This window comes from Amblyomma maculatum, chromosome 1 (genome assembly GCF_055883805.1).
Source record: "Amblyomma maculatum isolate TAMU_Amacu chromosome 1, ASM5588380v1, whole genome shotgun sequence".
Lineage (NCBI taxonomy): Eukaryota > Metazoa > Arthropoda > Arachnida > Ixodida > Ixodidae > Amblyomma > Amblyomma maculatum.
Genome location: NC_139344.1, coordinates 220,057,878 through 220,202,056, shown reverse-complemented (window position 1 = coordinate 220,202,056; position 144,179 = coordinate 220,057,878). Strand labels below are relative to the sequence as shown.

At 45.6% G+C, this 144,179-nt stretch overlaps 1 protein-coding gene and 3 non-coding genes across 4 annotated transcripts; 1 reads left to right on the top strand and 3 right to left on the bottom strand.

Moving 5' to 3' along the window:
- Positions 1-3,730: 3,730 nt before the first annotated feature.
- Positions 3,731-3,889, bottom strand: LOC146205656 (U1 spliceosomal RNA). The gene has a single exon (XR_014704617.1). It is a non-coding gene; the product is annotated as a U1 spliceosomal RNA (small nuclear RNA).
- A 5,044-nt stretch (positions 3,890-8,933) lies between these two features.
- LOC146205655 (U1 spliceosomal RNA) lies at positions 8,934-9,093 on the bottom strand. The gene has a single exon (XR_014704622.1). It is a non-coding gene; the product is annotated as a U1 spliceosomal RNA (small nuclear RNA).
- A 9,652-nt stretch (positions 9,094-18,745) lies between these two features.
- LOC146205654 (U1 spliceosomal RNA) lies at positions 18,746-18,904 on the bottom strand. The gene has a single exon (XR_014704629.1). It is a non-coding gene; the product is annotated as a U1 spliceosomal RNA (small nuclear RNA).
- Positions 18,905-45,042: 26,138 nt separating this feature from the next.
- On the top strand, positions 45,043-114,598 carry LOC146205653 (homeobox protein MSX-2-like). Its single transcript, XM_084586943.1, has 3 exons — positions 45,043-45,358; positions 97,693-97,880; positions 114,320-114,598. Exons 1-3 carry the CDS (start codon positions 45,043-45,045, stop codon positions 114,596-114,598), a joined length of 783 nt encoding a protein of 260 aa, XP_084443069.1.
- Positions 114,599-144,179: the final 29,581 nt, after the last annotated feature.

Genomic DNA, 144,179 nt, shown 5'->3' with positions numbered 1-144,179 from the left:
CCATGTTTCTGGGCTGTACCCTTATGTTGTGTCTGTTTTTAACTTTAATCGGTTTCTTGTCTTTTTTGTGTGGCCATGATTAGCCCCAATTTCTCCATCAGATATCTTCCCGTTCTTGTTTGCCTGAGTCTGTCTAGTTGCGCGCTCTACTGCACTTCTCGTAGTTCGTCGAAGTTGGTATGTTCGAAGTACCATTAGATTTTCGGTTGGTGTTGGCATCAGAAGTCTTGACGCCCTTTTGTAACCCTATAGTGTAGTAAGATGTCAATTTGTAGGACCTCTTGCTTGCTCAGCTCGTGGTACAGTAAGCACTCTAAGAAAAAAACAAGGAGCAAAATAGGTAAGGAGGTTAGTCCTTTTGGGGACAAACTGGTTTGCCACAAAAATGTATCCTTTTATGAACCAACTGCAAGGGGATAAACACTTAGTGTCCAAAGGACAAACTGTATGGAGGAGGAAAGGTTGCTCCTTGCAGATGTTCCCCGAGAGACTAACAGTTGATCTTTGAAAATGATCCTATGGGGAGGACATATTACTCTCTTAAGGGCTAAATGTTGATGCACAGAAATGATCTTTGTTAGTGCAAATATTGCTTCTTCAGGATTAACTGTCTGTCCTCAGAATTGATCCTTGGGAAGGCAAATATTACTACCTCAAGATTAAATGTTCATTCATATGAACGAATTTCAAAGCAGTAACTATTAAACCTCTAAGACCACCATTTTATCCACAGGCTGGTCACCGTCGCCCACCGCGGACATGTTAGCTCCGATCAACAGCACTTCGATAACCGCTGAAAGAATGTGTATAGGAATGTAGTACCAAACAGTTCAACTTCGGTTTGTAAACATTTTACCTATTTCAATTATCATTTTGGCCCAGTCGGCAGTGCAGACGGGAGAGGGGGTGGGCATAAGTAAAAAAAAGGAAGTGAGGAAAGAATATACAGGGTATATTACATTGTTAGTTATGGAGCCAAATGATGTTGACAATGCAGAAATTACACAATAAAATAGTAACAGTAGCAAACAAAACAAAGATTACGTCGGTAAGTAGCAAACAATTTGATGCCAGAAGCACAGGTGCAAGAAGAAAATAAACAAACATCAGTGACGCTCAGGATATAGCATACAATCAACATCCTCAATATAAACCAAAGAAAAAATAAGGAAGTACTTTTGAAATTCTGTACAACTCGTAACATTAACACCGGTAAGCCAGAGCAAGAAGTCGGTCCTGCAAGATCATGGGGCTAAAATTATTTATTGACAAAAGCCGTTGCTGCGCAGTACCCATAGCTTTCTCTTGAAGTCGTTGACATCGTCGGGAAGCACCAGTGTACCAGACAGACAGTTGCACACCGATTCTGTTTCAGCTATAGAAGTATATATAAATAGGGTGTCCACGCTAACTTGAGCCAAGGGTTTAAAAATGAAACATTTGAGATAGGCTAGAGAAACCACCTGCGTACAGCTGCTAGCCATCTGGCGCACCATAGGCAATTTTTTGTTTTCCAATTAATTAGTAATTAGGACAATTATTCTAATTTACTAACTATTGCCTTTAGACAACAGATGTGATTTGCAGAGTTGGAGAGGATCTTCTAAAACCCCCATACCATCTATTTCTGACAAAGAAAGCCTCACGTGTATCGTTTTTCGAAGCCTTAAAGAAAGCCCGCGAAAAACAAAAAATATCACATGACTGGCGCATTCGTGCGCCACGATTGTGCTGTGGATAACGCATAGCCACCACAACGTTTTAACGTTCGGGTTTTCCCGTCGATCAGGCCATCGCGTGCAACGCAGCCAACCGTTCGGCAAATGCCGCCACTTTTCAAAAAAGTACGTTACGCGCCACGAATGTGAGCATACGTGTCTTCCATGATCATATCCCTCGTCTTGTCGGCGCATAGGTTACCATGCCTCTCATAGGTTACTGTGCAAAGGTTACTGGCAATAATTTGATGGTAACCATTGAAACACGGGAATATTGGCCGTTATAACTTTAGTCCGTGCAAACATAAATAAAACGTGACCAAAATATGAGAACTGGCGACTTTTAACCTTTTATTACATGGTTACTGACATCTAAAAGTTACATTATAGGTTACTGTGTTTAGAGTGTATGTATGACATATTATAGAGTTGCGCAGTCAACGCACGTTAAAACAAGGATCCGCTGTGGTCAACACGCTCGGATACTGAGCCGGAGTTGCCTAGTTCGAACCCGACCGTGGCGGCAGCGTTTCCATGCTGGCAAACGCAAAGGCGTCCGCGTGTTCCGGCACGTGCTGTGCACGTTAAAATCCTCCAGGTGGTCGAAATTATTCAAGAGCCATCAACTACGCGGAATCTCTTCCAAACCCTCATTTCCCCCCTTTCGCCTACGGCACTGGCCGGGTGTCCAAGGAGAAGTGTGATAATTACGAAGCCTCTCCTTTTCCTGTGAACCAAATCACATTTTTCTTTACTTTTAATGAGAATACAATCGCCAGACTATTTCACACGTTAATCTTTTTGTGTTCTAACCTATACATTCACTTTCCTTCAAACTCACTTCAGCCGAGGCGGAAATTGATATAATTAATTGTTTTGTTGCGAAAGCAACATTCCGAAAGCCAAAGCGAGACCTCGGATGGCAGCAGCAAAGCCGTGAAGAAGTGTAGCGAGCGTCTCCTCCTTAAAAAAAAAGAAAAAAAGAAAAAAAAAGAAGAAAAAAAAAAGAATTAGCCTGTCATGACATTTGAATTCACGTTATCCCTATGGCACGGGCAGGAGCTGTCACTCGGGTCGCTCCTTTCATATGGGAGGGTGATATCGGAATCAGACTGCCAGAACCGTTTGCATTCTCGTTACCCCTACGACACGCAGGCATGCCCATACGCTTCAACCAAGTTGGTTGAAGCGTGACTTTACATGCGGGATGGTAGCTTACGCTTTGGCGTCATACCCTTAAAGACTGAGCTTAAGTGTCCGGAATAATGCAGCACCTTACAGTGATAGGGCGTGATAGGGGAATAATGTAGCAGGCAAAACAAGCTTCCGCCGTTGTTTTCGTAATTAAACTATAGGGTTAACCAGAGCTGGACCACCGCTATTTTTTTTTTTTTTTTTTACGCAGGGAACTAATTTAGGGACGATGGAGGAAGAAAAATTGGGGGAGGGAGTGGTAAAGCGGGGCTTGAACGTAGTTATACGGCCGAAAGCTGTTGCGCATTGTTTTGCACGATTAAGAAAGATTTTAAACGGTTTTAAGTTTCGAATTCGGGCACAATCAGGCTTCGCATTAGGAGTGACACAGCACAACCTTTAATAACACCTTATAATTACGCGATTATGTATCATTTTTTGTTGGACACCTACATCTAATTAGGTCGAGGTCTTTCGGATCCACAGAGGCGAAATCCGAAGTTGAAACCCGATTAGTACACTTTACGCTCTAAGGATTTGTAAGACGCTTAAGCTTCGCCCTAACAGCAACACGATAGCGCCTATTCAACGACATTTCTTCATCACTTTGATGTTATATTTTTTTTTAATTTTATTTCTGTAACATCAGTACACGCCACAAACACATGTTAGTAACTAATATCCGCGTTCACTAGGTGCCACTCTAGCACACTTGGCACATATTACCCTTCGTAGACGATACGTTGTATGCCCGCCTGGCATGCAGATGGCCGGCTACCACTGTGGGTGAGATTCGGTCTGTCTTTTCCTTTTCAGTGCAGGGGTTGGCGCGTACGCCTACCCCAACTACCAAAAATTTAGTGCTCCAGCTTCTCCGGTTGGAGAAGTGGCGGGCATCAGCCGACCGCAGTCCAATGGACGGCCTCCACCCGGGAACTCGGCCTTCCTGAAAGCCGAGTTCCAACACGATGCAGTAATCACTTGCTATCTCTCAGTACCAGCACAGACCCGGCCTACAGCGTCCGCCAATATTGCTTCAGTGCGGACAGCTTCCTTTCGAAAAAATATTCCTCACTACCTGGCTTGTCGTTGTGGAAACAAGACGTAGGTGAGCGGTAGACATATGCTGCGCGCGTCGGATATTCGACTATGTGCAGAAACAGAAACTTTTTTAGGTAAACTGCACAATTGATAGGCTGTTTCAGTTTATTTTGTTCCTCATAGAAGCACTTGGGCATGGAGCAGCGAGCTCACGTGATGCACTTGAGCACGGAGCCACGCACTCACGGGATGAGCGTATTTCGACGATGACGATGTGTGTGTTTAGAGCCAGGCGCGCTTCGTTGACTGGCTATACATCCGGAAGCAATCCAAGGATGCCGTAGACCGAAAGCCACGTAGAAATGAATAGAGTAATCACACAGACAGAAAATAAACAATGAAGGTGTTAGCGGTAGCATTGCACTATACCCATTCGAAAGAGATTTAACAAGCTGGAGAGCTTGCTGCATGACATCGCGTGGCAATGCCCTTTATTCTTGCGATATACCTCAGATATAGCGACACATCCCTGAGATTTTGAGTCCTGGAAGTAAGCCTATGATCACCGGGATATTTATTTGTTTGTCTCCATACCTACATTCCCCCGCACACCCATTATTTTATAGGGCCTTTACAGAATATATTTAATATTCTTGCACAGGGAAGAAATGAAGGAAGAAATTGAAAAAAAAAACCTAGGTTGACGCTCTGGTTTCGCCTTAATAAGATGCGAAATGCCTTAACACAGCCTGCAGCTCATTGCGCGCATACTTTTATATAAAGATATTGGTTCACAAAGCAGGAAAGGCGCAGTCTCTCTCACACTTGTTCTGTTGACACCTGAACCGCGCCGGAAGGGGAGAGAGGAAACTGGGAGTGAACGCAGAAAGAGAGAAAGCGGTGCCGTAGTGGAAGGCTCCGAATTGATTGTAGCGAAAGCTACATTGCCCACGAACGAGGAGTTTCGCGTGGCGGGAGGCACAGAGCCGTTGCCTAGCAACCTCCGCAGCTAGCGGACGCCGCGCGCTCGCCGCGCCATCAAGAAAAAGTAGGTCTCGTATTTAATGGAACAACAACATAGCTAGTTTTACAGATACTGCGACTTTCCTTGAGCCTGTAAAGACATTGGCCTAAAAACTATCCGTTGATGACGCCAATTACACGGATGGCAGTTCGGCAAATAAAAAGTCTAGAGGATTTGGACACTTCAAGTGCGATGAGGCGCAAACGTCTATTGCGGGGGCAAGGGTTCTGAGAATGGTAAGAAATGACCCGAGGTGGCAAGGAATGCCGCAGAATTAAGGACCACGGAGCAGAGAGGAACGAGAGACTCGCTAGAGCAGGTCGACCCAGCCTCGCCTCCCGAGGGACGACTGCTTGAAAATACGAAGACAGGTCGCTAGCCGTGCCGGCGCGCATATCGAGCGCGCCGTGTAAACAGTCATCATCAGCGGTGCCTGCAGTTATGGTCATCATCTCCCACCTTAAGCACCGGATAACCGCAGTGGCGTGAAGATGCCACCTGAAGATCGTCGGGTGAGCGGGGGCATCCAGCTCTGATTAAATCTGTTATTGGCCCTATTTCGTGTGGGATTCCTGCTCTCCACCTCGAAAAGAGCCGTATAACTGGGACATCACAAGGGCCTTTACTTAAGAACGGTCAAGTCGAACAAACTTGCTCATAAATGGGAACAAAGGGGGGCTTGGTCTATACTGCCTTTATTTTTTCGAGAAGTTGTATAGCGTATTATGCTCCTTCGAAATCAAAAGGATGTTTTTTTTTTTAAGGACAGTCATTTAATTGCGGTTGGGCCGTCTGCTGCCCGAATTTGTTTCCTCGTCTGAAACCATGAGTGGTTCAGTGAGGGGGTGCCTGAGTTAAGTGGCGCTCTCCTATAGGATGTTGCACGTGTGGTTCTCTATATGGACGACCTGAGTAATGTCATAAGGAAGAAATTGGTTTGGTTCGGTTTGTGGGGTTTAACGTCCCAAAGCGGCTCAGGCTATGAGAGACGCCGTAGTGGAGGGCTCCGGAAATTTCTACCACCTGGGGTTCTTAACGTGCACTTACATCGCACAGCACACGGGCGACTTGCTTTTGGCCTCTATCGTAAAGCGGTCGCCGAGGCCGGGATTCGATCCCGCATCCTTGGAAACAGTAGTCGAGCGCCGTAACCACTGCGCCACCCCGGCGGGTATGGAGACTTAGTGGGCACAATGCTTCCGGTGCGGATGTACCAATTCCCGCTGTGCAGAGACCCAGGAGGAGACCTCCTCAAGAGTGTTAAACGTATGCCAATATTACCGTCAGTAAAAACCTTTTTCTTCAAACTTCACACTAATACATACTAATACAAAACGTGGACGCACGACAAAGGCCTTTTTGTCCCTTTCTAGACTAACTGTTTCATCTGTAATAAACCTCAAAAATAGAACACAAGCCATGAAGGGTCGTTGGTGGTGGTGGTGGTGATGAGATCCTAACCGGCATGGTAAAACACGTGGGCGTCTTTTGCATGCCGTCTTCGGATTTTAACCTCGATTGACGGCGTTCTAACTGCCGCGTCCTTCAGTACCTTTAAGGCCATGAACCTCCCGTAACTATATGGTGGAGCTCCGCGTGCTGCCAGCGGTGGCTTCGGCGCAACGTTGCGCCGAGTCCACCTACAGGAGGCTGGGAATTCCTCGGGGGCATTGAACAAGCGGCAGCAGTTCTCATGTCAAAGTATCGTGGCGACTAACAACGCAGTTTTCAACTTGCGCCCTATGTTGTGGCTGGTATGGGGACCGTGCAGTGCGCGAAGATTGCAGGAGAGTTGAAATCTGAGCTATGATTGGTACATATTTTCAGAAACGAGCACCAGCAAAAACATTAGAGTGTATACGCTCAAACCTCGCGTTCAGAGTAGACGCGATGCTTTAACAACGCCTTTTCATTCTGCGAACGCATTTACATTTTTGTTAATAACTGGTAGTACATCTTTGACGTGCGCCGACGTCACACAACACACGGATGCCTCTTCGTTTCGCCTCCGGCGGCTGCATTTCGATGTAGGCGAAACGGAGAGGCGTCCGTGTGCTGTGCGATCTCAGTGGACGTTAAAAGTCCCCAGGTGGTCGAAATTACTCCGTAACCCTCCACTACGGCTCCTATTTCTTTCCATTTTCACTCCAACCTCCCGCCATCCCTTCCTCTGCAGTGCAGTTCAGGTGTCCACCAACCAAGTGTGACAGATCTGCGCCTTTCCTTTCATGTGAACCAATTATTACAAAAATATAAATCGTTCGCAGAATGAAAAGACGTTGTTAAAGCTTCGCGTATTCTCTAAAGGCGAGGTTTGAGCGTATACTCTAATTTTATACTCTAATTGTATACACTAACCGGCCTGGAGCATCGCACGAATCTGTCAGACAAGCACCTTGTCATTCAGGCGTGTTCTTAGGGCTAGGTTAAGCGGAGCGTGTGTATATATATATATATATATGCAGAAGGTTGAAAGAGAAATAAGGGGCTAGGTATTATAGACTATTTTTTTAATGAGCTGACAGTCTACGAGTGCAAAACAAACGTTGGGTCCTTTTTTATGTTCTTGTTGTTGGTATTTGACCAGAATCAGTCTTATGGTGGTTATCGGGAAAATGAATATTAAATGCGAAGCGGAAGGAAAAGCAAGGCGGCGATGGTCGCGTTGACATATATATATATATATATATATATATATATATATATATATATATATATATATATATATATATATATATATATATATAGAGAGAGAGAGAGAGAGGGGGGGAGAGAGAGAAGCAAATTAAGTGAGCTGGTTAGGCGAGTAGCGACGTCTGTGCACGTGAAAACAAGGATCCGCTAGGAGTGTCAGCCAAAGGAAGGCATTTATCCCAGGCGCGTTAACGCTAGAGCATCAGCGCGTCGGCAGAACTTGTGCTCTTTAGATAGGCTGTGGCTGAGTGGTAAAGACGCTCGGCTACTGAGCCGGAGTTCCTGAGTTCGATCCAGACCGCGGCGGCAATGTTTCCATGCAGGCCAAACGCAAAGGCGTCCTTGTGTTTCGGGATGTGCAGTGCACGTTAATATCCTCCAGGTGGTCGAGACTATTCAAGAGCCCTCCACTACGGAATCTCTTCCAAACCCACTTTTTTTCTCTTTCGCAATACGGCGCTTGCCGGGTGTCCAAGAAGAGGCGGGACAATTACGAAGCCTCTCCTTTCCTGTGAACCAAATTACATTTTCTGTATTTTTATTTACAATACAATCGCCAGAGTATTTCATAGGTTAATTTTTTTGTTTCCTACCCTATACATTCATTCTCCCGCTGATTCACTGCAGTCGAGGCTTAAAAGAATATTATTCATTATTTTTTACGAAGGGGACAAATTTAAGGAAGATGGAGGAAGAAAACGTGGTGGAAGAGAGTGCTAAAGCGAGTTTTGAACGTAGTTATACGAGTGAAGGCTGTTAAGCATGGTTTTGTACGATTAATAAAGGTTTTAAATGGTTTCACGTTTCGAATTGGGGGACACTCAGGCTTCGCCTTAAGAGTGACATGACAGAACCTTTATTGACACCTTATAATTTCGCGATAATATATCAATTGTTGGACACCTACACCTAATTAGGCCAAGGGCATTTGAATCCAGCGAGGCGAAATCCGAAGTTGCAACTCTATTAGTACAGTTTACATTTTGTAAGACGCTTAAGCTTCGCCCTAGCAGCAACACGATGCCGCCTATTCAACGACATTTCCTCATCACTTTGATGTAATATTTTTTAAAATTTTATTTCTGTAGCATCAGTACACACCACAAACACACGTTAGTAACTAATATCCGCGTTCACTAGGTGCCCCTCTAGCACACTTGGCACATATGACCCTTCGTAGGCTATACGTTGTATGCTCGCCTCGCATGCAGATGGCCGGCTGTCACTGTGGGTGCGATTCGGTCTGTCTTTTCAGTTCAGTGCAGGGGTTGGCGCGGTACGCCTACCCCAACTACCAAAAATTTAGTGCTCCAGCTTCTCCGGTTGGAGAAGTGGCGGGCATCAGCCGACCGCAGTCCAATGGACGGCCTCCACCCGGGAACTCGACCTTCCTGAGAGCCGAGCTCCCGCACGATGCAGTAATCACTTGCTGTCTCTCAGTACCAGCACAGACCCGGCCTACAGCGTCCGCCAATATTGCTTCAGTGCGGACAGCTTCCTTTCGAAAAAATATTCCTCACTACCTGGCTTGCCGTTGTGGAAACAAGAGGTAGGTGAGTGGCAGACATATGCTGCGCGCGTCTGATATTCGACTATGTGCAGAAACAGATAATTTTTTAGATAAACTCCACAATTGGTAGTTTGTTTCCGTTTTTTTTTTTTTTTCGTTCCTCTTAGAGGTCGAGGAACTTGGGCATGGAGCCGCGAGCTCACGTGATGAGCGTGTTTCGCCGATGACGATGTGTGTGTTCACAGCCAGGCTGTATACTGAAGGGATCGCGTGAAGACTGAAAGCCACGTAGACATGAATCACGGAGCCGCGCGATCACGAGATGTGCTTAGCCCCTCGTGCCGCGCTCTGGTCGCAAGCCACAGCCCGGTGAAGGAGAAGGAAGAAGTTTGCACTATAGGCGACGCAATGCCAGGAGCGCAATAAAAACCTCTCGGGGTGGGAATGTGCCATGATGTAGAACAGGAACTGGTGGGCGAGTTGGTCTGACATATTTATCTAGCGAAGCAACGCCTGCTTCATTAGGTAAAAATGTGCCATGGTGACGGATGACATCATCACTCAGTTCAAAACCCAACGTTGGCGGAGTGGGTCTTCCTCGGCATTGCTCTCACAGACTTGAGCTCGGAGCCACGCGGTCACGTGATGCGAAGACCGAGTTATGCCGTGAAGCAATACGTGTGTTTAGAGGCAGGCGCGCTTCATTGACTGGCTATATTTCCGGAATGGATCGCAGGATGCCTTCGACTGAATACCACGTAGACAAGAATATAATTACCACACAGAGGCAGAAAATAAGCACTGAAAGGCTTTGCGGTAGCACTGGGCTCACTTCCCATTCGAAATAGATTTTACTAGCATCCATACCTTCGTGTGGGCGAGTCGATGCAGAACAGGAGCGCAAGAAAGAAGGACACAGGGAACACACTGAAAAACAGGACTAGCGCACATCGAATTTTTATTGAAAAACAGGCCGTATTTTATACTCCTAATCACACAAGACCAGTAATCTGGAAACACGAAGCAGAAGCATAATAATTGCCGGTACGACAGTCATCGGTTGTCGAAATTTCCGGAGTCCTCCACTACGGCGTCTCTCATAGCCTGAGTTGCTTTGGGACGTTAAACCCCACAAACCAACCAACCATCTTATCAACCGACGAAGTTCAGAGGCAATCAACAGGCATATATGCCTAAGAGAAAATTAAAAAGAATAAACAACCAGTAGTTCCGAGTTACCATTTAGCAAAAGCAGATTAAAAACTTCAAAAACCAAAAACAATAAACAGAAAACAAAAATAGGTGTAAACGTTTAAAAAAGAAAATCCCGCAAGCATAGCCAAAGCAGAGTGGGAACATCGTAGCAAAATCAGTCAGAACACTAAAACCATAAAAACAATAGAAACAAAAACAACTCGAAACTTTAGGCAAAACTTGACATAACTGCGCAAAGTCAAAGTCAGGAGTAAAACGGAGTTCACAAGCACCACAAGGAAACCGTAGGCACACCCTTGCCTTAGAACCGAAACTAATAATTTAATTGAACAATCCAAAAGGGCACTTACTTTCTACGACAAGCAAATTAATGGAGTGCTGTCGCACCAGACTCCACCCTATAGACATGAGCCAAGCTTCAACTACCTCCCTTTCATGCTGGTCTTTTGTCCGTGCCCTTATCTCTGATTCACCGTACAGTGGTTCACATTTGAAATCGCACTCTGGCCCACAATCATAATCACAGCCACATTGTTTACATTTTTTGCAGTGGTCGGCAAGACGACCGCCTGCATTGTAGTCCACACACCGCCTATGCTCTCTTATTCTGTCATCAACACATCTCCCAGTCTGTCCGATATAGGCACTGGCACATAGCAACGGGATCTCGTGCGCAACACCTGTTGCAGAAGCTGTGGCTTTCAATGCATGCCTTTTCGCGCATTCTTCCAGCTTTATTTTATATTTTGCTGCATATGCTGCATATGCTAGACATTTTGCAAGCCGCTGAGAAAAGCAGGTTCACCTTGTAGCGCTTTGCCACTTTCTTACGATTGTGCGAAGGATTGTGGAACTACGGGATCACGTGCACAAGTTGCCTACCTTCGTCGCGTTGGCGCGGATTTCTGGCTTTCAGTTTTGGTGACTCTCACAAACGCTAGAAATTACATTGGCCGGATAGCCTGCTACTTCTAGTCGTTTAACCTGCGCATTGAAAATATCTTTCTGACAATGCTCGCAGCTTTTAATTAAAGCTGCTTGAAGGCTGTTGGCAACTGTATATATGCCTCGCTTTACAAGCTTAGAATGGGCGCTGTTAGATGGAAGTGGGGCTTTCTGTGAACGCTGCTTGTAAAGCCAACGTAGGTGACTCTGAGAAGCACATAAGCGTATATCTAGATACTGAATGCTGTACTTTTCTGCTGCTTCCCAAGTGAAAGTGAGGCCACCTGACAATGTTCTGAAAAGATTTAAGATTGACGGAATGTCCGGTGACCCCTTTACAACTACAAGAAAGTCATCCACGTAACGGAACATCCTTCGCCCTTTATTTTTTTGCAATGTTTATTGCCTCAGGGCATAAAAATGCTATGAAGAATGAAGGGTGTGGGCAAATAAATGAAAAACGGTTAGCTGATGCCATGCAGTCGAGGAGTGAACGATGATGTGGTCCCTGCGTCCTATAGCGGCATATATGACTGCGGATTATGTGGGGAGAGGCCAGCACATTTGTCGGCCAAAGTTATTCCGCTATGTGTTTGTCCATCGCCTCCAGGTATATGTTGCACAGGTGTATGTTGCGAGGGAGGACCCGATACATATCCCGGTCCTTTGCACGTAATGCTGGCCGTTGTGCTTGATAACCGTTGATTCCAGGTAGAACTGTAGGAAGGTGAGGAAGTTGTCGACACTCAGGCCTGTCGCATTTTGAAAACGAACCGCTCCCGCAGAATCCACCTCGTCCCTGACGGCCTTAAACAAACCTGAATGCGGCACTGAATGGAGAAGATCTACATCAATGAAGAATAAGGAGGGTCGTGATGTCAATGTTTCCAACACTTCAATAACTTCTGAGGAGCTCCTCACCAAGAAAGGGTCGTCATTTTCTAGGCTGTTCAAATGACGCTGAGGGAAGCTGCTCACCTGCACTTGCCACGTACCTTTCTCAGTGACGATTGTTCGTAACGGGTACTCTGGTTTGTGGGCTTTTCCGTGAAGAAGAACTCAAGCACGTCAAGGCGCGCACTGCTGACTTTCCGGCCGAGCGCGTCCGACCGGAGATCATTGAGCATCTTCACAGCAACGCTCTTCTGACGTTTCGGCGCAACTCTGACAGCCCTGAAGTTCTTTTCAATGGCGGCCTTTGCCTTCTGGTAGAAGACTTCGTTTTTCATAAAAGAAAAACGAGCTTTTATGTTATGAAAAACTGTTATGCAAAGTGAACTGTATTAAAACGCCATAGACCTCATTCCAAACCTTTCCTTCCGTAAGTGCGGTTGAGTGTTACCACGTCGCTAGAATTCAAGCGTAGCCTGACACAGGGATTATGGACTGTCCCCGAGGCCACTGCTGTCCCCATTATTGACTCCTCATAAGTGGCACACTTTTGCCTTTTCTAAAGCTTGCTTCCGATGCATCGAAGTTGTCGGCGTCGGGGTTGTGGGCGAAATATCACGGGCAGGTACCTGGCAGATAGTAGTTGTTAGGCTTGCATGGCCAAACACTGATTGGTCGTAGGGCTTTCTGGTTGTCTGACATCATCTGATCACGTGATATGGCCCATTCTCCAGGCACTGCTAAATCGGGCTTCGCCTGTAAGATTGGAGGGTGAGAATATAATTTTTCTCTTTGTGTGTGTGTGTGTGTATATATATATATATATATATATATATATATATATATATATATATATATATATATATATATATATACACACACCTGGAGAGCAAGTTTAGTTGTGGACACTGCGGTGCGCCGGCCCGGCTTGTCTGAAAAACTTCGCTTTACTTTGGACCTCACGAAGTTCTGCGCCGTGCCACGGCAGTGCCATACGAAGTTCTTCCAGCGGGTACTGTGCAGCCCTCGCGTCGGCAACCTCGCTTCGATGTGGCGCACGTTGTCCGCATGAAGCCGTATTTCACGCGGTAATGTGCAGTGTACTATGCGCTTGTTTCGTTATCGTGTTTAGGGAACTTTACCCCGCTTCCGTTTTCTATTTGGTTTCTGTGCTGATCCTTTTGTTTTCGTTTACATCACCCATCGCTCGCGCTCAGCCTCTGCTTTCGTTTTTTAGGAGGGGGAGTAATGCCACCTGGTGTTCCCGAGATTGTTAGGTGGCTCCTGAGAGAAAAAGACGCTGAATCGTCTCGCTCGCTCTGTGCGAAACTCTGGCTGCTGGTACAGCTTCGCCCTGTCTTTTAGGCACGTCTAGCCCTATTGTCCGTGAAAAAAAAAAAAAAAAAATATATATATATATATATATATATATATATATATATATATATATATATATATATATATATATATATATATATATATATATATACATATATACATACATGGCGCTCGACTACTGTTGCAAAGCATGTGGAACCGAATCCCGGCCTCGACGGCCGCCTTTCCACGGCCGCGAAAAGCAAGGCGCTCGTGTGCTGTGCGATGTCAGGCAGATTAAAGTACCCCTGGTGGTAGAAATTTCCGGAGTCCTCCCCCACGGCATCTCTCATAGCCTGAATATATATATATATATATTAAGGTACCCGTAATTAGGGGCGTATAGCTGAGTGCGCTAAAACAAAGATCCGCTAGCAGGGCCATTTAACGCGGGCGCGTTGACGGCAGAGATTCAGTGTACCGCCAGAACTTCCGCTTTAGAAATAAGCTATGGCTCAATGGTCTAGACGCTCGGCTACTGAGCGGGAGCGAACCTTACCGCGGCGGCGGCGTTTAGATGGAGGCGAAACGCAAAGGCGCCCGTGTGCTGCGCGACGTCAGTGCACGTTAAAAAACGGCAGGCGGTCGAAATTATTCAAGAGCACTCCACTACAGAATCTCTTCCAGACCCACATTTTTCCCTATACGCTTACAGCGCGGGTCAGGTGAGCAGCGAGAAGTATGACAATTACTAAGCCTTTACTCTTCTGTGAACCAAATTACATTTATTAAGGGAGATGGAGGAAGAATCTTTGGCGGAAATGGAGTGGTTAAGCCGGGTTTGAGCGTAGTTACACGAGCTAAAGCAATTGAGCATGGTTTTCCACGAACAAGAAAGGTTGTGCATGGTTGACGTTTGGAATTAGGGTGACACTCAGGCTTCTCCTCACGACAGAACATTTATTAACACCTTATAACTACGCGATTATGTATCACTTTTTGGTGGACACCTACATTTCACTAGGTCAAGGTCATTCAGACCCAGCGTGGCGACATCAGCAGTTGCAGTCCGATTTGTGCAGCTTATGCTTTTCCACTTTGTAAGAAGCTTAAGCTTTGCCGTAACAGTAAACACGATAGCGCCTTTACCCCGTCTTTCTAGTAAACATTTTTTCTTCAATTTTTTCTTTATTAATTTCATACATTTCATTACTGTAACATCAGTACACACCATAGACACACGTAAAAACTCATGTGCACCGCAACGCGTTCACTATAGGTGCTCCTCTAACACGCTCGGCACATATAGCCCTTCGTGGCCTATACGTTGTGTGCCCTCCTGGCATGCAGATGGCCGGCTATCACTGTGGGTGAGATTTGGTCTTTCTTTTGATAACGGTGCAGGGATTGGGCGTAAGCCATACCCCAATTGCCAAAAATTTAATGCTCCAGCTTCTCCAGTTGGAGAAGAGGCAGTCATCACAGTGCAATGGGCGACCTCCACCCGGGAACTCGGCCTTGTTGAAGAGAATTTTATTTTTCATAAACATCTACAGAACACAAGTGTATCCGTCTGGGGCCTTAGCGGACAAAAATCAATAATTCTAGAGGTGTTCAATCACGTACATATACACAAATATACATACAAATATACATACAAATATACATGCTCTTTCACTGGTAACATTTCTGCACAGCTTTCTTGCTTTGTGGAGCTATTTCATCATAACACCTTGAAACGTTTCTCTCACTTGTCTATCTTCCTAGTATGGTAGGATAGGCGCGGTCACTTTACTATTTGCAACAACAATGAATGTCGTTGACTAATGTCGGAGGAATTCTTCCTCCCCCAGCATGACAAGTTCCTCATTCAAGTGAGTGTATACTAATGTCCTTAATCTATGCAGCATCGGAAACATGGCTTTTCCCGATTGCCGATATTCCAGCACCAGGTAAGTATGATCTTGTTCGGCACCAGCACAGACCCAGTCTACAGCGTCCGTCAATATTGCTACGGTGCGGGCAACTTGCTTTCGAAAAATTATCTCTGATTACCTGGCTTCCTTTTGTGTAAACGAGGCCTACGTGAGAGGTAGACATGGAATGCGCACGTCTGTAAATCGAATATGTGCGGAAACACGGAAGTTTTGCGAAAACTCGCATAACTGAATAGCCGTGTCACTTCCAGGGCGACGCACTCTAGCACCCAGCCGCGCGATCACGAGATGTTCTTGCATAGAGCCCCTCGCGCCGCTCTCTGGTCGCAAGCCACGGCTCTGCGCCGAACAAAGAAGAAGTTTGGTGCCGCAGCGCGAGGAGCTCCGCAATAAACTCCCGCGGTGGGTATGTGCCATTATGACTGAGGACATCATCACCACCATCATTTAGAACCTCAACGTTGGCGCAGTGGTTCTTCCTGAGTTTAGCGCTGACACACTTGAGCAAAGAGCCACGCGGTCACGTGATGCGAAGACCGAGTTCTTCCGTCGAAGCAATACGTGTGTTTAGAGATAAGCGCGCTTCATTGACTGGCTGTATTTCCGGAATGGATCGCAGGATGCATTCGACTGAAGTCTACGTAGATAAGAATAGAATTATCATACAGACGCAGAAAATAAGCATTGAAAGTCTTTGCGGTAGCACTGCACTCACTACCCGTCCGAAATAGATTCAACTGGTGCTGCCTGCATGGCATCGCGTGGCAATGAAGCAACATTGTGACCTTATCCCAATCAGTACCCTCCCAGCGGCGTTTGAGGGTCACCTCGCTAGAGTTCAAGCGCAGTATTCCCAGCGAGCATAGACTATCGACGAGGCCACTTGTGTTCATATTAATGACTCTGCATAGCAGTGATACACTTTTGCTTTTTTAAAGCTTGTTTCCGATGCAAAAAACCGAGAGTCGTTGTTGTCGGCGTCGGTGTTGCGAGCGAAAAATCACGGGCATGGCTGTGACATGTGGTTGTTAGGCTTGCATGGCTGAACACAGATAGCTCGAAGGGTTGTCTGACAACACTGGCCACGTGACAAGTCCCATTTGGCAGGCTTTGCCAAATCGGGCTTCACCTTTGAAAGGTGCAGGGTTATGTCCATGCAGATTTTTTAAACTATCCTGGCGACCTCTCGAGGTGTCGTACTTTTGCGTTTATGGCCACCTTTTCCTCGGGAAAGCCGGGGACTCATTTAAGGAACCGTTGTGAATAGCCCGTCATCGCGTAATTTTCAATTCTGTATCCGTGGCGAAGCTTGCTTTCTTTCTTAAGCGCAAAGTATTTTATATGTGTCGCTTTTCTGTCACATCAAACTAAATGTTTTTTAGCCGTTATTACCTTCACGCTGTCTTTTGCCTGTAGAGGGGGGGGGGGGGGAGGGGGCTGCGATGAAACTTGGCTCCCCCTATTGCAGACCTCTGCCGCGCCTATGAGGGTGAGAACATTTTTTTATTTCAATACTTCGACACGACACAACAAAACCTACATGGACATCCATCCAATCATGACACCAGCAACCTGCTATAGTCCTCCCTGGCAGGCGCTGTCAAGTTTAACATTCTCTCACCGGCCTCCAGCCTTCACAAACCTTGCATTTGGAATCGGACACAGAGCACCTAACATCACATTCAGACATGTTTGTAGGGCTTGGTTAATTAAGCAAGAGGTCTTTATAAATTTCATGGGTGCTTTTTCACATATGAGTGAATGCCAAAGAGCGAGTGTGAGATATTAGAGAAACTAATTAAGGGATTAGTAATTTGGCGAGTAGCTATGTACGCTAAATCAAGGATCCGTAAGGGGGGTTGACAAACGGGAAGCATTCGAGCGCAGGCGCGTTAACGGTATACAGCATCAGTGCACCGCCAAAACTTGCGCTCTGCAAAGCTGTGGCTGGCTGAGTGGTCAAAACGCTCGGCGACTGAGGCGGAGTTGCTGAGTTCTAACCCGACCGCGGCGCGGGCGTTTCGATGGAGGCCAAACGCATAGGCGTGAGTGCACGTTAAAAACTCCCAGGGTGGTCAAAAGTATTAGAGAGCCCTCTGCGGAGTCTATTCCTAACCCACATTTTCCCTTCGCTTACGGCGCTGGTTAGGTTGAGCGAGGAGCGTGACAAGCACGAAGCCATTCTTTTCCTCTGAACCAAATTAGACTTTTCTTTACATATTTAATAGGCATATACGATCGCCAGGTTATTGTATGTGTTATTTGTTTTTTAGTACCTACATTCATTCTTCCGCACATTCACAACAGTCGAGGCTTAACAGGATATAATTCATCACTTTTATGCCGGGAAAAAAATGAAGGACAATGATGGAAGAAAACTTGGAGGGGAAAAGAGTGGTTTAAGCATGGCTTGAACGTAGTTATCCGAACGAAAGCTATTGAGCATGGGCTTGCAGGTGTAAGAAAGGTTGTACACGGTTTGACGTCTTGAGATAGGGGGACACGCAGGCTTCGCCTTAAGAGTGACACCACAGCTCCTTTAAAAACAGCTTATAATTCCAAATTTATGTGTCACTTTTTAGTGGTCACCGATTCTTAATTAGGTCAAGGTCATTCGGATCCAATGTGGTGAAATCCGAAGTTGAAACCCGAGTAGTATATAGCTTATATGCTTTAAAAATTAGTAAAACGCTTAAGCTTCACTTTGACAGTTGACATAGCGTCTCTAACACCACATTCATTGCTTGATGTTTTTCAATGTTTGCTTTAATTATTTACCTAATGATTATTATTATTTAACATTACAACACATGCAAAATATACATTAGCAAGCCACACGCGCCACAGCGCGTTTATTATAGGTGCCTCAGCACACTTGTCTGACAATTCATGTGTCCGCCCGACATGCAGATGGCCTAGGATAGAGCTGCTCTAAGGCCTGGCCTCGAACTTCAATGACGAGAAATTTTATGTATTGACTTACTTCAATTTTTATTAAGCAACCTCATTAATGGAACCTCGTCGGCAATTTTGGCCTTTTTGGACCTTCCCAATTTCTCAGCATTATTTGAATCGGGTGAGTGTAAACGAGGTCATGTGGTTGTGACGTCATACCTGCCACCCAAACAGGATGCTTTAAGACAGCCGTAGGACGATAGGCGCATCCACACTGGATTGCTCCGGAAGCGTGTGGATACAGGACCACTATCATTGCAACTATCACTTTGGGCAAAACTCGATCTTTCTTTTGATTTCAGTGCAGGGGTTGGCGCGTACGCCGTACCCCAACTACCAAAAATTTATGCTCCAGCTTCTCCAGTTGGAGAAGTGGCGGGCATCAGCCGAACGCACAATGGACGGCCTCCACCCGGGAACTCGGCATTCCTGATCGCCAAGTTCCAGCAGGACAGGTAAGATGCTGTCTGTCGGTGTCCGCAGAGACCAGGCCTACAGCGTCCGCCAATTTTGCATCAGTGCGGACAACTTCCTTTCGAAAAAATATCCCTGACTACCTTGCTTTCTGTTGTGTAAACGAGGCGTACGTGTGTGGTAGACATAGGGATGCACACGTCTGAAAACCGAATATGTTCGGAAAAGCGGAATTTTTCAGGTAAGTTGCACAATTGAAGGGCTGTTTCGCTTTAATTTGGTCCTCTTCGAGGGCGATCGCATTTAGGCATGGAACCACGCGCGACCACGAGATGTGCTTGTATTGAGCCCCTCGCGCTGCGCTCTGGTCTCAAGCCACGGCACGGCGCCAGACAAGGAAGAAGAAGTTGGCAGTAGTAGCTGCTGCGCGAGGAGCGCCACCAGAAATCCCTTTTTGCTGCGTGTCATCAAGACTCACGACGTCATCATCACCAGTACGAACAAGAACGCTGTCAGAGCGGCTTCTTCCTTTCTTTAGCTCCGACACACTTGAGCACGACCGGAGCCGTGCGCTCGCGTGATGCGAATACCGTGTTTTGCCGGTGGCGCTACGTGCGTTTAGAGCCAGGCTGTACGGAAGGGATCGCAGGATGCCAAAGACTGAAAGCCACCGAGACATGAATAGAGTTATCAGAAAGAGGCAGAACACTAAAAGTCCCTCGTGTAGCATTGTACTATACCAATCCGAACTAGATTTAACCAACTATATAGAGCTTGCTGCACGACATTGTGAAACAATGCCCCCCTTTCTTACCATATAGACCTCATACCAAAGAAACGACTCAGTGTGTTTGGTTATGGGAGAAAGTAGGCGTAGTATTTGTCTCACTTATAGGTGTACATCTATGCCTAAAATGAATGGCATAAAATTGTTTTCTAAAGAATTCACCGAGTTTGCGTCCGTGAAACTTCGGTCGTATACAACTGTTAGCCTGAAGCGAAAACTGACAACGTCATGCTTTCATTTGCCGAACGTTTCGGCTGACGCGATTGCCTTACTCTCATTCTCAGGAATAAATCGAGCTATGTTTTCGACGAAAATTGCATGGCGAGTCAGTGCCGCAGGCAGCAATGCGTTCACATAACCGCGCTTAATGATTTTGCCGCCATTACAGCAGGCATCTATATACGCACCGAGAGAAATCCTGCATGGAAGGATAGACTCTCATCCAGTTTTCGAAGCTGGCAACGATAGACGCAGAAGCTTATCAGGAAATCACTGCATTTTCTGAAAAGCGCTAAGTGCACAGTACACGCGTGGAGTTTTCAGCGTTGTGAATATGTGTACTATAACCTTCGGAACACGTTAGACTTTCTGAAATTTACTTTGGTTCATCGTAAGCCTCGGCTTTGTGCTCACTTCACTTCAGTGAACTTTCAGTTACAAACGAATATTTGATGTAAAGTTCGTTCAAATGCTATTTCACTGTATTATTTTTTCAAAGTCGCGGCTGTGTTGAGCCGTCGTCGCGAACAACCGGCGTCAAGCGAGCGCGGAACCCCGGACGTCGTTTACCCCTTTGCGAGCGCTTCGCCGGTACATTGATATTTGTAAACGCAAGTTTTCTATAATGATATGCCTTAGTAATGCTTTTACACGGATATCTAGGTGCCGACGAGGTGTACAGCCGCTAAGTATCCTCTGGTACCTCTGGTGCCAGCAATGAAGACAGAGCGTGAAAACGCACACATTATCTGGCTTCGATGGATGGATTGATGGATGGAATATAGGAGCGTGCCCTTTGAAACAGGGTGGTAGCAGATGTTATCATGCTCATATTTCTCCCTATATCTTAATTATTGTTTTAGATTGGTTAACTATACCATCATTTTATTTATTGAATTTTTATTTCTACATTACTAACGTTATGTCACTTTTCTGCTTTTAAGCCACCAGTCTTCCAGTCGTTTTTTGCTACCTTCCACCGCCGGTTCGTTCACCCGGCCACTGGTATCTCTAAACCTCAGAGCTTCAGGAAGAGTGACTGCGTCTGCATCGACTTAATTCCGGATGGATACCATTACATTCGAGTATAATATGGTAAATTGCTTCACTGGATTTACCACATACAGCACATGCGTCATCTTCATTGTTAAATTTCTTTTTGTAGCTGCGTGTCCTAAGGCACCCTGATCTAGCTTCAAAATGTATCTAGCTTCAAATGCCTTTTGAGTTATCAAAGAAAGATTCCTTCCTGATCTGCCTTTTCAACTTCCGGTATAGCCTTTGCGCTCTTAAATAAAGTGTTTTTTTTCTCTCTCTCTTTTCTACACTAGGTTTCTTTTCCATAGAATGTTTCCAATTTTTACCTTCTGTGTTTTTCACCTGTCGCTTAACGCTCTTTATTTCTTCGTCCTTGTGACCTGCATATCTACTGGTTAGTTTCCTACTTCTTTTCCTCCATTGTGGGTCAATTAACGTTTTAGTGAAGAGTAGTGAAGAGCAGAGTCACCACCTTGCGGCGGAGCAGCGAACCCTACTCAGTGTGGATACGTGTTCGCGTCGTCTGCCACCCAGCAGTGATTCTCGTGCGCGCGAGCGGCGTTTACAAACGTGTTTTTTGTTTGTTTCGCTGTTCCGATGCTCATTTGCTTACATCTGCTTCTTGCAAAAGAAATGAGAACAAGCTATCATCCCCTCCCCCCCACGCCGCCCCCCCTCCCCAAATATATATATATATATATATATATATATATATATATATAGATAGATAGGATGCGAGAACATTTAACGTACTTGGCCGCTTAAAAAATTATATAGCGAAGGGTACGCTTCATTTAAAGAAACATTTTATTGGACTCGACGTTTCGACCCAGAAGACACTCCTGATGAAGGCCAGCTTCTGGTCGAAACGTCGAGTCCAATAAAATGTTTCTTTAAATGAAGCGTACCCTTCGCTATATAATATATATATATATATATATATATATATATACACTTGTAATAACGAGTATATCATGCTGAATAAGGACATCATCAGTCGGTCTTCGGCGTTTGAAATTATTTGACGCGCGGCGTCTCAAAACGTTAGGGGCTGTGTCAAAACAAAGCAGGTCGCTGCCGTCAATGCAACTTAACGCAAACGCTCAGAAATCGTACATTCTCGATTCTGTTTGGAATGCCACCGCTACTGAAAGCATGCGACCGCAGAATGCAGTTTGCACAATCGAGTTGTTTGAGTATACTTCTGTTTTTTTTTTTTTTTTTTTTTTTTTTTCTTTTTTTTTTTTTTTTGCGTTGTCTCAGTAGTAGGGCGCTCGAATTCTGAGTCCGAAAACGCAGGGGGGGGGGGGGGGGTCAATCACGGCTGTTTTGCAAGGAACTCCTTTACTGGGGGATTTGCCTGCACTTTAAACAACACCAGGTGGTGACCGACACCGAAGCCGATCATGCATGATCATCCGTCATAGCCGATATCGCTTTGGTGTGTCAAACAAACACCATGTGCACATTTTTTTTTTTTTTTTTTTTGTTGTTGTTGAAGGCTTCTGCGCATCCGTAACAGGGGCAGTGAGCAAAGTTTGCTTTGGAGAAATGCTCGAACGTCTGAGAAACATTCCTAGCACAGACTAAACATTACATAATACACCTAGATCAATGTAAGTACTTCTCTGGTAGCCATTAAAAACCATTTTCGTCTAAGTGCTACTGCTGTCTGCCGAACAAACTCGTTGTTTCTCACAAGGGAAGTAAAATAGCTTCATATGGGCCTAACTATCCGTGTTTAGTTCGGAAATATATACATCCTTATAGTCGCTAAGATGAACTTCATTCCTTTCGGGACAGTTTTATATCCGGCGCCTGTTTACCAAGTAACCCTAATATTTTGCTTCGCATGAGATTAAGTCACTGCTCAGTAATTACAGTGATAAAGAAATCTTCAGCCTTTCAAAATTTCTTGCAAGAACATGACAGCACCCATGCGCAGTTTTTTAAAATGTCTTCGCATGACTGATTCGTCGCTTCTGCTCTAAAGTTATTGAAATTTAGTAACTGATAGTCCTAAATTTTGTCAAGTGTATAAAACTTGTCACACAGTGAAATTAATTGGCACAGTAAAAAAATAATTACACTGCTAATTCACCATTTATTAACAACACACAGATCAGAAATCTCTTATATTTTCCTCGGTTTCCGGAAATATTTCAGTCAGTGGCGCAGTGCTACACTATCCTATTCTCTGACATTGGCAGCAAGGAGCTTTCGCCTCGTTGTGACCTTGGCAAACTCAATCCACTCAGCGCTCTGCACGTGTGAACAGTCACCTTTCCTGCGCGCCGAGATTTCCAGTACAGTGTTGGCGTAATCTCGTTTTTGGGAAATACTTGTGCCTGGTTGTCTAGCCAGAGTTTATTTGCACTCAGTGTATACGTCAGCCTCTCGGGCAGTGCGCTGTCAGTGCTATACATTTAACCACCTTAATCCTCAAGTCAAGCACGATATAATTAACCGAGCTGTGTCTCGATTCATTCTGAAGTACTGCAGGTTGAAAATGCGATAAGAAAAACAAAGCTGTCATCAGAAAAGTGGTACGCAACAAAAATATCAGGCCCACGAGCGCGGTAAAAGGCAAAAAGAATGCAAAATGACGCCAGTAAATCGAAAAGACGGGTGTTTCGTAACTTGCTTTCCTAAAGACCGCGCTTCTTTTCCGTAGCATTGACAAAAACAAAACGTTATTAAAACATCTGAACAGTAAGTCGCTAATGCATTTCAGAACGCACGTTTTCTTCGGCCTCAAACCCGCCGTAAACTTGGAAGCATACCTATGCCAAGTGCGTTTCTGCGAGCGCCATCGGCTGCCGATCCACACTTCTGGAACGACGGTGGCGTCAGCTCTAGTCGATCTCGCGGCTATATTGCATCGACATGACAGCGGAGTTCTTATCTAGCGGTGAACTATTTCTAAAGAGATGGTTTCACTGGGCTATAAAAGGGCTATGTACTAATTCGATGTGCTACACATATATTGGGCACAGTTCAAATACAAAGAGTTTTGTGTATGAATGTCTATGCGATGACAGGCTTTATTATGACATCAGCATGCATGATGGCGGGGATTTGTTATCCGTGGAAAGAGAGTTGCTGTGGTGTACTTCATTCTAATTCTAGATTATTGTTCGTTTCTCTACTTCGCAATTGTCCCCGATCTTCACTGTGACTGCTCTTTGCACGACAGTCGGGCGAACTATATGAATCGGATAAAAATGAACTAAATCAATTGCGCTGTATACAGCGGCCTTTACTTTAATCCCGGCTTTTACTTTAATCCCATGCCTTCCACCGCTGCTTATGTACAGCCTCGTTCACTTCTAGCTATAACAAGGTCACTACCTTAAAAACGTCATTGCGTCATACCCGGACAAACCATAAAGTTGAGTAACAGCCCATGTGAAGCACCACCTCCGTGCCCTTCTGTGCTTGTGTGACTCTTCTTCGATAAGCGCCAGTGTTCAAAGTTGCTCTGAAAGCAGCGACCTTGTTATAGCTATAGGTGGATGACCCTGTGCAAACTGAGAGCACAAGGCATGGTTACTTTCTCTAAAAAGCATTGCGCAGAAAAGGCGTCTTGATTGTTTTCTCTTCATATTCATATTTAAAGTATTAATATCTTTATTATAGCGTTTATTAGTTAAGCCAAGAACGCGAAAAAGGTGCACCCTTAATTAAAATTGAAATGACATACAGTGGCAAATTATTCCATAATCCGATATCATAAGCGGCAGATCATGCCCCTCATAAAATGCACTTCAGCGTCGACCAATTTTCTTGAAGGCTTGGTTCTTCACTTTCACCTGCGCCGCACCGTGTATGTTTTTCCCTTAGCTGGTCCAAGGTGATTATTCACCAGAATAGGCCGACCAAATTTCTATGTAGAAAACTGCGCTTCTAGTTTTGCCATTCATGCGTTGCACACAAGAACCTCCGTCGCTGATATCATCAGGTTTAAATCCACGTCGACCGTCTGCAGCCGACTATTTTCGAAACGCTATAGACAGCGATTTCTTCAACGCCACACTATAGCGCATCGAAAGTTGCCCGCGTCGACAAGAGACCGCCAATCTACTTGTGTACAACAGGGCCGATTCTGCCTTGACTCCCCACAGAAGGAGTATAAGACGGGTAGCGTTGCCATATACTAGACTAATAGATACGCCCCATATAGACCATGAAAACTGTAGGCACCATGGCAGGAGAAAAAAAAAAAAGGCTAATACCGAGCGTGTCTCAAAGGCTCCTCATATTTGGTTGCCGCTGATGACACTGGCCGAGCGAAGCTTCACTGCTGTGCAAAGCAAACCTTAGTCCGTTCTATATGGCCGCAGTTATCATGAAGTAAGAGCGGCGCACTTTCATTCCAGCAAGTATTCAACTATATGCGGTGGACATTTGAGCAAGCGGTTAATCCATGAATTAAGAGCATGTAGCGCAAACAAACACGAAGGAAGAAGAACAGATATTTCACATGAATCGCTCTTGATGTCTGTTCTTCATCTTTCGTCTTTTTGCGCAACGTTTTTAGGTTGTTGAAATAATTACTTCAAATTCATTAAATCCCGCAGTGAATGCAGTAGGGGCATACCTTCATCACGAGCAAACATAAAAAAACTCAATTCAGTAATCTGGAACGTAACTTAACGTTGCTGTATTTTCATTGTCCAGTTTGAATCACCCTCCCCGCCTTTATTTTATTCAACGTATTCACACATTATACAGTATATTTATGAAAGTCATGATATTTCTTGGTTTGCGCGTTGCGTTCCTGCGTTCTTGCTTCCTTTTTTTTTTTACCGTGTTGTATACCGCTTTTTTCTTTTCTTATTATTTGCGTACGAATACCTTCATGGTAAAGTATTCAGTATTATACACTGGAAGCGTTCTTAATGCGTTTCCATTGCTACCGTGATCTGCGATAATTGACCTTACATCAGCAGTGACTCAGGGAGGCTTCGGCCAGAGCTAAAATATGGGGAGGAGGAGAGAGAAGAGGCAAGGCGCAGTGACTAACTGCACTTCTCGGTTAACATCGAGATGAAGAATCGTAAGGTGAAAGAGAAAATGAAAATTGATTTTATGAAATGGAAAATTGCAGTGGCTGCCTCACCTATCGGTGGTCACCTCAATCCTCTGTAGCAATTGATAAAGCTGCAAAGAACCGTCGACTTTCCATGTGCTATAGCATTACTAGTATCATTATGGGCAATATCTGCCGCCGTTGGCAGTTTGAAGACTCGGTGTAAGATAATGAAAAGCTCAGGCAACCGCCACTGCAGAGGAAAACTGATGGGTACTCGACGTCTGACTGAAATCGAAAACTGAGAATAAGTTAGTCGTCAAAGCGAAACTTTAATCTTCGCCGATGTTTGCGAATTCACTTCAACACAAATCGGTCACACAGTCGGTGTCGGAAAGCTAACGCACAACCCCCCGTGTCAAACACATGCACTGATCGTCCATGATATTTTTTTTGTCTGTTCGTTGATTTGCTATATGAGCTTTGAAGTGGCGCAGATTGAATGCTTCTTCAGGACAGAGTTATGACATCTTGAGGCAGTTCGGTTGTCTGAAGTTTACTTACGCAGAACAGTTATATGACTGCGTTGACTATGATGAGTGGCTTTTCAGAACTCGTGAAGACATAGCCGATGAGCAATTGTCTTTTTGTCGCGTTCGTGCGATCCATCTGCAGCATCAGCGCTTGCAGCTGACAAAGGTTGTGTTGCGTTTCGGCTTAAATATGATCAGCAAGAGTTGGTACGAGCTGCATATAACGCTTTGACTGACATCATGCACCCACACGTTTGTCCGAAGACGGTCTCGCGGGGACAGCGCCATGCGCTGCATCGCTCGTCAAACGCTGTGAGAGGGCTGGGCGCACGTGGCGTCCGGGCGGCGTATATCCGATCCCAACAAACGGATGCGGCGCGAGGGGGAAAACGAAGATGGAGAGGGAGAAGAGGCCGTCGGCTGGCTGTTACGAGCTGCGGCCGGCACCCCCATTCCAGCGACGCAAGGCATGGGCCTCGGCCTCGGCGACCGTGTTGTGGCAGCGTGCAATGTGCGTTGTTGCGTGGATGTGTGCGCGCGCTCTTGTGCTATACTTGTGCCGCGAGTCTTCTCCAAAGACCACATGAGGCTAGTCATCTTGTCTTGCCCCGGATGAAGTAAATGTGATTTGTGCATTTGATTCAATCGCTGGCGCACGGCCGTTTCACGAAGCCCTTCGTGGCTCAGACGCAGGTTTGTTACATACCGCTTACATGCAAATCGGCCCCGAAATGCGGTCTATTTTATGAGGGAACGCAAGACTTGTATTTCGGCAAGATCCCTTGTGCTGACTGGTAGAGTTTGTTCTAGTAACGTTGCTGCTAGCCGTTGGATGTGTGTGCGTGATGTGCCGCGAGACTACCCCAGAGACTGCATGAGGCTAGTGCTCTAGTGGCTAGTCTTGCCACGAATCAATTAAATGCAGTTTATTTGTGCATGTATTCAATCGCTGGCGCACGGCCGCGTCATGAAACCCGTTGTGGCTCTCAGACGCAGGTTTGTGTTACATATCGCTAACATGCAAATCGGCTCCGAAATGCTATCGCACGCCTTGTATTTCGGTGAGAACCCCACCTAAACCGTCCGGTGAAGCAAAGGCCTGCATGAAAAAAAAAAAAAAAAAGTGACCGTCCGCCGTGCATGTAGTGAAAATGGTTTGTGTATTTTGCAAGTGGCTTTAAACAGCTCTTGCAGCTGTTGTTTAGGTATTGCAGCAATGTGGCACTTTTCAAAGTTTTGCAGAGTAGTAGATAAGATTGAAAGGGTGCTCACAATGTCATAAATGGCAATATAGCATCAACAAAACCTGCAGATGTCGCCCTTCATCAACAATTTTCCTTCTAGAGATTTACTTTCAGATTAAAACAAGTATTCATTGAATATCCATGCCCAGGTGGAAATTGCCATCACCAGCTGCTGCTTCTGAATACACTTTCTTTCCTTCAACATCAGGGTTAAAGGCCAGGGCAATCGCGAGTTTCGTTTCTTTTTCGTTGATTTTATCAGTAAAGAAAGTTTTGTTCCTCCTTCGGTGTGGTATGTGGTGTTTAACTGCCATAAGTGATATAGAAAAACTGCCTGTAAGAGATGTCATAGCAGACAGCTCTGCATTAATGCCATTGATTTGATGTTCTTCGTGTGCACTGGCATTGCAAGTGTGTCTTGCATTTCACCTTCATTGATATGCAACGACCACTATGGCTGGAACTGAACCCAGGTCCTCGGCCTAGCATGTCTTAATATGAGTGCCGTTTTCTTTTGCAAATGCAATCCTTAGAAATGTAGTATGTTGACTGCAGACAGCAGCAGAAACAAAGCCTAGCACAAACACAGACTAGAAATCACTTTTTTCACTGATACACACTATGTTACTTTATCTGTGTCAATGTGATGTGGGCATCAACAAAATCGGCCTTGCATGTTACACACATTTGCAAAAATGTTTTTTTTTTCTTGCAAACAAAGTAATAAAAGTTTAATAATAATTTATTGGTACAATATATTATTCCATTTATTTCTGCCACCAGCCTGAAGTGCAATGTCTGGTGAAGGTATGTGTCTAATACTGCTCAGATAAGTGAGGCAAAATGCATGAAACAAAGTCTATTACTGTTTTCACATAGAGGAGAAGTAATTCATTTGTAGCCAGTGTGCACGAAGCAAGAAAAGTATTAACTTTGGCATGTTTTAACCTTCATAGTGTATTCCCTTGCAGCATACTTGCGCTCTTGCTGCCCATGCAGCCATGAGGGAGCTGCACTAGTTGCTACGGTTATCATATGGGCAAACTGTCCCGATGAACTAAAATGCTGGCAGAGGTATGTCGCTGTATGTGAGCAATCCTTCCATTTCAAGTTCCTCGGCATTAGGTCTCACCGCTCGGCCGACAAAACCTCGAGCGTGTTGATGAGCAGCCTCATTGCCTCGTTTCCCTGAGTGGGCAGGTGTCCATATGAGCTCTATCTCTCTGTCGAGTCTGATATCCGCGTGGTTGTTTCTGGCAGTATGTGATATTCTGCTACGCGAGAAGTTACGTATGGCAGTTTTTGAATCAGTGACAATTATGTCCGCATCTGTTGTAGTGATGGCTAAAGCAATTGCGGCTTCTTCCTCCTGGTCCGAGTAGCAGACTTTGACCGAAGCGGCTGATATGCATTTACTTACTGTACTGCTTAATTACAAAGATAGCAACGGCGCCTTCAGCCATATAGTAGTCTAAGGCGTCTGTATACACCACCCCATCATGATTTTGGTATTTTCTGTTTAGGGCCCTAGCTCTAGCTTTCCTCCGGCCTTGATGGAAGGAGGGATGCATGTTTTTGGGCAAAGGTTTGGAGATAATTTTGTCGCCAACTCCTCTTGGTAGTGGTCCTAGTGGTTGGCTAGTGGTTCGGCATTAATTCCCATGCGGTTGAGAATTCGTCTGCCTGCTTTAGAGTCTGTTAGCCTTTGTAGCTGCAATCAGCTCCTCTACATTGTTGTGTATCCCAAGTGAGAGAAGTTTTTTGGTTGAAATGTTTCTGGGTAGACCTAGCCCAGCCTTGTAGGTGCTTCTAATGAGTGTCTAATTTCTCCTTGTCAGATTGAATGAGGCGGAGATAAGGGACAGAGTATGTGAATCGACTTAGTACAAAGGCATGGATAAGACGACAAATGTCAGCCTCTTTCTTGCCGTTACTCTGTGTATCAGTCTAGTGATTTATCGCACAGTCATTTCCAGCCTGTTGATAGTAACATTGCTCTCCCTATTGCTCTGGATGTAGAGCCCAAGTACCCGAGTACTCTAATAGTATCGACTGTGGGTATGGGTAGTCCGTGCAGGCAGACTTTTATCTCTACTTTGTCTTGTGTTTTCCTTCTGACTGCTAGTAGTTCAGACTTATGTTGTGAGCATTTCAGCCCAATCTGGTTAGCGTATGACTGGACTACATTCACTGCTTCTTGAAGCATTTCCTCTATGTGAGCGTCCGAACCTTTTGCTACCCACAAGGTGACATCGTCAGCATATAGGGAGTGTTGAAGATCTTGGATTTCTTCCAGTTTTGGGTGGCAGACCTATCATTGCTAGGTTGAACAAGAAGGGAGAGAGGACTGATCCTTGCGGGGTTCCTCTGTCTCCTGTAGCTATTTTGTCCGATCCAAGTCCTGCGATACTTAGCTCCGCAGTCCTTCCCGAGAGAAAGGAACGAATGTAATTAAAGGTTTTGTTCCCTGCGTTTATGTTGGCGAGGGTTTGGAGAATGGCTTCATGAGAGACATTGTCGAAGGCTTTTTCCAGATCCAAGGCAAAAATCGCTTTGGTTCCGGTTTTGTTAGGGGGATCTATCACTTCTGCATGCAACTGAAGCATTACGTCCTGAGTAGAGAGTTGAGTTTTGAAGCCTATTGCCGCTTTGGTTGGGGGTGACCCTTGTGAGCAATCTCAATATTCGGCTATGCACAACCGAATTAGTATACTCGGAAGAACAAGATTTAACAGCCACTGCTGTAGCTTTAGATCTCTCTATTAACATATAGTTGCCGTCTCTCCTACTTCCACCGTAATCTTTCAGGTAAAAAACGATTAAAGTAATAATTTTCCATTAAATATCCTGTGAAACAACAATAATAAAAATTTCCATATGCTTTACTTGATTTCAATCACTTTTGGCTTTTTTCATATGCATGTCATCACGAGCCATTCATTTTCCTACCCTTGTCTGTGCACGAAAGGAATGAAGTTTTTATAAAACTGCTGCATGGAAACCACAACAAAGAAGGAACAAATAGATGAGGACAAAGCTGCATACATTTTTGTGATAATGAACGAACTAGTTCAGCTCGATTAAAGGAACAATGAAAAGGTGTTTGCTGTGGCTAGAAAAAGTGCACTAACGATTAGTATTTCATCACTCATTTCCACGACAAAAATTTTTAAGCTGGTTTTACTAACACAGATGGAGGCAAAAAATAATGCCCCTCCTTTCCCTTCAACTCGACACACGCCGATGAGAAAAGTAAAGAAAATGTCACAACCATTCCCCACTGCGGCCCATTTCGCCTGCATCATTTGGCCCCAGATGGCCAAGTTTATGTCAATGGGGGCAGCTAAGAGTAGGCCATGAGATGTCCAAGTAAACTGCGAAAAGCAATTTTGAGAAATTTGTAAATTAAAGGGGGTATGCAGAGACATTTAAAATTTGACTTGAATACCAACAAAGAAAATCCTACAAATGTACTGCATTACAATTAGACAATAATTACCTTTATAGGTTCCTTTTAGAATATTTCCTCAAAAATAAAAAAAATCAAACCTTAAAAAAACCGCAAGAAATGAGAAAAAACCTGGAAGACATCAGCGCTTCCCCTGCAGATCCTCATTACTTTATAACTCGCTGAATCACCAATTCCTGAATTTGTGACACTATCATCCCACACCTACTCATTAGCTTATACTTGTGAGCTACCACATTACGTGAAACACCAACAGCCATAGCTAAAAAGACCTGCTTCAACCAGGAATGTGCCTGCATGGCATAGGAGTAATGTGCTTGACTCGTTATCTGTTTCATGCCTGTCTAGTACGGATGAATTACTCGAGCAGTTTTTAAATGGGCATAACAGGTTCAATTAGTCTAGGCTACACAGGTGTGGGCCTGCTGTGTTGCAGCTAGAGAAGAGATGCCATGTGACGTCAGTTGTCTGCTCTATGTGAGGAGGGAGACAATGACTGCCAACCACTCCACTCGGCGCACGGCACTCTGTTGGGGCTTCCAGCTGGCTGCTCCGATCGATGAGGATACTGTTGTAGCTTGCGCCATCAATGGGAGCTTCTTGTTACAGTATAGAAGGCTTCCGGTGGGTCCGATTCTCATTTCCCCCCTCCATCTCAAAGGAGCTGCTGGAGTCAGGAGTTCCTACCAAGTCGGCCATGTCTTGTGGCTTCGTGGCGACAGACACCCTGCTGACCAGACAGTGCACGGCCTTCTCACCTGCCAACTGCTACCTGCCGGAGGCATGCGCATGATTTTTCGCTCACATCAATACTGCCGCTGTTGCTGCATTTTCTGGAAAATGAAGTCTTTAAGCTATCATATCAAAACAATGCCGCAGAAGCTAAATGCTACTTGGGCTCGAGTCAAGGCTGGCATTATGCAAAAAGGAACAGGGGCCGAATACATTGTAGGCTGAAGGCCTTAGGAGTGAAGGACGAGACAGCTGATAAGGATCTAGACTAGAACAGACCAGCCAACTGTGGTTTCACTTGCCACTGCCAGCCGGCGTCCTTTTTCATTTTTCCAGCGGCCATGCTTTGGCTGCAGTCTTTGCGCAGCCAGAGGAAGGCGCTACACCATGAAACTGTTTGATTTGGAACTGGCTCGCTTTGCTGCAATGTCATTTTGACACTGGCATAGGTGAGCAAGCATTTTGGTAGGACGAAAAGGCAACAGCAGCCAATCGGCCATCGAGCGAGCTTTATTCTGCACTCACGAGAAGGTACCACTCAACTGAATTTGCGCGGGAAGCCTCTATAACTTTTAACACAACAAAATTTTGCAGTGTTTTGCAGAAAACCTTCTGTCAGCGTTATGGAATGTGTGAGCATTGTGAGCGAAAAATCACAGGCATACCATTGCCAGAAAAAAATATGCATCTCAGTGCAAAAAACACAAAGCGAAGAAAGGAGACAGACGCAGGGCAAATGCTTCAAAGGATGCAGGACGAAGCGTTCATCCTGTGTCTGTCTCCTTCCTTCATCCTGTGTTTTTTGTACTCATAGTCGTCATACCAATACCAACTAGCTCGTCTTTCCACTTTAACTTTGTCAGAAAGTAGTTGGCAGCTGACATGGCCGGGCGCTTACTCGGTATCAGGTTGTCTGATGGCAGAAGACTATATAGCATGGCCACTTTGGCAAGTGCTGCAAACTCAGACTTTGCCTTTGAGATAAGAGGGTGAGATCGGAATCCAGCCCTCCAAGACCCTTAGATCTTGAGTAGGACACACTGCTTCTAGGCCCAGGTAGGACAAAGGTCTCTCCCATATTGCTCGAATTAACCAGGTCCTGCACTAGTTGAATCCACTTGACCCCTGCAAATGTCTTAGCTTCATCAGTCCACTTAAGGGCAACGCTTGGCATCCGTTGGAAAAAGAAATTGTTACCTTTGCAAGCGGAAAGGACTATTCCAGTTAATGCAAGAAGGACATGACCCCGAACTAAACATTGTCTCCATTATGTCAGGCCCGCTGTAATGTTAATACTGTGTGGAAGTGGTGCTGTTGAACACATAAACAAGTGTGATGTGAATGGTGCCCTAGGAGACCTAGCATATCATTGAAAAATGGGGGTGAATGTGCATCAGTGCTTGAGAAAGTAGGTTTTGACGTGGCAAATGCAACGACGATCAGGAAAATTTGTGAAGCATTTAACACAGCCCAGAAAGGCATTTTCATAGGTCCTTTATGACTATCATTCAGCAGGAAAGAATTCATGTTCATTGCGGGCACAGGCAAGCAAAAGAATGAAGCAGATGGACATGCTCAGAGGTATCGTCGCACCTCTCACAAAGCTTCAAAAATTGCTTGATTAAGCTAGTACAGTCACAATCTATAAAGTTGTCCTACCTGCTTGAATCTGATAAGCATGCTGAGCTGATGAGTGCTTCAATGGTCTCTGAAATGGTACTTATGGTAATATTCTAATGCAAGAAGTCCACGGAGGTGGTCTTTGTGAGCATTCAAGTCAAATTTCAAAGCTTTGCAGATAATGTTTAAAAAGTGCTCCTGGCAACTGCTCACAATCAATTAAGGTGACGCCTCTCGTGCACTTTCTCTTCAATGATGTTATTTGGGTCTGCTGGGTGCACACAATAACTGGACACTCCCAGGTGATGCAGGCAGGCAGGCGGGACAGGGCAAGGTGGTATGCACCGAGTTGATGGGGACAAGAGTTCATTTTTTGCACCGATACGATCGGTGCTAATGCAGGTAGCTTGAAAATGTTTGCATTGCAGAGGTACTGATTGCTTGCACGCGTTTTCTAGTTTTAATAAATGGCTTTTCGTGGGACCTTTCAGTAACAATTCCACAGCAATTATGTGTGAGACGAGACACTTATTTAACAAACACAGTTCCACTGTAAAGATATAAGAATGTAGCCTATACCATGTTCTGTCGTAACTCACTGCATGCATGAAGTGTCAACCACGATATTGCACATGAAAGAACTGAACTATTGACTGCTACAAACTTGGCTTGACACTGCATTTAATCTTTGTTTCATCAAGATTTGTTATAACAGGAAACTTTTTATGAGGCAGTTTGAGTCTAGAATCAATGTGTACCTATTAGCAAGGTATGACTAATTGTACTGGTGTTATAAAATGCTTTGGAAGCAATAACGGGCACACAATGCATGCTCATAACTGGGAGGTAAAAGAAGCTTGATTGTGAGAACTTTATGCAAAACTGCAAAATATGAGCGCTAGTTGCATTTGTGCAGTTGTGGAAGATGGTGGCTTAATTATTTCTTGTCCCTACATTTCACGCAATTACCTTTGAATTAAGATTGCTGAATAATTGAGCTATAATTCAGTTTGCAGCATGGAGTTCACACTTACCTAGAGAGCATGTACTATGGTTGCATTATCTAGCTCTCTTATTTTGCGCATTTTGAAATGCAGCTTTTGAAAGTTTGCACAATGCTATGGCAACACTCGCGCATCGTCAGGGTATCACCAACGAAACAGCCGCAGGCATCTGAAAAAAGCTGCAGTACCCTAGTCGTTTTAGGACAGCAGGCCCCGTCTCAAATATTAGGTTGTTTACAGCCTTGCCAGAGACGTGTGCTTCGGAATAAGCCCTGAGCTGCGTTCTAGCTACAACACCCGTATGGAGTCCTAAACGAAGGGTCATCTTTTAATTCTCACTGCATGGAACACATCACGCCTACGCTGCTCGTCGTCCTCGGGTCTCCGTCCGCTGGTCCGAACCATGATTCACTGCCGAAGTTTACAACGTTCCTGATGATAGAAGCTCCACGGCTCCACTTTGATGATGTCCGAATTCAAAACCACCGTGTACAAGTTTTTTTCTTTTTCGTGCTGCGCATGGTGCTGCGCCACAATGCGCCATGCTGCTAATGTCGCTGTGGCTGCGTTGTGTTGCTACGCTGCTACCCTGTTCACATACAATCATGTGCCTTTAGATACATTACAAATTATTTTGTTTACTCGTCATAACACAAAATACAATATAATTCACTACTTTGCGTGCATGTTTCGGAACAGTTAAATGTGGCTATATTTGACAGATTTTTTCATTGGCTTGTCATTGGTACTATTTTGCAAGATGGCTGCGCCCAGTATAGCATAGCGAGCTCGCTATCTGCTCAGAATATCTCAGAGGTTTGTTTTGCTCCTCCCGGTTTGCAAAGCATTTCTTTTGAGATTAACCTTAAACGAGTGTGGAAACAGTTGCGCTGCAAGTTCACATTTTTTTCCCAGCAATAGTGCTGAAGCGATGTTGGTTTTCTGGTGACCACTTCAGGCACCGTCTGCTTCCACATTAAGCCGGATTTTAAACTATTGGCTTTCGCGAATTGTCTTGTGCTTACGGAAATGCGCTACAGATATTTATGTTCTGAATGTATGCGGTTTTCACGGACGCGGTCCGCTGTTATTATAGGGTGTCTACGGCTGTTGCCGCATGTGTTGCCCGCAAGTACTTGGCTCTGGCTAGTAGCGTAATGTTGACCCGAGTTTTAAAGCGTCTGCCTGTCTGGTTTGACTGCACTAGCGCTAGATCCATATAGTTCTTTGTTGGTGCCACGAAATGTGCGTCATTAATTGAAGTTTCTACTGTTATACTTGTACTACTGCTTCGAGATTTGAGCGCTCATGCTTCAAACTGTTCAATTGAGGCTTGTGCTGTTGGGCAAGTTTGTTCGACTTCGGCATGGAAGTACAGCAACCGAGTCAAGGCCAAAATGGACAACACATGCGACTCAATTTCGTCGTTGCCTTGGCGCTGGTTGCCTAAATTATTATTTTTTATCCTTTACTCTGTAAGCGGTCACACATCAATGATAAGTATTTTTGTGGAAGTTTGGTATGTCGTTGCTATTTTTATTTGTAGCTGTGGGGCCGACCAGTTGTGGATTCCATCAGTGTAACTTGCTGCCTCCCCCATTAGATATCCACTGCAAGGCAGTACAAACTACAATCGAAACATGCAAATTCTAGCTTTGTAAAACATATGTACACTTGGTTAGCAAGCCTGGCTTTTTGCTTGATGGTAATAGAGTGTTTGTTTGTAAATAGATGAAGAGCTGCAAAGTGGTTCGCTGGCCCTAGGCCACGGAAGCCACATTTTGGTCGAAGTGTCGTTTTTCTTTAGAAATAGCTATACAGCATACCCTACATACATACACCTGAGCAGATGCATGCAATCTTTTTTTAACCAGATTATAACAGCTCGTGCGTGTTCTTCTGATATCATTGCCGTGCAGTGAACAAATTGAAGGAAATTGCCTGTCTTTGTTGAAATTGTGTGTTCTTGTGTTTTTCACCGGTACATTAGAAAATCAATAGTGCTTCAATCAGTTTGACTTCTGCTGTGTAATTTAAGACGTCATAAAGTCCTTGTTAAATTTAATACTGGAGTGCTCTGCCAGTAGTCATCTTAAATATTGTGGTTATCCAATCCTTTCATGCCACAACAAAAAGGAAACATACTAAATGTATATGCAGCATGAATGAAGACGAGAGTTCGGTTGCTAAGAAAGGGGACAGCTGGACAACTGCCATAATGTGGGTACAGACCTCTTCAGACTTGAGTTGCAGGTAGGATATGGCCTACAAAGCACAGTTCAACGAAGAATGCCACCAATTTTTGTTCATTGCTGCTAGGTTAAATGTACCTTTTTGGTCCAGAAACCATAGTCCCCAGAGTTCATAACATTTTCACAACCAATTCAAGCTTATTGGTTCCATCAAAACCTATGGTATCTACCAGGCTGTTTGAAAGCACACATCCACAAGCTTTTGTCTGTAGAGGGTGCTAGGAAGCTGCTAACAGATATGGACTAAAAAACACATTTAAAGGAAGGATACTGACAATTGTTCATTGCTGCTAGGTTAAACGTACCTATTTGGTCCAGAAACTGTAGTCACCCGAGTTCAAAGTGCATGAATGCATATTCATGTGACAGCCTTAGAGGCCCTCTTCTCTAGAAAATCCTTCCAACTGTGTTGTGAACAAAAAATTATAACCTGATGGTAGTTCGCAGGTGACATGGCTAGGCACTGATTGGGTAGCTCCTTTAAAGATGAGGGCAGTTAATTAAACCCACTGGGATCCTTGAATAACAAATCACACATGTGAGAAAAAGTAGGGAGACACTCAAACTTCACCTTGAGAGTAAATGTGATAGTGCCTTTAGTACTGCCTTTCCATTCCGTGAAATTTTTTATGTGTGAGCGATGCCGTAGTAGAGGGCCCCAATTAATTTTAAGAACATGGGACTCTAACCTGCACTGATATCTGAAATTGCATGGGCACCTTGCTTCTCGCTCCGTTGAAATGCAGCCACTGCGACCAGGATCAAACCTATGTCCCCCCGACTCGGCACTTGAATGCCTAACCACCGAGCCACTGCTGCAGTGTTGTCATCGCATGTTGAAGACAGCATTTCTCAGACTTTAGTGCTGCAAGGACGTGGGCTGAAGGCAGGTCACATGGATGTGCCAGGCTGAGCACAAGTAAAATTTAATGCTTTTATTCACGGTGCAAGTCAAACAGAATTGCTGGACATGTTGCTGTACAATGCACACGACACGACAAAAAATACAAGTCTTCTTGGTGGGCGAGATTGGTTCTTTCTGGGAAAGATGTCTTCGGCAGGCTATGCAGTAATGCTGTGCAAGATAGTTTCGCACTGCCGTCTAATGAACTACAGTAGTAAACTCTGCTGTAGTAAAAACTCAATATAGTGAAGTGAAATATCTCAGCTTGTCTTCCGTACACCACTGTAAAGAAGGGGACAGAACAACTGAAAGCTCGCAGCACGAGGGTAGCAAGTGGAGACGTGACATGTACAGTTTTGCCACACTTGACTATGTCACGCGCATTTCTCAGCTAATGCCTCTTGAATGAGAGAAAAAGCAGAAGACAACATTTTGTTCATGCTAAGCTTTTTTTTTTATAAACCGACAAGACATGTTAATAAGCAGCCATTTAATTACCAGATAGCATCTTCAGGCCCATGTCATCATCAAAATCTAATATTGTAAGGACCCAAATATAGTGGATTTTTGCCAGTTCGAGTGACTTTACTAAGGAGGGGTTCTACTGTATCAGCAGAACTAGGCAAAAGTTTCATCTTATTTACTTTTACAAAGCATACACAAGAAAGTTAGTGCTGACAGGGCATGAGAGTTGGTTAGCGTGGTATATTCTTGTCAATGCTGGGAAAGGTTTGCCCCTTTTAACATCAAGAAGTACTTTCTGTGAGTGACACAGCCGATGTTGGAAGGAAGAGGACAGTATCCAAGTACAGTAATGCTGAGCATGAATTTCCTGATGCGACGAGTTTCACAAGGCACCTGTTGTGTAAGAGATTTCGGCTGGACATGAAGGACATTCACTTCAGTTTAACAAATTACAAGGGTGAACAATATTATTTATCAGCGCAGCTGCCAAGAAGTGATTTGTTACATTGTAGAGTCAAAGAACAGCACCCATTGCCCCCCAAATATCAAGGTGGCTGCATTTTTTCTAGGCCTTATCACTCCAGTGCCGCAAAGCCAGATGGATGCTTCCTTAGCTCAAGCTTCTCGATACTTTGAGAGTGCAATTTTGTGGGAGTCCTGTACCAGCAGCAATGGTCTCTTGCAGCACAAGCGGCACCAGCTGCCAATAGCACCGAAGTGCAGTCGAACTGAGCTCCTGCCTTTCAGTTCTGACTGGCTGAAAGGTTTGCCTTCATTGCGCCAGCCTCATTCTGGTTGGTGCCACAAATTGACGCCACGTTAGCTCAAGCTTCTGAGTACCTACTAAGTGGAACTTTGCTTGACCTGAAGTACACGCGAGTGAAGAATCATATAGAGACCTTGAAAAATGCTTCATTTCAAATGGTTTTGAAAGCCAGATTGACTAACATTCATGGTGAGGCACTCATAAATTTGGTTGTGAATGCATAAACCAAACAATCAACTGATAGTCAAAACAGGCAACAATCATCACATTGAAATGTAGTAGTTTATGTAGCTGGGGGGATGCTTTAAGTTACTGAAGAGCTCAGAATATAGTAGTGGCATTAATCGCAGCAATGCCAGCAGCATAAAAGCAGCCTGTGGTATTGTTGCAAGCGCATATCACATGTTTTGAATATGTGGCTCGTGGCCTAAACTTGCTTATGAATGATCTGATAAAGCTTGTCATTATTAAGTCATGCTTTTTAGCAAATAATTCCATGCTGTTCTTGTCATGTTTTTTCCAAAATGTTTAATTTGTTAGAAGAACTTGGGGAAAAAAATTTTAAGCCATACAAAATTTCTGGATATTTAGCATTCCTAGTTCAGATCCCTTCAAAGGCATGTGATTGTCTTTTGTTCTAATTTTAATCTTTCATTTCTCAGATTAATAATAATTGCATTGCGAAATTTTTAGTGAGCAACACAATAAAATCTATAAGAGCGAATTGGCGGGCTAGTTGGTTTTGCATGATGAAAGAACAGCGCAAGGCACGGGACACAGTGACACGAGGTGTGTGAGTGTTTGCGCTTCCTCGTGTCACTGTGTCCCGTCCCTTGCACTGTTTCTTCACCATACAATAAAATTATGACAAAATTTTTCTTGTGTTTATAATAAAACTATAGTGGAACTGAATAACTTACACCTATGTTTTCCATTGTGTTCGAGAAAAATCTAACCTTTTTAAGCTGCAAGAAATGTGCACATTCTGCAAAGGTATTGCTTTCACATTGGCTTTGTATGTGCATTGCAGACAAAAAAATTTCCCCTTTCTGCAGGTCTCATAGGACATAAATTGATTGGATAACGCATCATATTAAAAAGTTCAGGTGGTTAGCACAATGTGGAAGAGGGTATGTTCTATGATATGACTGAGTACTGCTTTTATAAAGTACAAAATTTCTATCACCCTACTAGGTTCTTAGTTTATGAGAACCGAATTTGCATTGTCAACAAAAAGAAACAGCAGTCATGATCTTCTGTTTTTGCCATGTTGATAATTTGGTTTGTGTACTACTTTGGAGCCGAAGACTTTCCTTACCTTCACCATCGCTCTTAAATTCTGCAAGACGGGAGTACAAGTCCAGATAAGTAAAGGTTAAAACTCTGTTGTCGGCACCCTGGCTGATTGAAATAAAAGGTGATGCTGTGAAGACTCGTACAGTTTGGATCTTTGAGAATATCATATATACTCAGGGTAACTTTGCAGTGCATGATGAATCCTGCATTAAACGTCAAGTGTGCATTTGTCAAGACCTAACTCACATGAGCTGTCATAGCCTTCTTAATGGAACCGTGAATAGAAGCAACTGCGCTGATACTTGCATGCCACAGATTATAAGGCACCTGTCTATCAGCCAACAGGGCAGGTGTTCTGTTCATGAAAGGATGATTGCAGCCATGACTAAACCCATCAAAAACATGCCAAAAAGCCCCAGACTCTCCAGCAACATGCAAAGTACCATTCTCACCTTCGGTTCTCTTTAGAACAGTAGTCGATGAGAATGGTACTTGGCAACATGTTCTTAGCAAATACTGCAGAAGCAGCTCACTTTTCTTAATGTTCATTATCCATTTGATACCAAAAGTTCAAAAGATGTTATATTTCTCGAGAACTTGTTTTATTCTGTGTTCCATGATGCCTTTGTTCACTTCTGTAAGGGATGCCATAGAGAGTAGCGGCACAGTTGATTTCAGAACTCCTCAGGTGTGTCAATTAGTAATTTTATGAAGCTGCTATAATTTCATCTGAGTGTGACATTTATATCTTTTGATAACAGCTTTTACCGACAAAGACAAAGGACTTGCATCAGATCCTGCGTAGCCTCTGTGCTAACATTTTTTTAGCCTTTAATGACTGCGCCCTAAAACTCAGTTTGACAGAGGGATTGTGTTTTACCCATGAACTCCCTTTGCGGGGATGTTTTCAGTTTTTGAATTTAAGTATTACCTTGGGCGAGCATCATGTGTGTTGGCAATACTCGCCTCGAGCACGGAAGGAGCTGCTGCCTTATTCCTCGGCTCATTAAAAGACTGTGAAACGCGCTATTGCTAACCTCTGCCTTGGGTCTGCTCTTATGAAGTTGTGTGAACATACTATGCAGTTGAGCTTTGAAAAGCAAGTGGATTGATTTGCTATGGCGGGGTTCCCAAGCTCGGTAATCACTGGTGATGCTGAAGCCTTCCTAAGGAAAACCAAATGTGTAATGTTCAAAAAGTTGTGCGAGACAAGAAAGCCAAGCGTAAAACCAGAAGTGGTACCCTATGTTCACAGGGTTCTGCACAATGTGAAAAAGGCTGCAAATCGACATGGCATGCCTGTCGTAATTTCCGCTCCACGAAAGCTTGCACAATTATGCTCGCGCATTGCGAGCAATGAAAAGGAGGGCGCCTGCAGCAAAAAACAAGGTAAGCAGTACGTGAAGTGCTGCATAGGAGTAGTATATGAAATACCACTGGCCTACGGAAAACCCTATGTGGGCCAATCGAGGCGCTGCGTGAATGACAGTGCAGCTGAACATGCACTATCACAAAAAGAACCAGGTGGTGCACATCTTTCACAGCATTGCGCAAATTGCTTCGTGTGCAAACCGAGCGGCAAAACATGCGCTGGGGGAAAAAAATATGCCTGCACTGAAAGATATGTGAACCACGGCTTCATGAGATAAAGATTCTGGGCAGAAGTAGAGATTTGAAGGCACGCGAGGTCTTAAGAGGCGTTTTACATAAGAAAGAGAGGGAAAGCGTGTGAGTGGTACATCGGTTCACCTTTTCAAGACCGAGATGACATATCTTGAACGGTTTGTTTGATGCGTCGTGTTGTTGTTCATGCGCATGCCTTAAAATTTCTATATATTTGCTGCCTTGGCAGTGAATAAAGGTCAGATGAATTTAGCGCTCGTCCTGCGTCATTCTCTCTTGTGTCACTTCTTAGCACTGTTATTTTCAGTCTCGAACAGTATGCACTATTTAGCCCAAATTGTCATTCTTCTAAACCATTTAATCATGTTGGCTATAGGAGCCATATGTGACAGAAAATATATTTAGAAAGCTGTGTATTCATAAGTCACTGAGAACAAAATATATCAAAAAGGCTGCGTTAATCATATCTGGTTCACTTTTCATACCCTTCTACTTTAAGATGACAGACATGGAGTATGATTGAAATCGACAATATGCAGAGATTGTCTGCCAACTTGAGCTTCACAAGAATTTTGTACCTTTTTTCCAGCTTTACAGGACACAATAACAGATTTTTTTGCAGATAGTGACAGTGTAGGGCAGTATTGTTTATGCATCCAGAAATTACGACACCAGAGCTTAATGGTTTTTGCTTGGTGCACGCGAAAAAATGAAGCAGGAATAAGTTCTTAACAGAGGTCCATATTTTAAAGCAATGAAATTGCTCATGGATCTTTTTCTCAATGTGAAAAATACAGGTGTATGTTAATGAAGCAATGAAACTGATTTGAAAATGAAAATTAAGTTATGTATAAACAAAGAAGGGTAAAAAAAGTAGGAAAGGAAAAGCTCGGAAGCACATCACATTTTCCACTATGGCCATGGAAAAAGTCTGGCTCTTCTGGATGATGACACCGGCTAGGCAGTTTCCATCAACCTTAGCCTCAGACCATTTGTGCCAAGTGAACACTTTACTGCAACATTCTAACTAAAGACCGCTATTGATAATACGTCTATGGAAAAGTTTCGCTTCTCGTCTTGCAACTCATTACATGATGGAGCTGAAATAAGTTCCGCTTGTAATAAAGTTGGCTATGAGCTTCTCACACTTTTTGACAGTTTTCACTGGTGCAGTATGCTATTGTGAATGGTACATCTGGGCACTCTATTGATGTGCACTCCACTGGTGTCTTATTCATCACATGCAGTGTTTATTCCCTTCAAATTTAATTTATCCTAAGAGTGGCACAAGGTTGCTGCTGCAAGGTGCATGATGCAAACCAGCAACTTTCACTTGATGTACTAGTGGTGAAAGTGTGTTGCTATTGCTAGGGGGAAGGACTATACAACCAAGGCACAGCAAAGCCAAATATTATAGTGATTGTGGATAATCCCTGCCAGAATTCTAGTTCATCGGGACAGTTTGTCCATATCGTAACAGTAGCAACTAGTGGCTGCATGGGCAGCAAGAGCGCAAGTATGCTGCAAAGGTTAAAACATGCCAATGATAGTACCTTTTTTGCTTCATGCACATTGGCTACAAATGAATTACTTCTCTATTCTTCTATGTGAAAACAGTCATTGACTTTGTTTCATGCATTCTGTCTTGCTTAACTGATCTGTATTAGACATATACCTTCACCAGACATGGCACTTTGGGCTGGTGGCGGAGAGAAATGGATTAATATATTGTAGCAACAAATTGTTATTAAACTTTTATCACTCACTTTGTTTGCAAAAAAAAAAAAAACTTGCTTTTAGAAGTTGAACCTTATACCACACCATAAGAGCAACAAATTTACGCTGTGTAGTGACCATATAAACGAAACAAAACTCGCGAGTGCAGTCAGAGGCAGCAGATGGCGACGGGGCATAACGCAAACAAGATTGTTCTGAAAAGTGCCACATGGCTGTCATTTATCGAAAAAGTAGCACACAAAAACAATGTTTCATACTGTAAAGGTCACTTCCTCTGATGGTAGTGCGGGCGATCTCCAAATTTTGAAATTGGACCTTCAAAGATCAAATGAAAAAGGGCGTGCATGTCATTCATGAAAGCGGACGAGTAACGAACTTCATGCTTCACACATAATCAAACGTCAATCACAACTGTTTCATTTAGAGTTCCAACAACAGAAGTCACTTGAAAGCTTGCAGAAGCCGCACATTACTGTCAGTAGAACAAAACGCGTCATCCCGAAAGCAGTCAAGTTCTTTTAATCTCCGCACTTCCATTTCATTGTCGCCTTGCGAAATGCACAAATCATTCTCACTGCATGCACGCCGGAACGTGTCTGCACGCAGTAGAGGTGGTCAGAAAGCACAGCTGCGGACGGTTTGCTTTTTTTTTTAAATGCAGGTCTTTTTTTCACCGGACGGCGTCAGTAATACAGTCGTACCTTAGTGGGGATCTTGCCGAAATACAAGGCTTGGGTTACCTCATAAAATAGATCGCATTTCGGGGCCGATTTGCATGTAAGCGGTATGTAACAAACCTGTGTCTGAGCCACGAAGGGTTTCGTGGAGCGGCCGTGCGCCAGCGATTGAATCAATGCACAAATCGCATTTAGTTCATCCGGGGCAAGACAAGATGACTAGCCTCATGCGGTCTTTGGAGAAGACTCGCGGCACAAATATAGCACGCACACACATCCGCGCAACAACGCGCATCGCACGCTGCCACAACGACACGGGCGCCGAAGCCCACGGGTCGTGTCGCTAGCGTGGAATGGGGGTGCCGGCCGCAGCTCGTAACAGCCAGCCGACGGCCTCTTCTCCCTCTCCATCTTCTTTTCCCCCCTTGCGCCGCATCCATTTGTTGGGATCAGATATACGCGTCCGGGCGTCGAGCGTGGTGCGTTGACTGAAGCGCGACCGCGGCCAAGGAGGCGCGTGACAGCCGTGAAGACGCGGCTGTCGCTTGCGGGCGGCGCGGGAACGCAGCGAAGGCGTGGAAGCGGGCTGCACGCTTTCGGCGGTCCCCCTCGCGAGGCAAGGGCGCGCCGAGCCAATGAGCGCGGCGGGGCGCCCCGCTGGGGAGACGGCCCAGCGAGGGGGGAGTCACCAGTCGGGCCAGCGACGGCCAGCTCGCGCCAAGTAGCTTGCACACCGCCAGCAAGCAGTGGCCGGCATGGAGCGACGCCGAAGGCATCGCCGGTGGTGACATGACTTCGCCGGGTCCCGCGGGAGGCACCCCCGCGCCCGCGTCTCCCGAGACCCGGGCGGCCACCCCGACCAAGCCATCACCCTTCTCGGTAGCATCGCTGCTAGCCGACACGCGGCCCAGTGGACAGCTGAGGCTGACGGCGCCGGCGTTCGCCGCCGGAATCCTGCACGCGGCGCCGCGCGACCCGGGCTTCCAATTCCTGCACGGGCCGATGGCTGGAGGTGGTCCCTTCGGCTGGGCCCTGCACGCTCCGGGCGGCACGCAACCCTGCGGGCCCTCCTGGTTCGGCCTGGCTCCACATCACGCTCTGCCCAGTGAGTGGCCCACCTGATACCGCGCTGACAGGTGTCGTCCCGCGTGCGAGGATCCCTTGTAATCCGTTATTAACGCTGCTAGCCCTTGCGCGAGCCGATAGACCGTTCCCTGCACGAAGTTCGAATGATTTTTGCTGGCTGGAGAACAGCCCGCTATAAAGTGTCCTCATTCATAGGATTTAAAGGCCACGCTCAATCGCGACAAATTGGCGACTCGTCACCTTGTCGGGCCTATGCATTCGTTGTGATCAATGCTACCGCACTAGCAAGCCCTTTCTCTTAGTTTCTGCTAATTAAGATAGCGATAGCTTAGAATGTTCTGTGCCCCTTTTGTCGAATACACGAGAAGTTACGTCACGCGTACAAGTTCCGTTAAGGGTGCAGCGCAGCCTGCTGCTCAGGGGACGACAGGAGGATGAAAGCTGTGCTCCGTTACGCGGATGCGCGTGATAGCAACTATCCTAAGTTTGACAATCAATGGAAATAACCGCTGATTGAGGTTTGTGTTTTAACAGAAACCTCAATCACTGGTGCTCTAACCTTGCATATTCGCGGTTATCCCATGACTCTAGAGAGCTTTCGCGTTTTTTCATGCGCTGTGGAAATGCAGATTTTACCGGAAGAGTGCTCAGTGGTGAATATCTGTTTGAAAGTTCAAACAGTGGAGTGTCTGTGTGATTACATGACCCTTTCAAAAAAAGAAAAAGGACCTTCTTCGTAAATATATTCGTGCTCTGCAATGGGTCAGCTTCTCTGAATTCCGCTGTGCTCCATTGAAACGTGACGTGATAGTCTGAGTATCTTGCACTGTATCTTTCCCTAGGCTGAAATTTGTGGTACGGCCCTTTTGCGACCTTGAAATGGAAGTAGAATGCATTACTGAATTGTCGATTGCACACGGAACAGGAATGCAGTTGGCGCGTTTCCCGCGGAAAACGAGCGGGACCGCTATTACGAAAATAGCGTTATGGACTCCTTTCGGAAATGTCAAACGTCGCTGTTCGAACGCCTCCTGTCACCGCGGGACTAAAAATTATCTCCGCTTATAAATTTAATCACTGTTTTTTTTTTTGTTTTTTTTTCTTTTTTTTGCTTATTATGGTCTGGCTCTAGGGTTGCTGCGGAACTTGAGTAATATGTTCCGCGGCGAAGAACGTACGTTTTGTTAAAACAAAAGACACGGGGTCTAAGTTAATAATATATCTATAGATTATATAAGCGAAATAAAAATTGGGTTGGGACAGGTGCACGCCACCAAAATTAAGGCATCTACGTGTGAAGCGGACCACTTTGAACCTGCCATTATACGTTGCGGTTACAATCAACCAGCTTTCGTATGCACCAAGGAACAAACTCCTCCCAAATTATGAAAGTAAGTGCCAGCATTCACCTATTGAGATTTAGTCATGTGAAACAAATCTGCCGGCAGCGTACTAGCAGAGGCGCGCAAGCATGCGTGACTCGCTTCTTGCTATAGATGTATAGGGCACGCTGCCGCGGCCCACTGTGAAATTTAAGAGAGCGGTGCTCGAGCAGGAGCTGCATTTTTTCGACGATAGCTGTTTTCTTCGAAACTTTAAGAGCAAATGTTTTCACATGCTGGTATCCGTAATCAAACTTTTCCTCTATAGCATATATGTGCACCGTTATACGTGGAAAGACGTGCGCGTGATGTGTGTTTTCGTTGAAGTATAGGCTTTATACTGCGCCCCGAACAATTAGAAGTGCCAAGCGATTGCTGTGGATTAATGTACTAATTGTTACGCGAAAGAAAACCCCCTGTGTTTTACTGCGGAGAACAGTAACATTTATTACCGAATTTCGACTACCTGTGGTTCTTTAACGTGCATCAACATTGCACAGCACAAGGGCGTCTTGCTTTCCACCTCCATCGAAAAGCGGCCGTGATTCGATCCTGCATGGCACAGCAGTTGAGCGCCTTAACCATTGTACAACTGCGGTGGGATACATTGAAATGAGGTAGGGAAGATAAATGTAAGGGCATATGCAGTAAACAGCAAGTAACCTCAACTTCAGAATTTTTTCTTGGCACTAGTCGTTATTATGACTGTGAAATTAGTGACAGGTAATAAAAAATGCAAGCTATCCTTTCTGCAATATAGTTCATTGCTCCGCACCTATTCTGTGATATCCTTTTTAATTTGTATTTTCCGGGCTTTCTTAGTCGGTAAATGAAGGTTCAGCATACAGTTTCCCCATGTAAAATTTCTCGCTTCAGGAGGGTCAGGGCACTTCAGGAAAGCAGAAGGGGGGGGGGGGAGGGGTGCTTCACCATAGATGTGTCCCTAGATGGATGCAGCGTAGGTATAATCCGAGACGTGGAAGAGCTTGATAAGAAATGGGATCAGGCATTGGTATTTCGCCTTCCACCCTTGCTGCATTATATATGCTAATGTTACAACAGCAAATAACAAGAATTATGGCACGCTCATTCCTCCCTCTCTTAAATTTTCTGTATGGAGACCTGAAAGAAAAAGTTACGTGCATAGGCAGGATTTTCCTGGAGACCTATCCAGCTTCCCAACGAAAGCTGTCCCACATCTAACGTCACTTTTTTGAACTCTAACTCGCCAAATAAAACTAGAGTTAGCAGCATTGGCGAAGGAGCATATTTGTCGAAATTTATGTTCTCGCTCTATTGTTCACGCTAGGTGTGTCGACAAGAAACATATATGTATTTCGATATGCTTTACAGGAATGAATATTGAATTTCTGATATCATTGTGACGTTATTGTGATCAGTCATCCCAAATTACTCACAAAGGCATTATCTATCTGTTGGATTCTTGCATCATGCCGAACTCATAATTTCTTGATGAGATTTTGCGCCTAGGTTTTTGCATAATACTAACATGATAATTTTTTTTTTCACTATCTTGTTCACATCAAACTGACATCAGTATTTCTTGATAAGTTTTTGCATGACATTTCTTATGTAAAGCATCAGAATAAATCGTGATGCGCAAGGACATTAGAGCACTATCATTTTCGAGCACTGCCTGGATATTTTTTTTTTCAGTGCTAGCGCAGTAATGATGCATACTCTCGATGGTTTCCTGCTATGAACTGCATGCATGACACCAGACGTTTTTAGATTTAATTGGGTACCTACCAAAGCATAAGCGTGGGTTATGAAGACGTTCGGATTTTGGAAGTGTATCTTGCTATTATGTATTTTACTGCATTGTATAGTGCCGTGTTCTCGAGGCCGTTCGTTGTTTTGCTCCTTTAAGAGGGCTAAGGAAAGCTGTTTGCTAAATGATGAGTTTGGTACTGGTCCGAAAACTCAAGTTTCAGAAGAACATCACACATATGTTACTGTAACACATGTGTGATGTTGAAAAGACAATACAAGAAGCGTCATTCGATGCATTTTTTTTTTTCTTCTTCTGACCAAAGTACAAGTGCGTTGGTTTCAACCGTGTTCAAAGTGTTTACTATTGCGTATGCATGCTGTGAAGAATACGACAGGCATTTAAATGCAGTCTTTATTCCAACATATACATTGAGGAAAGGACTTTTACCAAGAATATAAAATAAAAAATCATTATTCAGAGGTCGCTTGTGATGAACGTTTGTTTGCCCCTCGAGAGTAACCCAGAAGTTTTAAACAAAAATATAGCCTGTTATTTTAAACGAGAGAACTTTGTCAAGTACAGGAAGCGTAATATGCACCACGTGAAATGCAACTGCAATTCCCTATCATAAAATTAGGATAATATTTTAGTGACACGTGAAGCTAGGCCAGGCAGTAAAGTATATTTAGCATTTCCTTGCAGATGCAAGGAATGAACAAACGTGACAAGCTTTCCCCATTTTCTCGCGTCACTGCAAGGAAATAAAAAATCAATATATTTTCTGCATGCTCCGACCGTCGATGTATATGTATGCCGATGTATACGCGTGTAATGTGAACTTCCAGCATTTGCTTAAACGCTCGTTTGACTCTCGTCGCCGAAGCACGTATATTCTAATTTGTCAATAGGCTGATCTCATTCATACAGTACCAAAAACGTCTGGCGAAATATTTGGTTATTTAGCATAATTACGAAAGAAAAAGAGCAGTTATCCTCGTATAAGCATACGCGACAGTGATTCTTGCTGTCTGCACACGTACTCATCGTTATGCATAAAGCTGCGTTGAGACGCATGAACAGCGCTGTAGATGCATGCATAAATTGTGCTAAAAAAGCCATCGTGTTGCTGCTCTTAATAAAGGGCGAATAATGTGCCTGCGTCTAGTAATGATTTCAACATATATTACAGCTTTCGATTCGTTGACACAAGTTACGACTGCTGCCTAGAACAAGGTGTTTTGTACCTGCGCTATAATATTTTGCGCATACAAATCTTTGGCCAATTATAAAAAAGTTCTTTTCTAACATTATGTTTTTCAAGTGACTAATTAGTGATAATTTCGCCCAAATAGACCACAGCCTGTGCTGCTTACACGAATAGTAAATGCACAAACATACAGAAACGAGCATTGAACCATAAGCTCTAACACTATCAGCCGCCTCTAAATGACTGGAGGAGGGTGCCAGCTTATTTTTTTTTTCTGGTTTTAATATCGAGCGTGCCAATATTGGGGGGGGGGGGGGGTACAAACCCCGCCCCTCCCCCATGTGGTTATACTTATGCAATTACTTGGGACGGCACATGTTCAAACTGCGACTAAATGTTGCATGTATACGTATGCTTTCAGATTTTTAGTTAAGTATTTTCCAACTAATTCTTTTCATAAGAGGCCGCTGTGTAAACAAATCTGCACATTTTAGACATTCTAAAAACGCTTTCTTACAAAGAAAGTAAGTGTTTCATGCGAACACCCTCGCAGAGGACATTCCAGGGCTTTGGAGTAGAATTAATTGTATAGGAGGCATGCGTCTTGAAAACAGTTGCTACATTTCTTTGGCATACGTGGCTTGATTTGGTTCTATATTACATAGATATTTCAGCGTACTTTTATTGCGTCCACATTTGATAACGTTATTCCTTATATTCAAAACTTCGTTGCTGTTCCCGCTGCGTCCCCTGACGTGGACGCTGCATTGCATACTTACGCGCCTTATTTCATGCCACAGCCGAAGGTATTTCGACTTCTATTGAAAAATGGCTGCTCATGCCAATTGGTACCAGGAGTTATTTACAGTACCGTGGTTACGGTACGTCCTGGCTTTAAATCACAGTTCTAAGTGGGTGGTAACGCATTTATGAATATGACTGGCCTCTTTCCTCCCAAAAGGACAGGAACTCATAAGCTTTGAGTTTTCGTTCTTTACCATTCATTGTGTTTTACCAATGCTATAAATTTATAGTTAATGAGCCATAAAATTTATTCCCACAATCTATTTCTCTTTTCTCTTTAAGCGTTACTACTACCATTAAAAATTCTTTACTACTGCAATAAAGTTTGGAGCTGAAACTATACCTATACCAGTGAACCTCGCACGTTTTCCTGCGTGCAAGCGTATGTATTTCGGAAGTACATATGGGTCTTTTTTTTTTATTACACAAAGGCTTCTGTCATTTAAAAACTTCACAAATGTTATTACCTGCACTTGAGCACATGGTCGTTTTGTTTTTATAGCACCGTCCCGTGCCAACCACATGGCATTATCAGCAAGGTAGCCTATATTAGGCCAGCCGTTTCTCTGTCTTCATTCAGAATATGCGCTTGTGTGAACAGTTCGATAAAGGCCACTGTCCTTCGTACGCAGGTTTGGCTGAACGCAATTAGCTTTGGAGAAGGCGTTTAGAGTGTATAAGGACAAATCCATCCAAATTTTGTTCCCCATAACGTCCGATTGGCAGCACTGTTTTGATTATAATTTGTGACCGGGAAATTTGGAGTTGAAAGTTACTCTCGCCTCTCAATTCAAACTCAGGACGTTGCTGATGGCGTCGAAAGAATTATTGACGCGGTGATCCATAACTGGAAGTCTCGTATGAAATATATATCCAGTAAACTTTATGTAACCGCATGTGCGCTATCGAACGGCGAGTGGCGCCGCGGTGATTTTCCTCGCGCTCCTCTGCAGCTTCCAGAGGATTCGCTCTATTGCGGAAATTAGCCCCATATCGATCAACTTCAATATATATCTATAGCGTGTCTCTAACATTAATGCGCGTCTTCTGTTCTTTTTCAGATAGCTAACACGTTTGAATGTTCGGTTTGTAGCCTCGCCGTTGGGTGCACTGCACATCATTATTGCCATTAGCGTTGACAATCGCACGGGGCGAGAAATGGGTTGGACTCACGAGCATCTTCAGTTATAGCCTGTTAAAAGCTTTAAAAAGGTCTGCAACCAGGAACAAGCGCACCAATCAAAACGTTCATTTCAGCGCACGATACCTATCACAAACAGTAATTGTAAAACTGACCTGGAAGCTATATAATTATACATCTCTATCACATTCAATATGCCATATAGAGTAAAGCAGTTTGTAGATGCGGCTACACAGAGGAGAGTTTTCTAAAACTTCCTTAGTGCTCTCCACATCACTTAAGCTTGGACCGACCCAGAAGTTCGCGGGCGTATTTGTTGAAAAACTGGAAAATACGTCATTTAAATCCTTGTGCTGATATAAGAACGTTTTAGTTCCCTCCACTGTTTGCTTAATTAGCTATTCGATCGAGCGGTCACTACACAGCGTAATTGATTGGCAGTCAGAAAGCTAGAGGCGGAAAGGAAAAAGCGCTTGCAGAAACAAAAGCCAGCAAGAACACTGGCTTGCTTTCTTGTTCGTTGTTGCGTTCCGCTAAGAACTGCTGCTCATTTTCACAAGTGTTCGTCCCATGTGCGTCTGAGTATCAAGTTGCGAAGAGCGCACCATGCATGTGACGCTGTTTAGTTGAGCCGAGCCTCGAAGTGCTCACTGTAGTGCATGGAACTAAGATATGCAGTGCAAGCAGCTGTTGAGCGTATATATTAGCTTTATCTTCTGCATAACTATTGACTACAAGTTCTGGCGCAATATATCGTCCTAGAGTTCATGAACTTCGGTCGTAGCTTTGAGCCTTCTCCGTAGTCTGAGACGCTCAGAAAGCTGGCACGACGACGGTAATCTCCGTCAGTTCCGCACAGAACCCTGATCGAGCGTCCGCGCACGTGCACAGCTCATGCCTTTCCTTTACAAAATCGCCATGCACGTCTATACGCGTGGCGATGGTGATGTGGATGCGTTACACGCTAGTTAATTTGTGCAAGTCAAGGAACCTTTGATCTGAAATTGGCGCAGGTGTACTATGTAGTATGAACTTTACCCTATGCAATGTAGTTGGTGTGTGATAGGTTATTTTCTGCCATTTTGAACATTATGTATAAAGCAGCATTTACGTTTTTTACGCGACGTAACGCCTTCGGCGCCGCAACAACTCTTTTCAAGAATCCTTTCTTCGCCTCTCTCCTATTGGTTGCCATTGTATTTAACTGCAGAGCTGGTGAAATGCATTACTTGCTACAGCCATCAGTCCTAGCACCACTATAGGTCTCAGCCCCTCGTCAATAGTGGACGGAAGATGGAATTGAGTCCGAATAAGAATCTTTCGGAACTTTGCGTGTCACGTAAATCGTGTCGTTGATTGCGAAAATGTTTATTATGTTGATTGGCAATATAATTAGTCAGGTTGATATATTTCGTTTTCTTGACTTATACGTTCTCTGAAGAATTTCGCGATCACATCTGAAATGAACATACATGTTTGATCGTTTCAAGTGCTTCTTTTTTTTTTTTTTTTTCACTTGGTCATTTGGGGGCAAAATTAAATCATGTGCATCCTAAAGACAATATCAAAGGAGCCGCTCGCTTTCCCGGTCGTCAGCAGGCATGACGTTAGCTCTCTCTGGAAACTGACAGGGAAATTTCTTTGCCCAGATTCAGAGGACGTTGCTAAATGGACCGGGCCACGTTCCTCAGCGCTATACTGCTTTAAAGGAAACACCAAGAGACGCATCATATCGAGGCATGATTCGCCAACGATCGCGGCTGTCACTCGTGCCACTGCTGGTCTGACCTGCAGCTCCACGACGAGAAGGGAGGAAGATCTCAGAAAGCCCACAACGTCAGTGAAGTTGATTCCAGGCTCCCTTTTCTACATGCCTTAAATGAATTGACCCAACTTTTGACCTGGCCCAGCGACACCATCGAAGCCGCCACGACACGTTTGAGGCTTCAGCATCCGTGCCGGAAAAATGATTTCTGCTGACGTTGGAGATCTAAATAACGGGCATTACTTCGTGGTGTCTCGGTGTCTGCGAGCTGTTTGCCGTTACCCAATCCGGAGTGCTGATCACATTTTTATTGATAGTTAGTAGCGTGCACGAATGCGGCGGCTGGGAAGCGCGCTTATATACCCGGTGTAGGCATTATTCCGACAAGATCCAGAAATATACTCAGAGCTTGATGTAAACGCCACCATTTTACCACGAGCTGGTTATATAATGAACTGGGCTAACGTGCCTGCAACAGGTAACATGACGCGATCAACACACTTGGCAGCTGACATGTATAAACGCAGTCGGGTGGAGGGAGATCGACTTGAGTTCTAACTTAACAATCTCTCATCGGGCTCATGTGATCAACGCAGTAATCAACCTTCTGCGACATTATTGCACAATCTATGTGGTCCATGGAACTTTCTAACACTCCATAATTCTCAGAGGACAATAAAAAAGATAAGCCAAATGTAGCTCTTCTTTTAAAGTGCAATGCTGTTTTGAAATGACAACTTTTCAACTTACAAAAAAAGAATAATGCAGAAAGACAGTTATCAATACTTTCATAGTTATTTAAAAACCGCAAAAAGAGTTTTTAGTTGTTCGGGGAAATTTCCAACGACCTTATGTGAGCATCTTGAGCTGCCTGTTCGCAAGTTCTTTTCGCCTAGGTTAATTACGAGCCCGTTTTCTGCGCCACTTGGATAAAGCTTGAATGCAACTAGGCAACTAGATCATTTGGCTTATAAAGCTGACGGACGCAACGTATGTCATCACAGGCCGTATTTTATGAGGACCGACGCTTGCACTGACGAATTGTATACCGGTGCTCCCTTGTCCAAGAAGCACAAGATTTTATTATAGCATCCGAGGTCCTCAGTATTTATAAAATGACTGCGACTTATATAATACTGCTCACAGAACACGGCGCTGTGCCCACCCTTCTATGTTGATACAGGTCTGCCAAGCTGGGGGTCCCCAAAACTTCATAATAATTTAGTTACATTGCACAAGGAAGTGACAGACGTCGTCATATATAGCGTCCCGTGTGCACGTGTGCGAGGCTGACGTTTCGCACGGTACATTAATTCAAAGAAGACTGGAAGAGGCCGCAATGAAGTCGCGCAGAATTTTAACACGACTTCGTAGTGCTTCCGATTTTGATTACACCAAGAAGTTCAATGCGACAGGGGAACATCAGAAAAATAAAACCCAATTTTTAATAATGCCGGCAATCATATTTATGCATAAGAGACTGAGCTCAGAAGTCCTGAAAAATACCTGATTGGTGTGTGTGCTATATTGGGTTACAATGTCACGTCGTGAGCAGTGAGCGTTTCCCCGCATAAATTTATAAATTTACCAGAAACGAGCAAACCGAGTTCAGTAAACCATAATCTTAAGTATCATACTCCCGTTGACGAGATATTCTTTTTTCATTTTTCTTCAATATGTTACATTTAAGATGAAAAAGTTGCTCGCTTATCTTAGAGGCCAAATTTAAGATAACAATAACCGATAGCAAGATGAAACTACAGAAATAAGAAATAATTGTTATTAAAATTAACCGTTTTTCACGAGCTCTGCTTCGCTGGTCTCCGTGCTGAAAGTTAGACGTACTTCGCGTACTTCATATTTCGTAAGATATGACTTCAGCTAGACTTGTGGAGAGTGGACTCATAAGTAGTAAATGCTTACTTCATACCTGTATGCAAAAGAGTTGGGCACCAGGGATACGGAATATATATTTGATAAGAACCGTGTATCAGCAGCTAAATCATTTGCAACATGTACAAAAATTCCGCGATGGACCATTTCATTCGGTGCTGAGCTGCGTATATGACAAGAGGGCGGATAGAAGGGTCAAAAGGTGGCTGATATCTGGGACACTTGTGAGCCATTGTAACAGATCCTTAGCATGAACACACGGACCTAGAGTCTCATGAAGATATATGATCAAAACAGGTTCCGGGTCCAAACATGCAAATGGAGCGTTTAACCAACTATTGCTGTTTTGCCAATTTTACATTTTTTTTTCTAATCGATGATTACGCTGTCGGAACGGGAAAGCCTCCTCGAATTGAGACTTACGCTGAGAAAATCTGTGCGTTTAGATATCCGCAATTTTTTGTTGTTTTTTTTGTTTGACTATTCGCGAAACTAAAAGAAGATGACGCATTCACAAAAAAAAAAAAATGAATTCCTCTGCCACACGTAATATGCCGTTATTAAACATTGCGCCTTCCGCGTCGTCATCCTCTATAAGTGCATTCTTTTCTTTTTGTTTTGTTTTCAGTTCTTGCAAGTTAAACGGGAATTGTATGCCATATGCTTAAACCCCGGTTATATCAGCTAAATGTAAGCAAGGTTTAAAAACGACGGTGTGCCCTAACCGAGTGAAGCCAACTAAACGTTTCTGACAGTCGTGTGTACCTGCAGGGTCGCACACAGTATATTTTTCCGCTCTCTAAACTTTACTAACCAGTGAAAGCTAATTATTTGGGTCAGGAGCAAAGTGCCAATATACTAATTGTAGATCGTCATAAAAAAACAACTGGCCGAAATGTATGCACCAAGTTTCCATTTACGTAAAATATAGTGGGCTTTTTTTTTTTTTTCGATTTTCATTTAAACGAGAACTCGGGCAATTAAATAAGAGTCCACGTCACAGAGGTGCCACTTTAGTGCCCCGAGCCGCGCGTCTCAGAAATCAAAATCCGTTTTTTTGTTTTTTTTTCGGAAGCATGCTTCTCAATGGGGCTTTGCGTTTGCACTGGGCAAGAGATGTGAGCCAGCAGCTGGTCACGTGACAGCTTTCTTTGAATACCAATAGATAAATCTATAGGTACATCGTGCCTTGATGCGCACACCGCAGCCAGAGATGTTTTTCGAGAAGACCTACACAACTTCTGCACTTACACTTTTTTCCTTACATCCTTACAAAAGCAATATTTGGCTAATTAGATTTTGGTGATTAATTAACTTTGGACAAAGAAAAGGAAATACTGAATACTAGGCCAGCTGAACCGAGTCCTCAGTCAGTTTCCCTGGGGCTAGAACACTCCGTCTTCGTTTTAACGCTGGTATATATTTATCTGAAATTATAAGGGTAAATAGATTAATCATTGAACCCTGTGAATTCTCATTCACAGATTAGTATTTCTTTCTTCTCACTGCACGTAAACCCTTGTTGCATACACTTATAGTTTACTGCTCGAGCTGGAGATACTTAATTCCACTTTATTTTGTCGCAAATCTCTCGCAGCAGAACGAACGTCGCAAATCTGCAGCATGGCTGTCTGCATCGACGTTCGTTTAGTTGGCGTCTTCAAAAATGAGTGGAAAACAGACTTTTTTTTTTTTTTTTTTTGTCAGCTCTTCTTTGGACGCATGACCACACGCAGTTCCATTTCAAGATCGGTGCAGATTTAAAACAAAATCGGTTAACACTTTTAGCGAACTGGAGGTTTTTTATTATTTTTTTTTTCTAGTGGCCTAGCACATGACTTCACCACTCGGGCGAAAAGCAAACGAAAGCGTAATAGATTCCGCGCTTGTTAGGGCATTTAGGACAGGTTTAAATTTCCCTGTATCGATATATAGTCGTATACTAGCGACGAAGAAGCTCCTTTAACTGAAAGCGGCGCTTTTAGAAAAAGGTCGAAAAGTGAATACAGAGATGATCATCCTATATAGACGATATTGCATGCAAGTTGCTGTACATGGAAGCAGATTTTTTGCACGCGGATCCAAGAGGCCATGCTTACTCCGCTGATCACTTTAAAAACGGCGATCGCGGAGTTTTTCTTGATGTGCCGAGTTTGAATCGAGTTGAGAGAAATCAGAAATTGCCAGCAAAACTTAGGATCCCATCAGAAACTGGACTGGGAGAATGCGAAATCATTAGCGTTGACGCGACGTTGGTTGCTCCTAGTCGACGCCTTTCTGCATCTACTTATACCCATTAGGCACGACTAAGCACTTTTTGTCTCATGACCCATGACTCGTTGGTGGTACAACACTTCTTTAAAACTTGACTTACAACTCTCATCCGGTGAGCGAGTGAGTGAGTGAGCGAGCGAGCGAGCTAGCTAGCGAGTGAAAACTCCCCATTCCCGGATCGCAAGCCCAGAGGGTGGGGTTGGGGGTCTCCGCGACTAAAGAAAGACTGGCGAAGAGGCATTTCTGCTTCGCGACTTCAGCTGCCAGGTTGCTGCTGGTTGGCGGAGACCTCGCTCCGCAGCTGGGACCTTCCAGGCCTTCCTACTATTGAAATTTTCCTTAGCGCCCAGAGAACCGGGGCACTGCCAAACTATACATGGTTTTACATTCGTCATCCGGCCCCTCTGACGGACGTAAAACCTGCGGAGAGAGGGGAACTATCGATCATGTAGTTTCGCAATGCTCCGGTTCTCTGGGCACTAGGGAAAATTTCAATAGTAGAGAGGCACTTGGTAATGACGTCATGAGGGGACCAACTTCCAGCGACACATTTTGCGAACACTTCCGGCGCCAACATATGTCCTACTAATGCTTTCGCAATAATAAATACGCCTTTTGCTTCAAAAAAATTCGCCGTGGCTTAGCTCAGCTGTAGGTCAGGATATACGCAGCGAAAACATATGTGTCTGTCGCTGGACTGGCTACTCCTCTCCAATTCAATCTAATTCCATCCAATCCAGTCCAATTTAATCCCATTCCATCCAATCCAGTCTCATCAAATCCAGCCCAATCAAGTACAGTTCATTCCAGCCAATTACAATCCAATTTTTCCAATTCAATCCAAAGCAGTTCAATCGAGTCTAGTCCAATTTAATCTCATCCCATTCAATGCTGTCCAATGCTGAGTACACGCTCGCCCGAAATGAGCCGCTGACTAGCCTATCATCATAACTATACTATCATCCTCAGATGGAAAATTAAGATGCGCTACACACGATCCCGGGCGTGGCCGGAGGTCGATCCAGCGCAGCATACCTCCTGCCTGGTTACCTTTACTAGATGCATGTATACGTCTCCCGGAATTTTAATGTGTGGCCACAGTGAGAGCTCGATGCTGATGTAACTGTGTATGGCAGGTTGCGGGATGGTAAATTGGCTCGAGATATACTTCAATGCAATAAAGAAAAAGAAAAAATCTCGGGCGTGGCGCATTTGGTTTAAGCGCTCGGCTGGGAATCCGAGGGATGGAGGTTCGATTCGCGGTGGAGACGTGTTTTTTTTTTTTGTTTGTTTGTTTGTTTTTTGGTGAGAAGAAGACCAGCCCAGCATAAAATTAGCAGTGGCTTAGCTCGGCTATGCAATCTTAATCTTGATCGCAAGTCCAGTTTAGTCTGGTTGTCTAGCTCTGCATGTTGCATTAAAGACGAGTCATGTTCTGGTTGCTTCTTGATTGCCAGATGGCGCGGCGAGCGCGCGGCGTCCGCCAGCTGTGGTGGTTGCTAGAACGGCTCTGTGCCTCCTCGGAGCCCCGGCACAGCGAAATCGCAAGTTCGTGGCCAATGTAGCTTTTGCTACGGAAAATATCACCATATCCTGAAGGAGCAAAATAATCTATTTTCGCTATAGGAACAAAAATTGGATGGAGTTGCCCTCGGTGCGCATTAAGCATGACTTGAGTGCTCCTTCAGTGTGTTTTCAGTGTGCCTATATAAATTCGTACTCGGGATCACGATGAGGTTATAGCTGCATCGTGGTGTGTTTCGAGCAAAAGAGCATTTGCCCTAACTTCCCCATGCCACAACCAAAACAATTCACCCCGCGAATGGATGTGTGACGGCTGTATATAGTTCTGCAGAGTCACATAGCCAGATATTTTATTTATCTACTCGGTCGTAGATAAAACGTTGTTTGACATTCTCCACCTGGCTGCAGTGCCTTACGGAGCATGCATAAACATGGAACGAAGGCGTGATGGAATGGAGGCCCGCGTCGCCAAATGCTTTTTTTCGAGTGAATTAATTTCTGTAGCGAGTGAGAGTCATCGTAACGTTTGCTCAAAGACAAATTGGTGCAGCTAGTGCGTGTTGCGAATCCGACAAGCACGGGAGAAAAAGAGTAACAAGTGGCGCGCGCGGCTGGTGTACATTAGGAGAACGCGTACGCTTCACTCTATCAGTGCCACATTTCCAACTTCTATATAAAAAGGGTAACCACGAACAATTGGCACCCACGTCCAGATGCGCACACCAGCCTGAAATGATAGAGCGAGGACCAAAACGTCTACCGGTAGCACCGTGCAGATACGAGAATATGAACCGATAAACATGACGAACGCCGCGGCATGTGAGCGCCCACTTAGGCCTCACAAGCGGCGTGTCTTTATGAGTGCTTTCTGCAGTCGTAAATTTTTTCACGAAGTTTTGTTTCTGATGCTGTCTCTCGGTCTCGCAAATGTGCCTTCACAGGGGTTATCACCCGAAGTCAGTCCACCCGAAAGGGGCAGCAAGCGGTGCTTATGGGCCAGTGTTTTTCCCGCGGTGTCTGTTCGCGCGAACTGTTCTGTTTGGCTGTCGCTGTGCCACTCAGGTTATCGTCTCTATGATTATACTAGTGACTATAGGTTCTTCGAGTGTTAATAGTAGCTGTGTTCATGCTTGTTTAAGCTTGCATAGGAGAAAAAAGTTCTGATGACGATTACGTATACTCCCTAATGCGAAACTTGAGAGCAGCTATTTAAGTGCTTTTGTGATATCATCATCATCATCAGCCTGACTATACCCACTGTAGGGCGAAGGCCTCTCCCATATTTCTCCAATTAACCGGTTCTGTGCTAGCTGCATCCACTTGACCCCTGCGAACTTCTTAACCTCATCCGCCCACCTACATTTCTGCCACCCCTACGCTTTCCTTCCCTTGGAATCGTTACCCTATGTGACCATCGGTTATCCTTTCTTCGCACTACATGTCCTGCCCATGCCCATTTCTTCTTCTTGATTTCCACTAGAATGTCAGTAACTTGAGTTATTTCTCTGACCCACTCTGCACGCTTCCTATCTCTTAACGTTATCCCTACCATTTTTCGTTCCATAGCCCTCTGGGTTGTCCTCAACTTAACTAAAATCCTCTTTGCTAGCTTCCACGTTTCAGACCTATAGGTGAGTACAGGCAAGATGCAACAGTTGTATACTTTCCTCTTGAGCGATACCGGTAAGCTGCTAGTCATAATCTGCGAGTGCTTGCAAAATGCGCTCCATCCCAATTGCGATATATTGAGGCAAAAAAATTTAAGGTGCTTGTATGTATGTATGTATGTATGTATGTATGTATGTATGTATGTATGTATGTATGTATGTATGTATGTATGTATGTATGTATGTATGTATGTATGTATGTATGTATGTATGCATGTATGCATGTATGTATGTATGTATGTATGTATGTATGTATGTATGTATGTATGTATGTATGTATGTATGTATGTATGTATGTATGTATGTGCTGTTACAAAGCACTGTTTACAAAGCCAGAACCGTTCTCAGAAGAACCACGAGCGAGAGGCGCAGAGCGCGTGCCTCTTCCCCGCCGGGGTGGCGCAATGGTTACGGCGCTCGACTACTGTTCCCAAGGACGCGGGATCGAATCCCGGCCTCGGCGGCAGCTTTTCGAAGGCGGCGAAAAGCAAGGCGTCCGTGTGCTGTGCGATGTCAGTGCACGTTAAAGATCCCCAGGTGGTCTAAATTTCCGGAGTCCTCTACTACGGCGTCTCTCATAGCCTGAGTTGCTTTGGGACGTTAAACCCCACAACGCAATCGAACAGCCAGCTCGTGCCTCTTCTTTCTCTTCCTCTGAGAAATTTCCTTTAGCTCCTGACTCTCTCTCTCGCTCGGTTACGCTGCCAACGGCACCAACGGCGATGGTCGATCAATCTCCTGACGGGCGCAAAAGAGCAGCTCTCTAAAAAGAAGAATGAGATGAGCGCGGGTATAGTGCGCATACTGTATTGAACTTGTGAGAGCGCTATTTTGGAAACCGCCAATTGAGCCAAACCGGCTGCACGATTTTGCTTGTATGCGATTCTAGCGAAATTTGAAACCGAAAAGGTGCTTTGCGCGTTCCTTGTGCATCGGTGGCCGCAATAATTAGACTATGAATGCAAACAGTCTTCAGTCATCGCGTATTTCAGGCGGAAGCGAGAGCTCCGGAAATTCCATAGCGTTCTCGAAGGCAGAGCGTATATAGGCATTACGCCTAACTGGAGCTTCTGGCAGCGCGAGCCGACATAATGAGGGTGTAACCACTTTTCTGTATTCGGACTTGGAGAGCCCAGCCTATCCATTCAGGACTATAGCTTGGAGTCGATATATGCAGGATTTACGGCGCAGTTTCTATATACCTTCATTAATTTCTTGTCACTCAGGCGGCGGTGCACTTTCAAGCTCTGCGAGAAACGAGGCGGGCAATGAATACGCATTCCAACGCGAAAGCCGGCATCGTGTGTTTCGTCTTCGTGTGTACAGCCCGCCCAGCGCTGGAATTTGAGGAAACGCGCGGGCCGCTGGTGCCGCTGTTGTGCTAAAGTGCTCCGTCAAGACAGCGGCTGCCATTTTCGCCTTTCGCTTTCGTATACTTCCTGTTCCTCCATATTTTAGCTTAACGACCAAGCAGAGCCCGGCATGCTATGTCTTCTTCAATGCATAATGTTGAACCTTAATCAGGCACTTTTTTTTTTCTTAAGCGATCGTACATAATTTTCCATTTGTTACGTATATTTGGCAGTATTTATGACAGCTCACTAAGAGTCCCATACATTTTTGTAACCTATAGCTGTCCTTTGTCACCCCTCGCACAAATGACCTTAATGATAACTAAGTGCCACCACGATGGAATGCTTGCCGTATTACGCAGAGCTTGTTCCATTTAGCTTGTATGACCATGGCCGGACTCGAGCGGCGCGCGCCGCCGCCGCTTGAGTCCGGCCATGCATGGTATGGCAACACACACTTAAGCCCGCAGCTTTTCCACTTGACACCGCTAATGTGCAGTCTCAGTAGCAGTGCTTTAAGACATTGATATCGCGAGAGGAAGAGTAGAACCTGCTCAGATTCAAATATTGACGTGTGGGAAAGTCAAAACCGACCTGAGCAATACATTTGAAAGCAGTTTTTTCCGCACTGCAGCCATATAGATGACGGCAAGGAAATACGCCACCGGAAGCCGATGGAAGGTCATGAGCACCCTGCCACCACTTGGTGTATTCTTTACGAAATCGTGGCTGCTATAACATGTATAGTCTTCCGCGCTGAGTTACACAACCAACCGAAAGTGTAAAAAACAGCATGATACTGTTTTAACACCGTAAATTTTCATAAGGAGCAAATATATACGCAAAATTATGATTGATGGAAAGAAGTATGAAACACTCAGTGGCCGGCAGCAAACCTTGAAGCCGTAGGGCAGTATGCCGCTCCAAGATGCTCATATGGCGGTTTGGCATGCGTAGTCGTTTCACCGCCACTGGCGGCGTTGCATCCCCGCGTTGTGTACCGGTCACGATTTAAAAACAGGGTGCTGTAGAAATGTGAAGGTGGACACACGGTGATAAACAAGAGTGTTTATCGCAATTTTACAGGGGGTCATGAAACGGTCTTGCCGGCTGTTTTTAATGTATATGTAGAAACGTTTCCCGTTCTTGCTTGAAGGTAATTCTTGTTGCGTGGGAGGAAACAAAACGCGCCACCTTGGACTGGTCTGTTTTCTTGTATGATGGGATACGTCGTTGAAGTCCGAATCACAGAAAGAGAGGATTTTAGGAAAGAGAGCAGCTTTTTAGAGCTCTTACATAATGTAGTTGTGTACTCGTAATAGCCAGCAACTACCAGAAAGACCATTAAATACTCTGACACCCCTTTCTCGTGAAGGCTGCATATGTTTCCTGCGTGTCTTGCCTTACAACATTTCATCGTTTTGTTGAAACCACATTAACTTCACGCGAAACGGTTGTGCACAAAGCGATTGACGTTATAAAAAAAATCATATTGTATACGAACTTTCGAGTGTGGAATGTGTCACGAAATGTGGAAACAGAACGCGACTCAAGGGGGATGTTCTCTGCTGTTGTTGTTGTTGTTTTCGTGCATAAGCGAACATTGGAAGTTCAGTTTGACGATATAAATTGTACTCACTGATAAGAAAAATAACGACTCGGAAAAGGTAAAGCGGCGCAGAACAGACGCAAGCTCGACGTTGGTTATACCCACGCTTTCACCTTTCTGATCCCGATTGTTTAAGTCTCTACTCGATTTAATTTGAAATACAAAGACCTCGTTGTTAACCTTATACGTGTTGTTAACATGTTGCACTGTTAACATTAAATGTTATTTGTCGAACGCAGACAATTGCGGAATCCGCACATCGTTCTCACAGAGCTAACCGTGTAATTACTTAGCGGTGTTTACTCCGGCTAAATTACGGGCCTTAATTAACAACTAAGTATCGCTACGATGGAGCATTATTTGCCAGCATAATCTACAAGGTCAATCCCACCAACTTCAGCTTACAGCTCGCGCAGGGCCTGCAAGAAATTGTCTCGCTAACAAGGCGCATGGTTTATCCGATGAGCGCGAAGAAAGGCCGCTAAAATGGTCGGGGTGAACTTGCCGCACTGTTTCAACTCGGCGTAATTCAGAGGCTGCCCCAGCTGGAATTAAATGTTTCTTGTATACGACAGCCAATTGCGATGCCGAGATTGTGAGCAGAATGAATCGGCGCAGCGATGGCCCCTCAGAAAGGCACAAGCGCCGACGACGGCTCAAGCGTTGAATCTTCCGTTCCACCCCTGCCGCGGAGGAGCGGCAACGGAGCAAGATAAAGCACACCCACCGTGCGTTGGGGCGGCCTTTTTGCCGACCCCGCCGCCCTGTGCGGGGGCCCGCGCGCGCGCTATCGGACCCCCTGACAAGCGCGCCGAGCAGCTTAGGCCGTGCGCGCACCCTGTAATGCCGATAAATTGAAAGCGCCGACACACGGCATCGCATCGCGGCGGCAGATTGCGTGGCCGCAAGACGCATCCAAGCAGCTAGCAAGCATCAATACGGCGAACGGAGCGCCGATAGACTTGTTCTACCCTCAACCACATGCTCGTGGGCGAAGGCGAAGCAGCGCACTCTATACGTGGCGCGCTGTCCTTCTGTGCCTTTCGCTGGCGGGCGTCTCGGCGGGCATACTTATACGCGAAGAATGCCGGCCAGCACCCATTATTGGAAACAGACGGAAGCCATACAGTCTAAACGGGCTTCTCCGCGGCCGCAAGTATGCCTCGCGGGCGTTGATACGGTGCCTCTTTTCTTTCTTCTCGCGGCTCACCTTTTTTATTTCTTGAGTGGTCGCCAAGTTCGACCTGGTGTCATGATTCTCGATATACGCCGCAAATCAACGGCGCGGGCTTAGGCGGAAAAAAAGAAAGAGTAATAACAAAAGCGCCGCTAAGAGAAAAACAAAGTGATTTGCTACATGGTTTCTACTGCGGTATGATATACGGTCCCGTGATCAGAATGTCGATTTATGCGAACGGAAGTCGTAGTTCAACTCTTGAAGCTATCGCGACTGGGCCAGCGTGGGCTCTCTCTTTCTCCTCGCCGGACCTCGCGCCGCCCCGAGGCGGATGACAGTATCTGCGGCAAATATAAAGAGCAAATACGTTGGCGTTGGGTCTGTATCGCCCCGTGGATCTCCACCAATAAACCGAGGAAGACTGGGCGTTTACTCCTTGAAGTTCTTCTGTTTTCGTTCTTTTTTTTTTCCTGCTCTTCTTCTGATATTTTTCTTCTTTTTTTGGGGGGAGGGAGGGGAGAAAAGGGGGTGCTATGTATCAGACATGTTTTGTAATAATGTCCTGAACCCGTTAAATTCTTCTACGCTGTGATCAAATTAATCGCGCGGGTCTGTTGCAGCAACGAATTCGATTATTAAGCATACATGGCGCTATTTCGGAAGGCTCTTCATGTGTGTACTCTTACCTGTTCTTTTTAACAGTAAATCAAGCAAAACAAGCAATGCAGTAACTCACGATAAAAGCAGCGGCAGTACTAGAAGCCTGCATACCACAAACTACGCCATACTTGCGAGGTATATCCTCTACGACCAGGCTTGTTTATATTTTACCACAGGAATTCGTCAGGAGTTTCATGAATTAAGGAGCTATACCCAAAATTCTACGTCTATAGTGTTTAGGCCTTTAATTTAGCGTTTATTTTATTTTTTTGCAACACAGCAGCATTCTTGTTGGAGGGCAGGTGAAGCCGCAAAGAACGAAATGGTATACTATAGGGGTGGACAGCTGACATATAATATTATCCCGGGTCGCCCTTTATAAGAAGCTACACCACAGTGCGAATTCCTTCCGAACAAACTACATACGCATGTATACATTCCACGTGAGATGTGGCGACAACACAAATATCAACTTTCAAGAAGTTCAGGATCCTTTAGTCATTCCTCATCGGCATGGAGTAATTATTTGAAATATTATTGGACTCCGTGCGTTCAATTATTCACTCACTTCCATTCGTGCAGACATATCACTGAGCAAAAATAAGGAATACTGCTTAGATGTTACACGACTGCTCAACAAATTTAACACAAAGGTCAGCTTTAGGGACATGAAGTGAAATAGACGAGGAAGAATACGATTCGCTACGTGCAATATGTATACATATGTAGACTGCGCGGGGCGAATTGGCCACCGCTGTGAATGAAAAAAAAAAAAAAATAAAGTTAATTTTCATCTTTAAGCTCATTTCTCAGTAATAAGGCGCTATAGAGAACCACCCTCTGTGCAGCTCACATATTACGGCCAATTGCAACGTTCGTTTCGTCCGTTCGCACCTGTTCGTACGTAGGTATGTAGGATAACATCCGCGAACGAGGCGTTTCATCTGAACTCAAGAGCGCCGCGGCGCCGTAATTCTGACGCTGTCAAACAGCGAGGCCACGCTTGTATAGTCTCTTTTTTTTTTTTTTTTTTTTTTTTTTTGCGCTTGGTGAGTAGCTGAGGGCGAGAGTTGTTACGTGCAATGTGGGGTGTCAACGGACGCACATTTCCTCCTAAAAGCTATAGCTGCGGTCGCCTGTCGTCCAGCGAGAGGAATGCAGTTCGCTTTGTCGCGCACACCTGCCCGCAGCATCGCAGGGGAGTGCCAGTCGGTCGAAAACCTGTCGTAATTTGTCTCCCGCATTCATTTCGTCTTAATTGGCGCAGAACGACTCGTTTACTTGCGTCGTAACATCGCGCGCCATTGTATGGGGGGCAATGGTGCACGTGTTTCTTATTATGTCATGTTGTTTACTGTGCAATGCACTTTGCTCTAAACGTGAGAATGGAAATGTTAGAAACCCTTCGGGGTAAACTGCGCCTCTCTCCAGGAGATCAGTGGCTGCCTTTTTGAAGTGATTCGAAGATCAAAGAAAGAAAGATTTATAACGCTGACATCCATGCCTCACGAATGAAAAGTACCGCATATTTGTGCCTTTCATATGGGCGAAAAGTAGGTGAACTTGATTTTTCTACCTTTTACAATTTTACTGGCCTTGGCTGACGGCAAGGAGTGCTATAGATCGAAGACATTTCATTTATTTGTGAGCGCGCGTTTCGGACTGAGTGCACAAAGGGCGGGATGACAGCAGGCATGAGGCACACCACAGACTCTGCGCTTATACCTTAACACATGTGTAAGTATGCATATGTATTTACCCGCAGAAGATATATGTATAGTCGGTTCAAACTGTGACATGGTTTCCTCCGTGTCATGCTCGCACAAACCCCGCCGGGGTACTATACTGTTCCCAAGGACGCGAGATCGAATCCCGGCCTCGGCGGCCGCTTTTCGATGGCGGCGGAAAGCAAGGCGCCCGTGTGCTGTGCGATGTTAGTGCACGTTAAAGAACCCCAGGTGGTCGAAATTTCCGGAGTCCTTCACTACGACGTCTCTCATAGCCTGAGTCACTTTGGGACGTTAAACCTCAGAAACCAAACCAAACCAATCTTGTTCGCACAAGTGGTCCCCGTGATATACTTCGTTTACGCTCATGAAAACATTCTTCGCGTCTGCCTTGAATGATACCTCGAAAAAGCCACTCGCAGGACATCCTCAACAAAGTTGGAGGCAGCGATTCGTCCAGAATTCCCATTTCTAAGGGCATTAGCCCGATCGAAAAAATCGGACGAGGTTGGGTGGTGATCGCTGGTTAAATATCAGTCAATCAGTATGATAGAAAATAGAAAGAAGACGCCACAACAACACGATTAAACAATAGCCTGCATATACCGCAGGAAGGTTGGCGTATACTATGATATATTTCTTAGCGACATAAAATTATGCTACGTGGATCGGCACACCATAATGATTGTTTTAATTCAGAACGTCTTACTGAGGTTCTGCTTCACTTCCTTTTTACTTTCACTTCGCTTATTTTTTTTTTTTTTCGAAAATTTATAGTAGTGGGTTATATGGCGCTTTTACAGCATGTAGTAGGTAACTTTAGCTAGCACTTCATTTGGAAGTAAAGGTAAATACAGCACTGAATATCGATTTTTGAGGTCACTGTGAGGGCGTCACAGCAGCTGAGCCTCATATCCAAAGAAAATTCCCTTATCTGCATTAGAGTTACAAGGACACGTCAAATACAATGAACAAGCCAGGATACACTATATGATATGTAGACTGAGCCAGCTCTAAAGCATGGATAAAAATGACGAAACTTATTTACATACCTGTTTAATTCTAACGTTCTGCTCAACAAGGCAATTGCTCGCGATTCGCAGCGTTGTAAGGACCAACGTGCACCTTGCGTTTTCTTCGCAGCAAGGCATCTTTTAGCATATAGGTGGAACAAGGAATAACGTTTAACTTATTTCTTTTCTCCTTCGGCAAAGTATTGGTCGGCTTCAAGTTTCAAATATTGTAGTGATCAATTCCTCGAATTACTATTGTGTTTCTTCATAACTGGCCCACTACTACCCGTGACACATGAAGGCTGACAGGTAACTAGCAATGCCACTCACCGATCGTCAATGGCGGGGCTGACCAGTCCGACAAACAAGCAAAAAATGAAAGGCAAGAGAATCCTTACTAAACCAATCCTATAGCGGAGCTCCTCGTTGCAAGCGGCCGAGAGCTTTTAACAATCATTGGACTTATTCCATTAACTTCGTAGGGAGTGTGTTTCCCGATGCCGATTCATAAATTGTTTTCACCTGTGGCTTAGCTGGCAGCTTCTTTTTGTGTTTGTTTTTTCTTGCTCCAATCTTTAAATGATCGTGATGCATAGAAGCAGTTCGTCTCCGATCGCTCCACAAGGGCTCCTTGCACGAGGGCTTGCATTGCTGAGCTAATCGTGATATCTGACCAAAATGGGGAGAGGGAGGCGGGGGGGGGGGGGGGGGGGGTATTGTATTGAATAAGCAAACAGAAAGGAAGAAAAAGAGCATCGCCGGCCGCGGCAACTGTTATCTAAAATATGAAGCACCTAAGAAATTAGTCTTGTGCAGTACAGCCTATAATGCTCGGTATTCGGGAGACTCGGATTTGATCATCCTTCGATTATTGTGTTGACATGTTTGCACTTCCTTCCTTGTTTTTTTATTATTACACCGACTTCGTGAGGAGCCCTGCGTAGGCTTCTATTCGCGCTCCAAACATGTAGGCTATTTTCCCTCTAACTGTCCTGCTCGGGATATCCTGAGATCGAATCCAGAAACACACTAATGTATACGTAGGCCAGCTGGTCCGTGTATGACCCGCGCGCTGACGTTCCGCGATGCATATGAAACTGTATAGTCAACCCATCTTGCGCCCAAAAAGTCCCACGGACGTTGCCCTCAAATATTGCTCTCTCAGTGGGTGACCCCAGAAAAAGGACACATTTGCGCTAAATTATCTCTACCTTAACCTTGCTTTACCTGTGCGTCATCAGTACCCCTGCATTCTAGAGTAAGAGTAATTATCGACATCATTATTGTCCGTTGCATGAGCAAAGGTATTGTAGCAAGCCTTGAATCGTTTGAAATGTTAACCAAAGACGGATTCAGTAGAAGGTAAGTTTAGCCCTTACATTTCCATACCTTGGAACACAGTGATCTTTACACGTAGCAGGCCCGCCTCATTGGCCGCAGTGTAGTCCTTTGCTAAGGTGCGCTAACCCTCCTCCCAGTAGGAAATGAGCAAACCGCCTGGCGAAATCATCTGTTACATATACTGGTATACTCTAACAGGTCGGGTCGGCGCGTTAGTACAGCCCGTCATTCATGAATACCCCTCGAGAAAGAAATGAGCAGTATAAATAAGAGGGATGTGCACTCGTGCGCGAGTACGTGTAGTAGTCTTCGGGGGATCAGCCAGGGACGGCAACGCCTGCGAGCCGCTTTGTTCTCGGCCGCCGATGAAAGTATAGACGTACAAGACGAATTAGGAACACGCCGCGACGCGAGACGGAACATCCTTTCGGCATCATTAGGCACGATAACCTACCCACCTGGCAGCGCAATGTGCGGCCTGCTTCCTTCGTGAAAGTGACCCATCCTTCAAGGTGGAATTACACGCGTAATCCAATGTTTCCTGCGAAGAAAACCAAAGCACCGCCGAGCTGACACGGCGCTGTGGGTTTAAAGACACCCGCAGCCAAGATTTTCGCCCAAAGCTGAGGTGTTTCGCGTGTCTCATCAGCTGTAAGCTTAAGGCTTTGGTGCCGATCAGGAGGTTTTTCGTCGGGATATAGTATTTGTTCAGCGTTGCCTGAACGATAGCCAACCCTGCGTTCATGGTACAAAGCTAAAAAAAAAAAAAAGCACTGAAATGAGCATCCCACGTACGCGGAGCGACTCGCTCACCGTGACGTTCTTTGCTCACGCGAAAGAGCATAGCCGGGGTAAGTCGAACGCTGAAAACTGAACCGCCCTGTGAGGTAGCCTGTCACAGAGCAGTAAACGAACTCTAAGCCGCCAGGCCGCAAGAAACGGTTAGCGCCAACAACACGAAAGATTAAAAGAGAGGGCGTTTTTCTTAGATACGCCGTAATTTGTGCGCGCGGAAGGCTCTGGGCCGGCCTACGATTTAGTAGTACCGAAAGACAAGAACAAAACAAAAGCGACTGGGCGAAAAGTCTCTGAAGCATTAATGACCCGAAAGGGCTAGTTCGGGAATCTCGAGGACATATGTTTTGTGCGGCTCTGTGCCCGTCGACAGGAGAGGGGGATGCCGGAGGAGGAAGGGCATGCAGGGTCGAGGGGCGCGTAGCGGCGGCGCTCATCAGAAAAAACAAGGGGGCCACCCGCGGACTGCGCCAACAGGGGCCTGGGGTCCCGCGCCGACGGCCGCGCGGGGGAGCAGCAGCGGTGACTGCTGGCGAAGCACGGATGGGGGGGGAGCGCCCGCTCGTAAAACGATTACACGCGGCGCCCGTGGTCACGCCAATTCTCACGCGTGAGCGCGTGAAAGCTCTTTTGAAATAGGCAATTACGCGGCGTCATTTTTCACGAGTCGTTTTCAGATGCGTTTCGTGGATTCAGAAATGGCCAAATAATCGAAGCAAACGAACGCCGCGCGAGAAGACGTTCGGCTCCGCCCCAGGCCCGCAAGCGCGACCGGTCGTACCCCCCCCCCCCCTTTTCCTGCCCCTTTCCTTTTGCCGTTCGGGCCCCCGGCGTGCCAAGAGGTGCCACTGGCGCGAGACCGCCGGCCGCTTATTTACAGCGCCGCAAATGAAACGCAGGCATCAGTGGAGGAAGAAATAATCACCGGACGAACGAACAGCACGACGGACCCAAGCACTGCCGACTCACGTGTGAATGGGGAGGAGAATGCACGCGGGCGGCCGAGGTTAACAGGCTCTTGCGGCGCCGCGCGAAGTGCTCGTCAGGCCGGCCCGTTCGCGGCCGCACCAGCCGAGCGGGCCGCGCGCGGGACGAGGAATCGAAGGGTGGCGCAGGAGTCCGGTCAGTGCGCTCCAAGAGAATCGCTCATGTGCAAGCGCTACGTGTAGCGCGCTGAAAGAGCGGCCGCGAATAAAATGCAGCCGGTTGCAAAACGCGCCCAATTACTGGAACCAGCGAAATTCCCCCTGTGAAGGGATGTCCCCAACGACCTCTGAGCCATGGCTTGCGCATGATACTTCTCGTGGAGTAATCGGCGTCATCGTTACGGTCCTTTGTCAGCGGATTTTGATTGCTTCTCTTGTGCTCTACTAGGGCATATACAGAGCTTGGGGTTTGCGACCACTTTCGGCTGACCTAATTTAGTGCCGTTTGCTACCGTTAGTGAGCCTTTTATATGCGCGTGATATTACGAATTCCCGGAGAGGTCGTTAAGTGGCGCTATGAGAAACATCGAAAAATAATTAAAACTGCGATCCTTTCCTTATCAAGAGGCAACCCCCGTTTTTCGTCGGACGTCACGGGGACGCACTAGTGCCTTTCCTAAGATGTCATAGAATCACACTGACAACAGCAAAGCCGCGGGTTTCACCTTGTTTCTAAGAATCCTTTTTTTGAATGACGATCTGCCGGGGAGGAGCTTAGAGGCTATGGCACTGGTCATGCTGAGCTCGAGGTCATGGTTTCGAATCCTGTCCACGGCGGCCGCACTTCGTTGGAGGCAAAAGGCATAAACGCTTGTGTTCTGTACTAGGGGGGGGGGGGGGGGGGGGAGGAGTGGGAGTGAAAGAAGAGATAGTGACAAAGGTGCCTTAGTCGAGGGCTCCGGAATAATCTACGCCAGGTGACGGTATTTAACGTGAGCTCACGTCAAAGATCATCTGGTGGTCGAAATTTATCCGGAGCTCTCAACCAGACTGCCATTGCGTCAAATTGGTACGTTAAACGCATCAATTGATTTCATGCATGATTTCATACATGATGCAGGGAACATGTTAAGCAGGAGAAAGCATGTGCGCAGTGACACATTAGCCCGCACTGATCATGCAATAGCGCGCACATTGACGCTGAGGTTACTGATTGGTGGGATTAGCTGGACGGAGTCTACCGGCAACTGCTCTACCGTATAACGACACTTAGATAATAATAAAGCCCAGGAATTAAGACATATGGGCGTCGCCATATATGCAGTTCCGTAATGAACTGCTTCTGTCATCACTTCGAGCGCAGATCAGCGTCTCGTTGTCCTTCGTAGGCCTGCCCGTTTGCCGCTTGGATAAACAATCTATTGAAGTGTCGTGTAGCGCTCCTATCCCCTTTATAAGAAGCGAGCAAGAGACGCCTTTTCGCTTTGTAAGCAGGATAGCACGTACATGAGATAATGTGGTACACGAAGAACATACTAGTACAGACGATGTCAGGCCCGTCTTGTGCATCGACGCCGGGATGCGAGCAGAGCCTGCTCGAATGTGGTGTGCTAAAGAAGCTTAAGACCTTAGCCTCTCGGTAACACATGACTCATTGGGTAGATACCACTGGGCACTGAAATGGCTTAGCATCATTTCGTTAAAGATTCACTTAGCATCTTGAGGGATATTCTTGATGGCTTCCCAGAATCTAAGGTGCCCCACTTGGTGTCCAAGCTAACTTTAGCCAAGGTTTAAAAAATTACACATTCGGTGTGAGCCAGAGAAACCACTTGTGTACAGCTAGCAGCCATCTTGCGCACCACAGTGAATTTTTTTGTTTTGCAATTAACTAATTAGTAATTAACATAATATTTCTAATTTACTAACTATTGCAGTTATACAATAAATGGATTTGCGCAGTTGGAGAGCACCTTCCAAAACCCCAAATTCATTTATTTCCTCATTAAGACAGCCTCACGTGTATCGTTTTTTCCAAGCTCTAAGGAAAGCCCGCGAAATACAAAAAAAAAAAATAATATGTGAATGGCGCATTCGTGCGCCACGATTGTGCTGCTCTCAACCAAGGTTTCAGTAAACAAAATCAGCTGCGGCCTTGGCTCCACGACCCCATTGCAGCGGCAGGCCTATATGTCTGCGGCGGTTTCTTCGTCCTCTTCAGGCAGTCGGCGCACGAGACGAGTCGCAGCGAGCTCATCGCACTGACTGCAACCATCATCAACACATCAGCCTACCACTGGGACCGGGCTGTCGAGTCACGGCCGCGACTAATTTCGTTCACTCACACCAAGATTGAGAGCACCACAATCGTGGCGCACGAACGTGTTAGCCACGTGATATTTTTTTTTTTGTATTTCGTGGTCTTCCTTTAGAGCTCGGAAAAACGATACACGTCAGGATTTCTTTATCGAAAATAAATGGAATGGGGGTTTCAGAAGGTGCTCTCCAACTTTTCAGATCACATTTACTGTCTAAAGGCAATACTTAGTAAATTAAAACATATATCCTAATTAATGATTAGTTAATTGCAAAATAAAAAATGGCCTGTGGCGCGCCAGATGGCTGCCAGCGCTATAAAAGTTTTTTTCTCTGGCCCATCTCAAATGCTTTATTTTTTAACCCTCGGCTAAAGTTAGCTTGGACACCCGGTATAAGCGCGTTAGCAGAGACCACGACGCCCTGTTCCCTCTGGGCACTGGTGCCTGCTGGCTAAGTTAATAGTGCATAAAATAGCGATAAATCGGCTGCTCTATTAATACAACAAACTCACATATGGCTGAATATTTTTCACTGCAGACAGTCGATGTTACGTGATGACAGACTCATTATTTACATCAATGTTTCTCAAATGGAGGTCCGCAAAGTCTAAGCGAATTGCGGGGTCCGCGAAACGCACACCCACACACACAAAAAGCAGAACGGTCAAGAGATAGCTCTGCCCTGGCTAGGCACAATTTTGCAGAGTTAACGGAGGTTCGAAACCGACTTTAGCTTCTCAAAGCGAAAGAAAACGATAGGAGTGCGGAAACGGGGAGCACTCGCAAGAGAGAGAGAGCGTGCATAGAGTTAATACACAAACTCTAGAGGGGAAGCTGCCCGTTCAGCCAAATTATTCGAGAGGTGCCCGCGTGATTGCCGCCATCATCAAACGGCTTGAGGGTTTCCAGATGACTTTTGCTTGGTAAATCTGGCCGATGAACAAGATTTGAACCTGGCAACGTAGATCGTTGGAAGATTCATGGCGGCGTGCAGCTAACTGACGGCTGCTGTATAGAGTAGCTGCTGTAAACAACGGCAAAATCATTGCGTCCGGAGCTTTTGTGGTGGTATACGTTGCGTCGCGTATCTCTTGTAACCACATATAGGGGTCAAGCTTCTTCTGTTGTTATGTTAAGGCCAGCTAGCCCTGTGATTGTCAAGCGCTTCGCGTGAATTTTGTCCGTCGAGCACACACGCATCTCCTCTGCCTGGCTTTTTCTGGATGGCCAGCGCTGCGTACAGAAAACATCAAAGGGTGATCGTGTGTGTGTTTACTGTTCACTTTATTTGCCCTGTGTTCTTTAATAAGTGACGGTTGAGAATGCTGTGAGCAGAGCAGCGTATTCTGGTGTAACGGAGACGGTGGTAAACTCGTGGCGCTGAACCAGTCCAGCTGTCCCCGTAAGAAAATCGGCGAATAAAAATAAAATGTTCAGTTCGCTTGGTGTCACTTGTCTCGGGATGCTTTTTTCGCTCACACGCCTTGCAGGGGGTTTCAAGGGGTTTCCCAACAGTGGTAGGGAACCCCTTGAAGAGGTTATCGACACGTTCACAGCTGAGAACCACGGATTTGCGTCATAGCTGTATACGATTGCACTCGTAAATTTTCCCCAACCAAACATTTTAAGGATGTTCACCAAACAGCCCCCGTTGCCCTTCAAGCAGGAACCGAGCCGGGTCCGAAACATGACTCTTTAGAATTAACAAGTTTTGGTCGAACAATGTGTTCCCCAATGTGTGATCCTTGGCCACTGACAGCACTGTATTCTGATGCACCGAGGGCATTACCGAAGGTGAGCGGCTCAACACGCCAAGTCTGCTTTCGCACCGAGCGTTTTCATAGTAAACGCATCTTCATGCACACAATTTCTAGCGCTTATCTTTCGTGCCGTCACCCAGGACGGCCAGTAATAAAGGCCTTCATTATCAGATACGTAATTCATGCCAACCGGAGATCAACGCGTCGCAGGCAGTCGTTGCAGCTGCCGCTTGGTGGTCGGTTGGAGTGGACGGTTGGTATACTCTTAACTCAAAAAGGCCGCGCGCGAACAATCTACATATAGTGTGGGGCCTAGGTGTATTGTAAGTAGTTTAGGCCGGGTGAATTTGATTTGATTTTCGGGAGTTTCGTAGTTCTGTGGACGAATATAATTAAAAAAAAAAAAAAAAAAACTCCGAACACGGCGAGGCTAAAATGTCGACATTCAATCCATTCCTGCATTAAAAAAAAAAGTCTGACGTCATTTTTGCGGCTGAGTTTATCCACAGCCTGTCACCGTTATTGCCCCAAGTATTTATATATAGTGTTGTTGCAGCTCTGCTGGCATAGTTGGAGCAAATCCCCAAGCATTCGAGAGGTGAGGCCGATAATCCTCTGAGGGCGAATATTTTGTTTGCGAAGAAATTGAGCAACCGTCTCACTTTCGGTGGACACTAGAGCCGCGCCACCAGGAAAGCGATGAAGGAGAGAATAAAAAAACAATGACAGATAGAAACACATATTAATTTTAACCACCTGCGATTCTGTGCTGCGCAATGACATCACACTATCGATTTCAATTTTTTCCATTTCGTCTCCATTTAAATGCGAGCGCCGAGACCAAGATTCGATTCCGCAAACTCGTGCCGGGAATCCGAACGGCATTGACAAGCACCAACTGCAGCACGATGAATCTCATCTTCGAGAAACTTAACAGCGCTGAAAAAGTCACTCTGCGCTACCAACAAACGAGCCAGGTGGTCTGTACACTTTTGACAAGAGCCCCATATTTCAGAGATAGCACACGGACGTCGCCGAAGACTCGTCTTCTCCAAAATGGACAAAGCAAAGCCCGCTCGCCAAGATGTAATTCGCCATCTGATTTTCGGTCCGGTTCAGTTGGCTCCGAGAGATCGCTCTTCACCACCTCAGGGCCCACACTCGACGCGACGGAGGAGGGCGACGTGCTAATGACACGCGTGCCGTTTCGTACGACAGTTCGTTGGAGCTGGTCGCAGTTTTGCTCTCGCCCAGGCTAAGTCCAGCCGTCGAGGGAAGACACCTCAGCTCGCGGTATCTGTGACGAATCTCCTCGCCGCTTCGCTCGGAAGGCTGTCGCTTTCTCTGCTCTCCATTTTATCGCAGGAACCAGCTGAAACGACTTCTCGTTTCGACCCGCCCGGCAGCTAAACCAGACTTGCAATCAGCTCCAACGCGTTGCCGCACCAAAGTCGCGCGCGCCATTAGCATGTCTTCCTGCCGTCTCTTATCGATGGCGAACCTCGAGGGCGCGGAACTTCGCGCGCCCCTTATCGAGATAAAAGTGAGTTATGTGGCAAAATTGACGACGGATATTCAAAAACACATGTTCGCCTCAACGCTGCTTTTTTTTTTTTATTCTTTTCTTTTAGTACGCGCCTCTATGTGTGCGTTCGTGTGAGTACGTGAGGTATAGAGAACGTTCGAAAGTGTCTCCTTCAGAAAGAGAGACGTCACCATCTCACGCAGAGTTTGCAATTATGGAGTAATTAACAAACCGGGTTGGGTGTCCACATAGCGCATTATATTTCCTTTTCGGCCTACTTTCCGCTTGGCCGCCTATCTATATAAGCCACGAAGACTGCATTCGAGATACTTCCGTAACATTTACTGTGTTTTATTTTCCGAAAAAAAAAAAAAAAAGAGAGAGAGAGATTCAAGCCATCAAATTTCGAGCGTAATTCTCTTGCTCTCATAGTACTTCTGTAGTGCGGCCAGAAACCTAGAAATTTTTTTCAGGTCTCACACCCTTTCCCCGCATCCGTCGTACATCAGTGGTCCGGGTGTACATATGGGCCTCCTCCTTCGGCCTCGTCATACGGTGCGCCCTTCCCCCGTGCCAGCGTGGTGTAAATTTTAAGCTGAAGCCCAATTTACTATTTTGATAAAGTGGATTTATAAGAATTGCATGCAACAAGAACGAAGGATAACCAAATTTGAGAGGCTAGAGATATAATTTAACAGCACGCTATATTGGGCAAGTTGGAAGTATAGTTCACTTTGCGGTTGTCCATAATATTAACAGGCCACTTTACAGACATTTTCAGGAGCATTCCCTGGGCGTCTCTTCGCTGATTTGTTGACACTTTCCCCAGCACGCAGTGGAAGCTTTACAACAAGCTCTCTGCGCCTGTTCGCAAAAGTACAAAGAGCAAGGCCGTACTTTGATATCATCGAGAGCACGATATAAAGGCGTGTACACTTGTTTAAGTGCAACATGACATATACTAGATTTCAGCAGGCTTAATCGGCGTGAGGCTTCTATATTTAATTAATTTTGCAAACGTTTAAAACGTCCTTTCTTCTACAGTGCATTTCTTTATATATGTCAGCATTTGCTGAGCGTCTTTCCGCAATGACGCTTTTATATTTTGATGGGGAAACTCCAGCTTGACCAAGGAGCGCAGGGCCCAAATGAATTGTTTGGCTGCTCGAGGAAAGGTCAAAGCGCCATTTTCCCAAACAGAGGCCTATAGGGGAAAGCATCTACCCGTTGGAAAACTGAAGCCACGATCAACGATCTCCCTTCAGATCCTTCATATTCAGCTTCGATATATTCGTTGCTTTAATTATTCCCCAGTGATTACCTGATATATACGTGTCACATGCCGCATATGGCTCAGGCCTGCTTCTAAAATTATTATTGTGCTACCTCAAGAAACTGAATGAGCCACATTTTTCGCATAAGCAGTGGCACCTTACCGTTGAGAAGACGTTATACAGATACTGATAATCGGCAAGGTTGCCCTGATGGTTCAGAGAACTTGCGAGGTGTATGTATTTGATCGGCTTATCATTCAGCAACAAACTAACGAAACCGCTATTGTCGCTTTTTTTGTCTTTCCCCGTACCTCCAGACTTAAAACGTCGACCATATTGTTGGGAAGTATACAAACTTTGGCTGATGCTTCTCTCTCAGCGTTTCTTACTCATCAGGCCAGCTGCCAACAAAGTCCCACGTCAGGAGTGCACACGGCTTATACAAAAGCCGCTGCTAGCATGATCGAACCACCCATAATGTGGCCACTGACTGCGGCATCCCTGCAGGCTCTGCTGCATGAGAACTGCATGGCGACGTATAGTACGTCATTTAAACATTCACTTTCACGCTGTGCAAAAGAACAGAGATAAGTGCTCCAGCTTCGGCAAATCAAGTAGAATTCATGGGAGCAATTTCATAATTTCAATATGCATGCTGTCGGATAACTCGTTATCGTGCAACAAGAGGCGGTCCCTGTAGGCAAGCGCGACTTATCTACGACCTCGAAAAGACTGCTTTAATTAGTCCCTGCCGCGCAAATGGAGCTGTTATCACGCCTCAAACCTGCACCTTAATTGTTTCAATAGCCCCGCGCTCTTCATACACCTACAAATTTATCCCCCAGCCTTTGTACCGGTAGAAGCGCTGCGCACTTTATCAAACAAAAATAACGGAAACCGTCGACGTTAGCAGAGCCAGCGCTGAGATGTCCGGCTACGCGAAGCATAAATGCGATAAGACTGCTTAATAGGATATACCGTACACACGCCGCGGCGATAAGGAGCCGCAACGGGCATCTCGAAGGAAGAAAAACGAACGCGGAACAGGGGAAAGAAGAAAAATAAACCCAACGAGAAGGGTGCCCGCAGGGGAGAGTCCGTCAGTTTAAATATCCAAAAAGTGGCATCTCAGTCGCTCCCGTCTTGCTGAGAGATCGGCCCCGCGATGCGGCTGGCCGCCTCTTTCTTTACTTTGCCTCCAGTCTTTCCAAAGGGTCGGCGCGCAGCGATATCGCATGCCGAAACAATTTTTCAAGCGCCGCTCCAATGTACACACACACGGCAAAAAGTGCGCGGCCAGTCCAGGAGGGGGGTCAAGGAAGAGGCCGCCGGGAGAGATCTTCTTTTGCTCGGCCGACGTGGATTATCCGGCGCCGTAGAGCGGCGGCGGATATATATGCTGCCGCTCAGCAATTACTGCATGCCACATCCTTTCGAGGACACCGAAGCGTCGTTTATTTCTTCCCTCCTCGCCCCCCCCCCCCCCCCTCCTTCATTTCTTCGTCTCCTTCTTCGCGCAGCGCGCTCTCGGCAAGAAGCTTCTGTTTTCTGATGTTACCGATCAAAACGAAAATGCCGATGCGACCACGAGCTAACAGCCGTAATTAATCTTCATTTCAAGAATCGCTTCAATTTGACAAGTCCAATTTATAATCAATCGCTGGAGATAGATTACTATCGAAAGCACGCGGGCCGAAAGAAAACAAAGGTGAAACTGGCCGCTCGGAGCCGGGGGCCTCCGCGACTGGTTTTGCTTTTTCGGCGGCGCTTCCGAAGCCGCTCCTCCCAAGCCGCCGCGACAGGCCGGCTAAAGCGCGCGGGCGAGCACCACGTCGCGCCGCCGCCGCCTCCTGGTCGCCTCGGGGTCGCCTCCTGACAAAACGCGTGACTTGCGCTTACTCATAATCTCCGGATGAGGAAAATGTTTAATCAAGATTAAGCTCGGCCGGGGCGGGGAAGCACGCTTCATTTCCCGCCGTTCAAACAGCCGAGCGCGCACGGGTGCACTCACCTCTGCGCCGAAAGAGGAATAGGCGAAGCAGCTGCGTCTCTACTGTCTTCTTCATGGCGCGGCTGCGGCCCAGAAATTGAACGTGGAATCGGCACACTTGCGTTCGCGACGACGACGAGCCGAATGCGGCACTCAGAGAGTTTAGCCTCTTTTGTTGTTGTTGTTTCTGCTGCTCATTTATTTCTTCGGCGTTCGTTCAGGCCTACGTGCTCCTACATGAAGATGCGAATTGCAAGAAATGCTCCGCAAAAGTGACAAGTAGACACCTTGCTCACCTTTACGTGAGTTCGCCGTACTGACAGCTTCCAGCGTTGCAGAGTATCTACCTAGGTGAACTATTGTTGTGGAGCTACTAAATGCGTTGAGGAAAACCAGAAATGTGTATGGGAATTACGATAGCCTTTAAATGCGTTGAGGAAAACCAGAAATGTGTATGGGAATTACGATAGCCTTTATAAAGTGGTTAACATATGCAGGTTGTTCACCGTTTCATATTTCGTCCTGATATGCTGGTGCAATCCGAATTACTGCGTCGAACATGGCATGGGAGGAGGGCGGTGGTTAACGCAAAGTAACAATCGATATGCGGCAGTGTATCAGTCGTATAGGCTTAAATTAACTCCGATTAGCGGGGGTTCTCTAACCACTTAATTCTCAGTATATACGTTTGAGGGCTGGCAGCGGCATCCGTGGCACAGGCTTAAGTTAACTCTATTAAGAGAATGATTACTCTCGTCCAAATGATTGCCAGTACATGTACTGACTCGCTGACTTTCCAGTGCCGCCGAAATGCAGCCATGACAGTCGAGAGCATGCAGTGTACGCGACCTCCTAATTCCTCCGCTGCAGAACACTGCAGGGCGTCGATGAAGTTCAGTAAACGAGCCCCGCCAACATAGTCTCAGACTGAAAAAAATTACACCCCAACGACAACAAAAATAACAGCAAAACGCAACCACTAGACGTCGTTTAGTGCCCTCCATCACTTCCCGCATTACTGTTCCCACTCTTCTCATTACAAAATACCTCCCTTCCCCGACTGTCCCTTATACCGTCCTTCCTCACGCCAAAGAAAAAGAAAAGTGCGATTTATTTAAGCCCCTTTAGTTCCAGTGACATCGTACCGAAAAGACTTATGACGCAGAAAGCAGCAGCCGTTTACCTCGTCCACAGCAGCTATATGACGCAGTCGCAAATACTTTTACGGATATGCTAAACGAGGCAAAAGCCGCTTTCGCAAGCCCGCGCTTCATATGATCAACAGCACGCCAGCTTCGGGCAGCTTGAATATCTCTTTCGGGAGTACAGGGAGAGAACGAAGGAGACGTCTGTATCACACACAGGAAAGTTGAAGAGTGTAATGAACAAAAAGCAAGCAGGGCCGGCCAAGAAGAGGAAATGGAGTCCGCTGTGTATGTACACGCAAAAGAGCGAGCCTATGTGGAGCGGAAGATTGAAGGGCGGAAAGAGGAGCTGACTTCAAGACGGCATAAATCACGACTCGACATGTGCGCTCTGCTTAAGCTTATTACGGGCCAAAACCGGCGATTAATCTTTATACTCCCCACCGCTACCCCTCTTTACTGATGGGCGCACAGTAGTAGCCTGCTGGGGCTACGCACGCTGTTCGCGCGCTTCGGGCGCTTTGCCCTCACTTTCACCGGGGTGTGCCTCTCATAGTCGCTTCATCTTCCACCCTTTCCACACGAAATAGCGAGCCGTGCTTTGAGCCGTAGTCCTCGCACTTCCAGTCGTCCGCTCTACGCGGTCTTCGCTCCATCAGTGCATGTTAAAGAATAAATATACATGCCAAAAACGACGAACACACAAGGGGAGCACAACGCAGGACAACGGCTGGACTATAACATCTGATTTCTTTATTAAGTACAGACTGCCAAGAAACCTACGCATGCGCCAAGGCAAGACAGACACTCAAACACGGTCATTAAAATAATCAAATTCTTTTGTCGTCAGCGCTATCGATAGCGAACTGATGCAAGCATCGCGATGTTTCGCTATTTAATAAGCCTCAAAGATTTCACAAGCCTTTCGTGTTTTTCCGTAGCCCAGAATGGGGACATCTGTGAAACGTTGGGAACATTTGCCGGGACATCTATTGCAATGTAAAGCAAGATTGTCATCTCCACCGGCGCCAACTTTTGTTTGCGCATTCTCTCGCTCACACATTCACCCATTTGACATATGTAAAATTTTCCACAAATCACCGGAATCATGTGTATCACTTCGGCTCGGCGCTTTGCGTACATATATATATATATAGTTCTAAGTTTGGTCTTGCAACGCTTCTTATTTCCGTCAGGCGTAATTCGTGCTCAAAGACCTGAAAGCTTATACGGGAGCAGAAAAACTAAATTCACCCCTTGGCGCTGGGCGACTTTCTTTACATAGGTCGGACGGGTAACTGTGTGAACAAGAGGATGCATGCGCAAGCACAGAAAAAAAAATTGGCACCGGAGAAGATGACATTCTTGTTTTCCAAGTTTCGCAGATGTCACCATTCTGGACTACGGAAAAACACGGAAGGCTCGTGATATCTTTAAGGCCTATCAAATGGCTAAAAATGATGATGCTTGCATCAGTTCGCCATCGATAGCGCTGACGACAAAAACGTTTGATCATTTGAATGACCATGTTTGAGTGTCTTTCTTGCCTTGGCGCATGCGTGGATTACTTGGCGGTCTGTACTTAATAAAGAAATCAGTTGCTAGTCCAGCCGTTGTCCTGTGTTGTTCTCCCCTTGCGTGTTCATCTTTTTTGAATGGTATATTTCTTCTTTAACATGCCATACCAAAATGCCCACCTTTGAGAACTGCTTCAGTACTCAGCTGGATGTGTGAAGTTATTTGCTGTTCTCTGTGAGTGGTACATGGACCGAAACAGGAAAAATTTCGAAGAAAATTCTGGGACAGCTCAAAAAATGGCTAGTTTCTTTTAGACTGCACAACAATATTTTAATGCATATATGAACGTTTCCACGTATTGTTTACGCCTACGAACCCGACGCATGCTTACTTTATGCAGCAGACAGAGGGCTTGCAAGAGAGACCCGGCAGCAACTTGCAGATTTCACAGTCGTTCCTATAGCTCCGCCAAGAAGCAGAGCGCGAGGGTGACAATTCTCATTTTGCTTTCTAAAAGCGAGTGCATAAAGGTGACCCAACATGTGAATATTATTATTGTAGCAAATTATGATTTTATCGCTTTCGAGTGCATTCTCATCAATAGCGGTGTTTGCCTGTCCAGTTCTTTAGCCAAATGTTTAGTTAGATTGCTGCCGACACCGTTATCACAAAGAACGGGAGCTCTTCTGAACGACAGTAACTAAAGTTATGCCTGCATTTTCTCGCTTTCTAATAAAAATGCACGTACTGTCTGCCACAAATGCTTACAAAATGGAGGCATGCGAAAAAAAAAGTGATGTGCGGGGGATAACGGTCATGCTTAATCAGCTGGTAACATTACCAATGGCGGCTGGGTCATAAGGCTGCGTAACAATGTGTTTTGTTTGTTTCCGAGAACGCTCATCTCGTAGAGTTTTGTGGCCGATAGTACTCTGTGCATCGCAACATGACAGAGGACAAAGTACGATTTCTTTATCGAGCGGAAAAGAAACACAGAATGCGGCAGTTATGAGAAGAATGGCGTAAATGCTTGCATATTACCGGCCGTCCTTACCTGCATCAATAGTCATGCACTTTCCGGAGCATCACAATAAAAAAAAAATGTGCGCAGGAAGCATCCCAGGTGTGGGCCGCCACTGTTGCGTTGTAAAACCCGAGACGTTCGAGACAGGTGCGAAGTGGTGGGGACTCGAAGCGACAAAGAACAACGCACACGTACCCTGTTAAGAGGGACACTTCTCTCGCTCTCCGCTCGGCGGCGTGCTGCGCTGCTATAGCGTATCAAAGCGAGGTCCACTATAAAGCACCGCGCCGACTCGCGCTTGCCCCGCGGTGACCGGAATCCGGCGACGCGTCCTTCGAGCCGCGGCCCCTTTGAGGGTGCCCGCTCGCATGCGCGCGCAGCGCGCGGCACTGCACTACACGCGAAAGGAGGGGGGTTGCGCGATAAGAGGAGTGCGCCGCTATTAGCCGCCGACCGGCCCAAAAGGACCTGCCGATTCGGCCATGATAAATGGGCGCCTGTCAGTGGACGCCGCGCTCCTATTTTTTCTGGCGAAGCGCCGCAAGACGCGCCCTCTTTGGCGCGCGGAGGCTGCTCGGCGCCCATCTTTAATTAAACACGATTAGCGCCGGTAATTACTAAGCAAATTCCGCAATTGCTTGCCACCACCGACGGCGACGACCGGGGAGGCCGCGAGTATTTGCAGGCGTTAATTGATTTCAAGGCGGAGCCGGCCGTCCGAGCGTGACGTGATGGACGCCCTGGCCGCGGCCGAAGTGCTAATCGTGCGGCCCCACCGCACCACACACCTCGTGGGGGCTGAGCAGACGCTGCCGCCCCGCAGCTGTCACCGCGCGCACGTCTTTCGCTCCTGGGGGCAGCACTGCGCACGAAAAAACAAACAAACAAAAAAGCCTTGGGGGGGGGGGGGGGGGGGTTACTCGCGGTGCGCAGGCCATGGAGCCACGCTCAGGGTGGCAGCTAATGAGCTACGCGAACCCCATGTTAACCCCAAGCTCAACCCAGAGCTTTTATAATCGTTGAGCCAAAGTACCCTATATAGGGACAGCTTCCCTGCAGGCAGTGGGAATCGGTGCTCTTTTTCGTCTGCCCCGGTCTGCTGCTTTTCTGAGCACTTACACGGCGATTGCGAGACAATTATTCGCACTGCGATGACAAGCCTACGCCGCCAGCAGTCTAGAACGCGTAACTTTTCGCGCCGGGATACGTGTCCGACCTGACAGGAGTTGTCGCGTGGAGAAGCCATAAAGAATTGCGCGTATTGCTGACCTATATGCGTTATAAATTGGACACTCACATCACGATGTGCAGGTGCGATACAGACGGGGTAAACGCGACACTATATAATACTACACGCTTCAACAGCACTGGCACGCGACATTTTGCCCCTTCTTTTCACCAGAGGTTAATTGGTTAAAGTCAGTCTACTAATACATGATCCGCGCTCCGTTGTGGTTGTGCGACTTTTGCCCGCAATCCTGAGGGACAAGTCAGGAGCAATATACTTTCGAAGGGATTTCTTCAATATTTATGCATTTTTATTTAAAAAATTAGGGGGACACTTCAGGTCGCGTCAAACGCTAAAGTTTGACGCAATAGTGGTCTGTGAGTCTGTGACCCTCTGGAGTGCTTCCGCATTTGGAAATCGACGTATGCGCAGTTGGCACTCAAAAAGCCGCTTCCAGACTTTAGAACGTGGAGGCGCCATCTGTCGTGGCAACGACGTATGAGGTCTCGAGGGAGTTCCGGAGGCGACCGCGTACCGGCGCCGAGGGATTTTTTTCGACGCGACATCTCAATTCTGGGGTACAGCGACGGCTTTTAGTCAGAATGAGCCCAATACGCTTTCTAGCGAAATTTGTACGAGAGACGTAGATGAGGCTGTGCGGGTGAATGCACAGCACAAGGAACACTATATACGCAACAGCTTCGCAATAATAATTAACTAGGATTAATAGGCTTCATTCTTATGATTTTCATAGAAAGATAATATTGAGAAAGTCCGTAAAATCGCAGTTGAACCCAGGTTTCAAGCTTTCTTAATCGGCATTATGGAGCAATATATATTCAACTTCAAAAAGAGGCATTTGAAAGCACGTTGAGTTGGCTTTCCGGCATTGCACATTATAAAAAAAAAAAGTTCCTCGCATTTTAATCCAGCAAAAACAAACTATGGTTACATATTTTATGACATAGAAGCAGTTAACAAGATTTATGTGACAAGACGCTTAGCGACACCATTTTAGAAATGTGTAACTTCGTGAAATAGCCAACACAGCGAGCTTTCAAACGCGTATTTTTGATGTTCGGCATTTTGAGTAACATTGCTCTTCAGAAAATTTAAAAAACTGTGTACACCTTCGATGCTGACGGTCTTCAGTATCGTAATATAATGTTTTCCTCTAAAAAAAAAGAAAAAAGAAAGCTTAGAGATCATTGCAGTAACTGCTTTGGGAGAATGCGAAGGCGTCAGCGTTGACGCGACGTTGGTGACTTCTAGTATACGCATTTCGATATCTATCTACACACTCCGTTAGGATCCGACCACCACTCTTCGACTCCCGATGAGACCACTCGACGATGTGACTCAGCACTTTTTTGTCTCATGAGCCGTGACTCACATGAGTCATGAATTACATGCCGCTATACTTTAATGCAACGTGACTAATGACTCGTTGGTATTACAACACTTTTTTATACCATGACTGACAACTCTCATCCGGTCATTGACTGATGACCTCACTTGGCGATGTCGTCACGAGTTGACCAACTTCCGACGACATATTTTGAGGACACTTCCGGCGCCTGCGTAGCCTACTAATGCTTTCGCAATAATAAAACATAGAGTTTATTATTTAAATGTATGAATTATCCGCTTAATTATTGAGTTAATATTTAGGCACATAATGTCCGCGTTGCTGTACAGCCCACAGACCCAGACGGAGCCGAAGTCTTTCGCAGTCTGGAAAATAAAACTCCGTAAACTTTTTTTTTTTTTTTTAATTCACCCGGTATAGCACGGGAAACTCGTTTTTCTGTGGTGCTCCTTCCTCCAACCGCTCCCCCCCCCCCCCCCCCTTCCTTTCAACCATACAGTCTCCGAGCCTGACTAAAGAAAAGCGGGCGGATGAACTAACCAGATCAGAGACCGAGTGCGCTTAGCCCATTCGAATAGTCTGCATGTATGGGTACTCACGTGCAGCAAGTTTGCTACAAATATCTTTTCCCGGCGCTAGATGCCCGAATTGAGCACGCGAGAGAGGGGCAGCCTCGCCGGCAACACTGCCAGAGCAGATAAACGATACGAACTGCGAGACGTGAGCTTGCCGGCCGGCGTCGGGGGGCCCCATTTGTGATTGTCAGAGCGCGCTGGTCGCTGAACTGGCCCCGGTGTGTGGGTTGGGGTTTCCTTAATCCTGCCCACGAACTCGGCGGGGGAGCGCGGTCCGAGAGAGCGCAGAAAAGCTTGTAAGAGAGTTGGAAGCACGGCTCCGTCGACCGCTCGCGGAGCTCCATTAGTAACGACGACAAATAAGTCGGCGAGCAGCTCGTGACTGCACAGTTACGCGCGCGCCGCGTGGCGGGGCCCGCGCCGTGGAATGAATTCGGCCCCGTCGGGGTCGGCCTGGCAGCGTGCGTCGGGTTCACGCCGCGCAGCGCCACCTTGCACGCTGTGCGCGCTGCGTGTCGCGGCCCAGAAACGAGTTTAATGAACGATGGCTGGAACCGGGGCCGCGCGGCGTGCCACCGTCCGCCTCGCTCAAACGCATGATAATCAGCGACGGTGAAGAAACCTGCCGACTCTGAGACTCGAGCAAAAAGGCCGATTTGGTGGGAAAAAAAGAGAGTAAATATTGCGAGACCTTGGCCATCATTCATACTCCATAAATATGCGATGGCAATTATGAACAATGTTTCAACGGCCGTAGTGAGCGCCTGATCTCTTGCGCCCTTCAGTAAAATCGTTATCTCGCCCTCAATGACTATATCACCGCTCACAGAAGCTCCATGATGCGACCGTTATGTGGCGAGTACATTAGGGTGAAACATTAGTCACTAATGAGGATTTTTATCGTAACGTAGAATTAGTTTTAGTATTATTATTATTATTATTATTATTATTATTATTATTATTATTATTATTATTATTAGTAGTAGTAGTAGTAGTAGTAGTAGTAGTAGTAGTAGTAGTAGTAGTAGTAGTAAGAAATATTGATTGAATATTAAGGAGATGACGAAGTCTTAGCAGCTGATGGCGTCCTCCTTTCAGGATATAAATCGATTTTGCTGTCTACTGGGCTTGTGACACTGTTCCGTTGGATTGTTAGGGCCGAGCTGGACAGAGATACCTTCCACTGCTCTTGCACCATGCCACCAGCAGCGGAATGTTTTGCCCACCAAGGGGCGGGCGCCCCCTTCGCCCCTCCTCCGAAACGTCATTCGTGACGTAGGCCGGGAGAGGTCTATCTTTTTTTTGCAATTACTTAATTGGCTAATTATGTTAATTTTTTTATTTATTAAATATCGATTTTAGACCAAAAATGTGAATGGGGAAGTTGGAGAGTGCCTTCAAAAAACCCCCTTCCAGTAATTGCGATAATGAAAGCATCACGTATATCTTTTTTTTCCAGGCTCAGAAGAAAGCCCGCGAAATACAAATAAAACCACGTGACTGGCCCATTCGTGCGGTACGATTGTGGTACTCTCGGTCGTAGTTTGAGTGAACAAAATCAGCTGCGACCGTGTCTCCTCGGCCCCGTTAAAGCGGCAGGCCGATATGCCTGCGATGGCTTCTTCGCCCGCGTCAGACAGCCGGCCCACGTGACGGTGCAAGTGGCAGCGAGCGCGGCGAGTCGACACGCCGACACCACCGAGATTCTAACAAGGCCGTTGAATGACCTTCTCTCCCATCAGCGAACATCACGACAAGCGGATGAGCGATAAGGTATCAGCCACTGTATCTGCGCGTACAGGCTTGGGTAAAGGGGCGAGATGACATCATGTGACAGATTCGCGCTCGCACCTTCATTTGCTGGTACTTCATCGCCATCCGGCTGTCGTGGCGTAAGCTGCTGGGGTGCGCAGGCCTTGCCAAGATCTCAGTGGCGACGGGCGAGCTCGAGCTCGCTCCAACCATCGCCAACATGATCGCCAGCATTTCAGCCTGCCGCTGCAACGGGACCACCGGATCATGGCCGCAGCTGATTTCGTTCGCTCAAACCACGACTAAAAGCACCACAATCAGATGCGCTAGTCACGTGGTATTTTTTGGTATTTCGCGGGCTTTCTTTCGAGCCTGGAAAGGAAGATACACTTCAGGCTTTCTCTATCGCAAGTAATGGAATGGGGGTTTCTGAAGGTGCTCTACAACTTTCCAATTGACATTTTTGGTCTAAGATGAATATTTATTAAGTTAGAAAAATTGGTGTAATTAGCTAATTAAGTAATTGCAAAACAAAAATTGCCTGTGGTGCACAAGGAGGCTGGCAGTTGTATGCAACCATGCAACCGGTTTCAATGACTTACCTCAAATATATTATTTTCTAACCCTTGGTTCAAGTTAGCTGGGACACCCGGTATATATATATATATATATATATATATATATATATATATATATATATATATATATATATATATATATATATTATTTTTTGGTATTAACATGAATTAGCATTGCAATCATTTTATAGAGAAGGATAATTAAATACAAAGTAGAAGAAAAAACAACGCGTAGACGGCGGGAACCGAACCCACGACCTCCGAATATCGTGTCCGGTGCTCTTACCACTGAGCTACATCGACGGTTGTCCTACTTTCTAATTTTTTAGGTATTAATGTTGCCTGTACCCGAACTTCTGGGAGTGTTTACCAGCACCACCCTAATCCATAGCAGCGGACGTGGAACATCCTGTGTTGCCGCGAGCGTCACATGGAACGTGATGGACAGAAGAAGCGGAAGCTGTGGGTAAACCTAACCGAGACCCTCGCAAGGTATTAAGTAAAGGGGAAATTAGGAGCTGATAGGCAGCGGCCGATGGTGCGCTGCTCGTCAAGCCTTGAGAGCAGCCAGGGAACCATGCGTACAGACAGACGTGAGACAGATGGACAGACGTGAGTGGAGGCAGCGGCCCTTCCATGTGAAAAGGCACCTGTCCAATGGTCGAGTTCGATTACTCTATACTATTCTAAAACAGGCTACGCCTTGCCGCTGGCAATGCATTTCGCACGTGAATTCACGAGGCAAAAATAATATGGCTTCTTTTTGTTTTGTGCGTGTTACCAGGTTCGGTTTGTTGTTGTTTTTGGTATTTATCCCTGAAGATATCATTGGCCATTTGGTAAACAGTCTGACACTATACTAATGCTGGAGCATTTGAGGAACTTAGTTAAAAAAAATCGCGATGCGAACTGCGTAGAAAGGAGGAAATTACAATAACGACAGAAGCAGCGAAGATGAGAAGCAGACAGAAGGAGAGAGAAAGCAAAGGCGCGCACGCTCTGGAAAATGCCGCTACCGCCTACCGCTACCGCGTGAGCGTCAGCACGCATGCGCAGATCACCCTGAGAGCGATAGATGGCGTCACGTTCCTGTCAAATTTCAGCGGACTGGCAAGCCCGACCGGCTAGTCACCGCCCAGAAAGGTATCGTTCGGTACAAATATCATTAAGAGTGATGTCGACTGTTTGGTGTATGCTGGAAATTAGCAGTTGCAAGTAGAACAACTGCTAAGTTACTTAAAGGCCCTCGCCCTTTATAGTCGCTTTGGCACGTTAGGCTCCACAAACCAAACCAAATAAAACATCCAAAGCACCGTTGTTTGGTTCAGCAGACCTGAATCGCAGGGTTCGAAAACCTGTCATCGAGTGACTTCCCCTATAGAAGTTGCTTTTGAACAAATGAAATGACTTTAGAAAGTCGCTTTTCCGCAATAACTGTCCCGGAGAATTTGAGGGGTAAAATTTGACGAAAAAAGTATTTTTGCGTAATTTTAGAACAATTTAAGGATCGAAATGGTCCCAATTTTTTCAAGTAAACGCAGTTTTCAAGCTGCTGCAGATAATATGGCCTGGAATACAAAATCTAGTGTATTATAGGGGAGGGAGATTTTCGGCTACGGCATAGAAGGAGCATCATTGCTCTGGCGCTGTGGAATTCTGCCCCGGTCCGCTAGTGCGATTAGGCCGCGGGACGCTTTCGTGTAAATAAATGGCATCACGGAGGTTTTTCTCTCATCCGTGGCAGACTAAAAGGCGCGCGCCTTTTAGTCTGCCACGGGTTACGTCCCCGAATACCCGTTCGAATGACAGAAGACCAAATAAATGAAAAATTAATTTATTTACTAGAAAATACAGCCGCTAGCCGTCCGCTTCACTGATGACAGCAGCCTTGAGCTGCATTTATAGGATAACAATGCTTGAGCTCGTGCCTTGGAGTCGCACACTTTGTTGCCTCTCTTCGCGCAATCCGCACATATCGCGGACTGTGAAGCGGTGCTCCAAGCTGTGGGCGGATTGCTTGGCTGCCTGTGCACAGGCATGTAGACGAGCCGGCGTTCGGTTCGTCACAAAAAAGGGACGCAAAGCCAGTCCATTCTTCCTTGTACTGTCGAGTGAGATTTCGGACTTTCACTGGCTTGTCTTCCGGATTAGACGGTCGAATCAGGGGAAGCCAGACACGTTTTAAAGCATCATATTTGTCCGAGGCAAAGTGTTGCTACATAAGAATTCCGGGTGCTTGGAGCGAGACGGCAAAATGGATAAATATATGGCGATTCCAGAGTCGCCCAAATGCTTCTCTATTCGCTAAACCGCCGGCTTGTTCACGCTCATGGTTTGGCAAAAAAGAATAACATTTGATAGTCATTTTGTTTAATACTATGTTTGGGTCGGCTGTGCTTGCCCCGTTCATTTAGCGTGAATCCAAAGTCGATCTGATCTTTGCTGTCGTCGATAAAATACATAAGCCTCAAATACATTCCAGGAAAGGTGCAACGCAATCTAGGGCGACGTAGAGTGTATCCTCAATCGGTTATCGGCCGGGTGCCTTGGCCACCATACGTGACGCCGCCTTCGTCCGCTTCTTTTTCGAGCAGGATTTCCCCTGACAAAGCTGCTTTTGAGGAACCGCCGCATCAGCGATTTTTGTCAGCTAGGCAAGCTCTCGGCTTGCCCAATTGCCTCTTCTGGCACTTTGCGTGCGTCGAGGCACCATATACGTGCGTCCCGTTCAGCCTGACCTCTGGCGGCAACGCTCTAGGCGTTCCACAACGGTTTCCCGCTCTTCGTCGGCTTTAGCGACGCCTTCGGCTGCCCTGACCACCTTGTCGCCGTCTTACGTGAACACATAAGAGGGATCCCACCGGCCACCGACTGCACCGACTGCAGCCTGTCATTTTCCCTGCACCTAATGAGCTTGCCTTTTTTCTCGTACAGGGTAAGGGAGAGGCGACATGCGTAGAAGACGCTACGCATGCCGCTTTTCCCTCTACACTACGAGAAAAGCGACCAGCTCAATAGGTGCAAGTTCAGTGTTTCAGCTTAACGTTCCGTAAATGTCCGTGCAGCGCCTCACGACACTCGTGGAGAACTAGAAATATCTGCATTTTAAAGTCACTGCCTGCTTTTCTGCTAGACGAAAATTTCATTGTCCGCTTCATGCATGGGGCGCTGTAACCCCTGGGAAAAAATTGAGAGCGCTGCAGAACCAGCACCGGAGAAATGCGAAAGCGTAAGCGTTGTTACTGCTGTTGCTGTGACTCTCGACACGTAGTCATCGTGTATTGATTTTTATTTTTATAACTTATATTTCTGTAACTTCTAATTTTGTAAAATTTGTATTTCATTTTCACTAGTTGTTCCTTTTCGTGTTTTTATTTTTTCATTTCCTTCATCGCCCTCCAGCGTCCTCACTCTAGATAAGGAGAATTAGGGGCACGTTCGCAAGAAGTCGGCTTATAGGGTATAGTTAGACCGCTTAATCGTCCCCTTGGATCCAATGGTACACATGACCAGGCTATGATAACTAAACGATACAGGCTTTATCATCCAGAGAGGCGCAAGCTGAGCGGACACATAGTCTGTCTAGCCTTGAATGATTATCCCTCTGGTAGCGTGTGGATTGCGATACATCAAAATTCGACAACAAATTCGCAACGTCCTCCAAATAACACTACTGGACGAGCTCGTTTAAAAAATAGAGCACTGCTGTTAACTCATTCCTCTGGCGCGCATATACAATTGAAACCTACAAGAAAGGCTACATTGCAATCACACCTCATATAGACATCAATCCGATAAAAAAAAAAAAAGAAGACTTATTGCGTTCCTACTCTCTGTTCGGCGCATACACACAAATAACCCTCCACTGCGAAACAGAAAAGATGAAGTCACCAACTATAAACCGGCTGCTTGGACACACTGTAACACCTTCAACGTTAATGCCATTTCAGGTGCGGAGGAGCAGAAGGCACCCTCTTGATTGACCAAAAGCATGGCATACAGAACCATTGTACCGTAATCGGTGCGTCCGGTCTTCTTTGGTTTCTTGGATGCCTATAACGTCCAGATAGTTTTCAAGTAATATGCGGCTCAGTATAGGTACTGCGGCATCTGGTGCCTGTCACCTTGTGTGTAGTGTACCGACTCGCAATGCAGCTGCCATTTCTATGGGATTAGGGTGCCAGACCAGACTGGCCGCAGCGTTCAGGGGCTCACGAGTTTGGATCATCACACAAACAGATACAACCATAATGAGCAACCGGCGACACGCTCCAAACAGGCAAGGCAGACGGCACACTTCACTGAAAGGTAATTAAAAATATTGCATTGTCGTATCAAACATGTGGAATTAAAGGGCAAAGCATATTGTCACGTCGCCGAGCACGCGTGTTGCTATCACCGCGCCGACTGCTTAGTTCTTTTGCGGGCGCAATTCAGCCCAATAAAGAGTTCATTCCACTGAATTTCAAGCCTCCTCATTTGTCGCCAACGACATTGTCACCACTACGTGAGCATATACACAAATATTCACGTAGTCATGAGCATTTTGGAATGTTGAGACGCTTTTGAAAAACATGTTGCAACGATGCAACTCGACCTGGAGAACCTGACCTGCAGCGTTCCACCGGGTCAGCCATGCGATTCTACTTTCAATATTGGATCACGTAAATGCAGGCTCAGACATAAAAATGGCAGTTCTGATGGCTTATGCAAATCATTTCATAGGCATCAATGAGCAGGTGACAGAAGGCGTTCAGATAAAATCGTCTGTTAGACAAGGATGTCCGCTTTCTCTTCTTTTATTTGCCACGTATACACAGCCAGTTTGTTTAGAACCAATTCAGGATGAAAGGATCCGAGGATTTAGACTTAGGTATAGAAAGCGAAGTGAAGACATTTTCCTACGCTTACGGCATAGCCGTTTTCTGTCATGATAAAGAAAGCGTTTCAGAGGCAATCAAAAATGTGACTCACTTTTGTGAGCAAACTACCAGCGAAGTCAACTGGGACAAATATTTGGGGCTCTGGCATGGGGTCTGGGGCAACGTACCTTCCCTGCTCGAAAATATTTCGTGATTTATTACACCTGCTAGGTACCCCAGAGTGCCGCTTCAACACTACAAGGATACGAAAGATTACTGGAGGGATGAATGGGAAGTGATAACAATGAAGTGGGATGGCCTTGATTTATCGATGTTTGCGCGGTTAACTCAGCAATTTCTTCACTGTTGCGAAAGTCTAGTAACTATTAAAAGCGTTACCCTTGTGAAGGGTCGGCCTGCAGAAAATTCACAGCGGTTTTTCTCTGGGGTTCGGTTTGGGAAAGGACAAGTCATACAAATTTGTTTCGCTCAGTGAAAGGGAAGGACTTGGTTTTGCTCATTTATTTTTACAACAAATAGTGTCCAGGTTTATGTTCTTACGTAATCAAAGGGATACTTTTCTGCGTACGATTTAACTAGTTAGACTGTGTCCTGACTTACCCGAATTTTCGGTGTCTTCTCGTAACATCAAACGCAAAAGGCTGACTGTTTTTTTTTTTTTTTTTTTGAAAGGCTATGGCTTCTTTTAACATGACCTAAGTGATGTAACACAAAAGCCCATGTACAAGGACTTGCTTGATGTAATGTTGCCAGTGCGATCGTCAGCAAAAAGTATCATCTTTCTTTTACACAGTGGCATATTACTTGGTAAGCATGGTTGAGGAAAAAAAAGGCTTATTTGTCCCCGTCGGTGCACTGCTCGATTTACCATAAGCCGGAAACCATAGACCATATTTTCCTTGACTTCTGGATTGCAATATTTCTCTGGGACATCTTGCGGATGACTTTAAGAAAGGACCTGCCAGTCACGCCGTGTATGGTATGCGGTTCTTGTCTGTCCATAATCAAGGATGGAAGGGGGTTCACACGACTTAACCATGTTGCTTTGCCTTCACAGTGTATGAACGGAAAACGAGAACGGCTGTGAGACACGCTGACGAGGATGCTCGCTCAGCGCGGGAGTATTTCATTGTACACGTGCTACTTCCCAAAGTGAGAAAACTGAATGGATGCCAGCTTTGACCGATCTGGCCAACCTAAACCGCTTATGAAACACAGTGCAGCCTTTCTGTTACCTCACTGTAATCTTCATTGAGAACAGGAAATAGAGAAACAAAAAAAGTCGCCGTGTAGAGTAGTGGTTAGCGCGTTCGTCTGGGATATCGAAATATGGTATAGTTCGACTCCTGGTGTTGATGCTCTCTCTCTCTCCCTTTTTTTTTTTTCATGAAAACACGCTTTGGCGGAACTGTCTAATGATGCCACTCGTAAGGCAAAAAGTGCTTTCTCATTAATATCCGGAATTGTACTCTGGCTCATTGAGCTGTTACTCGACCTGATAGCCGACCAAGAGATCGTCGTTTTCGGAGCGAGTGCAACGAGCTCGATTTGAGGCATGTGCTGTGGAGAAACACGATAAAGTTCTGTTGAAGAACTATTGTGCCAAGCAAAGTGATTGTGTAGTTGAGCTTGAAAACGAGGCCGACAGAACGACAATGGAAGTTGTGCACACTGCCAAAAATGGTTGAGGGGTCGTCAGATGCGGAAAGATTGTTTTCCAATATTTTTACTTACTACTTATATTTGCCAGTTTCTCATCTTTCTCCGTCCCTCTCAGATTCAAGATGGCGGCCAAGTCAGTGATGAGAAAGAAAGAGAGAGAGAGAGAGAGTCTTCTCTCTCTCTCTCTCTCTTATTCCACCCCCTCCCCCCTGGCTGCTTCCGGCGTATACGCGCGAACCCCTATGCTTGTAAAGGCAGTGGCGTTTCGGCCGGTCAGTGGTCTGACAAGTTTCTTTCAAGGCGAACGCTTGACTAAACGCGTTAAGCTTTTTTAGTCCAGCCACGGCCACGACGTGAGGGAACGTGTGACTGAAGATGGGAGGGAGTAACCGCATCACCTACCACACTGCAGGCCGATTGCAAACGAACAAACGGGACATTATACTGACTTGTTTGACTCTAAAGAGCACATGCAACAAGAAGGAAGGCAGCCTTTTACAATTGCTTCAAGACCACAAAAAAAAAAAAAAAAAAAAAAAAACATCTGTAGTCAAAATAATTACGCAGAAAAATATAACAAGAGCTTACCCCTAGCTGGCGAACATCGAACGAAGTGAATTCAACGTTTTCGCCATTCTTGCTCTCATTTTGGTTCCCGGCGAATTACAATAGTTGCTGTGGCAGTCCACAGCACAGCAGTTAGCGTAACTGTTTTTAGGGCTCATAGGTAAGCGAAAGAAGCTCCGTCACGGGCCTAAAGTTTACAGCCACGAGCGTCGAAGTTTCGCCGCTTACCCATTGGATGGCCGCGCCGCCCCCAGTGGCGCGCACGTTGCTCCGGAGTTAGATGCGACGGAGCCTATATATACATCAAGGAGGCACTCTCGGCCATGAGAGTGGACCAGAGGTCCACCGTGAGGAAGGGATGCAGGGTACAAAGAGGGAAAACAATGGGGAGGCAAACAATAGCAGAGGGCCGGTTACGCCAATGGGAGTCTGCTAAGAAATATCGGTTCGGTTCATGGTTTAGTTCTGTTTTGCTGTGGTTGAGCACTAATTGAGAAGACATGGATGTTCAGTGTCCTGTGATCGTTTATCGAAACGCCAGGCACTTTAAAATTTACCAAGACGGTGTTATGGTCAGTGCAGTTGTTGAACTACTGTTTCACGGTGAGCTGCATCTCACGCTCTGCCGAGGGATTGTCCAACTCACGCCTATGTCCTTGTCTTGCTCGCAGCGCTGCGGCGATGGAAGAATTGCTGTGAAAACGTTGTAATGTCACCATACAGTTCAGCCACTCACAGTAACGGCTGACGCAATCCGATGCTTGAATTGGGTGATCCTAGTAGTGAAATTCTCAGCACAATAAAAAAAAGCTCAGTTTTTCTTTTTCAGCGGTAGCGGCACGCTTACGGTACCCCCAAAGATCTAAAGGCCTTGAACGGTCAGATTCCCTTCATCTATGAGCATGAAGGGCACCATAGGTTCTCCGCTATACGGCTGAAGGGCGAACCATGGGAAAACTTTTGACCAAGACTGTATATATCACGTAAGCGATTTTCGGCGATTGGCTGGGAAGTGGTTCGCTTCGCATCGCGGTCAGATATGCCCGCGTTGAAAAGGATTCTGCTGACAATGTAAAGCTTTTGTGGTGAGGCTGGATTAAACCACAGAAGTTTAGAAGATTGCACGGCAGTCATTATGCGTGGGCGCACATGCAATCCGACCGACAGTTCGTCCTTCTGTCTCTCTGGCGCAGAGCCGGGCGAAGTGCCTTCGCTGCCGGTCAAGTGCCAACTACGACGTCACAAGAGCAACCGCAAGCCAAGGACGCCCTTCACCACGCAGCAGCTGCTCGCGCTCGAGCGCAAGTTCCGCGTCAAGCAGTACCTGTCCATCGCCGAGCGCGCCGAGTTCTCCTCCTCGCTCAACCTCACGGAAACGCAGGTCAGCCGCTGCCTCGTGCCGCAGTCGCCGTCGTGCATGGACGCTGAGTCGATACACGGCTACGCTGAGATGAACAGTCATGAGCAAAAGTAGTATGCAACGCTTTAGCCGGTGGCGGAGTTCGGGAAAACTGCATCGAAACGCCATCTAGCCACAGTGAGAGGGACATCGACACGTGCACGCCGATAAAATATGGCACCGTCACGATTGTTTCGGTCCCGGATAGCTGTTGCTAGATGGCGTTGAAATGTAGTTTTGCACTGAGATGTACAGCCTTTGTCAAAAGTGTAGATCCTAAGGGGTCTGCTTCTGAGCCGTTTAGCGGAGCTGGTTTAGCATTAGTGGAGGTTTTTTTGCCATTGGAGAGGGTAAGACAGAAATCTTAACATCAAGAGATTCAGAACACTGGAAATACATTACAAGCCTTACGAAGTGGCTCAGAAGCAGGCCCCCTCTACGCTTCAGACAAAGACTGTACTTTCAGCGAGGACGGTGCACTTATTTACAGCGAGAGTATAGCATGTCGATTCGTGGCAACATAAAATTCGGCGTAGCCTCAGCGGTATTCTTATCAAAAACAGTGTGGAAGGCTTAATTCGCGCTATTAATACTGCAATTAGTGGGCACGCAAGTGTATATTGATAGGCGGAGGAATAGTGGCGGAATAAAAAAAAAAGAGATCAAGTACCCTGGAATTTCTCCGTTCGCAAGTTTCTAAAGACACTGAGTATAAGCCGAGGAAACTGAAGTCCAGCTTTATTATATCCCACTTTTAATAGTCAGGCAACTGCGGAATATTGCAAGATACTGTGATGAAAATATTGATGGCAATGGTCTAATGTTGTGATGCGCTGAGGAACATTGGTTTTAAAGTTTTGCGAAGCTCACACCGAGTTAACTATACCATAGCAAACCAATGGGATATGTTTTTGGCTCTAAATAGGAAAAAAACTTCAATTGCCCCGAGGGAGCTATGGGGATACATTAATTGTTGTGGTGCAGCCTTAAATATGAGAAAAATTGCGCCGATGAACAACTTGCATTGTAAATATTACGTTTTTCCCGAATTCCTAAGTACGCGAAAATGGATAGCAGTGACCATGCACAGACTGGCCAAATAACATACCAGGGCATGAAACAAAAATAAACGAATTAAACAAGTCCACTCATTTTGTCCTCTTGTGAAAGTGCTTGCCACTAACTAGATAATAGTCGCACTTTCTTTTGAAGAAGAAGAAGGGAAGCTTTTGGCCTTTCTTTTAATTTAATCTCATTTCAAGTGAACAAGGTGTTTATTTGGGGTAGATACCATCCCTTCCGTTTAAACATGTGCAAAGAAGTGAAGTAATGTAAAATTAAATGGAAGCGTATAATAAAAAAAATCAAATGAAGGTCTTGGATGAAGTGCATAATATACAAGCAAATATTAAGGTGCTCTTCTCACAATATTTGGAATTTCAAACGAAGAAAGCAGAACTCATATGCGGAAGGCCGCGGAAGGCCTGATCAGAAAAAGCAGCTTCACTGGACTCGCGTCGTTTGTAGACGGAAGAAAACTCAAATATATGCCGCCTTATTGAGGAGCATATCTGTATTATTGAGTTTTCTTTATATTAGCACCTCTATATACGCCGTGAGCACCATGGTTGATTAACCAATTCATTAGTCATGCTAATGCTCTAAGAGGCATCATTATGAACTTTCGTTCAATGCAGGGATTTCGAGACGCAAATAATGATTTGCTTCTGCTTCTGTATAGGGGACGTATTGTCAGCATATGTATGAATGTCGCGGAATCGATCAATTAACTCAGTTCGACTTGGCATTACCTCATTAGCGAGCCATCCTGTCGTGATACCCAGCCAGTTCAGCCACTCCAGCATTAGTAAGTTTTGAGGTTCTATGGTTTGGAGTTTAGTTACTGTAGCGATTTTTAAAAAATAAAATTATGATGGAAGGGCATTTGTGCTGAAGGCACTATCATAAGAACGCCCCAGTTTCCTTATATTGAAATAATAAACACCGAGGCTTTCTACACATAGCCATCGAGATTAGTGACACGATGCGTGCATTTCAAGGCCGCTGCGCAGGCATGCGAAACACCCGATAGTTTCCCCTTGCGTTCAAGAGATGAAGCCACCTGTATATTTCTCCTTCCTTCTGCTCCTCCTACTTCTCGCCGTTCTCATTGTTACTTGTGAACCAGATAAAGAAATTTGGATAAGATAAACTTCTACAACTACCTTCTAAATTTGTAAGCAAAATTTTGAGCGCTCGAAATCGTCAAGCATTCCGCCGCGCATCAAACTCAGCGCCCCACACAAATCTGTTCGTGGATGATAACTTTGCGCGCGTGGAGGAACTGGGACATGTATATTAACACCAGGTTTAAAGTAATCAGCAATCCGGCAAATAATTGACTTGCCAATTTCCAACGCTGCTAGCGCATTACTTATGACTTTACGCCCTCTTGAGCTACGTAAAAAACTTTCGCTTTCTCTTGCAAAACACAGTCACAGATACGGTCTCTTCTCCATCCTTGAATTGAGCAAGCAAACACGCTAAATGTCTCATTCATTCGTGGGCCGGCCGCGAACGGGGTGGACGTCTTGCGTCAAGAGCTCTCACAATTTGCTATTGTTATAATTGATGTTGATGTCGGAACGTGCACTCCGTGGAAGCTCGACGGTTAAGGCCATTTTACGGGCTGTCGCTCTCTACGTGCAAGTTGTAGGCGAAACATTTCTACCAGCTCTTTTTCTCATTCTTTTCTCTCTAGAACGCCGCGCACGCCGCGTCAACGCGCGCCCCCTTTGTCGCTCTTTCTCTACTTCCTCGCTCATGTCGCGGGCCTACTGCATGATTGTTTGGCGCAACTTTTCTTTGCCCTCCCATTTCTACGTCCTCTTTGTTCACTGTTCCGTCCACCTTGCTTGCAGTGCCAGTTCGCAAGCGCCCTTTTAGAGAGCCGCTCCTGATGCGCCCAAACTCATTCTGCAGCTGGCTAGAAGATGAGTGTTTTCGCATTTATCATGCCTTGCGCCACCGGTGTTACAACCAGTTCTGCCCGCGCTGGTTGCCGCGTTTAACACGGCGGAGCTTTATGTAAACGTACGTCAACACTTGTCCAGATTACTACGGTGCTTACGCGCGGAGCTGCGTAATAGCCCAGTGTGTTGTTTAGGTGACCCCATCACATGCGCTGTTTGATCTTCGCTCCCTGCAGTGTATACAGTCCTGAGGAGCACGTAATTTTGCGCATGTGTGTGCAGTGGGATTTCGTCATCACTGATAAGAAGGGATGCTATGAAGCGCTGTCACGCGGGAGCGCGACGTATTGCGGTGTCCTTTGACAAACAGCGAAGAGAGAACGTGCTTTCGTATGTTACATTTTCAGCCGTCATAGATTTGGTGCGAAGCACCCCTCTACCCACCCTCTGAAAATGTTAAAGTGCCTGGCACAAGTTCACTTACACGCTTCGTGAACTTTCCATTGGTTAACAAGATATAAACAAACAAAATCATCAACATAATAAGCGCTGTACAAGAATTTACCGCCAGTGAACACATCTATTCCATATCACATGTGTATGGCATGGGACTATAAACACAAAGCCGCTTGGGTGCTGCATTTTGTTGGATCATGGTAATTCTTTCAGGCCTTTTACCCTCAAAAGATAAAAAATGGGGATACACATCTCATAGGGTGAATTGTTTTACCCTGTATTAGATATTTAGCCAATTCGATTTCCGTAATAGCCTTCCTATCTTGGCTCCTTCCAGTACAGCATAAATTTGTTTGGTTATCATTATGTCCAACACGAAATTCCTAAAATAATTGTCCGGCTATTAAGTATTCACTCGATTAATGAAAGTACCGTGAAATTTTTCAGAAATATTGTTGTAAAAAAAGTGCGTTATGAAAGCATGCCCAGTAGTTTTGGACGAGCGCATTTTTCAGTGAGAAGTTGCCTTAGAAGGCGATTTCTTTTCGCTTGCCGTGAAATCTCTGTATAACAATCAATATATCCGGAGATATCCCCTCAGGAAGCACGCAGTTTTGCCATAATCGTTTCTGATATCGTCAAGAACGTTACCTGTTGGTTGTCAACAGCAGTTCTCGGTGCTGGCGAAGGACAATATTTAAAAAAAAAAAAAAAAACACACACACACACATTCGCTGAGCATTGAAAGCTTAGACCATTCCACTAAGTATTTCCATAACAGCATCTTGCGATATTCCGCAGTTGCCCTGTGAAAGCGGGACTTGGTACGGTGCGCAATATTTGCGTTTGAGCAGCAAACGATATTAGTACAATTCAAACTTATTTTATTACTAAATAAATTTTCAGAAATTTGCTGAAGTACACACTTGCCTTCAGGTTTTTTTTTTTTTTTTTTTTTTTTTTCTTCTGTTCTTGAAAAAGAAGTGTCCGCATGGCTGAAACGACAGATATAGATTTCCAGTTGTCTTTGATGCCTCCAAGCGATGGCGGAAGTATGCGTTGTCATCAAACATCATTTTAAACAGCATTTCATAAGACTAACTACAGATGGCGCCATACAACTGGCACCGGTAGGATTGCTCTGAAATACTCGAGTCACTATGGACACCTCTGCACAGCATACACGTAGCGTGTAGAGGTAATGGCGAAATGTAGAATGCATTCTACTCTTTTTGTTGGACTATATTTACTCGGGAAGAGCTTCACCATAGGATGCACGCATGCCCTCATTAGCACGCGTAAAATGCTAGTGCTGTAAAGTTAGAGCTGATAAATGATTTTTATAGCACCACCCGTTTATCGTCACATATTTACGTGTCGTGGCACGATGACGTGTTGCTCTGGCTAGAGTACATATGAAACTAAGTTTTATGATTTTCAGGCGATCTTATAGTGACGGAATTTTGCGAGGACAATCCCTGGTGTACATGACTCTGCTAATGCAAAGAAATTCGATCCTATCGACGGCTCTCCATAGAACGACGCTGTTTGTTGACAGCAGAAGGAAAAAATAAAAGCATTCATTTAAGCACAAAGCGATGCAACAGTGACCTGGAAGCAATGCAATACACATGACGCAAGCAACTCAACTCTTGCGAGCAACGCGTCTATTTGCGCATACTTTAATGACGCGATGCCGTGACTTGATACCCACGTGGTCACTACCACGGTAAAAGCTCTTACGGCGCGTGTTGCTCGTATCTCCTTGTCTTAGTGCCCGATGTCGGCTACTCTATTGCTAATTGGCTTCTCACGCTGTGTTTCTATTACGCATTCCTAGCTCACTTATGTGCCTCGGGCTTCCGTTTGTTTTTCCGGTTTTCTTTCCATGCTTTCTATGCATGCCCGATTGTTTCCCCATCTATGATCTCGTCTTTTTGACCAAAGTACAACGACGCGGACGGTGAGGCAGTTTGAGCCTTCTCATTTCGTTATTTTGCAGTTTGTTTTCTTCGACGGAACTGTGACAGCCTAAAGCTGGGGAAAAAACTTTCTTGATTTTTTTTTGCCTTTTTCAATGAACAAGCACTTGACTCGACTGCTACAAATCATCTCAGTGTTAAAACTAAACCTCGGAATAAGTGGAGCCATAACAGAAATGAGTTAAACAAGCATACACGAATTCGTGCGCGCGTACACACACACACACACACACACACACACACACACACACACACACACACACACACACACACACACACACACACACACACACACACACACACACACACACACACACACACACACACACACACACACACACACACACACACACACACACACACACACACACACACACACACACACACACACACACACACACACACACACACACACACACACACACACACACACACACACACACACACACACACTCACACACACACACACACACACACACACACACACACACACACACACACACACACACACACACACACACACACACACACACACACACACGCACACGCGCGCGCACACACGCACACACACACACACACACACACACACACGCACACGCAACACACACACACACACACACACACACACACACACACACACACACACACACACACACACACACACACACACACACACACACACACACACACACACACACACACACACACACACACACACACACACACACACACACACACACACACACACACACACACACACACACACACACACACACACACACACACACACACACACACACACACACACACACACACACACACACACACACACACACACACACACACACACACACACACACACACACACACACACACACACACACACACACACACACACACACACACACACACACACACACACACACACACACACACACACACACACACACACATTGTAAAGGAGTACAAGCAGAGACACGACCATTACTTGGTTTATTCGGTCTTCATCGTCTTCTCCTGCTCCGCTCCTGCACTCTTCACTTCGTCGTCGCCTAAGTACACCACACTCGGCCACCACTGCGGTCCTTAAATGTAGCACCACCACATCGCTGCTGTTGCATCTGTGGCACAAGGCGTATTTTTTTTTTTTCGGGCTGTCCTCCTGCGAAGCCATGATGATATTCGAATCGATAATATTTCCACATTGTCCGGTTTAGTGAGCGCGTTGCTCTCTGGGCGAGATTCTTTGAGTAGTTGCCACTTGGACGTTTTGCCAAGGCCTTTTTGAGAGTCATGCTCCTCTCCAGTGCCAGTTACTTGCTGTTGGCTAGCTCTCCTTGCGCGGTATCCGATTGTTCTCCCTGGTCTGGAACTACCCTCTTGAGGCATCCACAGTGCATGCAATGGTAACGGAAATGGAAGAAGCTGCACCACAATACTTGTTACTGCTGCCACTGCTTCCACTGCTTCCACCGGAAGCACAGCTTCCTTGAGTACGCCAGTAGGTGGGGGCTCGCTCCTTCCCGACGAACTGGCGACGTTTTTGCGCGGACTTCATGACTAGCACACTGACATTGGCAACAGTGAGGCATTTTTCCCCTGAAATCACTTCATATTTAACTTTCTGCCCTTTCCGGATGCGGTGATATTTACGGGAGTGTTGTAACGCTGTGCGACGGACAAAAACTTCCTCGCCAGTGTCGGCGCGGTTGATGAAACCGTAGCTGCCAATCACGTTAAACCACTTCACTGTTCCACTCATCCGCTCTCGGAAAATAGAGGCTTTCTTCGGATGCTTCACCTGTTTCTGTTGGTGTTGCATATGGTTAGCCTTCCCTTTAGGCGGCTCGTCCACGGGCAGTACGCGCGGAGCTGCACTTCCCTGTTTTGATTGGATAGCCATGTCCCCGGACATGAGGTAGTGTCCGCACCCAAGATGAGGTCAGCAGGCAAGTCCGCAAACACTGGGACGCCCACCAGGACTTTGCTACCAGCTTCAGTGCGGATGCGGAGATCGACTGCACCAGCGGGAACGGCGCTTCCCCGCAAGCCTTGCAGTGGAGACCAGGTCCATTGACTAAGAGGCACCGGTCCATGACGTTGAAGCAAAGCCGTTCGCTGAGCGCCAGTGTCAACAAGTGCGGTCAACTCCCGGATGCCGTCGACATGCACCGGCAGGAAAGGAAGAGCATGGTTCTGGAAAATTATGCGTGGGCGGGCAGCATGCTGGGGTGCTGCAGTTGTCCCGGCGGCAGCAAGGATCCCGCGACGACTGGCGGTGTACTGCAAGGTGGACGCCCGGTGGACAAAGATGGAGAGGCTGTCGGTGTCCAGTGTGGTCATAATGGATGCATGGGTGGCATCGTGAAGGCCATCGACGATGTACTGCTTGGCAGCGACCGCGGGCCACTCGATATTGCAGGCCTGAAGAAGACGGGTCTTGTCGTAAATGTATAGGGCGACGTCTTCATCTGGAACCTGGCACCGCGATCTCATCGTCGTGGGCTTGACATCGTGTGTACTGGCTAGGGGTGTAAAGGCGGCAAGGAGGGCAGCGGTCCAGGTCGACCAAGTGGTGCAGCGGCGGCCTTCGTACAGGTGCCGGGCGCGGGCGGCACCACGGATATGGTCTTCCGCGACGGCGCGCGTGGTGGCGGGAGACCAGGCGGAAAGCCAGGCAGCAGCGTCGACAAGTTGAACCCACGATTCGGCGTCATCAGAAAAATCACGGAACTCCGGAAGCGGTACCGGCGGTACTGGGCACCCAGAGAACAACGAAGCGCGGCCAAGCACTGCAGTGAAAGAGGCGGATAACTCCTAGAGGGCGGAGAGGGCTTCGGGAAGGAGGGCCAGGGCCGAATCCACTGAGGAGACATGGACGCCGTTCTCGGACGGGAGTCCCAGCGCCGAGTGAGCCGGCCGTGTGACTGCCCGGCCGCTTCAAAGGAGGAGCGGATCGGGGAGGTCCGGGTCTGGCCTGACGTTAGTCGACTGCGCCATTGTAAAGGAGAACAAGCGAAACACGGCCGTTCCTTGGAACGCCCTGCTTTATTCTGTCTGCACCGTCTTGTTGTTGTTGTTGACCAAAATAACATATGGCACATACCTACAGAGGGGTATCGGCCAAGAATTGGGTAGCAAAGAAAATTTTGGAAATATACTTGCATGAAAAAGAAAAAAAAAAAAGAAAAGTAATTTGAGGTGTAGAGAAAAGGAAACAAAAAGGGAAATAAATGAAATATAAAATGAAAAGTTGTAACACACACGGGTGATTGGCACTGCAATTGTAGAACAAGTGATGTTTAAATATTTAACAAGGCAAACGATTTGATTCCAGTAAAAACTTTTGCATGGCGGTGAAAACAGACCTGGATGGTGGCGCCAAATGATAACAGTATCGGGCTACTTAAACTGAGGCCAAGCTGTTGCAATGGCCTTTTCATCAACTGTCTTCTCAATGTATTGAAGCGGCGGCAAAACAATAAAAAGTGATCTAATGATTCCTGCTCACCGCGAAATGCGCAGACTGGAGAAAGTGCCAAACCTGACCTATAAAGATAGAAATTTAAAGGTGGGAAACGGCATCGCAACCTTTTTAGAGAAATCTCAAGTTGCCGTCAATTACAATTTTCTATTCTAAAAATAATTTAGATGCAGGTAGTCACCAGATCTTAAAAGATGCCCATTTTTCATATTTAATAGAACGTTTCTCCAAAACCTCACTGCGGGGATGTACGCTGTCGCCGGAAGGATAGATAATACGGGGCCATTGAGGGACTCTTTTGACAAACTATCAGCATATTCATTTAAAGTCACATTGCTGTGGCCTGGTACCCATACCATATGTACAAGTTTCAAATGTCGAGGGATCAGGGAGAGAATCCAGAATCCACTTATGAAGAGAGGGATGAACACAAAAGATAGAGAGTCGGAAATAACAGCCACTTTAGAAAAAGAGGAGTCTAATTTCCGTAAAGCGAGTACCACAGCCAGAAACTCCGCTTCAAAAATTGTGCAGTCCGGAAGCCGGACAGAAAATGCGGGCAATATATAACCACACCCGCCTTTTCATTACATTGAGATGCGTGAGTAGCTATTACTAAAGTAGCAGAAAGGCTTCTTAAATGATCTTCGAATAATCCGCTTAGAATAACGGATGATAACTCTTTAGCATTATTCGAGAATATGTCATCAAAGACAATTTCAACAGACCCGCTGGTTTGTATGGGTAGAATACTAGGAAGGGAAACATTTAAAGGGTCTAGAAAATTTTTGACCGTAACTACCTGCGGGGTGTGAAATTTAGGCCAATGGACACCGAAAAAAGAGGTTGGTTGACAGCAAAAAATAGACATATATCGGTGAAACTCTGATTCACATATCCTTTGAACAGTTAGAATTTGTAATCTATATATCAAGGGTGGAATCCGGGCTTCAAGGTAGAGCACATTGTTGGCAACAAATTTTGGAAGTCCAAGACACAACCGAAGCGCTTCTCGTTCCAAGAGAACAAGCGGCCGAATTTTATAAGCTGCTGAACCAGAAAACAAGACTAAACCGAACTCTAAAATTGGACTCACATACATAACATAAACCATTAATAGCACATCTCTCCGCATTCCAGAGCGGGGACGACTAATTCGGCGCATCATTCCCACGGCCCGAGCCGCTGCTCCGCTCCTGCACTCTTAACTTCGTTGTCGCCTAAGTACATCACAATATATATATATATATATATATATATATATATATATATATATATATATATATATATATATATATATATATATATATATATACAACATAAATACCCAAGAAAGTAGCAGGGGGGGGGGGGGGCAGCGGCCGATGTAGCTTAGTTGGAAGAGCACCGGACGCGTTAATCGGAGGTCGTGGGTTCGGTTCCCACCATCGGCACGTTGTTTTTTCTTCTACTTTGTGTTTAATTATCTTTCCCCTATATAGATTACATTACTAATTTCTGTGATTATCCAAGTAAACTTAAAAAAAAGACAAAGTGCCATCCCCAACGCTTTCCTTGGCCTCGCCGACTGTTGGCTTCTTTCCTTCATGTATTATAACGAGCACCCTCATTTCCCCTTAATTTATCTGCTTGTAGCTTACGGGGGTCTCGATTCTGGCAGTCTTGAAGCCATAGGTAGCGTAAGAGGGTTCTAGCACAGCTTTCGCCCTCGCTCTTGATCATGTTCTACGTGACGCTGGCGGTAACAAAGGACGTTCCACGTCCGCCGCTATGGCTGAGAGTGGCGCTGGTGAACACTTTCAAGGTTCGTATACAGACAACATAAATACCCAAGAAAGTAGCAGGGGGGGACAGCGGCCGATGTAGCTCAGTTGGAAGAGCACCGGACGCGTTATTCGGAGGTCGTGGGTTCGGTTCCCACCATCGGCACGTTGTTTTTTCTTATACTTTGTGTTTAGTTATCTTTCCCCTAAATAGATTACATTACTAATTTCTGTGATTATCCAAGTAAACTTAAAAAAAAGAACACATAAAGTACCATCCCCAACGCTTTCCTTGGCCTCGCCGATTGTTGGCTTCTTTCCTTTATATATATATATATATATATATATATATATATATATATATATATATATATATATATATATATATATACCGGGTGTCCCAGCTAACTTGAACCAAGGGGTACAATATAATATATTTGAGGTAGGTCAGTGAAACCAATTGCATACAACTGCCAGCCTGTTTGCGCACTACAGGCAGTTTTTTGTTTTGCATTTACTTAATTAGCTAATTATGTTAATTTCTCTAATTTATTAAATATCGACTTTAGACCAAAAATGTGAATTGGAAAGTTGTAGAGCACCTTCAGAAACCCCCATTTCAATAATTGCGATAAAGAAAGTCTCACGTGTATCTTTTTTTCCAGGCTCAAAAGAAAGCCCGCGAAATACAAATAATACCACGTGACTAGTGCATTTGTGCGCCGCGATTGTGGTGCTCTCAGTCGTGGTTCGAGCGAACGAAATTAGCTGCGGCCGTGTTTTCTTGGCCCCGTTAAAGCGGCAGGCCGATATGCCTGCGATGGCTTCTTCGCCCGCGTCAGACAGCCGGCCCACGTGACGGTGCAGTAGCAGCGAGAGCGGCGAGCCGACACCACCGAGATTGTAACAAGGCCTCCTTCTCTCCCATCAGCGAACGTCACGACAAACGGATGAGCGATAAGGTATCAGCCACTGAATCTGCGCATACATGCTTGGGTAAAGGGGCGAGATGACATCATGTGACTCGACTAAAATTAGCGCTGCACCTTCATTTGCCGGTTCTTTATCGTCATCCGCTTGTCGTGATGTAGGCTGCTGCGGTGCGCAGGATTGGCCAAACTCGCGGTGGCGACGGGCGAGCTCGAGCTCGCTCGAACCATCGCCAACATTTCTGCCTGCCGCTGCAACGGGACCATCGGGTCACGGCCGCAACTGATTTCGTTCGCTCAAACCACGACTGAGAGCACCACAATCGCTGTGCACAAATGCGCTAGTCACGTGGTATTATTTGTATTTCTCGGGCTTTCTTCTCAGCCGGGAAAAAAAGATACACGTGAGACTTTCTTTATCGCAATTACTGGAATGGGGGTTTCTGAAGGTGCTCTACAACTTTCCAATTCACATTTTTGGTCTAAAGTCGATATTTAATAAATTAGAGAAATTAACATAATTAGCTAATTAAGTAATTGCAAAACAAAAAATTGCCTGTAGTGCGCAAACAGGCTGGCAGTTGTATGCAATTGGTTTCACTGACCTACCTCAAATATATTATTTTGTAACCCTTGGTTCAAGTTAGCTGGGACACCCGGTATATATAATTATTTTAGTGTGAAGAATCGTAAGGTAACGGTCGATTCGTGCGAACATGAAATGCAGACCAGCTTTGACGGGTAAGTGGCAAAAATTTGGGCTCAGACTATCCTCAGTCGATCGTAACGGCTGTTGCCGAGACCCTCCTGAAAAAGGTAAAGAGCGCTACGACCACGAAGACGAGAGAAGTTGAGCGCATCTTACGTCTGGAAGTTGCCCCCTACCTGCACACAGTCTCTCATAACTTGAAGAAAGTTACGAACAGGTTTGGGGTGCCGCTCGTTTTTTCGGCTCTGAAAAAGCTCGGCCAACTATGCCCTCGTACCTCGCAAGGAGTCCACTTAAAGCTGGATGCTGGAAAAGGCATACCCAGCACCATGTGGTATATCGGGAGTGGTATATGAATTTCCACTGTCGTGCGGAAAAGCCTATGTCGACCAATCTGGCAGATGTGTCAATGATCGCTTGAGGGAGCATGAAAAAAATTTAGCGAACGAAGAAGATGTGAACTTGGTTAAGCATTGCAGGTCTTGCCAGGAATGTCCGCCGCATTTTGATGGTACAAGGATGCTAGGGGAAGGCAAAGATCAAACTGCACGTGAACTACCGGAGGCTTACCATATAAAGAAAAGGGGTGATTACTGCATAAGCGATACTTCAATTCACTTGTAAAAATCAGAATATGACCCTTTCTCTGTCACACGATAAGATGTGTCACATGGTGTGAAAATGTTTTATGTTGACAGTGCCATGTGTCCTTCCTTCCTTTCTCCTTTGTATATTTCCGGATAATATGTTTTTTTGTATATGCCAGAAAAAACACACTCAGCTTGATCAGTACGCTCAAGTACCGCATATCAGTACGAAACACCCTTCAGGTCTGCGAGCCACCTTTGCATGTCACACTCTTTTTTTCCGATTATGTTACGGCAGCGCAACAAAGAGTGGCTGGGCTAGCTGTTGACAAAATTCAGCGATTCTGAAAGAACATTTTGACGTGTTTTGTTTTTCTTGAATTCAGAAAAATTTATGCGGCAAAAAATTGAGTTTTGGTGTAAATTGCAGGCTGCGCTGAGTAGAAAATCTTGACAGCTGCGCTTAGTAAGGAGACTGTAATACCTGGCGTCACACCTATTCATTTAGCCCCCCCCCCCCCCCCCCCCCCACCCTCATTTACTCTCCTCTGACGTAATTTAGACCACCCATGCACCAAGCCCCCAAATTTGACCCACAAAGCCGCCCCTCAGAAAGCTTGTAAGTTTGTACTGCATTGTGAGTCGATGATAGGACAGTAGCGTCCCAATTATGACAGCCATTTCAACGGCGCTAAAAGCGCTCCGGAAATAGAGAGGGCTATTTTTGTTTTTAACCGTTGAGAAAAACTACAAGATATACTTATGTGCAGTCTGTATAAGTTGGTTTTACAGCAAGGCCAACTTAGCGCAAACGATACTTGATGATTAGGCGGTTGGTTAACAAAAAAATTCGTAACCAACTATTATACATCCAACCTTAAGGCTCAGTGTTATATTTCAAAGTCGAAACCGTCGACATAAAAGGTACCCCATTTTTAAGTATCATTAATCGGCAGGTATAGTCACGTACAATCCTGCATAGAACGTCAGAAAAACGCATCTGAAAGCTCGTTGAGTTGGCTTTTCGGCATTGCTCATTCATAAAATGGCGTCTGTCGCATTTCCTATGCATCAAATAGAAACTATGTTTGTGTATCCAATAATGCTGAAGTTAGCGTAGTTAACGTTCATATATAATTATGCAATGCAGAAAAGCCAACTGAATGACCTTTAAAATGCGTATTTTCGACATTCGGTATTTCGAAGCGCACCGGTGATTAAAAATATAAAAATGGGGCTCAGCTTTCACGTTGATGGTCTTCAATTTCGCAATTTAATATTACCCTTTAAAATAAGACATAGGAAAGTTTATTAGTTATTTTTATTTAATTTATTCTCTGATAATTAAGCTTATACCGTGCATATTGTCCATCTTGACCTGAAATTCACTAGCACCTACGTACCCTCCTATATTTTAAAGCTTGTACACAATGGGGGGAAAAAAAAAACATGAGTATTTTGGTCTTAGTTAAATGTAACAGAACCAAGATATTTGCTCGACCTGTAGAGTTTGATGCCTTTTTGGTGGTTCCTTGCCCCTGTCAACCCCAGGCCGTCTATATGCAAAGCATCGCACCCCTCCCTCCCTCTCCGCAATAATTTCTGTAGAAATCCTTGCCGGCAGGTTCCCAATGAAGCGCAGCCGACCGGCCTCCGCGAGCGAAAAGTTATCGAATTTTTTTGTCTCTGTTTGGCATAGCCAGTATCTTGAACATACAGGTTGGATATTTCCGGGCTCGACTGTATATTTTTTTTCGTTTGTTATTAAAAAAATGCTGATTTCCGACTATTGTGCACATCCTTCTGGCTAATTAATCGTAGGTAATCTATATAGAACATACTAAGTTACCATATCACTCGCATCAACTGACCGAACGCGCAGAACCACCGTACCTTATTTGTAAAGAAGGCTTTTCTGCAGTACTGTTCTGAACTACGGCGGAGTCCTAAAACGTTGACAAAGTCCCTTTATATTTTTTATAATTTTTTTCGCGCGCATGGGATATCCGACGCCTGAAATGCGACCAGTGTTAATAAATTTGGTCAGCACGGCTCCTAAGAAACGATGAAATGTACTGTAATGTGAACCCTTGTGGGTCATAATTTTCAAGATGCTGCGCAAGAGCTGAACTCTTTTATATAAGTTAATTAGCAGGGAAGTAACATTTAACACGGCCTAATTTATTAGTTTATTTACAGGTTACTCCTTATGCTCGTCTTAAAGAGTGGGAACACTGCCGGTTGATTATACTCAGCGGTGGCATTTGATTTGACCGAATGTTCGGCATGTTTGTTAGGGTTTGGCATGTTCGGAACAACGTATTCAGTCGCGATGGCAGAGGAGGCGGATAGCCGAGAGGGGAATTTTAGGCCTACTTCCTTACGCTACATGATTTTATGAGTACATGTCCAATTATGAATGGGACGTCTTCGTCAAGAAAAGCTGTTTTTCTTACGCATCTACAATACAATGGACTAAGAAGAAAAGCGCCCTTGGTAATTCACAGAGGATCTATATTGTGGCACTAAGGAAAATATTAATTAAAACGGAACGTAGAGTGTCAAAAATTACGATTACGCTTACGCTTCTCCTCTAACGTATAGACGTTATAGAGGCTTTAACAGGACATTTGTTCCCTGCTAATTCTTGTTAATTTGTTTTACTAAATTCCTAAAGTTATTATTACTGTAGCATCAGTACGCCCCCGAAACACACGGCAGAGAGGCATATATATATATATATATATATTATGCCTTCCTGCCCTAGGACCACGGGCACATATAAGGACACCTGCGGGCCTTCGTGGCATATGTTATAAAGCGAAAAACAGAAAACACTTTCGAGACCCATTCGCTTTCTTCCTGCCTGCATACAGAAGTCGTGGGTTCCAACTCCAGTAGCGACAAATTTGTTTTACCGAATGGTTTATTTGTTTCGAAATTCTCGATTGAAGGAACCTCCTGGCCAATTTCGGCCTCATTTCGATCCTCCCTCTATTCGTTAGCTTCATATGAAACGTTCGAGTTGTTTTTGATTTCTTTTTCGTTGGTTTGTTTTTTCAACAGGTTGCAGGACGACGGCGATGCCGGGCTTTCAGCAGAACGAGTTCCTTGCGCTATCATGCAAAACTGATTTAAGAGAATGCTGCACGGCTTGTATGGAGTCTGATACAGCATAAATCTGCGCTAGAAGTACGACCATGTACATCAATGACTGCCACACACTGTTTCTCCATGACAAGGAAAGAGTCTGGCCGTTCTTAAAACGATCCTCATTGCTTAGACAAAAAAAAAAAAAAAAAATTATCTCAGACTAAATTATGAGCGCAGAAATTTTGACACCTCCAGCTTTTTTGGTAGAGTGCAGCATTACCGATAGATTTCGTTTACTGCTGCGATTGATTCGAGAAGTATAAAGCACTACACACTGCGCGGGCAGTGGGCTGCTTTTGCCAACTTCTGTATTTCTTTATTTTTTGAGTCGTGTATATATTGAGCCATAATTTGCTACCAATGCGTTACATTCGGCTGCCACGCAGGTGAAGATTTGGTTCCAGAACCGGCGTGCCAAGGAAAAGCGTCTCAAGGAAGCCGAGCTGGAGAAGCTGCGCATGGCCATGCGGCCGCTGCTGCCGGGTGCCTTTGGCCTGGGCCTGACCGCGGGTCCGTTCGGAGGAGCGGCCGGCGCCTCGGGCGCGGTGCCCGGCGGCTACATGCACCCTCCGCGCCTCATGCAGGCCTCACCGCCCTCGCATCATCCACCATTCGGCGGCGCCGAGGCCGTGTCGGCCTTACCGCAGCAGCGACCCGCCTTGTGAGTATAGCAGCCACGGTCACGCGTTTTGTTCGGTGACCCAAGGACGCCTTCTCCCGGTGTCCGCGACGGCGGTTAAAAGGGATCCATTGGGTCCCGTTGTGTAATAGACGAAACGAAATAGCGCTGCACCACCGCACAGCCCTTCGCGAGTAGCACCTGAGGGAACCGGCTCTTTTCAAAATGAATTGAACGAGACGAGAAGCGTTAGAAAACTGAGCCAAGTTTTTAAACTTCTGGCGGTTGAATATAACGTTGCACATGGGTCTCCCCGAATCACATGATGCCAGTGCACGTGAATCGAACAGAAAGGACGAGTAAGGAATGTACACTTGATGCTATTTGTTTATTTACTTATTTTATTTACAAGATAGTGCGGACATGTTATACGTGCAAGCAGGAGAGGGAGGATACGTAAATACCAGTATTCATTGCATCAGGAAGCACAGAATTATTAGGAAGTGCAGTAAGTAAAACAATCTGTACAACAATGCTGAATAATACAGAAGAATACCTACTGCAGGGATACATAATAAAAGGACGTAGTACAAAACAAACTGCCATGGCACCAAACAGCTGCAACAGATCTGTCAATGAGGGTGAAAAAGGCAGGACACTACCAGGGGCATAATCGATCGAGGAAGCAATAAAAGGAAGTCGAAAATTATCGGGCGAAAAAAGTGACCATTGGCTTACAAATCAAACTTGGACCGTGGCTGGTAGACTAGCTAGCCGCGGAGAATGGTTTGCATGTATTTTGAGTGGCTTCGTGTAGCGTGAAGAAGGCATGGACACGAAAGTGTAACCGGTTGTTGTTCTGAAATGTGCTCGCAGAGAACTGCGATCATAGAATACTGCGTTCGCAATCAGCTTTGAAACCGAACGCACAAACTCAGTCTTTTCACCAGTACTCATTACCGCATTACCCACGTTTACAAATTCGTATTTAAAATCCTGTTAAAGATACGTCTGTGTTATCTGTGCTGGTGGGTTGTACAGCAAGACGAACATCATGTACGGGATGAAGCTTAAAGAGCAGGCAGTTAATTAGCAAAAATTATCAATTTCTGGGTGTGCAGTAAATTCGCAACAAACGCAGAGCAGATGTTAGCGCAAAACCTCTGTTTTAAAAGAACGCAGCGTTTCAACTTCTGGTCATGATGAGTATACAGTCCAGCGCCTTTAAGACGGAGCACTCGAGAGTCGAGACCCCCAAAATCATTCGTTATACAGGTCACTTCGTTGTACTGTTCGCTCGCCTCATGACACGCACTAAAGCAAGAGAAGCACGCTCAGCATAGCAAAGCTTTTATTTGAAGTTGATTGAACAGATACCAAGTAAAAAAAAAAAAAAAACGGTAACTTTCTTCTCAACCCCCAATGGAATGCGCAAAATGCAGCCGAAGTTAATACATCCAGGCTCATGGCCTGCTCCGCGGCGAAATCTGGGAGTGCAAGAAATCTTGCTATTGCTTCTTTTGACGTCAGAATTTTTGTTTCACTGACAAGCTCTCCATCACTGCCACTTTCGCCGGCTTTCGCCTCCTTCCCGTCCTTGGTGGCCGCGAAGAAGTCTTCAGGCGTCAGTTCCGAGCAGGTCATCCCACAGTAGTCAACCGTGACCTAATCGTCAGCCATCACACCTGATGCTGTGTTTCAAGAAGCGGTGTACCTATCGTGCGGTTCCTGAAACTCTGCAACATGACTGAAAGAGTCGCGGTCACCGGTGCGCTCCTCTGATGCATGGTCGACAGCTCTGTTCGAAGCTGTAGCAGATTCAGCAAGGACCACCAAGCACTCGTAATAATTTCAACTGCTTGGAAAACATTTTAGTTGCCAGCTCAATACTGAGCTCGGAGTTTAAGAATGTTCTGTAGCGTCCTTGTGTAGCAGTGTACACTGTCGACAGCATTGTGCCTTCATCTAGCGGCTGCAACAGGGGATCCAGTGACAAGAAAACAAAACATATCCCCCGCTTTAGCACCGGGATATTGTTGTGGGCGGCGTAGTTGTCGACAGCAAGGGCCCTCTTGCGATTCTGCAGCTGCATTATTTTCCCCACTTGCAAAAACCAGACTTGAACAGGTCCGCCGTCACCCAGACTGTTTTGTATACCACATCGTCAGCCGGAAAGCTACTCGGGCCTTTGAAGCACTGTGATATCGCAAAACGATCGACCACATCTGGCTTCAGCTTTCTCGTGCCTGCAGCGTTGATTCCCCTTCTTCACGTCTTGGCCATTATCTGTCTTCTCACACTGTGTGTGTGAGTGTGTGAGTGTGTGTGCGCGTGCGTGTGCGTGTGTGTGTGTGTGTGTGTGTGTGTGTGTGTGTGTGTGTGTGTGTGTGTGTGTGTGTGTGTGTGTGTGTGTGTGTGTGTGTGTGTGTGTGTGTGTGTGTGTGTGTGTGTGTGTGTGTGTGTGTGTGTGTGTGTGTGTGTGTGTGTGTGTGTGTGTGTGTGTGTGTGTGTGTGTGTGTGCGTGCGTGCGTGTGTGTGTTAGTACGTCTTCTGGTCTCTGCTCCTGATGCGCCTTGAGCAGCTTCGATTTGCGCGAAATGTCGGCAAGATTTAGCAGTGTATCAGCTTTTTCTCCCGCTACTATATATTTTGAAAACGACACCATGGCGTTGTTTGAAACTCCTCAGCCATACGCTGGTTGCCTTAAATGTCTCTTGAGTGCGGAACGCGGAGAAGAACTCCTTTGATGTCTCGCAGAGCAAATCCGCTGACAGAAACTCTTTTTGCGCGTACTTACAGAACCATATGTAAACGGCGGCATCAGCAGCATGGAAAGTTCCTGGTCGAATTCACTTCCGTGATGGGGCTGTTGCGCGTTGAGGCAATTGCGCTTCAATCTTCTCGTCTTTAAGGAATGCTGGTAACTTCGGAGCGCTGAACCCCTACTCGACCGGAACATTTTTTTTTTCTTTTAACGGCCACTAGCGACATTACTGACAATTTGCAACTTACGTCAAGAAAATATTGTCGTCACTTCGATTTCCCTGTACTGGTTAATTCCATCGCGGTCATTCCGAAACGATGCAACAAACGCTGTTCCAAACCGACCGGAGAACGCCGAGAAAATGGTTAACGCCACGTGTGCTCATATATGTTAGCCGGGACGCAAACGCATGCCCACGCACAGCGCATATGTAGGCCTATGCAAAGAGAAGAAAGGTGCCGGCAAGCGGTCGTTGAAGCTCCCAATTGGATCGATGGAAAACGTCCGGCTCCAGCCGTCAGATTCGTCAATTTATTTTTGGTTTTGTTCATATATTTTGCCAGTGTTCGGTTCTGTGACTACAGCTCACAGTTTCATTGAGCTCAATGTAGCTCCCTATCTTCAGCGCCACCTCCGAGCGGGGGAGCACGAAGATCGTTGTTCCTAGCTTTGCTTTTTTGCCGACAGGCAGCGCTAGTACGGCTCGTCGAGATATATGGCCTTTCGGTCCGCTGTGCAATTTTTTCTTGGTGTTGGTGCGGCGTAGTTATGGCTACCGCGGAGTTCGGATTTTCCAGCGCAGTGTTTGTAGAGATGTCGACTGGCGCGCATAGCAGCTCATGTGGCTGTAGGCAATGGCGGCGCTTTTGCGCGCCTTCGTTATAAAGCAAGATATCAGCTTTTGAGAACGTCAAGATTTCTCCGTTGTACAGGGGCATTCATTGTAAGGGCCATCTCTATAAAGGCGTTCAATGTACATGCGAAAGATAGGAATTCAGCACGGAATTAAAAATTCCTCCTAATACAGGCTGCTTTGTTACAGAGGCGCGTTCGTTGCAAAGGCTTTCGACTATATATTATTTGGGCGCACTGCACCGCCGTTCAGTTCAAACAAATTAATACAAAGAATAAGGTTATTGCATCGTTTTGCGCATCCAGGTGTGCACTCGTACTCATGGCAGATGCGGGAATAAGTAACGCTAGCACATACACACGCAGACATAGCAAGCACGCACGCATACGCTGCAGGCGTCCAAGTTAAATGTAACCAAGCTATTAATAAAACAGACGGAGAGTACGAGGCTAGTAAATCCAACGGAGGACATTTAACAGTGTAGTGGCCTAGTAGGCATTGTTTTTCGTTTTTTTTTTTCTTGTTAACGAAAATGAATTCTTGATATGTCGCAAGCTGTATATGGAAGCTGTAAAATTATGCCCAGAAGGGCTCTTACACAAACTGAATGACGTCACTTCCAAGATGTGTCTACCACTGGTTCTTTACAAAGAAAAGAATGTAAATATTTTTACGAATGTGTTTGTATAAAGACCTGAAATGTGGGATGTATCTGGTCTCCAGCCCTACTGACGGGAATACCAGCGCTGCGACGAGGTACAAAAAAAAAAAAAAAAAAAGAAAGCAGGACATCGCCGGTCCTGTTTCCTTCCTGTGTCCCTCGTCTCAACGCTGTTACTTTTATTAGTCTCCTCGAAATATAAGAAAACTTGCATTGGAACTGAAAATTCAAGTACTATTGAATTATATAAAAAGACAGGAAAGCTGAAGACTTCTCCTTATGCTTTTTTTTTTTTTTTTTTTTTTTTCTCGTCAAGTCAGGCTACGCGACCGGCACACCCTCAACAGTCCTCAGCAGGTTTCACTATAGTCGGATACAACTCAAGTCTGCAGTAACCGCCACGCACAATTCCTCCGTGACAGGCTATTCAAGCTTGTCTGCTTGGGTAATTAAAACGCTAACCATCAGACCGAGATGCCTTTGGCGTGTTTGGCGTAGTCAAATACCAAAATCTTATTTCATTTACTGTTCAGCGGAGTAATACAACACCGCGTACCATTCACCATAGTTAGCAACTGCTATTCTTTCTTTAAGTTGTATCCTACTTAGGCTCTCTGTCCTTTTTATTTAACGCTTGATCAATTTTAGTTTGAACTCCCGGTACATGTGAAATTGGTTCAGTGGAATTGACTGTGTTCTCAGTGTGTACTCATTGTCATTATTATATCATTATTTTAAGGTAGTGATAATTCCGAAGTTCACTTTTTTCAAGTTTGTCGTGTCCTCGTGTCAACCTTGTAGGCTTCTTCACCGTAGCGGTTTGTGTGTCTTAATGAAGACATCGGAAGCAAACGCGTTTAAGTATCAAACAATGTTCCCGCTGTTTACTAGGACGCATGCATAGAGCCTCAACGCATTCAGTTTTGCAGCAAAATCAGTGCGGAGTGCTCTGGAGAAAAAAAAACAACAAAAAGTCAAGTTTCTTGCCACAGCAGATGACTAAAGAATATGCCGTGACTTCTTCGCCACTAACGCGCAGGTTTTCGCCAGATAGGCGGCATAGATAAAGTTACAAAGAGCTGCTGGTTCACTATGCACATTTACGGCAATGGGCCGCAAACGTTTTTGATACAAATACATCGCTGTCACCGGACGTACACCCAGCTGTGCCACGCTCCTCTCTCTCTCTCTTTTTTTTTTTTTTTCTGCACTTTAACTCCCTCAATCTAAGTGAAGTTTCCTTTTTTTTTTTTTTTTTCTTTTTTTTTTTTTTTTTTTACCGTTTCAGATAGCGCCAACACCGTGGAGAACTTACACCCTGCCGGCCAGGGTGGTGGAGCCACAATTCTCGATGAAGTCACCGGTCAAGCACGAAGACTGCTTTAGTTGTAAATATGTAAAAACTAATTTTATCGTATTAGAATGTTCGACGAATAAACCTACACAAGTTGCCCGGCTCGTTTGTTCCTAGTGCAGGAAGGCAGGCTCGTTTTCCCCTACGGCGCACATGTGCACCGTCGGAGCGAATGCCTGGATGGGCCGTGACAGAAGTGTGACGTGTATTAGCGGCCGGCAAAGAGGAGAGAAAAAAACACAGACTACGTTGTGCCGGATGCTGCGGCTCGTTTCGACAAATGCACGCTGCCTTTGCTCTCAGCTGGGGTATGGCGCAGAAAATGTGGCATGCGCTGCCCGTACCGTTGGGTGGCCGGAAGACGCGATGGAGGTCGCCATACAGGTCGACTTGCGGCGCACTATCGCCTTGTTTGACGCTACATGGCTGGTTGTAAGTCTCTGATAGCACAAACTGGATTCCAAGGGAAGGAAAGCGTAGCAGGGGGCGGCAGAAAGTTAGGTGGGCGGATGAGATTAAGAAGTTCGCAGGGGTCAAGTGGATGCAGCTAGCACAGAACCGGGTTAAGTGGAGAAATATGGGAGAGGCCTTCGCCCTGCAGTGGGTATAATCAGGCTGATGATGATGATGATAATAATGATGATGATAGCACAATAAGCATCAGCCCGACGCTCTGCTTGGAGGTGTAAAGGTTTCGATTTGTAACCGGACCAAAGTTTAGCTTTCCTTACGAGCTTGTCGACTCACAGGTATCTCTATCCTCACATGCAATTGTAGCTTGTGAAGAGGTACTCAAGTTCACAGCGATCCGTTGTAAAACCATTCCTGCATGAAACGCAAGTGCGCCTAAAACACGCGCAATATAGGGACCTCTCTCATGAATATTGTCAAAAGAGACATTGCGAGTCAGCTGTGTGTGTAGTGTGGCATGAGCATTTTGTGGGCCGCTAACGACACCTCTTAAATACCTCAATTTGGAAACAGCCCAAGCGAGCGACAAGCGCCAGATAAATATATCGCGGTTATTGTTGTTGAGGGGGGTGACGTCTACGCAGGGGTGGTAGTCATAAAGCGGATAGATTGTTTCTCGATAGTGCAATTCACTTTCAGGAAAACTCTCTCATTACATTCTGCTAACAGAGAATTTTACCAGCTTGAGGCAATCATTTGACCCACATTCAAGTTTTTTTTTTTTTTTTTTTTTTTTTTATATTGGCTTGATTTCGCACTGCCTCCACGGAAGAAACGATCGCAGTCCCCTCATGCACAGCATGGTCATCTTCGATAATTATTTCTTCCCAACATGTAATAAAGCTTTGAGAAAGAAAATGACTACGATAACAGCATGATGTGTACTAAGCAGCAATGAAAATAAGATATTTACCGCCCCCCCCGTACAGACACGTGTATGCCGGCGTCAAGTATAGGCCAGGATTATGATTGATGTCTATTGCTTGACGATTATGCTTGAATATTATGTTTGACAGGCATTTGGAATCCAAATCACATTTGCTTAGACAAGCCTTGGTATTCTACCCAGGCCCACTTTTCATTTCAGTGAAGCCACGGTGCTGAAAAAGAGAATGAAGTTGGCGGAAGACTGGTGCAGCTGCATACTTTCATTCGTCATCTCTATCTCTCTCTCTCTCTCTCTCCCTCCCCTCCAGCTCTCTCAGCTCCTCTTGCACAAGAAATGAGCAAATTACTCAGGTTATACATTTCATCCAGTCCCTACATTATATAGCTTTGCCCCCATACCAAGCTGCGTTTGGTATGAAGTTGCGAAGAAAGTTGCTTCGCAAAGGAATGGGTAGATGGACAAAACATTATTTTAACCAAAGGACTTTGGGACCCGCAGGTCCCTGGGCCCACGCACTGCTCCACTGCACTTAAACGCTCGGTATAAAATTTTCTCGACCACGATGCAAATGAATGGACCGCTTTCTCGCACTACATGCTGCATACACCAGTAAAACAAGAATAATGAGCTAAAACAGTATGTTACTATTCCACAGGTGCATTTAGTAGTGTGAAGGGAAACATGCGAACTATGGTTATGACATACTGTTTAAAAATTGTTGTTCCACCAGCAGTGTAGTGCAATCAGCATTGAGAAGAAGCCGACTTAACGTTTCTGGTGGAGGGCAATATCATACGTTGGGCCTACTCATTTTGCTTTAGCCCTGTCACTTTACTTCAACAGATGAGCACTTGAATACTGGCTCTCGTAAACCAATACCACGAGTATTTCATAATCATAATTAAACACTGCGTACTGGTCTGGGCATTTTATTTGGAAGAATTTATTTTAGTCATTCCAGCATGGTCGGAGGGTTAAAAGTAGTCAAACTCAGGTCTCGTAAGAAAGAAAGAAAGAAAGAAAGAAAGAAAGAAAGAAAGAAAGAAAGAAAGAAAGAAAGAAAGAAAGAAAGAAAGAAAGAAAGAAAGAAAGAAAGAAAGAAAGAAAGAAAGAAAGAAAGAAAGAAAGAAAGAAAGAAAGAAAGAAAGAAAGAAAGAAAGAAAGAAAGAAAGAAAGAAAGAAAGAAAGGTGAAAGGAGAAGGGAAGATGGACGCACTAATTATTGATTTCTCGGAGAAGGCCTCTTGTTTGACGCGGCCACAATTGTAATGACGAATAAATGCATCTATAAGGGACCATGTACGCGCCTAACCTTGCTGAACTCTTACCCTTGTCTCGAGTGGTAGACACTGTCATACTTTGGGTTGTCTATTATGCAAGAAAGCCAACCTAGAAGGGGCATGCCACATGAGAATTGTGAACTAGCGGCAGCACATTAGCAACCAGAGTATCGACAAAGTAGTAGGCAGCCGGACAGATCACGAAGGGGTATTGCAGCAATAACACAGCAGCCACCACGGGCAACAACAACGGTGAGACAGTAAACGAAAAAAATAATATTAAAAAAGAAGATGAAAAAAAAAAAAAATGAAGCACGAATACTGACTTGTATGACATCGTATGCAAACAAAGAAGTTGTTTCACGTCGCTGTACAGAGCGTCGGTAAATATTTCCCTTGAAAACAGTACGAGAAACAATGTATTCACACTCTGAAGAAAATTTGCAGGACTGAAAGTTTTATTTCTCCTACTTAATCTCAATTCGCGCCTGATCCTATAGTCCCTATACGTGCGTCCACTTACTACCGAGAGATTCTCCACTTCCAAGGGCTCTCCCTACCCCTTTGCTTTGCAAAGGCTATGAATTGTGGTGACGGATTAGGGTTGATGAAGCGACTATGGGGAGGGATGATATTATTAAAAGCAACAACATTATTAAACTGATTGAACGATCATCTGAATATAACTTCGGTAAATCAAATTCATGCTTGGACACTCGCTTAAAACTGCGAGAAATGTGGTGTTGGCACTTTGCATCCCTACTTGGGACTCGCTTGCTGTTTGCTGCGGTGGCTGTCGTTACTGTGCGTTGGCACTCGACTGCAGTGCACAAAATATTAAAAAAAGAAAAGCACGCTCCAGACAAAAAGAGAAAGATGGAATAAAAGTAAACTCCGTGAAAGGCTTGAAGATAGCAAGGCTGAACGCACGGACGTGCGACCTGCGAATGCAACATTGACGGGCTGAGATATTTGTTTTTGTACAAACTATATTTATTATTAGCGATTACTTTTGCCGCCTTTTTTTTTTTTTTTTTTTTTTTTCTAATGAAAGTTCGTCCGCGTTGCCTCCGTTCATATTTGTCAGCCGAATTCGTCACTACGGCAAAGTATGGGGGAAGAAGGCAAGACGCTTTTTCAGCATGCCAGGGCAGAGAAAGTATAGGGTTTGAAGCTAGGCTTTAGGCCGGATTCAATAAAACAGACGGGCCGGTAGAATTGTGCGAGTGTTGAATTCACATTTTTGCGGTGCAATAGCCAGTCTCCGCTTCGAGCCATGTTTTACGACTGTGTCATTCTGTCAAAAACAAAGCGAGGCCCCGTCCGCTCTGACCCAGACAGCAACGTGCATAAGGCAGGGAGCAGCTCCACTGCGGGCGGCGTCGTGTGACGAAGCATGCCAACCCGGCATTGCCCGATGTCAATTAAGAGCCGCTGCCACTCGCAATGCCCGCGTTGATCTGATCCCTTAAGAGTGGAAGAAATAGCAAATAATAGAAAGAGGGAGCTAACCACTGCGAGCAGCCCCTTCTCTTAGAGAAGATTTCGTGAACAGCGTGCACTGTGCGCCGAACACATGCTGCGCAAAGCCAGACTTCATTGCAGGAAACGCGATGGCCTCTGCCTGCCTATCTCTCACTCTCTCTTTCTGTGCTTTTTTTTATTTTCCTTTCGCCGCTAAAAGTGCGGACCCATTTCAGTTCTGCAATAGCATGTTTCCCGCGCATGTGTCACACCGCCGCATGATAGGCACACAGTTAAGCAGCGGCACCGGAAAGCGGCGACCAAAAAAAAGAAAAAAAAGAAAAAGCATATACCTGGAGCCGTTGAGCCATCATGGCGGCCTGTCTGCCACGTGGAGTCTGCCGACGCTTGAGTCGGCGTCAGAGGAAATCCCGAACGAGTGCGCCTCTACCCCTTCTTTCGCCAGGTTGAATAAAGTAATATTTGTCATTCTTGCGGCTGCAACAACGTTCTCCGGCAACCGAGAAAAACGAGTGTGTATGGATGAAATATATTTATTTGCAAAGAGTGTTCTTTTGCGAAAGCATGCAGTCCAGTTTGAAGCTGATGCCGCAACAGAAGCGAAGAACACATGTTTAGCCCTACCTTGCCGCATAGCATAGTGTACAACGTAGGAGGTGTGGTCTTCATGGTGAGTGGGGATTAAAAACAGCGCGAAAACAACCACACACAGCGCCTGAGTTCACATCCCTGTTTTCGCGCTTTTTTTTTTAAATCCCCATTGTTTATGCACCAACTAGCCCACCCAAATGCGCTCTTAATGGTGAACTCTTCAGAAATCGTGCATGCAAAGAGTCATGCTGATTGTCCTTTTATTTTTTTTTTTGTTTTTTGTTTTCATGGTTTCCTATGGGATTGGAATGTTAGTATTGAGGAAAGTCACAAATTCACGGGTATGATATGTTGAGAGTTCCCCTGTTCATGGACTCGGCAAGGCGAGCAAAACGTTGAACACATTTGCGAGTCATCGCCACAGAGAACATTTTTTTATTCTTTTTTTTTTACATATCAAGTCCCGCTTCCCTTCGCGTCAGTTTTAATTGCGAGACAACTGTGGAATATTGTAAGATACTCCTATGTAAATATTGAAGGGTATGGTAAAACCTTTCGACGCGCAACAAAATCCTTCCTTTAAAATTAGTAATTCATTCCCGTCGAGTAATTAAGGCTGTCACATCAAAACAACAGGGAACGTTGTTGACGACAGCTAAAACATTAACAGTAAAACGCTACGAGCCTCTCCAGGGATAGTTTTGATATATCGCCTGTTACGGTGGAATTTTAAGATATATACGCGAAAATTCAGTCCGTGACCCACTTCTAGTCGAAAAAATTTCTGGGTGATACTGCCGATTTATTCTTTACTTCTCCGGCCTCGTGCTCAGAAAATATACAAAGGCCAGCTGGTTGAAACGCAGCAAAATTTAATGAAATTAAAAGCTTTACAATATTCCATTTTGCCCCACCCTGTGGGACAAAATGAGACAGTGCACGGAGCAAAATGGAACGCCTTTTCAAAATCAGCATATTACTCATTCTTGTAATGCAGGCAAACGAACTTGGCTCCATGGACATATAGAAAATATCTGCGAGCCTATTCTAATGAACGACACTGTACTGTAATGAACGACCAATTCCAGCGCCGCTTTGTTCCGTTGCCTATTAAATACAGCCTACCCATTTCTACCGCCGGACTCCGCGTGTAGCCTGACTGAACGATAATTTTGGGTTTCCTGCGTTCATCGAAACTTTTTTTTTTGTTTTAGTCTTGAAGTTTGCTTTCTCCATCGGCCGTGCTGAATGGTTATGCGATTTGGTTGGGTTCATAGCGCGTACGTGAACACGAGGTTTTGAATGTGATTGTTGACCAAACCGAACAGAGCTTGTTCCATTGTCAGAATGTGTTGTACAAATAGCTGTTGATGAGAACAGAATTGAGTACGACACTAAGGTTCGCAAGACTTCTTATGCAGTGCCTGCCTTCCGTATTCGCAAAACTTTCATTCCTGCTCTCTCGCTAGAGTGTTAGGAACACCAAAACATTTGACTGCCCTGGTGCTGCTTGCGTTACTTCAGAGCATTCGTTATGCTTTTCTCCTATTAGTTGGCATCCATCTGTGTTTCCTTTTTTTTGTACGTTTGGACTATTCTACAGTGCGGGAAGGCAAGGATACAGTTTTAGAGCAAGCTATAGAACCATCACATTTACTTTCATCCCTCTAGAAAATCTGAACGTTGCTCGCTGCCTCACATTTAGCGTTCTGCAAAAATGGTTCTCTCTTATTTACCCGAGGAGTAAAAATGCTTAAGATTTGCAAAGGATAAGACCAATAACCGATTACAACACCAATACCTCGGTGATTAGGGCATTCGGCTGCTGATCGATTTTGATGGAGGCGAACAACAAGACGCCCGGGTACTGTGCGATGCCAGTGCGTCTTAAAAAACTACAGGTGGTCGACATTGCCTGGAGCTCTCTAGAACGGCGTTCCCCGCATTCTAAGCTGTGCTTTGGGACGGTAAATCCAATAAACCAAACAAAACAAAAGAAAACCGACAGTACTACTAAAGTATCCGTATCTGCGTTATTAAACTATACCAGGTTGATTGAAAAATGTGACGGGCGAAATTTCACGCCTTTCACCCGCTTTCTTGTTCACTAAGCCTGACTTCACAGTTTTCTTTCTTTGTAAAAAGTTAACGCGAAGCTGATCCTAGGATTTGAATGTATGAAGCCTCCAGGGAACCCATGCTAAGTAGTTTGGCCCTAGCGATAAAATTGTTGATGCAATCGCCGACAAAAACCGAGCTGGTGCTCGGGCTTCTCCTAACTACGCAGAAGAAGTACAGAGAAACCCTAACGATATCACCGTCACCGAAATTTCATATTTGCACTGCATTTGTCCACATGGCGCCACGTGTCATCGGATTCTGGTCTGAAGTCGGCTAGCTTGTCTTCGTGGTCATCGCCTCCGATTACGTTGGTTTCCGTCCCTCAGGAAAATATTTCTTCGCTGGAAACGTAGCTCCGCAGGGCTACTTCAAAGCGACCCCTACCGGCCGCTATCCACTGCGGTGGAAGCCTCAACACATACGCGGCTTTATTCGGTTATTACGCTGCCATTTCAGAAGCTGGCACGAAAAGACTTCACATTATTTACCTGCAAGTTTAATAAATTTGACCCCTTAAGATCGCGGCATTCTGAAACCCCTTCAGTTCCCCTGTTTTTAGTGGATATGCTGCGGATCCCAGCGCCTAAATAAATATCAAATTTATATCACTTGCGCATCTAAAAGTTAGGGACTGGTAGTAATCAAAATGTGGTGCTTTGCCCCGTGTCGCATTAGCCCCACTCAATCATACCAATTAGGCAATTTCCACCGAAGAAAAACCTTTATATTTTCTTTTGCAGTTCTTATGAAAATAAAGTACCTGCATTGGGAGTCGCAGCCGTCAACTTTCATTTTTTCGTGATGTGCGATGTGAGCTGAAGATCCGGGAATGAAGTCATGGTCGTCTGAATAAGTCCTTTTTTTTTTTTTTTTTTTTTTTTTCTGCTGCAAATACTCACCCGAATGAGGCACCCATATGTGCTGGATTATGAGATCTTGGAGCAACCCTGTCCAAGGTGGTTCATGTAGAGTCATCGGCTGTTCATGTGCGGAGAATGAATTGCAGCTTCCACAAAACAGAAATGTGACGGATAGGAGAGGATTATATATACATACACTCATACATACGCGAGAGCGCGAGGACACGCTCCCGTCAAAAGGGAGACAGAAGCCCAGTTCAGCGGAGATGTGGAAATAGCACGCCTCTAGCTCCGAGGATTCATGTTTCTGGCACGTATGACAGAGTTCTTTACGCTTGGCTACACCAAGCCTAAATTGAGAGGCCTTAAACTCTCGGTTAACAGAGTTTTAACGAGCCATGAAAGAGTGAACGTTTCTTCTGGACGAATGTAGTACTGACTAAAAGAACATCACAGATACAGAGCGCAAACTCACAGTCAATTTGATTTTTTCGGCCGCAAAAGATCAGTCGCAGGAGAGTGAGCGGCGGAAACATGTTTGCACAAGGTAGATGTAGGCGCGTCGCTCGTGTAATTTGATCCCTCACATTTCCATGCGGTGATTAACTGTTTATCTGTTCTGTCCTATGCAATACAGGAATAGAAAATTACCAAAGATAAAACATTCACTAGACTAGCTTTTCTGAACGAGACCACAAAAACGAGTTCTTCTGTCTCGAAGTGTGCCATCGAGCGCCGTTGGGGCGGTACCCGGCCGCATACGTCATCAGTCACCACGTGGTGCATCATGGTTTCGGCACCCGATGCCGGTGATGCAAGTGTTTTGGCAGCTGCAGCAGGTGGCCTGATACGGTCGCCGGTCTCTCAACTCCGCTTCTCTCCTCTCCCCTTAATTTTTACATTTGGCTTTGCAGCCGAGTTTGCGCACGGTCACAATTGCAGAGGTATATTTGGTCGAGTAGAGCGCGAGGGGTCTCTGCGTAGCAGCGCTTGCTAATTGCCTGAGGTTTTGGTGAAAGTTCCGAACAAAAAAAAAAAAAAAAAAAAAAAAAAACACGTAAAAAATTCAACGGGGAGAGAAAATGGGGTTTAAGGCAAGGGTTCGAAGAAGGAACGTGGCGTTGTCATTGCGTACAGTTGTCAGTGCTCAGAGGAACAGTGATTAGTAGTGCAGATTGTTGGGGCATTTAGTGAATCGACATAATGAAGAAAACTGCGCAGAAGAAGACGGGGCACCAGGAAGTCTTGTTTCGCGCAAATGTTTCTTTATTATGAACACTGATTTAGGATACAAAAGAACACTCGCTAAGGAACAACTGATTTCTGCAATATATATATATATACATATATTTTTTTTTTCTGGTTGCACTGATATGGTTCCGTTTCATAGGCATCCTAGAAAAAAACTTACGAGAGGCAATTAAGACTGCTTAACTAATGTGAAAGCGAAATAATTAATGTCTTAATTTATTTTATGTTTGGATATTTTGGATATATTGGGGACAGTGAATTTTTTTTTTTCCTAACGTTAATAGTGTGAGCGCTGTATGGCCTGCAAGGCGCTTCATCTTTCACACTGATGCACGTGCTGCTTCAACTTCATCTTGCTCTCTTGTAGATAGCCATCGCCATCGCTGAGTGCGGTTCGCTTCGGTGTGTGACCCGGGCTCCAGGTCTCCAATAAACCTGGTCCGCCAAGCCCGTCCTTACACGTGGTGGAAGTGCGGGGTAATCAAGACGCACCTCCAGGGGCGCACCTCCGGAGGGGGAAAAATACGAATAATTGCACGCCACTGGCAGACTTTTCGCACACATTGCTGTGTCCGGATTTTACAAAGAGATAAACAAGTGTAGTCATTTAAGCCGCGGTTAATATATTTTGCGCACCCAAACTACAGCTGGCAGGGGCGCTTTTCCGTAATTCTGAGTATGTTATTGCTTCGAAAAAATTTCAAAAAATACACTTATGTGAAATTAGGCCTTGTTTACGAATTATTTTCTCCACGACTAGAAGACACACCTTCAAATTTTCCAAACTAATAGGCACTTGCGCAATAATCAAGCTCACAAATTTTAATTCCTATAAATCAAGGCGAAGCATAACAAAAAATTCTGTCAAATATTGCATTTTTTACTCTATGGATTCTTTCCAAAAATAACTGATTAAAAAATTTCATAATTTGCCCTAAATTAAAAAAAAAATGTTCAAGACGTAGGCAAGAACGGATATGAAAAGATATATTGCATTGTAGCAAGACTCCAAGCTGTGCTTGTTGGTTCATAGTTACAAAAAAGATTTGCAGCGCTAAAAGACGACACAGAGAAAAAAAGATGCACAGGACGGCGCCGTCCTGTGCATCTTTTTTTCTCTGTGTCGTCTTTTAGCGCTGCAAATCTTTTTAGTAAATATATTGCATTATTTTTTTCCTTATTAAGTTGCGAGAGCTTAAACCTGTCACTTTTCCAGCATCGGCAAAAGCACCTCAATGGAGGTCGTGAAGTAGCTGCGACTCCTCCCGCAGCTGTAATAAATTCGTTGAATGTCATGTTTCAGACATTTTCGAGGTCCTGAGCAGACAACCAAAATGGTTTTTTTTTTTCTTTTTTCTTTTTTTTTTTTTTTTTTTTTTGCTGCACATACTCATAATTTTGACGTCCAAAAGGAACTGACATGAAATCAAAGTAAGCACAAAACAGTTTCAATACGAGAATGTAGACATTCTCGTGGTTGATTTTTCCTATCTGTGAACTGCTATCATAAATGTGCTAGGATATGCATTAGTGAATGCTTTTTAAATGTAGATTTTAACCTGCTTTCGACAGTAGAGGTTCAACACAACATGTGATGATGTTTCTTCCCGCTTGTTATTCATCTGATTGGATATATCGTGCACCCTTAGTTTGGATCTGTACTCCTGACATCGGTTGATAATTTGAGCATCATGTTTCTGTGCTTGTTTTAACCAGTACATCTGCATTCTGCCGCTGACTGCTAGTTTCCGATATTCTTGGGTCTCTGTCAATCTGTTCGTAGCAGCGTTTATCCCTCGAACGCTTCCAGGACGTAACTTGTTTTCTGGAAAAGTTGGAAAGAGCTGTGAGCCGAGGTCTATAAAGACTATTGGGACCGCAGAAATCAAGACTGAAGCGCGAAACGATTTCAAAATTGTTTTATTTCCTTTGTGGGCTAAGATAAATCCTTCTTTGCCTACTGGTACATTGTGAACATAACTTCGTGCGCATGAATGTATTTATTTCACCATTTTTTTTTTCTGGTCAAGTAAACGTTGAAATTTGTCCCCAAGCTACAGGACTATAGTTGCACGTTCTTCAGCTTTTCCGATAAGAGGTCGTTTCAGACGCTGATTGTATCACATTCTAGCTGCCTGTTCTCTGGTTGTTAAGGGATGCCTGGTGTTTTACTAATCCGCAAATTTTATTGCAGTTTTTCTCATGTCCTGTTGCAGAGAAAAACACTTTATGGGCGCGTAGTAGTTTGGTCACATTCCGTTCAATCGATATTTGGTTTGAAATGCCTTGCAGCCTTGTTGCTCACGTATGTGACATGATTTTAAAGAAGAAGGTCGTTGCATTGGCACTCGTGAAATTTGCCTACCGCGAAGCAGGCATGTGCCACGCCATGGGTCAGATACAACAAGCGTTGTTGTTGTTATTTTTTTTTTTCAAGAGGCACATTTTGGATCTTATAATCCTGAAACCACAGCATGTCAAATGTTTCGCTCTGGAGAGCAGCTATATGCACTAGTCATCGCGCAAAAGACCTGCAGGTGAAGCTCGCAGTCACAGGAATTAGCCGGGAGCACTGATGACGGGGTCTGCTACAATATTCTGTTAGCCTATGAAGCCAGTTAGGAACTGACTTCGACTGAAACTGTCTCGGCTGTCGAGTTTGTACCGCTATATCTGCGACCAAATGTAGGGCAGAAAGCCGCATGTATGAATAGCAGCAAGTATGAATAGACATGTACAAAGCCTGATTCCTCATAAGTGTACTTTTTGAACTTTTTTTCCGTGGAAGCAATAACAATAAGACGCCTAACTTACTCACTGCAGCCTTCAGTTTGAGTGCAAAAAATATATTAAGCATGGCTTGAATGGCTCCACTTGTTTACGTCATTGCAAAATCCGGACACAGCGATGTGTGCGAAAAGTCTGTCAGTGACGCGCAATCGTTCGCATTTTTTTTTTGCTTCCATAATATTAACTGTAGGAGATAAATAATTGCACCGTTGCCATATTGAGCACTGTGTGCGAAATATATCCAAAAGGAAAATAAGTTAAAAATATCCAATAATTAGGCAGTTAGATCCCTCGTGGAATAACCCCGGTGTGATTGTCATGAGCAAGCCCCTAACTTGACAGGCTGCACTAGGCTATGTGCAACGAGGATTCGAATAGCACACCACCGGAATGCTGTACGACGTACGGTTGCGCCGCAATTGTTACATGCGAGTCGAGGAAAGGCGCATAGCATTAATCCTACATAAGTCGCCGGTTGGAATCCATGTCACGAGTTTGCAGGACATATGCTACGTGCAACGCGAAATCTATGTTGGAATGCTGTACGATGAACGGTTACGTCACAATGCTGACACGAAGGTCCACTGTACGCCGAACAGTGACGTCACAATTGGAAGTGCATGTGTCGTCGGTCCGAATCCCTGTCTAAAACTAGCCTACCTGGCAAGTGATACCAAATGGGAAGCGAAATAGTATGACACCGAAATAGTGCGACACGAAATAGTATGACACTAAACAAAGAACGGTTGCGCGACAATTTCGATACGAAATCACGCGATATTTTTCGCATCACTTCTTTCTCACATTTTCTGCCCACGTACGCCACCACGAGGCACGAAACTATTTCGCTTTGAAAGCGGCGGAATACACTTCGCTTAAGCACAAGGCGGTAAAGCTTTCGGATGATTAGCCAGACAAAACCGTGCTCTTGAATTAAGCATCGGAAGCTGTCCTGCAACGTTCCCACCGACATGAATCTTGCTTGAAAATGGCGCCAGCGCCATGCCTTTTGTCGTTCATCTGCGAATTCCCCATTCCAGTTATTCGTGAAAAAATAAATGCATGCTAAGCTAGCTTTTTAGGAGCTAGCATACCTCTTTGTGTGCAGACACTCAAAAATCTAGGACAAATGCAATGCATTTTTTTTTTTTTCAATGCGAATCCCGTGATCGCAATGGAGGCGCACAAAACTTAATTTTTAGCTCTATGGCTACTCCCGGTTCAGGGGCCACATAAACCGATTACCATCTTTATTGGGGCTGCTTGTTTGCTTGTTTATCATCGACGCTCACGAGGTATTCCTGCTCTCCTCGTGGTTTCCTGAGGTTACTGAGTTTGCAGCCTGGAGCAACGTTGACCTCCAAAATACGGTTTCTAATATTTTTCTACAGCTTTGCCTTGACTTTACTCATGAAATTTCAAAATCCGCAATAAAGTAATTTGACCATCTGGGAAAGTTTTTCTCGAAAAAATTCTACCCTCAAAGGGTTATAGACAATACTGACTGACGTGACCACACTAATTTCCGGCAATATCCAATTTGAGCGCTCAAAGCGACCCTTACTTTTCTGAAGTGCATGCGTGAATATAAATTTTGCACCGCTAGAGAGGCCATGAGTGCACAGTACGAAGTTTAGTGGCGCGCAACTCTACACCACTCCTGAAGCAATGCCGTTGTGGTGCATGTTTTAACTCAAGCGCATGCCATTGATGCGAATGTAGCTGCCTATAGGCGGTGGTATTGGCGAACAGTTCATTGATTTCCTGCGCTCAGCTGTCGGTTCAAGACAAGGCCGAAACTTATCAATCCTCTTTCACGAAATGCGACATGCAACCCCTACATTGCGCCACCGAAACAGCAATGCACCGGCGAAAATCTCTGCTCACTGGCGCAGTGTAAACGCGAACGGTGCATACAGTGGCGCGAACTTTGTCCAGGATTTATCACACGCATTTCAACGCACATTTTACGTAAAAGCGACAACGACGCTTTCACCTGCTTTCGACTTGCGAGCAATAGTGGTCGCGGTAAGCTTCTGCTTGAATTCAGAAATATACCCTCTAGATACGGGCATTTATAGCCGCTGCTGTGTCAACGTTCTCTGCACAAGTGGGTATTGCTGGTGCGCTGCGTACAGCCGAGGGCACAATAATGCAGAGCCCACTTCGGCGCTTTGTTCCCAGACGTTGCGCGAACCAAATAGGAAGATTTGAGGCGTTTACGGGCTAGTTAGTGCACAATTGGCGCTTGCTTGCTAGGATATTGTCACGTGGAAGTGACAAGGTCAATGACACAAATGAAAAGTATGTGATTGCACGGATGAAACTCTTTATTGGGCTGACTAGCGCCCGCAAAAGAACTAAGCAACTCGGCGGCGGCGATAGCAACAAACGTGCTCGTCGATCGTCGAACTAAGAATGCCCGTCGCACTCGTCAACGCTCAATTTAAAGGCTGCTCAGAACAATCTACATAGCATCGCAAATTGCTAGTAGCACAACCTGGAAAATTGTAGAAACATACGCAAGTGATCGGAATCTTCGAGACAGATCTCGGCGCATCGTTCGCGACAAAGAAAACAATAACGCGTCGTATCGCGACAACGAGCATGAACAAACACGGGATACAAAACTGATACGCGATCCAGAATCAGAGTGATAAGGCCGCATGCCGGCGGCTGTTAAAAAAACAAAAACAAATACAGTTTTGAAGGTTTCGCGGCAATATGAAGCACCACCTAAGATTTGCATGTAGTGACGCGTGAAAGGAATTTTACTCCCGAAGCGCACTCGGTGTTATTGTAGACGCGACTGCACATACTGTGCACGAAGTACAATCTTGGACACGCGAAACGAGAACGGGATGGCACGAACTGTTACGCTGAGAAAAAAACTTTCTGCACTCGGAGCTGTATAACATAATGCGGTTTCACTTAGAACAACTCTTCACGTCAGTGGGCACTAGTATGACGGTTTATTTTGTTTGTGAGGGCTCATACCGCACAACAAACGAGTGTTTCTGCATTTCACATCTCCGTTAGAATGATCGCCACCGCCGGAACTCGATAGCGCCACCTTGGGCTCAGTAGTCGAGCGCAATAGCCACTAGGACACCATGGCATAGAACTACTGGCCGCGTCTCTATATAACGCCCCCCCCCCCCCCCCCCCCCCCCCCCCTCTTATTCTCTGTGTCAGTGAAATATCTTTCATGGAGTTATCTTTCAGGCTTCCACGTTTGTTTAGTGGTAGCGTGTAATCTTTGATTTTGCTGTGTTGCGTTTAAAACATTTTTGTTTAATCGAGTAGGGTCATTTTCCCAAACTGAATGATGCCGGCAACATTAGAAACCTCCACTGGATCGAATAGTGGAGCCATTTTTTGCCTAGAAGAAAGGAATGCTTTTTAAAACCAAGATATAAGAATGGACGTAGAGCTAGTTCAACGGTGCCGCCTATAGGACGTGCTTCCTCGTTCTCAAACTTTTTCTTTACCTCACATGGTGGAATTTTTTAGCAAAAGAATTTGCCTTTTGAAAACAGCTTCAATATATATACCGGGTGTCCCAACTAACTTGAACCAAGGGATACAAAATAATACATTTGAGGTAGGTCAGTGAAACCAATTGCATTCAACTGCCAGCCTCCTTGCGCACTACAGGCGATTTTTTGCTTTGCAATTACTTAATTAGCTAATTATGTTAATTTTTCTAATTCATTAAATATCGACTTTATACCAAACATGTGAATTGGAAACTTGTAGAGCACCTTCAGAAACCCCCATTCCATTAATTGCGATAAAGAAAGTCTCACGTGTATCTTTTTTTCTGGGCTCAAAAGAAAGCCCGCGAAATACAAATAATACCATGTGACTAGTGCATTTGTGCGCCGCGATTGTGGTGCTCTCAGTCGTGGTTTGAGCGAACGAAATTAACTGCGGCCGTGTCTCCTGTGCCCCGTTAAAGCGGCAGGCCGATATGCCTGCGATGGCTTCTTCGCCCGCGTCTGACAGCCGGCCCATGTGATGGTGCAAGTAGCACCGAGAGCGGCGAGCCGAGACCACCGGGATTCTAACAAACCCTCCTTCTCTCCCATCAGCGAACTTTACGGCAAACGGATCAGCGATAAGGTATCAGCCACTGAATCTGCGCATACAGGCTTGGGTAAAGGGGCGAGATGACATGTGACTCGACTAAAATTAGCGCTGCACCTTCATTTGCCGGTTCTTTATCGTCATCCGCCTGTCGTGATGTAGGCTGCTGCGGTGCACAGGCCTGGCCAAAATCGCGGTGACGACGGGCGAGCTCGAGCTCGCTCCAACCATCGCCAACATTTCTGCCTGCCGCTGCAACGGGACCATCGGGTCACGGCCGCAGCTGATTTCGCTCGCTCAAACCTCGACTGAGAGCACCACGATCGCTGCGCTCAAATGCGCTAGTCACGTGGTATTATTTGTATTTCGCGGGCTTTCTTTTGAGCCCGGAAAAAAAGATACACGTGAGACTTTCTTTATCGCAATTAATGGAATGGGGGTTTCTGAAGGTGCTCTACAACTTTCCAATTCACATTTTTGGTCTAAGGTGAATATTTATTAAATTAGAAAAATTAACATAACTAGCCAATTAACTAATTGCAAAAAAAAAATTGCCTGTAGTGCGCAAGCAGGCTGGTAGTTGTATGCAACTGGTTTCACTGACCTACCTCAAATATATTATTTTGTAACCCTTGGTTTAAGTTAGCTGGGACACCCGGTATATATATATATATATATATATATATATATATATATATATATATATATATATATATATATATATATATATATATATATATATATATATATATATACGCGTTTTTTGTTTATGAAAAGTACCTGCGTTCCTTTCACGTGGAAGTATTCAGGGTTCAAGAATTTCTAAAGCTTTTGAGCTATTCGTGCCCCTTTTTGTGAAAGAAGTTCCAAAACACACGAAGAGATGCTGTCTACCTTTTTTTCGATATTGCAACACAAGGTTGGCTAAATTCAGTAATGGGAAAGTACACCGCATAGCGGTTCAATTTATGAAAAAGTTACATTAGCTTTCTCGTGGCATGGAGTGGTTCGGCTGCCTTAGTTCCCTTCGGGTGTCACTCACTCTCTGCTGTATCAGTACCACCGAACACTTGATATCTCACGGGAAATTATTGAACACATAATTAATTGGGATACACTATTCAAGAATGTCTTCAGCAACCAGCTATTATTGAAGCAACACAACCCTTAAAATATTATGAGAGCATGACTTAACTTTATTACATCTGTGCTTTGAGATGTGAATGACTCTCAACTGTCCATTTAATGACAAGAACGGCTTCAAATTGTTGGGTTCGATAAAAGTGAAATACGTGCAATGTTGACGTTTTTGCACGAAGGCAAGGTTATTCACGTCAATTTCGGACTAATATATCAGCATGTTGACAAATAAGGGGACGAAAAGTCTTGAACAATAGCACTATGTAAAACTGCTTCTTACCGTTCCGTTTAGTTTTATAGCTTCGTTAATGCAATTTATTTTCTTCGTGATGCTGCACCGCCTTCTGTTCAGATAAAGAAAACTTTCTCTGCTCGTCTGGCCGCACGCAGACGTGTTTGACCTCGAGTGAGATATCATATCTCTGAAGAGGCTTCAAGCGATGGGTATGTGGACAGGTGTGCCTTTCCGTAACACCTGCAAGGGCGCAGATGAGCTTTTCGTAAGGACAGGAAGCAGGTTCGCTTCATAATTTTATGCCGGATCTCAAGTGGGCGTAGTAATCGGAAAAGAAAGACAGGTAACCAGACCACAGCAGTTGCGTCGACGTGTACAGCAGTCAGAAAGAAATGGATATTAATGAAGGAGGGGGGAGGCCAAACGGAGAGGGACGGGGACGGGAGCGGATTATTTGTTGTTGACAGCGAAAAGCAGTGAGTTTAATAAATTCTTCGAAAAACGTGCAACCGATCAAAGTGACGCCAGCATGCCAAGCATCTTTAAAACTGCAATTTGTGACACCTTCGTTCTTGGTTAGGAAAATTTTCTCCATCTCTGACCAAAACGCTACGACTATCACGTGGCTTGTACTCCTACATTTCAGGTCGTCATACATTCCACGATACTGCCTTCGCAAGCCTGAATGAGCGGACGTATGACGTCAGCTCCGACCAGGATACTTGGCAGTACGTTTGGCGACGCGAAATGGAGACATGCGGGACGGAAAGACTATCGTCAAAGAACAGACAACTAAAACAAGATAGAAGAAAAGCGCCGACCAGTGTCCTCATACACTGCCTGCGCAGACAGCTGAAACGGACATTCAGATCAGGCGACGTTTCCTGCCTAGGAAGCCTTTGTCTGCGGCTTGCTCGCCGCGGAAACACGATAGAACGTGAGAAAGGCAGCGGCAGGACGGCGCAGAAATGCAAGATGCGCGTACCTGTGCATTTCGCGCGTACCTGTGCACCTCGCGCGTTCGCTGTTCCCATGTGAGAGGTAGGGAGGACGGGCAGAGGGAAGGAAAGAGGCAGCCCCCGCCGGCTCTGCTTGGGAACTGGCGGTGTGCAGAAGGTGTGCGAGTCGCGGGCTTTTCTCACGCCTGGCGGCGACGTTGACACGTGGCACCGCCGTCGTCGTCGCCACTGTCGCCGCAGTCGCCTGCTCAGACCACCCACAAGACTCGACGGTGCAAGATGCAAGCGTCTTCGACAGGCCGACGGCACCACCACCAACCCCTTGTGAGTGCACGTGTTTTCGTCACTCGTTTCTTTAACTGGCATCGTTAAGCAACGGCAATGACGTCAGTCTCGCATATAAGGCTATACAAGGCTAATGTAACGATATGGCGGTGGCAGTTAGGGTCACTACACTTGAGAGCTGATGTACAAAATCTGTAATTGCGTGCCATCAATTCTTCAAGAACAATGAAAGGCAGGCCCAACCATAACGAGGTTCGTACCGCAGAGAGAAGACGTCTTCTTTGGCATTAACAGTTGACCAAAAGCTCTTTTAATCAAGCATTCCTTGAATCTTTCTTTGATTCAGACGTTAGAGTTAGTTGTTCCTATAAAACTGAAATGCACGAGCTAACTCACGGCAGAATTTTGTTGTTGTTGGCTGTCCTAATTCACCATCTCTACGACGGTGGGAAATGAGAGGAAGAGAGTTCCATGGAGGAATATATTTGGCTCCAAAGTAACGTGTAAAACAGGCCGCCACGAACACAGAAAGCCTTTGTAGGCTCATGAGTGTCCGTCCGTGAGTGCGTGTGTCCGCGATAACTGTCGCACTTCTTCGCGAGATTTCGCGGGATACCGCGAGATTGTGGCGTCACCACCCGGTGACGTCATTTGATCATGACCGGACGTGAAGCCATGACCGGTTGTGACGCAATGATGACGTCATATCTGGTAGTGACGTCACGTCCGGTAATGGCCGATGACTTGACCAGGCGATTCACGAATATACGAAGCTGACCCCGCCGTGTATCCGATCCAGGCGTTCGTGCTGCGCCTTTCATCTGGCGCTTCCTCGAAAGCAGCACCATACAGCATACAGACACATTTAAGCAGGAATCATGAGTGGCGTTTCAAACAAAGGCTTTCGCCTCATCGCACTTTAGTGGGCCAAAATGCCACTTAGATTCCTTTAGGATGTTTTTAGTTTTTGTTCGGGCCTCGTCTCAATTTTCGTACCCATGGAACGAATAGACCATTAGATGCATTGAGCTTTTGGATATGTCTTGCAACAGTGACGGAAATTGGTAAACTACTCTAAGCTGCAATAACGGCAAAATCATCTCTCATTTCATCGCTTTGTGAAAAATTGGCAGAGGTTACCTGTGTTAAAACTCCATAAAAGGCATGAGCAATAGGTATCCAATCAGTTTTCTCCGCAATGCAAATTTTTTAAGCAAGCTGCATTAACAGCGAACCTATCGGCAATCGAAAATTGATGCCCCCCCCCCCCCCTCCTCCCCTCATCTCAGCGCACGCCGGCGCGCAAAAAAAAAAAAAGGAAGAAAACAAGGCGATGGCATCTCACCACACCCCGTTCAGAACTCGCTACTTGGGAGCTTACAATGAATGGACGCACCCAGCAAGCTCTAATTACGTCATCGGAGAGAGAGCGCGCGGAGGAGCGTTGAGCTAATCGATTGCGAGGGGTAACCAGGAGTATTTTTCAAGAATTATTTCTGAAGTATTGGCTCCAAGCAAAGCTCTTAAATTTTACTCGAATACCCACGAAAACCACCTCTATGGATTTCTTCCATTAGGATTTTACCGCAAGTAACGTTTCAGGGGTTTTTTGAAACGATTATAGCGTGACAGCATGATTTTTTGTCGTGTTTTAACTCGGTGTAATTGCTGTTTTATACACGATACTTGATTGCTTAAAATTTCCACAAGACAGTCGATGAACCGGTTAATCATTACTTTTCCTGTGATGGCGTCACATAACATTACGTCATTTTTACCAAGCGGTGTAAGTGAGAGGCTTTCAGTGACTATGGGCCTGGGGCGCTGGAGTTTAAGCTGTACATGTGGCGTCATCTAGGATCCGCCGCGAGAAATGATGGAGGTTTAACCGTCTTCCCCGCGATCAGCTCCGGTTGAAAGGCGGGCTTAATCTTGCAGGCCACGGGTTTAATCGTACTTGTAGAGCCATCTGGGAGCCGCCATGCCAAATGACGAAAGTTCAACCCTGCTTAAATCTGCTTCTAACAGCGCGAAAGCACCCACCGCGGTGTCTCAGTGCCTCAAGTTACCAGGCTGCTTAATATAGGCCCGCCATATCCGTAACCCGACACTGCACCACCATCAAAACATCAAAATTTAGGGAGGCACACACATGCATCTAGGTACGGTAGCCAGTTTGGAGGTTGTTCGCGTGCAGCATGTACACTTCTCACCAAAGCACACTGATCACAAAACATGGATTTGGACGGTCTTGGTGGCTCGGTATTTTTGTACATTATGCGGCTTTTTCAGACTAAATAGTCTCTGAATGAAAGACTGAATGAAGGTTCTTTTTCTTTTACGGTTTTTTCCATGCAATAATGAAAGAAAAAGCCGCGGTGGCTCAGTGATCAAGACGCTCAACTACTCAAATGAACTGTAGTCTCCGGGTTCGAACTCGACAAGTTCGAATATCTCCTCTTCTTCCCCCCCCCCCCCCCCCCCCTCCCCTCCTCCATTCAGACGCATATCGAGCGGGTAAATATGGAAATGCGGCTGGTCATGTTAATGCACTAAAAGGGCATGGAAGAAGCGTCGCGTGAAAGTTGGAAGCCTACTAGCACACACAAAAAAAAAAATTAAAAAGATGGCTCCTCATTACAGGTCGCGGCACGCTTCATTGGCCAGAGCCTGGAGAGAGCAAGAGGGAAATTGGAGGGAATAGCTTCAAAAGAGCTCGCCTTGTTTAGGACGGTGCAGCACGTAACGCTTCATCTAGATTTCCTTTCCGCCATTCTCGCCTGCGCCGGTGCCACGCACGGTTGCCATGGACAACGCCCAACTGGGCGTGGCCATTGTGAGGGACAAGGGTGCTGAGTCACGGAGGTAAGGTTGGTTTGGTTTGTGAGGTTTAACGTCCCAAAAGCGGATCAGGCTATGAGAAACGCCGTAGTGGAGGCCTCCGGAAATTTCGATCAGCTGGGGTTCTTTAGCGTGAACTGATATCGCAGAGCGCATGGGCGCCTTGCTTTTCGCCTTAATCGAAAAGCGGCCGCCAAGGCCGGGTTTCGATAGTGCATCCTTGGGCACAGAAGTCGAGCGACCTAACCACTGCACCACTGCGGCGGGTTTCGCGGAGGGAAGGATGTGCTAACCCCATGCAACATTATTACGGCCCGGTCAAAGCTGCCTGTGCCTGTGTGCATTTTGAAGCGAAAGCTTCACTACGCCAGGTAGAGCCGGTCTTCGCGCGGGCTTTAAGTTGAACTTCATTTGACATTCAAGCAGCCGGAGGACAAACTGATGCTATGCGGTTCAGGTGCCTATAAGAAATGTGACAGATACTGTGCCTTTCCATTCATGTAAACCAACACACAATGTCATCGTGGTACTCTTGCTATGCGGTTCAGGTGTTCACAGAAAAATGAGACATACTGTGTCCTTGCTTTCCTATAAACAAACACACGATCATCAGCGCATGTTAGCCATTGACCTTCGAGTAGCCAAAAGACAAAGTGTGGCTATAAATACTGCGCCTTCCTTTCCTCGAAACATGCGACCGCTTGAGGAGGACCAACTTGGTGTCCACCACAAGGTCATAACGTTGACCCTTTGACCTTTGGGTGACATTTGACCTTTCAACTTGGAGTTGAGGTGAGAGTGGAGGGGGGTGGAGAACGTGATTATTCACATGAAGGATGTCACGTCAGACCATCGCTCTATGGAATCAGCCGTGACATCAATAGATGAGTCTAAGAACGAGGAGCAACCGTGCCTCGACTCAGAGCCAGTCAAGGACTCCAATGGTGATGACGCGGCGCTTAGCGCGTCGTACCGATGCTCAGTTAAATCGGGGTATAAAACAGTTCTACCAGGCATAACCATACTTTGAAGCTTTCGCTGAATATCCTGTTTAACTATGAGAAACCTCTGCTAATTTTTTAGCAGATGACTTTTAGCAGATGAGATTCAAAAATAACTTATTGCTTCAACGAGAGTTCAAATGTATTTATGGGGATTGTTCATGCCCTCCTGAGATCTCTGATTTTAAAAAATAGAGCAGGAATATTATCCGCAATTTCGAGTTCCAACGTAACACCAGTCATCATCGTGACCCCTGTTAGAATTCTACTTAACAATTTTCCACCTAAAATCATTACACGGCCAAATGTCTTCTTTTATCATCTGTATGATAATCAGCCTGATTACATCTACTGCAGGGCTAAGGCCTCCCTCATCTTTATCCAACTAACATTTCCCTGTACCAGCTGTGTCCGCCTAATCCCCGCGAACTCGCTGTTCTCATCTGGCCATCAAAGTTTCTCCCGCGAATTGCCACGCTTGCCTTCCTGGAAACTACTCAGTTACCCCTTAGCGACCTCACTTATCTGGCCTTAGCACTGCATGTCCTGCGCAACTGAACGCAGCTAGCTGCCAATAGCCGCAGAGCTAGCCAGCGCGCTCGGCTATACCACTTGGGCGCACCTTCCGATTCCAACTGCCAGCGCACGCCAACTCGGCCATGCCAAGCGGTCTCATGGCGTCGCAGACCCAATCAGCTCTCGGCCGTGGCCAGCGGTCTCAGACCGTCGCGTGCCAATCCAATAATTTTATGACAGACAACGCTGAACGTCAGACGCTGCATTTTTTCTCAATGAGTATGTTAATGTCATCACATTTTATGCAAGACGCTTACCTTGGCCTCAATGACTGTCGGCTTCTCCTGTGTGCTAATGAGCCGTTCAGGTCCAATCCCTTTTCTGGTCGTTACGAGATTTTTAGCCTTTAGCACTGGCCTTCTCGTAGGCACAGTCTAACAAACAAATCAAGAAAAAAAAAAACAAGGGGCTTGATTTCAGGCTGCCAACTGCCCACCTCCTTCCCATCCTCCTGGAAGTACTGTTGTACTTCCGCCCACCCTCTCCTTCTCCTCCCTGAAAAAATCCCGGCAATTCGTGTTTGCTCATGTGCTTCCTCCTGTTTTCTTAAACCTTTCGCGCAATTTATATATTTTTTATTTTTACTTTGGCAGCGCAGGCCAGTATATAGGACTCCGATATATATCTTAAGGCGGAAAAGGGTGCACAAGGAACGAGAAGCAAAAATGGCTGTTACTCAAGCTGTCGAGGAATGAAAGAATTAGTCTTCGAGGCGAAGGAAAACACAGGGTACCGTCTTGATTTAATTTTGGCCGTTGACGTCAACAACTACTGTAGACATTTTAGGGTGAAAGATAATTAAATGCAAAGTAGAAGATAAAACGCGTCGCGAGTGTGATCCGAACCCACGACCTCTGAATTTCACATCCGCTACTCTTACCAATTGAGCTACAGTGGCGGCTGTGGGAATCGAAAGAAACGCGAAGGAGGGATGTTGAGAAAGCGATGGGGCGAATTCGCCATGTTCAAAGCTGCATGTCAAAAGTAACCGAGAAGCCACGTCGGCTGCCGGTGCTGGCGCCAAGCTCGAGGCCCAGCAGTGGCGATGCGCTCTCCAGCAGTGGCCCTTGCTTCCCAACTACGTAATCCGGCGCCCTCACTCCCCTTCGAGGCGCGAAACTGTGCGCTTCA

Coding starts and splice junctions, on each gene's coding strand:
- LOC146205653 (XM_084586943.1), top strand. CDS start 45,043: ATGACTTCGCCGGGTCCCGCGGGAGGCACCCCCGCGCCCGCGTCTCCC. Junction 45,359..97,692: donor TCCACATCACGCTCTGCCCA/GTGAGTGGCCCA, acceptor TCTCTGGCGCAG/AGCCGGGCGAAGTGCCTTCG. Junction 97,881..114,319: donor TCAACCTCACGGAAACGCAG/GTCAGCCGCTGC, acceptor GCTGCCACGCAG/GTGAAGATTTGGTTCCAGAA.